Source organism: Pleurodeles waltl, chromosome 2_2 (assembly GCF_031143425.1).
Source record: "Pleurodeles waltl isolate 20211129_DDA chromosome 2_2, aPleWal1.hap1.20221129, whole genome shotgun sequence".
NCBI classification, from domain to species: domain Eukaryota; kingdom Metazoa; phylum Chordata; class Amphibia; order Caudata; family Salamandridae; genus Pleurodeles; species Pleurodeles waltl.
This window is the reverse complement of record NC_090439.1, coordinates 1,051,695,225-1,051,839,403: the sequence shown is the minus strand read 5'-3', so window position 1 is coordinate 1,051,839,403 and position 144,179 is coordinate 1,051,695,225.

Here is a 144,179-nt window from a genome sequence, read left to right as displayed (position 1 = left end):
GAGGAAACATACAGGGTAATTGATGCACTATGTGAAGGATGACAAATGCTAGCAGTCAGGCAGCTCATGTTCTGCAAACTTACAGGTTGCTTGTTGCTTAATGTAATTTAGTGCCGCCTTTGTGTCAGACAAGCAAAACATTAATGAGGCAATCATGACTCTACAGGTCACAATTGCCAGTGAAGTATGGATGTACTAACATCATACCTACATATGTTGACGCTATAGCTAGACTGACATTGGAAACCTTACATGATGCTGAAAATTAGTGCTGCCTTCACGTCAATTGATGATAGCAATGTGGCCCAGACATATGTCTCATGTGTGTCTGGTGAGTGTGTAAGGAAAGTGTTCACAGAAGTGCTATGCCTGTTAGGGATTAATGTGCTCCTTTATATTTTATTGATACATGCCAGATCTGAACATGAACTTTTTTGGAAAGGAGTCAGGTGCCCTCAGCTAACATCTTAGACAGGTATTTTTTGTTTCTTGTGCCAAAATCCGATTAGGGATGGCAGTCCAAAGGTATGGACTAGGGTACAAACATCTATGTTTGGTGCCAATCACCATTGTTGGGACACATCAATTTATGAAACTGTAACAACATGAGGTATTGCCAAAGGCCCTGCCCCTCTGTACAATGTACCTATCTGTCACAAATGTGTCATGACCACATAGGCTGTTTGACAGGGCATGCAGTCCTCAAGTAACCAGCCTTTGGATGTCTCTCTTGGATGCACATGATGAGACGAATACACACCAATATTGTTGCTGCTCACTAATTGAGGTGCGTGTTTGCCACCACATGACAGTCAGGGACACTGCATGTGTGTAGAAGTGTGTGTAACTGTAGCAGGAGACCCATCCTATGTAAATGTTGGCCGTGAAATATTCCATGCAGTATGAGCATGTCTGAAAGGGTTTCATTACTTATGTCAGCTTACACATTGTTTTAGTAATTGAAATTGTTTGTCAGTGCACTGATTCTGAGCACATTCTTCCTTCCATGCTTTACAGGTGGACCTACACTGTACATAGTGGGAGAGGTGTCTCATTTTGAGGACCCGACACCTGCAGTGAGTGTTGACATGTGTGTTATGTTTTGTGTTTGCTGGTGATGTGTGATGGACTCCTGTGTGTTGAACACATTGCAAGGTGTGATGCGCTGCCCAATCATTAGTCTTGTTCCATTTGTGGGATTTCAGTTCTTAGAAAATTTTGAGTTGACCAATGCTTATCCATTTGTCTGATCTAGGGTTTGTAGGCCATTCCTGTAGGGCCCGCTATGAGCATTGGAGTGAGTCATGTGGAATACACTAGTTACAATAAGAGTTGCACTGGGACTCGTCTCAGACTGAGTCTGCATGTCAGACTCACATTCTCCCAGATAGCTTCTGCAAATGGCTTTTCTGAAGACTGCTGCTTCCCTATTCACCGATGTACTGAGTACACTGTAGGTTGAACCTTCTGGGAGCATGTACTTCCACATGTTGTACTACAAGTGTGTGGAACTAGAGTGCAAAGGCCTAGGTGTGCATGCTATTCATGATCATGGGTGTTCTTGCTACTCTGTGTCTGTTGAAAATAATGCCTCACTGGAAGTATGTGATGTTGACCTAGGTCAGTACATTCTGACATGTGTGGGCCTTGGATAGGACAAGGTTTAGCTAACTCCGATTTGTTGATAGCCCTTACTGGTGGTGTGTGTGTAGAGCCAAACAAATGTAGAGCTTTCTATACACTCCTGGGTGTGCATGTAGTTTGCAATTGTTTGTTGTTCTCCCCCCCCCAAACACAGGCATGGGTTTGTGAATAGGGTACCTAGGACTGAAGCAACCAGTATGTTACACATATTTGTGACTATTTGAAAGTTTGTTTTGAACCTAGTGTACACACTCAGGTATGGCACATGAGTACTGTACTAGCAAATCCTATTACAAATAGCAGACCTTGTGGTTTGTGATTACCATCACATACACTGACATATGTAGTCTAGGCAATAGGCGGAGGATGTGCAGCATGATTGTTAGCTGACAACTGTCAGTACTTTGATGACAAGTTATTGTTAGTTGTTACCCATCATGTATGTTTTGGATGTGCTATGTGTGAGATGACCTTTGTAGGCAGGCTTTCCATGTACTTCCTCTGAGACTTTCAATGATCTGTATGGTGATATGAGCTGTTACAAGTACAGTAGAAATATTGTCAGATTTACCACTTGTGCTATTTCACACAATGCAGTTCCTATGGTAAATAGTTGCCCTTTGTCTTCACAGCTGCAAACATGACACCCGCCCAGAACCATGAATTTGAGAGGTGGGCCATGAGCTAAAGACACATCCTGCATGTGCAGTCGGGGTTCCGAAGGATGGCCCGTACATACCAGTCAGATCGGGCCTCCGGAGCATGGTGGGCTTCACCACAGGGTGGCCCAACATTGCCCACTACAGCCACCACCACCACAACCACTGGTTCTCCCCAGGTGGCCCCACCCACAGCGGGGACAGTTGTCCCTACATCTGCAGCACACCCAGGCCCCAGCAGTGTGACAGCTGCAGGACAGTCCAGTGGGCTAGGCTACACACGGCCACAGAGCACCTCTGCCGGGACACAAACTGCACCAGCACCAACAGTCGACCCAGCAGCATTCCTGGCTTTGGAACATAAGATGGACCGAGTTTTAAAGAGGGTGAACAATCTTAGCCAGGATGTCAGTTACATAAAAAAGCGTGTCAAATCGATCAGGCGGACCCTCCAGAGGGCCAAACTCTAGGAATATTATTTTGCAATGGACATGATTCCCTCCCCTCCCTCTTCTTTCCTTGTTCTCATGATTAGTGGGCTTGGGGGATTAGTGTTAGGTTAGTATAGGTTGTTAGTTTAGTTAGTGTTAGGGAGGTGGTTGGGGGGTCCTGATTCTTTCTACTTTTCCTTATTAAGTGTGTGTGTGGGTGGGTGGGGGTCAATGTTGGGGTTCCTGTGTGTTTCAATAAAAAAAAAAAAAAACAATTACAAAATATGAAAAAAAAATATGAAAAAATATATGATTCTTTAGGATAGTATAGTATGTGTGTAGGTTAGTATGTGTCCTGTCTCATAATGGGGGGTGGGGGGTTGATGTTTAGAACAATTCGTTATATGTGATGAGTAAGTTTAGCTTAGGTTAGTTAGGGACAGTTGTGGGTAATGAGTAGTCAGGTTAGATTAGGGTAGGTATGACTTTTCCCTTAGTTTCCTCTTGTGTGATTAGTTGTGAATAAATATATAGATAACCCTTTACATTATGTGTTAACTGCTACTTGAACATGGCCTTGGCATCAGTGTAGATGATTGTTGTTCTATGACATTTGTGTCCTATGCTACAAACAAATACAAACTGAGGTGTAAAATGGCAGCCACCCCAGAGCTACCTTGGTAAGAATCCACCATTTGTTTGAACCACCAATCGTAGTTGATATGGATCACAAAGGATTTTTGTTGATGAGTATGTTTTCTACGTCACAAAGTGTGCTTCCAGACTTGGTATTGGGGGGACAGTTTTAGGTCTGACTGCAGTGTGATGTTCAGGGACACCTTCTAAGATGAGTTCTTGTTAGCACTCTTGTCTTCTTGTCTTCATAACTGACATAGGTCATTTGTGTCAATATTCAGCATGATTACCTATTTGGATGTTAACTCATAAAGATTGATTCATGCTGTGTTTTGTAGTGTTTGCTTAGATTAGACTGCACAGTTCTATGTGTTAGTATTGCATGGTGACAACATTTATCAGCCACTATTAGTTGACTTTGATATCCCTTGAGGAAGCATTATTCTGTCCAACACAGCATGATGATGTGTGGTTTCTCACTTCATCAGTTAGGCCCTCATTACGACCCTGGCGGTATAGAACCGCCAGGGCCGCGGCACGCGGGAGCACCGCCGACAGGCCGGCGGTGCCCCGCGGGGCATTCTGACAGCGGCGGCTTAGCCGCGGTCAGAGAAGGGAAACCGGCGGTCTCCCGCCGGTTTCCCGCTGCCCCCAAGGAATCCTCCAAGCCGGCGCAGCTTGCTGCGCCGGCTTGGGGATTCCGACTCCCCCTCCCGCCATCCAGTTCCTGGCGGTTCTCCCGCCGGGAACCGGATGGCGGGAGGGGGAGTCGCGGGGCCCCTGGGGGCCCCTGCAGTGCCCATGCCAACGGCATGGGCACTGCAGGGGCCCCCGTAAGAGGGCCCCAAAATTTATTTCACTGTCTGCATAGCAGACAGTGAAATACGCGACGGGTGCAGTAGCACCCGTCGCACCTTCCCACTCCGCCGGCTCGATTACGAGCCGGCTTCATGGTGGGAAGGTCGTTTTCCCCTGGGCTGGCGGGCGGCCTTTCGGCAGCCGCCCGCCAGCCCAGGGGAAAACTCTGAATACCCGCTGCGGTCTTCCGACCGCGGTGCGGTATTCACGACGCGCAACTTTGGCGGGCGGCCTCCGCCGCCCGCCAAAGTTGTAATGAGGGCCTTAGTCTCCTCAGGATAGGCAGGCTATAATGCAATCCTGGGCACTGTGCAGATGTATCTGACTACATGATGTCAGGACAGTTGTATTGACAAGCTACACGATTGGAACACAGGCACATTTGTGTTATCTACTGCACAGTTATTGTGTCAAATTACACAGAGACATATTTGTTGTGCAAGTGCTATTTATTGAAAAGTGCTGTAGTGCAATATGTACATTGTCCATGTTTGATGAGTCCGTTCTAGTGAAATCTTACATTGTGATCCTACAGAAGGGGTGTAGGTAATGCTACTGACATGCTGGGGTGATGTTACAGACAGTGCAGAGGGACAGGATTTGCCGATTAGTAGGAGAGAGACATTAACTGGGCATGCTGACAAGATATACAGTGGTTAGCAGAACAGTCATTGAGTAGAGTTGTTGTAAGACTGGCATTTGACAAAACGTAGGACCTTGGTAAAAGTAGGCCATGGTGCAGGAACTAGTGCTTCCGGGTACTCTTCCGTGTGAATGTGATCTGTTCCATGTCTTCTTCTTCTGATGTGTGTGTTGCCTGCTTTGTCCTTGTTGTTGTTGGTTGTGAAGGGGCAACACACACCTCAGTGTTAGAAGACGTGGAGTCAGACATCCCGGTGGCTGCTCCCTGTGAATGTCTCAAGGGCAGTACTGCAGCAAGGAGGATCTGCTGGCTCTTGAGAATAGCAGCCACATCACGATGGTATGCAGCCAGGTCGGCCCTGAGGGAGTCATGATTGCATTTGTGCATGAAGTGGAAGGTTTGGGGTGCGAGGTGTTGTGGCAACTCCCTTACTGCCTTGGTGAATTCCTTGACAGTTTCTTGTAGTCCTTGCAGTATGGATGTTAGGGCTTGCATTGCTGCTGCCTGATCTGCAGATGACATCATGCATGAGCACACCCCCTCAAGGCTGGCTGCCATATTTTGCATCCCCACCCGCACCTCCTTGGCCAGCTCCCGCTGTACTCCAACTACAGTTCTCTCAAAGCTGGTGCCAGTGTCGTCTGAGTCCTCAGCTGTATTGGAGCTGGCAGGTCTTACAATTGGGGTGGTGGGTGGATCCTCTGCGATGGTTGCTTGTTCTGTGCTCCTCCTTGTGACTGAAGGTGGGGTCTGGAGGGTTTCAAGGACCTTTTAGATGGTCTCCTGGGGAATGTTTATGGGCTCGTCATCCATGTCATCAGGGAAATCTGGGACAGGCATATCGGCAGGAGATCCATCTTCCTCTGCAATGAAACAGGGTACAATTAGTGTGTCTGTGTTGTGACAATTTTGACGTGACGTGCCTGCCTTTTGATGAATTCACTTTGTGATATTGTTTAGTATTAATATCTGCAGTCCTTCAGATGGGCATTGTTTCAGGCCTATGGCCCACCTGTGTGTTACATGTATGTTATTGAGTTATCTGACTTGTCAGCCTCATTGCCTCTAGGTGTAGCTTTATGCCAAATAGAGGATTGCCACCTTTTAGTCCTACTCAACACTCAGTGTATATCCATTCTCATGGTGAGACCTTTCACTGGCTGTGGGTGTTGTGATGGCCCTGGCAGCACACTTAACTATCAGGACCTGCCCCAATCCCTGATCTTTCACATCCACTTAAATGTATTTGACATGTAGCATATCCTATGCATGGCAATGTTATGTGATATGGATGTTGACATTGTTGATGTGTCCTGCTGATTTTGGGAATTGTGTGTTACATTGGATTGCCCTGATAATCATATCAGTGTCCTATTTCCCCCTCTGACTGTGCAGGTGTATTTCAGTGACCAGTTACATGTGTCCCCTCCTCAATGCTGTTGTCTGAGCTGTATGACATTTGTGATGTTGCCTTGTTACCCAGGCACAGGATGGACCCTGACATATGCATCCTGGCTGTTTCCTTAGTGCTGTGTTGCTCCTATTGTTGTTTACATTGGCTGATGTTTGTGACAACTATGGGCATTGACATTTGAGTGTACTGGGGCCTTTGTCTTGTTTCTGGAGATTGTTGCAGATGTCATCCTCAACCCCTAATTTAGGTATGTATGTTCCATGGGGAGGTTACTGCCATTGGCTACTTGAGCTGCACACAGATCAGAGGTGGTAGTGGCAACTGTTGTTGCAGTTACATTGCAGTTGTCGGTTTGGCTAGAGGATTGCTAATAGGGTCCTAGTTAATGTAGGAGATATGTTGGCTGACGAGTGCCAGGATGTAAGTTTGACGTAGTGGCCTTCCCTCCTGTCGTGGCTTTCCCTTTGCTCCATCGTTGGCATGACACCATGCCCCCATGGGACTGTTGTTGGTGTAGTGTAATGGTGTGCCCCAACTTCTCTCTGTGCAGGCCATGCCCCTATGCCGTGCCCCTTTACCCATGCCACTCCATGTATATGATGACTTACATGCAATGTGTAGTAGGTATTCCCCTCCCGGTTTCAGTTGACATTCTTGCATTAAAATTCCCCATGCGACTTACCCTGCATGTGCGTTGTCTTGTGGTAGTCTGCGCTGTCCTGTCCTTGAATCCCTGTGACGATCTCCTCAGGGATGACGGCTGCGACCATCTCCTCCATGTGGTCCAGGGCAACCTGGTGTGCTGGACTCCCCCATCCAGTCTGCAGTGCTGCCTTCCTGTTCCTGGCCATCTTTTCCTTGGTCCTGCGTTTGCAGTCATGCCAGCGTTTCTTGCACTTGGTGACTGTTCTGAGTACTTCAGCCACACTGTTAATGTTGTCAACAATTTGTTGCCATATAGCCTCTCTCCTACTGATTGGCAACTTTGAGGTGACAAACAGTTGGTGCTGGTGTTCTGTCACCTCTTTAACCAGGATTTCCTGCTCCTCTGCACTGAAGCGACACTTTCTTTTCTTTCTATATATGTCCTGATTCTTGTATGGATCCTCCTGGCTGGTTCCTGGTCTGCTGTCATCTTCCTGGGGTCTGTAGTGGCATCTGGGATCCATTTTGGCTCTCCTCTGGTGAACTGTTAGTGTTTGCGTTTTTTTTTTAAGCTATTGCATCAAAAAACGGCGCATATCCGGGTTGCGGTGTCGTAAATTGACCCACAGTCATTTCCACCGCGTTAACGTCGTTTTCCTTTACGACTTGACGCCGCGGTGTGCATCAAAAATAATGGCACAACGAAATGGCTTTAGCCGGCGGTAAATTTTTTTACGCAAAACTGCGCCGGCGCAGTTTTGCGTCAAAAAGTATAAATATGGGCCTTAGTTTACCATCCACTGGGTTCCAAGAGAGAGTTTAGCCATAATCTGGTGGAGCACGTTAAGCAGGACTCAGTTGTGTTGGAACATTTTCTTTTATTAGGAGATTTCAACTATTATGGGGAAGAAACTTTATGTACCGATGTAAGCCAACTAATCTCTGATCTGGAAATGTTAGAGCTACAGTAGAGGGTTATAGGCCCCACTCGTATAGCTGGCCACTCTTTGGGCCTACATTTTTGTCAACTCCTAGCAATTGAAAATAGACATCCCTAAGCTCTTCATTTGGACTGACCACTATTCCATGAGCTTTGAGCTATCTAGGTCCATTGTCATGTGTAGGCACAAGTAAGCTGTTAGAAGGATGACTAGACCTTGGAGGCAGGTTAACCCCCTGACTTCTTAAACTGCCTTTCACACCCCTGACACACATACATTTGCTGACATTAATGATGCATTAGATACCTATCACAAACCCCAGATTAGAGTTTTTGATGGAGTAGCTCCCCCCAAAATCAGCAACCTTAGATCTACCAACACCATGCCCTTGGTGTTTGGCTGAACTGAACAATGAAAAAAATGATTGATAAAAGACTGTGACAAAAGGGCAAAAAACTAGCCCTTTTTATGCATCATAAGACGTTCAAAGAGGCACATAGATGTCATACTATTATTAGTATTGAGCACGCTGGAAACTCTGTAAAATAACTATTTAAAGGACTTAATGATTTCACTAAGCCTACTGCCTGTAAACTTGCAATACCGGCATCACTCGAGCTATGCAACTCACTCACTGGCTATTTTGAGGCAAAGATCTTCAAGATGTATAAGTTTTCCAATTTCGATAGTAAGACTAGATTACCCGTTCCACTTCAATTTACCTCCATTGAATGTACGAGCCTTGTTGGAAAAGTTTGATGCCAATGGTGGTCCAAACCACAGCAGTCAGAGGTCACCAAAGTAATACACAACTGCACATTGGATGAATTTAAAAGCAACACAGTTGACACACATTGCCACACTGGACAAACTTGAAAAGGACACTATAAAACACATCGATTCACAGACCACAATCCTTTGCACTTCCACTTGGAGCAAAAGAACCGCAACCAGCACATGTAGATTATTAGACAGATTAGTCATCCCTTTTTTCACCATCCCATTGAACACTCTGCACACACTTTTGTCCATCCACACCCTATTGCACTTCCCCTGCTTAGTAAATCACTGTCACCCTTTTTTTCCATTCTACTATGTCACGTTCCAAAAATCCCCATTTTTCTGAGGATGAGTAGTGATGGTGGATCTGATCTTAAGAGTAGAGCCACAATTTTTTGGAGCAAAAGTCCAGCATACTCCTCTCAATAGGAAAATGAATCATCAACAGAGTGAATGCTGTAGGCACCAACCAGCCCCCAAAGGAGGACATTAGGAAGAGGTGATAAGACCTCAGGGGCAACTTCTGTTCCGTGGTCTCCAGACACCAGCTGCAGGCCAAGAAGACTGGCGGTGGCACTCCCAATGCCCCATTACATCTCTTTCCCTGAGGGAAGGAAGTCTTGGCCATCCTGCATCTGGAGGGCGTCACGGAAATACCTGTGGGAGTGGATTCTGGTAAGTCATAATACTAAAAATTTCACCAAAATGCTATGTCATGCATGCCCAAAGCTCACCTTTTGTCACTTTTACTGTCACTCCACTCACCAGCCCAGTGTCCACCTGTCCAAAACCTCTATTTGGCAACTCACAATTGAAGTATACTCACTTGGAGAGATTACATTTGTATGGTGTGTGTAATACAGGGACTGATATGACTCCAACTCCCAGCAGGCATTGTTCTACAACTCCAAGTGCCAGACCAGTGGTCACCTGCCCAAATACCATTTTTTGGTAACTCTAAATTGAAGTGTACTCATCTGGGAGGATACCATGTGAATAGTATGTGAACTAGAAAGAGTGACATGACTGCAACTCCCAGCAGGCCTTTTGTCTGTAACTCCAAACACCAGCCAAGTGATCTCTTTTCCAAGAACCCCTATGACTTATCTCTCAATTGAATTGTACTCACCTGGGAGGATAATATTTGTATTACATGTTGTAACATGACTGCAACTTGCAGGAGGTTCTGTTACTGTCACTCCAATCATTCCAGTGTCCTCTTTTTCAAAGACTCCTGTTTGGTAACTCACACATGAAATGTACTCACCTTGGGGAATAATATTTGCATAATGTGTTTACTAGACCTGACTGCAACTTTCAGCAGCCCCGGTATCTGTAACTCAAAACACCAGCACAGTGGTCACTTACCCGTATACCCCTGTGTATCAACTTACAAATGAAGTATACTGACCTGGGAGGGACAACACTGGAAAAATGTGTGAACTAGATGAAATAAGCTGACTGCAACTCACTAGCACTATTTCAGCAACTCAAAACACAAGAATAGTGTTCATTAGTCAAAAGCCCCCTGTTTGGCAACTCTCAATATAAGTTAACTCAGCTGGGAGGATACCATTTGTATAGTGTGTATAGTGGAAGAAAAGAAATGACTGCTGAAGCCAGGAGGGTTGTGTGGTTGTAAAAATTCTGGACCCATGTAATTTACTTTGCCACAGCAGTACGATTTTAGTATCAAAAGACCGATAATGACTAGTACAGTAAGCATGAGCATTTTCGCTCAATTCCAGCAGCGTTTTCACCTCGAAATCGACATTTTCGTCCTGCACTCGTGGCTCCCATTTTATACATGGCAGCCATTTTCAAAGTTGCCCTCACATAGGCTTATAATACAGTCAGATTTGATTCCAAGGACACGTACACCTTGATTGACTTTTCTCTGACCTGGGCAAGCTGGAACCATTGCCTCAGGCCAAACCTGTTTGGTCAGTCCCTCTCCCAGTGGCCGAATCAGATAGCATCAAGGCACACCATGCCATAAAACCCTTATTATCGCTCACACACCCTGCCTAATCTTGCTCACACCTGCACCTGCTCTTTTCTTCTTCATACTTTACGAAGGGGAGGTGTCCGTTTTTATTGGAGGTCCACACTTATCTGATGTAAAATACTAGGCCTTGCCGGGTAATTTATTATGGGTTGGATGACATGAAATATGAGGTTTCATCATGACACTGTTTTTTCCTTTGTAGTGAAAACATGTGAATGACCAACCAAAATGTCAAGAATGTTTGCCTGAAGCTTAAAAAACTGTATATAAGGAAACCTGACTTTGCATTGAGAGACAGTCTCCTGAGAACATACAAACCGTGCTGTTGTACTTCTAGGACGCTTGTTACTTGGTTGCAGCCAATAAATTCGATCTTTGACTTCACCTAGAAGACTCTGAGTTTCTGTGGTCTGAATCAGGAAAGTACCCGAGGTCTTTGGGTGTACCCTGGCACCGCTGGGTTACCGGATCAGTACAGGTTCTGAAAAACCCAGTACCTCAGTTGGCGCCCAACGTGGGGCGATACCAGCGGTACCGGTCCAAGCCTGAGGTCCGTGAGGAGCTTCGTGTGAGAATTCTGGAGGAAGGCCGCCACTTCATCGACCCCTGCATGTCGACGTGGTCCGAAAGACTTTGCTGCGAGGTTCCCCGCTTCCCGACGGCTACGAAGGACTGCTGCCCTGGCTATCGCCCTGATTTGGACCCTTGATGTTTGGTAGAGCGAAACGATAAGACGAGTCTTCTGGTGACGTCATCGATATTTTCAGTTAAGTATAAGTGGAGCGTCTCCCAGTCCTTAGTTGGACACTTGGGGGTCATTCTGACCTCGGCGGTAAAAGGCCCTTACTGCCGGTCAGAAGACCGCCATGCTACCGCACGGCCGCGGTAACCCGCCACGGTCATTCTGACCCACAACGGCGAAACCGCCAGAATCCCGACATCCAAGGAAGGCCGCCTCATCAGCGGGCCGCGGAAAACTGGAGATGACCAAACCTCCACCGTCACGCCAACACAAACACGCCCATGCCATTCTGACCCACGAATCCACGCGGCGGTCTTTCAACCGCGGTATTGCATTGGCGGGACACACCGCCGCGCTCAAAATACACACACAGCTCCAAAACACAGCCACATTGGACAATTTGAAATACACACACCTGACACACATACAAACAACACCCCCACACATCCAACCAACTATAAAACACACATCACCCACAAACCCCTACGACCGTAGATCATAGACGAAGGAGAGAGAGACACATCACAGAATAGAGAGCTACATCACACAGAGGCACACTACACCATCACACACACCACATAGAAGCACAAAGCACCACACACCAACACACTCTTCACCATATACACCACCCCACACCTCATCCACACCACCCCATGACACCCCAAAGGCACCCACGCTTTTCGGACCAAGAACTCCGGGTCATGGTGGAGGAGATCATAAGAGTCGAACCCCAGCTCTTCGGCTCACAGGTGCAGCACACCACTATAGCCAGGAAGGCGGAGCTATGGCAGCGGATCGTGGACAGGGTAAACGCGGTGGGACTGCATCCCAGAAATCGAGAGGACATCCGCAAACCTTGGAACGACTTACGGGGAAAGGTGCGCTCGATGGTCTCGTGACACAACATCGCAGTGCAGAAGACTGGCGGGGGACCCCCACCCACACCACCCGAATTCACAGCATGGGAGCAAGAGGTACTAAACATCCTGCATCCTAATGGCCTCGCTGGAGTACACGGAGGAATGGACTCTGGTAAGTACAATCTCAACTACTTCACCCCCCCCCAGCATGCCAACCCCCACCACCACCCTCACCCCCAACCCCCCATCACACATCCTCCCTGAGAATGTCTCCCCAGCACAACCCACCCAACACCAACCCCTGCATGCCACCACAAACTATGGACACCCATCACCTAAGCATGACCACTGCACATACCCCCCCCAAACACCCCCACAACACCTCCCCCAAGGGAATGACAGCACTGGTGGACAAGGGCACCCATAAATCGCACACAATAGCACAAACAGAAACAATAACCATACTCTCTTACCCCATGCAGGACCCGAACGCCAACACACCGGCCAGGAGGGTCCAGAAATGTCCATCCCCCCCCCGGAAGAGGCACCCAGTGATGACAGCAGCTCTGTCAACCTGGAACCTAATAACCAGCCCTGACCATCGGGGACCTCTGGACAGTCGGTTCCCCACACACAGGCCACAGCAGACCCAAACCCCTCTGGGAACAACAGCACAGCTCCCACCCAGCGGGCCCATGGCTCTGTCTCTAGGACAGGTCAATCAGCGGTGTGTCTGCCACTACAGGGCCCCCAGGCTAACCCACCACCCCAACAACAACAGGGACCTGGGGGCAGTGGTAGTGGGCACACCGTCCAGGGGACAGAGTCCGGGGGAAACAGGGCAACTCGGAGGGCTGCTGTGCGACAGGGGGGGGGAGGAGAGGCCCAGGGAACCGACTCTCCAAGAGGCCCTCACCACCATCATTGCAGCCTACCACCGCTCACAAGAGACGATGGCGACGGTACTGGCCAAGTTCCAGGAGATCCAGGCACAGCAGGAGGAACGCTACATGGGGTTCAACAGTCATCTAACCAACATCTCTACCGCCATGGGGAGCATAGTCCAGGCCCTCCACCGGATAGAAGATACGTTGCGGGACCAAGTGGCACCACACAGGGCCCCTGTCACTAGCCCGGACCAGGAACAGCCTACCACCTCCACCGGCGCTAGTGGACAGGAGGCCCCACCACAACGACAGGCCACCAGAACCCCACCTCCTGCTGAAGAACAACCACCCCGCAAGAGGAGCCTGAGATCAAAAAAAAAGACAGAGTAGGATGTCAAGACCCCCGCCAGCATGAGATACCCCCTGAAGTCATCCCACTGTCCCACATTGCCACCCTGTCCAACCTTGAACTGCCCCTGCTCCATCCTTCCACAGGCATATGGACAATGCACCTGTGAGACTGAGAACTGGACTCTGCCATGGACATTACTCCACCCCCACCCATCACCGTGTGAATATCATGTACCATCATCTAGCACCAAAAATAAATCACGCAATGCACTGAAATCATGCTGGAGTCAGGCTGTATTATTTACAAATGTAAAACACATTACCGATCAATTATGTACTGTAAACTTTGTGCTGAACACATACCGAGATCAATAAGCATTAGTCCATGGGCTAACCAAGCAGAAGTCACGGAGTGGGTCATACAGCACTGAAAAGGGAAGGGAGAATCAAACATCAGTTTCAAATAACTGGGGGGTCATAGACAAAGTTGAGAAGCACGAGGCATTCAGGAAAATTAAAATGGCGTGTGTGATTCTTACCTGTGTGCTACTGAAAATACTGTTGGATAACTCTGTCCCTGTTGTCTGGGTCGTCCTCTGAGTCTTCCTCCTCTTCACTCTCCACAGGCTCCACAGCTGCTTCAACACCACCATCTGGACCATCCTCCTGCAGGAAAGGCACCTGACGTCGCAATGCCAGATTGTGAAGCATACAGCAGGCCACAATGATCTGGCACACCTTCTTTGGTGAGTACATCAGGTCATATGCAGACACCTAAACCTGGCCTTCAGAACCCCAAAGGTCCTTTCTATGATCCTCCTAGTTCGCCCATGGGCCTCATTGTACCGTTCCTCAGCCCTGGTCCGGGGATTCCTCACTGGGGTCAATAGCCAAGGCAGGTTGGGGTAACCAGAGTCACCTATTAGCCACACACGTTGTCTCTGTAGCTGTTCCATCACATAAGGGATGCTGCTATTACGCATCACATACGCGTCATGCACTGAACCAGGGAACATTGCATTCACATGGGAGATGTACTGGTCAGCCAAACAGACCACCTGGACGTTCATAGAATGGTAACTCATCCTGTTTCTGTACACCTGCTCATCGTCTTTTGGGGGGACTAAGGCTACATGGGTCCCATCAATGGCACCAATTATGTTGGGAATATGTCCAAGGGCATAAAAATCACCCTTCACAGTGGGCAAATCAACCTCCTCAGGGAATATAATGTAACTCCGCATGTGTTTCGTCAGGGCAGACAACACTCTAGACAAAACCTTAGAAAACATTGGCTGAGACTTTCCAGATGACATGGCCACTGTTGTCTGGAATGAGCCACTTGCAAGAAAATGGAGGACTGACAGCACATGCACCAGAGGGGGAATTCCTGTGGGTTGGCGGATGGGGGACGTCAGGGCTGGCTCCAGCTGGGCACACAGTTCATGGATAGTGGCACGGTCAAGTCGGTATCGTCGTATGATGTGGCGTTCTTCCATTGTCGACAGGTCCACCAGCGGTCGGTACACGCGAGGATTCATCCTTCTCCTCGCAAATCCCAGCGGACGGTGCCTAGGAAGGACAACATGGAGCACAGAGTCAAGATAATCACTGGTACGTTCACCACTGCTTGCATGGCACACGGTTATCTAGGTATTGAAAGGCGTGTATGTGTGGCAATGCCAGGCCTAGGCCTGTGTGTCGCAGTAGAGATTATGCCATGTGGGCCCTTGAAATGGCGGCTGCCTGACCTGTGAAGTGGGACAATGGGATGTGAGGTCACTGCGCTGGCGGAGCACACCGTGGCGGTAGGCGGTCAAAGACCGCTATACGGAGCCGCATTGGATAACATTGAAGCCTATGGGTTTCAGGAGCCAATAAGGATGTGCGCCGGCGGTCGCGGTACGCACCGCCGCGGTACGCACCGCCGCGGGCGTGACCGCCATTTTCTATCTGCTTAATCACTCGAGACCTGATCATCCACAGGAGAGGACCTATACTGCAAGTGCTGCTATGAACTCGGTCTGGAAGTGACAATGGCTGCTGCGACTGGGGAAAGGGCCCCTGCCTTCACGTCTGAAGAGTTGGAGAAGCTCGTGGATGGGGTCCTCCCCCAGTATGCGTTACTCTACGGTCCTCCAGACCAACAGGTGAGTACACCGGGTGCACATGGAATGGGCGATGCGTGTGTGGAGTGGGGTGGATGTAAGTTGGTGGGGTGGGGGGCGAATGAGGAGTGCAACGCACGACAGATGAGAGCATGTGCCATATGGCAAGGATGGGGAGGGGGGGCCAATCACATGTAACATGCAGTAAGTTGATGAATGTTTCCTTCCCACCCTGTACATGTCACATAGGTCAGCGCCCATCAGAAAGTCGGGATTTGGCGTGCCATCGCCAAGGAAGTCCGGGCCCTGGGGGTCCACGTCAGACGGGGCACCCACTGCCGCAAGAGGTGGGAGGACATCCGCCGCGGAACCAGGAAGACCGCTGAGTCACTGCTGGGGATGGCCTCCCAACCTAGGAGGGGTGCCAGTCGTACCTTGACCCCTCTGATGTCCCGGATCCTGGCGGTGGCCTACCCTGACTTGGATGGGCGCTTGAGAGCATCACAACAGACACAAGGGGGTGAGTATCAGCACATTCAGCTATCTTTCTGCGCAGTGGAGGCGTCTGGGTGGGGGAGGAGGGTTGGGGGTGACATTAGGCCAGGCCGCTTTCTGTAGTGTAGTCCTCTCCCTCAGGCATGGCCCTGTGCTCCCGGCCCCCACCTCCGTAGGGTGACAAGTCCAGCTATTGATGGTCCAGCCTCACACATGTGCGCGTTTGTCGTCTCCTGACCTGTTGTCCGAGTCAGAAGTACTGAGTAGTGTGCCCCGAATGCGCGGCTTAGTGCATGCGGCTCCTGTGTCTGTCCTCTCCGCCAACGGTGTTGACATTGCATGCACTCAACCAGGTCTTCTCTTTCTCCCCCCATCCTTCTTCTTCATCTTCTTGTGCATGTGTGCATTAGCATCATCAGGCGGAGGAGATTTGGCATCGGAGCACGAGGGAGCTGCAAGCCACAAGGCCCCGGTGGGCACAGGAACAGACATCGAGGGCCCAAGTGAGCCGGAGGGCGAGGGGAGCACCACGACGGGGACCGCTGGTGAGAGCAGCGACAGCGACACGTCCTCGGATGGGAGCTCCCTAGCGGTGGCGGCAACATCCGGGCCCCCCGCCTCTACAGGTACAGCCGCCACCCAGCACACCAGCCCCGCCCTCCCAGCAGCCCCTCAGCCTACGCTCCGTGCCCGCTCACCCAGGAAGGCGGGCGTCTCCTTCGCCCCAGGCACCTCAGCCCCTGCCCCTGTTACCCCTGCTGCCCTCAGTGAGGAGGTCATTGATCTCCTCAGGACACTCATTGTTGGGCAGACTACCCTTTTGAATGCCATCCAGGGGGTAGAAAGGGAGGTGCATCGGAGCAATGCCTACCTGGAGGGCATTCATTCGGGTCAGGCTGCCCATCAACGATCGTTCAATGCTCTGGCCTCAGCACTGACGGCAGCCATTGTCCCTGTTTCCAGCCTCCCTCTTCTGACTGCCTCCACCCTGTCTCTGTCTCCTGTTCCTCAGCCTATCCCATCCACACCATCTGACCAGCCTGCACACACCTCAACACCCAAGGGCAGCTCATCCAGACACAAGCACCACAGATCCCACAAACAATCACCCAAGCAACACACAGATGCAGACATCCCAACAGTCACTACCACCCCTGTGTCCCCCTCCTCCTCATCTCCCTCCTCCCTCCCTGTGACGTCTCCACTCACACCTGCATGCACACCAACATCAGCCAGTGCTTCCATCACCACCACACCCTCCTGTACAGTCCGCACGCGTGCAGTCACCACCCCCACTGCCATTTACACGTCCCCTGTGTCCTCTCCCACTGTGTCTGTCACCACCCCTTCAAAGACACACAAACGCAGGCAGACACCCACCCAACAGACATCCACCTCACAACAGCCTACAGCACCTGCACCTTCACCCAATGACAGCACACCTGACTCTCCTACAACCACATCCTCTTCCTCCACTTCCATCTCCACTTCTCCTACCTTTTACCTTGGCCCTAAAAAAGTTTTCCTGGCTAAACTTGAACTCTTCCCCTCCGATGACCTACCCCCTCCATCTGCAAAGAGTCCCAAGAGCACCACAGCCACCACCAGCCCAACTTCGGGTGTCACTGTTGTGCATGGGTTCTGGAGTCCACCCTTTGCCAGCAGTGACACCTCCATCAGCAGCAAGGACACATCCAGCCCCCCCCGGCAAGAGGACCAGGAAACACAAGGGCCGCCGTGCGAAGACTGACACGGCTGCCCCCAAGGAGCAGAGTTCGCCCACTTCACCAGCCACAACGTCTAGGGGAGGCAAGGGCCCGAGAGCCCCATCTAAGGAGCGTAAGGGCAGCAGGGCGGAGACGTCAGCCAGCAGGAGCGCGGAGCAGGTGGGCCCCACATGCCACATCCCAGCTGTAAAGGAGGACAGCAAAGGGCCCAGGACTCCGTCACCGAAGGGCCCAGGAACATCACGGTCGGAGGGCGTCTGAGCACGGAGTCCAGGCCAGGTCTGGCTCTCTTGAACCTACTGGATGTGCACCGCTGAACAGGGCCGGCCGTGCAGAAGAGCACCGCTGAACAGGCCCCGCCGTGAAGATAGGCACCGCTGAACAGGGCCCGCCGTGCAGAAGAGCACCGCTGAACAGGGCCCGCCGTGAAGATAGGCACCGCTGAACAGGTCCCGCCGTGCAGAAGAGCACCGCTGAACAGGGCCCGCCGTGCAGAAGAGCACCGCTGAACAGGCCCCGCCGTGAAGATAGGCACCGCTGAACAGGGCCCGCCGTGCAGAAGAGCACCGCTGAACAGGGCCCGCCGTGCAGAAGAGCACCGCTGAACAGGGCCCGCCGTGCAGAAGAGCACCGCTGAACAGGCCCCGCCGTGAAGATAGGCACCGCTGAACAGGGCCCGCCGTGAAGATAGGCACCGCTGAACAGGGCCCGCCGTGCAGAAGAGCACCGCTCCGCTGGGCCCTTCATCTCAAGCCCCGCTCCGCTGGGCCCCACCGTCTCAAGCACCGCTCCGCTGGGCCCTTCATCTCAAGCCCCGCTCCGCTGCGCCCCGCCGTCTCAAGCACCGCTCCGCTGGGCCCCGCCATCTCAAGCACCGCTCCGCTGGGCCCCTTCATCTCAAGCACCGCTCCGCTGGGCCCCGCCGTCTCAAGCACCGCTCCGCTGGGCCCCTTCATCTCAAGCCCCGCTCCGCTGGGCCCCGCCGTCACAAGCCCCGCTCCGCTGGGCCCCTTCATCTCAAGCACCGCTCCGCTGGGCCCCTTCATCTCAAGCCCCGCTCCGCTGGGCCCCGCCGTCTCAAGCACCGCTCCGCTGGGCCCTTCATCTCAAGCCCCGCTCCGCTGGGCCCCGCCGTCTCAAGCACCGCTCCGCTGGGCCCCGCCGTCTCAAGCACTGCTCTGCTGGGCCCCTTCATCTCAAGCCTCGCTCCGCTGGGCCCCGCCGTCTCAAGCCCCGCTCCGCTGGGCCCCTTCATCTCAAGCACCGCTCCGCTGGGCCCCTTCATCTCAAGCACCGCTCCGGTGGGCCCCGCCGTCTCAAGCACCGCTCCGCTTGGCCCCGCCGTCTCAAGCCCCGCTCCGCTGGGCCCCGCCGTCTCAAGCACCGCTCCGCTGGGCCCCGCCGTCTCAAGCACCGCTCCGCTGGGCCCCGCCGTCTCAAGCACCGCTCCGCTGGGCCCCTTCATCTCAAGCACCGCTCCGCTGGGCCCCGCCGTCTCAAGCACCGCTCCGCTGGGCCCCTTCATCTCAAGCACCGCTCCGCTGGGCCCCTTCATCTCAAGCACTGTTTATGGTTCACTGTGCCCACCATGCCTCCTCCTTGACCAGTGGAGACTGTTATCCACTTGAGAGACTGTGGCTTTGCACTCCCCAGGATGGCACAGTGGACAACCCACCCACTGTAGAGACTTGAGAGACTGTGGCTTTGCACTCCCCAGGATGGCACAGTGGGCTGGCCACCCACTGTAGGGACTTGAGAGACTGTGGCTTTGCACTCCCCAGGATGGCACAGTGGGCAAGCCACCCACTGTAGAGACTTGAGAGACTGTGGCTTTGCACTCCCCAGGATGGCAGAGTGGGCAACCCACCCACTGTAGAGACTTGATAGACTGGCTTTGCACTCCCCAGGATGGCACAGTGGGCATGGTGGCCCCTTCGTGGATCTTGCGTCGTGGACTCATGTGGCTGTGGTGCCCCCCCCCTTACCTTCCCCCTGAGGTGCCTGTAGTATTTTCATCAGATGCCCCTGCAGTGTTCTCTCCAAAGGACTCAGGTCTCCTGTGTGGGCTTTGCCCTTGTGTCGCTACACTGTAGCCCACGGACTGTTCCATTTGACTTTGATGTAGCGGACTAATTGCCTCGGTTCTCCATGGCAGTGTGTATAGTATTATTTTGTTATGGATATTTTGCATAGTTGCCGATACATATCAGAGTCTATTTTTTATATAAAATTTTGGTTCACAATTTAATAATGTCTTTGCATTTTTCAGGGGGGTTTGGGTGGTGTCACTGTGCATTGTTGCTCTGCATTGGTGTGTACATAGTTTGGGGGGGTGGGGGTCGCATATGTGTGTGCCCGTAACCTTTCCTCCTCCCCCCTCCCGTGTGTCGTAGGTGCAGTACTCACCGTTGTCGTCTGCGCCGGAGTTCGTACTCGTGGTAGATGAGCAGGTAGACGAGTGCAGGTATGATGTTTAATTTGGGTTCCATGCTGTCCTCCGTACTCGTGGAGTGTGTTTTGGTGAGCGTTTTCCCGTCCGTAGTCTGTTTCCGCCGTGTTTTTATCGGCGGGGCTCCCGCCCCGGAAAAGGTGGCGGATTGGTGAGTTGTAATACTGTGGGCGGTACATTGTCTGCCGCCTGCCTGTTGGCGGTGACCGCCGCGCTGTTTGTCTGTACCGCGGTGGCGGTCGGAGTGTTAATGTGGCAGGCTGTGTTGGCGGTTGCCGCCAGGGTCAGAATTCCATTTTTTGGACCGCCGGCCTGTTGGCGGGTTGGCCGCCGCTTTATCACCGACCGCCAGGGTTAGAATCACCCCCTTGGTTTGGTCCTTAGTTGGACATTTGGTTTGGTATCCCTTCGGGATCACTTTGATTTGGAACTTGCAAGTACCAAAGCCGAAGGACTCATGTATTCACGAGACTATCGTAAACGATAATCCTTTGAAGTTTGAAGCTAGACTAGTGAGCGAAGATGCCTGGTCTTAGCAGACTTGGAAATTTGTTTTGTCTTGGTTATAAAAGGTTGGAGGACTCATGTCCGGTTCCTCCGATTGGAACTCCAACCTATGAACTATATGTGAAGCACGGAGTAGGCCCCATCACATATAATGAAGTATGGATCCGTTACACCAGAAAAGATGGTGTTTTAAAATGGCCCCAAAATGGTAGCTTTGACACAGAAATTTTAGATAACCTCGAAGTTAGACTTTTTAAGAAGAAAGCCAGGCCGGCAATGTTTGATTCTTTCCGCTTATGGCGTAAGGAAGCCAAGCAAAAGGAAATTAAATTAGCTAAGAAAAATAAGAGAGAAAAAGGTATTTCGATTATGCAAGCTGCTATACAGTTTAAAGATAACGAAGTAGAACAGTTGAATGAGCAGTTGCATAGGCGACATAAAATGACAGTAGATAAATGCTATCCAGTTTTGCCGCCTCTTCAGCAAGATGCAGCAAAAGACTCTGAAAAAGATCCCCTAATGTCGTATTTGCTAAGTTCGCCACCACCCTATGCGCAGAATGCCACGGCACTTCCGCAACCTCTGGTTGCACAACCAGTGGTTGCATTGCCTCCTGCTCCTCCACAGCACCCACCAGCTATTCTTCAGTTGGTTCCTATTCCTCCGGTGCAGCCTCCTCAAGGGCCACCGGCTTTGACATCTGCTCTGCCTTTACTTCCTACAACTTTGACTACTATAGCGACTACCACTCCTGGTATTGTTTCTGACACTGCTTCTGTCTCTGCCTTGTCTCATTCTGTTTTTCCTCCTGTTCATTTGTCAACCTCTCCCTCTGTCCATCAGAGAATGACAAACACTGTGACTAGTCTTTTATCCCCTCTCTTTGGGTCATTAGCTACAACCCCAGTTTCAGAGCGTAAACAATTGTGTAGCCAATTGCCTGATGGTAGGGAGAAAGAGACACTGAATTATTTGGTGCATAAATGGGTTACTGAACCAGCGAGATATGAACTAGAGTCTGTTATGGATGTCTTCCATCAGTGGGAAGAACCGAAACAGAGATACGTTTTTGAGAAAATGTGTACTTTTCTTTCTGAGGATTTAGAGGAAAATGGTTTGGAGCCCAATCCGCCTAAGTTGTGTCGTGTACGGTTCGATTTTGTGACAGGTTTGATTGTGGGTTCAGATGTCGAGAAAGCAGTTGCAATGTTATTGTCGTTTAGGACTGAAGGTGTTTCCAGGTTATTGTTTAAATATGATTCTTCTGCTAAAAAGAAAGGGAAACAGTACCCCATGAGAGAAGTTCCCCCACAATGGAGGGAAGGGGACCCAAATGCTAATCCACCTGTCCTGCCTCATTTCCAGCGTGTATGGGTACACGTTCCATGGAAGCGAGCTGAAGTTTTAGCCCTAAAACAGACATTGCCTGATCCCCGCAAGAACAGGCCCCGCCGTGAAGATAGGCACCGCTGAACAGGGCCCGCCGTGCAGAAGAGCACCGCTGAACAGGGCCCGCCGTGAAGATAGGCACCGCTGAACAGGTCCCGCCGTGCAGAAGAGCACCGCTGAACAGGGCCCGCCGTGCAGAAGAGCACCGCTGAACAGGCCCCGCCGTGAAGATAGGCACCGCTGAACAGGGCCCGCCGTGCAGAAGAGCACCGCTGAACAGGGCCCGCCGTGCAGAAGAGCACCGCTGAACAGGGCCCGCCGTGCAGAAGAGCACCGCTGAACAGGCCCCGCCGTGAAGATAGGCACCGCTGAACAGGGCCCGCCGTGAAGATAGGCACCGCTGAACAGGGCCCGCCGTGCAGAAGAGCACCGCTCCGCTGGGCCCTTCATCTCAAGCCCCGCTCCGCTGGGCCCCACCGTCTCAAGCACCGCTCCGCTGGGCCCTTCATCTCAAGCCCCGCTCCGCTGCGCCCCGCCGTCTCAAGCACCGCTCCGCTGGGCCCCGCCATCTCAAGCACCGCTCCGCTGGGCCCCTTCATCTCAAGCACCGCTCCGCTGGGCCCCGCCGTCTCAAGCACCGCTCCGCTGGGCCCCTTCATCTCAAGCCCCGCTCCGCTGGGCCCCGCCGTCACAAGCCCCGCTCCGCTGGGCCCCTTCATCTCAAGCACCGCTCCGCTGGGCCCCTTCATCTCAAGCCCCGCTCCGCTGGGCCCCGCCGTCTCAAGCACCGCTCCGCTGGGCCCTTCATCTCAAGCCCCGCTCCGCTGGGCCCCGCCGTCTCAAGCACCGCTCCGCTGGGCCCCGCCGTCTCAAGCACTGCTCTGCTGGGCCCCTTCATCTCAAGCCTCGCTCCGCTGGGCCCCGCCGTCTCAAGCCCCGCTCCGCTGGGCCCCTTCATCTCAAGCACCGCTCCGCTGGGCCCCTTCATCTCAAGCACCGCTCCGGTGGGCCCCGCCGTCTCAAGCACCGCTCCGCTTGGCCCCGCCGTCTCAAGCCCTGCTCCGCTGGGCCCCGCCGTCTCAAGCACCGCTCCGCTGGGCCCCGCCGTCTCAAGCACCGCTCCGCTGGGCCCCGCCGTCTCAAGCACCGCTCCGCTGGGCCCCTTCATCTCAAGCACCGCTCCGCTGGGCCCCGCCGTCTCAAGCACCGCTCCGCTGGGCCCCTTCATCTCAAGCACCGCTCCGCTGGGCCCCTTCATCTCAAGCACTGTTTATGGTTCACTGTGCCCACCATGCCTCCTCCTTGACCAGTGGAGACTGTTATCCACTTGAGAGACTGTGGCTTTGCACTCCCCAGGATGGCACAGTGGACAACCCACCCACTGTAGAGACTTGAGAGACTGTGGCTTTGCACTCCCCAGGATGGCACAGTGGGCTGGCCACCCACTGTAGGGACTTGAGAGACTGTGGCTTTGCACTCCCCAGGATGGCACAGTGGGCAAGCCACCCACTGTAGAGACTTGAGAGACTGTGGCTTTGCACTCCCCAGGATGGCAGAGTGGGCAACCCACCCACTGTAGAGACTTGAGAGACTGGCTTTGCACTCCCCAGGATGGCACAGTGGGCATGGTGGCCCCTTCGTGGATCTTGCGTCGTGGACTCATGTGGCTGTGGTGCCCCCCCCCTTACCTTCCCCCTGAGGTGCCTGTAGTATTTTCATCAGATGCCCCTGCAGTGTTCTCTCCAAAGGACTCAGGTCTCCTGTGTGGGCTTTGCCCTTGTGTCGCTACACTGTAGCCCACGGACTGTTCCATTTGACTTTGATGTAGCGGACTAATTGCCTCGGTTCTCCATGGCAGTGTGTATAGTATTATTTTGTTATGGATATTTTGCATAGTTGCCGATACATATCAGAGTCTATTTTTTATATAAAATTTTGGTTCACAATTTAATAATGTCTTTGCATTTTTCAGGGGGGTTTGGGTGGTGTCACTGTGCATTGTTGCTCTGCATTGGTGTGTACATAGTTTGGGGGGGTGGGGGTCGCATATGTGTGTGCCCGTAACCTTTCCTCCTCCCCCCTCCCGTGTGTCGTAGGTGCAGTACTCACCGTTGTCGTCTGCGCCGGAGTTCGTACTCGTGGTAGATGAGCAGGTAGACGAGTGCAGGTATGATGTTTAATTTGGGTTCCATGCTGTCCTCCGTACTCGTGGAGTGTGTTTTGGTGAGCGTTTTCCCGTCCGTAGTCTGTTTCCGCCGTGTTTTTATCGGAAACAGTACCCCATGAGAGAAGTTCCCCCACAATGGAGGGAAGGGGACCCAAATGCTAATCCACCTGTCCTGCCTCATTTCCAGCGTGTATGGGTACACGTTCCATGGAAGCGAGCTGAAGTTTTAGCCCTAAAACAGACATTGCCTGATCCCCGCAAGAATCCTACAGGGTATTACAAGGAATTGTCACAGACTGCGGGGTCTTGCATTATGAATTTAGCTGACATAGACATGTTGTTTGGGAATGTTGTTCCACAGCCTTTATGGGGAAAGATTCGCCATACAGACCATGCTCAAGAGTTAGGTGACACATGGGCTAACATTGCTGCTGCAGACGCTCGACAAATTGGTGGTGCTAAACCTGAGCCTTTAGTGACAGAGCTTCCTGGTAGGATTATTGATTACATGAAAACTATAATGCCTGCGATGCGTGTAAACTGGGATAAATTGTCTGCATGTAAGCAAAAGAAAGAAGAAACGGTATCAGATTTTTTCACCAGGGTTGAAGAAACGTTTGTGGACCACAGTGGTCAAGATATGAGCACGGAAGGTGGTCAACGTTTGTTCGTCGATAAATTTGTGCATAATCTGCTTCCTGAGTTGTGTAAAAAGTTAAAAGATTCAGAAAGTTCTTGGGCAGTTTCCTCTTCAGCGCAGATATTGGCTACTGCACAATTCTACGAAAATAGAGATAAAGATGAGAGAGATAGAGTAGAGAAGAAAACTAAAGAATTGAAAACGAAGGTTCTGTTACAACAAGCGTACCCGCCACGTGGTGGTCAAAATAGTGGTGCACAGAGTAACTATCAGAACAACTATCAGAATAACTATCAGCCCCAACCGTTTCAGAGAAACTCGCAAAGAGCCGAGTATGCTCAACCACGTATCCCAGTAGGTCCCAATCAATGTTCATACTGCAAGGAAGAGGGTCATTTCAAGTATAGCTGCCCTGCTTTGCTACAGCGCGCAAATGGTACTTCTGGTTTAAGAGGTCGAGGTGTTCCACAAGCACCTAGAGGAAGAGGACGTGGATATGTTCCCCAGAGCACGCACCCATTCCTCCCTCAAAACTCAATGAACAGATTTGATCAACAGGTTAATGCATCTGGTAGGACGGCTCAGTACTATACTGATGATTACTATACAGAGGATGAGCATTTGGACAGTAATGATTGCTAGGACAGCCATAGACAAAGAGAGGGAGTTGTTTCAGTTCCAGTAGATCAGAGTGGGCCTTATGTTAAGGTGATTGCATCAGGTGTGTCAGAACCTTTTCTGTTGGATACTGGTGCTACCAAGAGTTCTATTATGCACTCAAAACTCCCTGGCGCACCTTTGTCTGGCGAAACAAATGTATCAGTAGGTTTTTCCAGCGCGCCAGTTAGAAATCCGATTTCTAACCCTATATCTCTTTCTGTTGGACCTTGTAAATTTGAAACACCCCTTATTTTGACGACAGGTTGTGGCGAGAACTTGTTAGGATTAGATCTGTTAAAGAGATTGTATGCGACATTGTATTGCTCTCCTTCTGGAGTGCAACTCACATTGGGTAAGAAAGTGGTTTCACCAATGTATTTGTCAAAGGACAGATTTCCACCAGAATTTTCGTCTCTTCCTAATACTCTTTGGGCTACTGGACCTAATGATGTAGGTCTTTTGGAAATTCAGCCATATGTGATAACATTAAAAGCCAATGTTAAAATGTCACGTATTCCCCAATACAAGATCTCTAGTGAAGGGGAAAAAGCGTTGTTAGCAATTATTTGTGATCTGATTGAGAAGGATGTAATTGAAGAGACAAGAGGCAACGTTTGCAATAGTCCTGTTTTGCCTGTCGTGAAGCGTACTGACCCTACTCAGCCACCTGTTTATAGGTTTGTAATTGATCTTAGAGAGGTGAACAAAATAGTTGTGCCACAGTTTCCAGTCGTCCCCGATATCACTGCATTGTTGACAATGATTCCAGCTTCAGCCACTTGGTTTTCAGTGATAGACCTGAAAAATGCTTTCTTCAGCATCCCTATTGCCGAAGAGAGCAGGGACATTTTTGGCTTCAATTTGGGAGGACGAAGCTTCAGCTTTAAGAGAGCTCCTCAAGGCTATTGTGAAAGTCCATCTATCTATAGTCAGGCTTTGAAAGCACAGCTTGACACTCTTATGTTACCTGATGGCGCCACTCTCATTCAATATGTCGATGATTTGCTAGTTGCTGCAGATACTAAGGAGATCTGCAAAGAAGCAACATTGTCATTATTGCGTCATTTGTCTGATTTACACCACAAAGTGTCCCTCTCAAAGTTACAGTATTGTCAAAAAGAAGTGACCTATTTAGGTCATCTCTTTTCGAAGGAGGGAAGGCAACTGACCCCAGAGAGAATCAGGGCTGTTGCAGCAATGAGTGTGCCAAGAACACAGAGAGAAGTGCGTGCTTTCTTGGGTATTACATCATATTGCAGACAATGGATACCTAATTTTTCGTTAATAGCCAAACCTTTGGTGGCATTAACTTGTAACAATACACCAAATCCCGTCCCATGGTCTGAAGATTGTCAGAAAAGTTTTGTCGAATTACGTGATGCATTATGTTCAGCTCCTGTGTTGGGTACACCCAACTACAGCAAGCCTTTTACATTGTATGTCCATGAGAAAGAAGGTTGTGCGTTAGCAGTTTTGACACAACAGTTTGGAGACAGGGAGCGTCCATGCGCCTATTTCTCTTCAACCTTAGACCCAGTAGCTAAGGCACTACCAAGCTGCTTAAGAGCGGCAGCGGCAGCTGCTGTTTCTATCCGACAGTCTGCTGGTTTAGTGATGAACAACACATTAATCGTAATGGTTCCACATGCAGTGGACATGTTGTTAAACAGAACCAAGACACAGCATTTAACTAGTGCTCGATTGTCAGGTTACGAGTTGACATTGTAAGCAAGCCATGTACATATAAAAAGATGCACTACACTTAACCCAGCTACGTTATTGCCAATTGTGACGGAGTTAGATACTTCTGAACAACATGATTGTCTCCATAGAACAGAAGAAGAAACGAAAGGGAGAATAGACCTTCTAGACCAGTGGTTCCCAACCTTCTGACTTCTGTGGACCCCCAATTTACCATTACCGGAACCCGGGGTCCCCCACTGAATCATTATTAGAATCCAGGGACCCACCCACTGAGTCACTACTGAAAACCGAGGACCTAATATGTTAATATTGTCAGATTTCCTAAGCAGTCACAGACCCCCTGAGGAGGCTTTGCGGACACCCAGGGGTCCCCGGACCACAGGTTGGGAATCACTGTTCTAGACACTCCCCTTGATGATAGAGTGATGGTACTTTGTGGGTGGATGGTTCATGCTTTAAGCTCCCGAATGGTGACACGACTGCGGCGTATGCTGTGACAACTTTGTGTACGATTGTTGAAGCTGCACGTATCCCACACAATTCAGCCCAAGCAGCTGAGTTAATAGCCCTAACAAGAGCATGTACAGTATCAAAAAGAATGAAAGTGACTATCTATACCGATAGCCAATATGCGTTTGGTGTGGCCCATAGTTTTGGGCGTTTGTGGAAGGAACGTGGGTTCCTGACCTCGCATGGAACTAAAATACAGCATGGTCAGTTGGTAAATGAGCTCCTTGATTCACTTACTTTACCGTTGCAAGTTGCGATTGTGAAGTGTAGCGCACATAAAAAGGTGACTGATGATGTTGGTCGTGGGAATGCATTTGCTGACGAGGTCGCAAAAGAAACGGCAAGGAATGTGATGAGCCGAATGTATGTCGCGGGCCCTGCAAGATGGATTGGTGATGTTGGAATGTGTGAAGACACGATAGAAAGCGTGAAATCGATTCAAGCTGAAGCCACAGAGAGAGAATTGAGTGTGTGGAGAGAAAGTACGGGTAAATTGGATGCGAATGGTTGTTGGGTCGAGTTGTCAGAACATCAGAGATGGTTGCTACCCGATGTGTATGTGCTTGCAGTGGTTACAATGGCTCATGGAATGGCTCACATCAGTGTGAAAGGGATTTGTAAGTTGTTGGCCCCAGTATGGCAAAATGCAGGAATTCCCAAGTGCGCAGAAAATGTGGTTAAAAATTGCATGGTATGCCTGAAACACAACCATGGTAGAGGAACCCCAACTCCAGCTGGTCATTTTGCACATCCTACGTATCCGTTTGAGGTTTTGCAGCTAGATTTCATCCACATGGAGAGGTGCAACAACTTAAAATACGTACTCGTTGTTGTTTGTGCCTTTTCAAGATGGGTGGAAGCCTATCCCCTAAAAGACAATACTGCGCTATCCACAGCCAAAGCCCTTGTGAAAGAGTTCTTCCCTAGATTCGGAATGCCGAGAATGATCTGGAGTGACAATGGAAGTGAATTTGTGGGTCAAGTGATGAAGAAAGTATGCGAAGGGCTAGGCATAAACCAAAAGTTTCACGTTGCAAATCACCCTCAATCAGCTGGATTAGTGGAGTGCTATAATGGCACTCTAAAGCTAAAATTGGCCAAGATACAAGCGAGCTCTGGTCTTAAATGGCCTGACGCTCTACCCTTAGCACTCCTATCAACCAGAATGACTGTGCATTCACGAGTGAAACTTAGTCCTTATGAAATAGTCTTTGGCCACCCGGCCAATATATGGGGAGTGCCCAGGCCCAAGAAGTTTAGCGAGATAGAGCATCCTGTTTTGCTCGACTATCTGTATGAATTGACGGCTAAATTGCGTGTTTTACATCAACAGGTCCACGACACCCTGCCTCCGGTCTCTGAATCTCCAGGTCATCCCATTGAGCCTGGATCCTGGGTTATAATAAAGAACTTTCAGCGAACCAAAAACGAGCAGCCCAGGTGGACCGGACCGCACCTCGTTCTTCTCTCCACAAGATCAGCTGTTCGAGTAGAAGGGAAGAAACACTGGATCCATGGGACCCATTGCAAAAGGGTACCCCTACCTCTGCCATATGACCGGTGGGTTCAGGAAGGTGTCGCCGACTCAGAGACTGAAACCGTGCCACGTTTTCTGCCTTTCAGCGATGCACGAATAAAAGGAACACTCACTGAGAAAGAAAGTGATGACATTTTACAATCAGCAGTATCACCGTCAGTTCGATTGGACACTACAGAACCTGAACTCCTTTTTCAGGACCACACGATACCTGGGACTAACCGTTATAATCTACGACCAAGAATAAAGGACAAATAAAACAGTTTACTTTTCTTCCCTTTAGCAAAGTTCTCCAATATGGAAAATTATTTTTGAATGACTTTTTGTTTTTTGTGTTTTTCGAACCTCCATCCGGGTTCAGCTGTAGGATCGTGGCTGAAAAGACTTAGGGGGGTAGCCTGTGGACACAAGGTCTACAGGTCTGGTTTGTTCTAGGGCGGCCTGGAACATTCAGAACACTCCTAAGTGAAGTAAACCAACCGCCACGAACGGCAACGGTTAGAGGATGGAATCTTTCCAACATGAACATGTTGAAAGACTGAGTTTCAAGAAGAGAATATGTGAAACGACAACCAGGAAACGGGTTTTGCTGCTGTGCATTTTTATGTTATTTAGTATACTTATGTTTTTTATAGGATATGTTTTATTCTGTTTTAACGTGATATTGGCACCCACTACCTCGTCTACACCTCCTCCTTCCACTGTTTCCCCACATTCTTTTCAACTCCTCCCTAAACATGAATCTGCTAGGAGACTAGAGTTCATTAATAACTCCTTCATCCAGCTTTTGCACCAACACCAACTAGTGATAAATACAACTAACTGTTGGGTGTGTGGCCTTATGCCTCACACAGCAGATAAAGGTATCCCTTATCTGATCCTGCCTTTCAGCCACAATGGTTCCGTGTGGGCATTCAGAACGATATTCATCTATGCACACTACCCCCTACATTTTGCAGAAGACAACCCTAAGAAAAATGCTTTAGTTAAAGGTATCATAGACATGATGAAGGACAATATCTTCTACGAGACTATCCCCAGAGATGAGACAATAGCATATATAGGATGGAACATGACCGGATATGAAGCCACAATGAGTGAGAAAGAGCAAGCTAAGATATCTTCCCTGATTTGGGTTGTACCCCATCAGGGTCACCTGTGTTTGCAAGGTACTGGCAAGAATCCCAGAGCTCAGCTAGGGGAAAGCGTCTGCACTGAGACATATGTCTTCGCATCTCAGACCTTCCCCCCGCTCTTGGCAGCTAAGGGTACCTATTTCATCTGCCATGATAGAGCCTTTACATGGTTGCCCCCTGACTTTTCGGGCACATGCTTCGTTTCGTTCCTGTTGCCCCCTACCTACACAGCAGCAGCAGATTACCACAAGACGAGGATAGTTAGAGGCGTCTTCAGTGAAGAAGACATTGCAGGACAAGAATTTGGGGACTTCGTAAAGGGTTTTCTGCCGTTCTGGGGACAAATAGATAACAGCAGGAGCATAAGGCAATTGATAAGAGTGGTTGAATCCACCGTGGCTGAAACCGCTGGTGCCCTTGGTAACTTGACTGCTGAGCTCCAGTCGGATCGTCTTATGACCCTTCAGAACAGGGTCGCATTAGATGTCATACTTGCAGACCGGGGTGGAGTATGTACATAGATCCAATCGAGTTGCTGTGTTTTTGTCCCAGATAACGCTCCAACAGTATACCAGGCCATCTCCAAACTGCATAGAATTTCCGAATCTATTCATTTAGATAGAGGAGATTGGTCATTAATGGGATGGTTCTGGGAACTGATATCAGCATTTGGATGGAAGACTCTGATGGTCATTGGGATGATCTTGGCCATTCTTTTCCTGTTCTGTCTATGCGTGCAGTGTGCTCCTGCGATATGTGGCCTCTGTGTTACATCATGCATAAGGAAACCTGCACCAAGAGACAAGCTAAATACTAGGATGATGTTACAGCAACATCTCAACGACTTTAGAAACATAGGCCTGGACTCAGATTAGCATGAGAATAGGTTTATTGCCTATGTAAGGGCAAAAGGAGGGTTTGTGGTTCTAAAAATTCTGGACCCATGTAATTTACTTTGCCACAGCAGTACGATTTTAGTATCAAAAGACCGATAATGACTAGTACACTAAGCATGAGCATTTTTGCTCAATTCCAGCAGCGTTTTCACCTCGAAATCGCCATTTTCGTCCTGCACTCGTGGCTCCCATTTTATACATGGCAGCCATTTTCAAAGTTGCCCTCACATAGGCTTATAATACAGTCAGATTTGATTCCAAGGACACGTACACCTTGATTGACTTTCTCTGACCTGGGCAAGCTGGAACCATTGCCTCAGGCCAAACCTGTTTGGTCAGTCCCTCTCCCAGTGGCCGAATCAGATAGCATTAAGGCACACCATGCCATAAAACCCTTATTATCGCTCACACACCCTGCCTAATCTTGCTCACACCTGCACCTGCTCTTTTCTTCTTCATACTTTACGAAGGGGAGGTGCCCGTTTTTATTGGGGGTCCACACTTATCTGATGTAAAATACTAGGCCTTGCCGGGTAATTTATTATGGGTTGGATGACATGAAATATGAGGTTTCATCATGACACTGTTTTTTCCTTTGTAGTGAAAACATGTGAATGATCAACCAAAATGTCAAGAATGTTTGCCTGAAGCTTAAAAAACTGTATATAAGGAAACCTGACTTTGCATTGAGAGACAGTCTCCTGAGAACATACAAACCGTGCTGTTGTACTTCTAGGACGCTTGTTACTTGGTTGCAGCCAATAAATTCGATCTTTGACTTCAACTAGAAGACTCTGAGTTTCTGTGGTCTGAATCAGGAAAGTACCCGAGGTCTTTGGGTGTACCCTGGCACCGCTGGGTTACCGGATCAGTACTGGTTCTGAAAAACCCAGTACCTCAGTTGTCACTGTTATTTCATTTAGCAGCCCAGTGTCCTCAACTCCAAAGACTTCTGTTTGGTAACTCTCAAATGAAGTATACTCGCCTGCGGAGGATAACAGTTGTATAGTGAGTGTACTAGAGAGTGTTACATGACCACAACGCCCAGGAGGCCCTGTTTCACTAACTCAAAACACCAGTCCAGTGTTCAACTCTCCAAATACCTTTTTTTGGAAACTCACAAATGAAGTATACTCACCTGTGGGGATGACATTTATCAAGTGTATGAACTAGAGGGAATGACATGACTTCTAATGCCAGGTGCCCTACCAGTGGATGAACTCGCCCCAACTTCTGTAGCAACAGATCCCACCCACCACACTAGCTAAACACCCGGCAAAGAATCCAGGAGGTGCGGATGGCAAGACACCCTCCACTGCCAGCAAGTGACTTCTTCCTAAAAGAACTCGTTTGCATGCTGCACAGTCTGTTGACTGATTCTGAACATCCTACCAGTTCCAATGGGAGGAGACTCTGGCCTTTGGACTCCCAGTGGCGTGGCATCTACTCCAATACTTTCATTCACCATGACTGACACCTTCTTTTGATTTTTTACTCTTTTCTGTCAAAATTTTATTTTCTGCATCAGCCTTGTAATAATTTCAGCCATTACAAACTCATTGCTTGCTTGCTTAATTTCAACATTTTGCTATACAGAGATGTAAAATCATGTGAACAATATGATGATGACATAACTTACTTTTGTAAGGAGGAATATGATACAGGTACAGAGTGTCCTGCTCAGGATTACTACCAGTACATACAAACTCATACATAGAAGTGCCAGGACCATTTTAGTCCAGTGTGCAAACATAGGCTGGCCATATGACTGGACCTTTTTTGACACAAGAATGTGTGACTCATACTGAGTCAAAGTACAAATAGCCCCTCCCATACCACAGAAGGGAGGGATTTGTCGGACATTGTCCTGTAGATTAGAAAAACATTAAAGTAGAAAATGTGAGCAGCTTGAGCCCTATCAACTACCACACCAAAGTAATCTGAGATCACATAATCCAAGATACACACAGACATCAGTGTAACAGTCCCTGATCACAGGCCCATCATAATCCAATGACCATGCATCTGGTGGTATGACACAAACATATATCAGTGTTGTGGCACAGGCACAGGTACTGTGGCCTGCGATGATGAAACACATCTACATACAGGTCGTACAAGAGTAATATTTAGCCAATGTGAAGGCTGAATGACTTGGTCGCAATCGTTGACTACATATTTCATGCTAACATGATGAAACACATGATTCAATTGGCCCAACACAGCACCAGAACACGTCCAATGTGCAATTCTGACCTTCCACCCAAACACTGGGCAAGCTGCCTTGGCAGAGGTCTCATACACCTCAAATCTGTGACTAACATTAACTGGAATAATCCGAGTCCATGTTGTATGTCAGAACAGCATCAGATTCCTGCCAATGTCACAACTCTGAAATGACCACATGAGGATGTCATGGTGAAGGTACTTGTACAAAGACAAAACAAGGAGGGAAGGCTTGAAAATATATCTATTTCATGAATTACATAGCAAGGCCCACTCTGGGTAAAGTTGTGAAATCAGCTAGGGAATGGTGCTATTCTGCATTATGAAGGAATCATGGGGCGAATCCGGATAACGGGTACACACATATGAAATGTCGAAATCTGCCAAACAAATAACTTGCATGTTGATGGAATGGAAGTTATTTATGTTGAGAGAAACTTGTTCAGTAGCCTGCAGTGGGGCCAAGCCAACATGTGTACCATCAATGGCCACTACTACATGAGGGATGCATGCAAAATCATAGAAGTCAGCCTTCACATTGGGCTAATTCCTACCATCAGAAAAATCGCATATAGATGTCAAGGTGTTTAAACATTACTGAGAGGACATCTTTCAGCACCAGACTGAACATAGCTTGGTATTTACCAGCAGATAGGGCCACTGTATGTTGGAAGAACCCTGTGGCTAGGAAGTGTAATGCTGACATGACCTGTACAATGGATGGTATGCTGGTTGAATAACTAATAGTTGGTATCAGATCTGGCTCCAACTGATGACCTATGTCCACTATTGTTTGCCTATCCAGGTGATAATATGTTATTATGTTCCTTTACTCCATGGTCTGGAGGTCTGACAGTGGGTGGTAGACAGAAGGTTGCCACATCCTTCCTCTTCCTGAATACCTATGTATGACAAGACATGATTTCTAACATTAGTCAGCATGTCCACAGCAACGTACATGATGCATGCCAATGATATCATGTGAAAAAGCATTTCTGAATGGGTAGACATGACACCTAGGACACATCACAGCTGCAAAACACAAGGATCACATGTGCACCCCATGGTTTTCCATACATGTGTCCACAGCATGGATGTAGACCAAACTCAAAGATGTGCAACACAATTGCCCCCCAAAATGTGACTGTATATCCCGACCTCCCAAATGACAGCCGGCTTTGGTGGACTGTGCCCCTCTGTTAAATGCCATCTGTGCCATGCAACATACTACAATGGTGGTTGAGTAGTAGGACCTACATGACGCGACTGGATAAATATGTTTGTGAGGTCAAAATCCTTTTTTGCAGGTGTGATGCAGTATTTAAAGCCCAATACAGCATTTTAGGGTGCCAAAATGGTGGCTGACTGACCTCCTCCACTTGACATTAGGAAGCCCCTGCCACCGCCGGTGTAAGTCAACATGGTGGTAGGCAGTTGCAACCTTAGTGGACACAGCTATAGGCTAATGTTGCAATTGGCAGTTGCAGGCCAATGGCTGTGTCTGCCACTCATGATGACCATGTACATGGCAGATGTGACTGCCATGGTCTGCAGATTCACTCACTTGACTCCTGACCCTGCTGCCAGCAACACCCCCACGACTGGAGCTGCTGTGTGCTACCTCTTGGACCAATCAGGTCACATCCCGCAGGTGATAGGGCCCCTGCCTTCCCACCAGAGGAACTGGAGAGGCTGGTGACTGAGGTCATACCCCTGTATGGACAACTCTGTCACTCACCAGTGGAGCAGGTAAGCACCTCATGTGCACAATTTTCACTGTACTTCACCATCCTTTCCCTCCTCATCATCCTTTCCCTTCTCGCAGTCTGGAATGTGCCCATGTGCGCCAGTTAGACTTGTGCCTGTAGTTACAGTCCATGTAGTATCAATGGGATGGACAATGCACAGGTATTGGTGGGCAGTGCCATATGTTACATTCAGTCACATTGTGTTGTGTGAGGGTTTTCGTGTCCTAGATCATTCTTGTGTTGGATGTGCATAACTAGGTAAGGAGACATTACTGCCATCCACTGGCATCTCTTTCCTCATGATTGTTGCAAATGTCATACTCCCATGTATGTGCATGAGCTGTGTATGCATGTTGTATGAGTTATTTGAGAGTCATGTGAGCAATGTGTATAGTGCCACAGGTCTTTCAAGCCACCTGTCCTTGCTAAACTGTTATGTGAAAGGCATATCATGAGTCACTCTGCCCTTCAGGTTGCCTCACACACCACATGCCAAATTGCTGTTGACTACATGATGCATTGTCATGCATGGAAGTGATTGGAATGGGGTGTCATGTAAGTTCTGTCTGCTTAGCCTGAATAGACCAATGTCTGTCAAACGTATCTCCCAATATGAGACCTAGTCTAGGCTGTGACTGTGGCACTATGCCCACTCCCTGAACCCCAACAGATCCTGTCATGTGGCCAATATGATGCACTGTTGGTAAAACCTGCCCTGAATGGCTCATTCCTTTGACTAGTTTAGGAATAGGCACTAAGGTAAGTCATTAATCTAGCCCATCTGTGCATTTAGCATCATTGTCAATGCGTGTCTTAGACTCATGACACGTCCCTTACTCCCACCGCTCTGTTGTCATCCTTCACTCAGGCCATATTTGGCCTGTACAGGCGTATTGCATAACTGACTGTCCCACAGTGCAGAAAGTGTGTTGATTCCTGGTAGGCCATGATATGTGGCACCATAGTGTGGTCACACAGCAGAAAATTTACAATATATGCATTTGTTTGTTAGATGCCACCTCTGTAGGATAGACCCATATGTCTGAGGGAGTGTTCTGTGGTGCAGGTACATACTGGAGAACCCCACCCCCTAAAGTGCCATGAGTCTGCATTTGTTATTCCACATGTCCATAAATGGACAAATAAGACACATTCTGTACCCAAAATGGCAGCTCCCTGATTGTTACCCATGAGTAATGTTGAAGCATGTTCTCTGGTAGTTGCCTGTAGGGGCTATATGCAGTGAGTCATTCTCACAGAGTAGGAATGTTTTTGTCCATTCATGCCTAAGGGATTTACCCTTAGGAAGCCACAAAGCCACATAGATGTGTGATGTTTCATTGTGGCTCATATCACAGTACAGGTTCTAGAGCACGGGCTACTTGATGCCAGAAAGCTTGCTTAGTCATTGTAGGCCATGAGCAGGGTAGTGGGTTAGTCTTAGATGCAAATACATATGTCTGTAGACAGGTCCTGGTACTTATTGACTCATCTGTTTCACATTTGGGGAGTATTAACAATTTAGAAAAGTCCTAGCTTGGTGTTACTGATATGTATGTGACTCAACCAGTTGTGATAAAACTTGTGATTATATTCTCTTGATTTGTCTTTTGTATCCATGCAGGTCAAAGCCCATCAGAAAAATGAACTAGTAAGAGCTATTCACCAAGAAGATGCAGTCCCTTGGGGTCCACAGCCAGTGAAGCACCCACTGTTGGAAGAGGTTGGAGGACAAATGATACTGGGCCTGTAAGATCGCAGAAGTCCAGCTGGGCATGTCCACGCAACGTGGGCAAGGTACCCATCGGACCATGACTCCCCTAATGGTCTGCATTCTGATAGTGGCCTTCCCAGACCTTGATGGGCATTTGAGGTGAGTACAGCAGCCACATGGGGTTGAGTACAGGGCATATTCCTGCCTGTTACATTACCAAGTGAATGTGTTAGGTTCTTACAACTCCCCCTGACGATTAGGAATGATCCATGTATAACACATTAGGTGACTGATTGTTTATGCAAATTTTCTGTGTTGTATACGGGTGTGCTTTGCCTGCTGGCCCAGGGGCATAGGACACAACTGAGTACAATCCACAAACAACTTGCTCTCCAGGGACAACATATGGCTGTGTACATTGATCAATTAAGTATTGTTTGTTGTTATAGTGGGTATAAATTCAATTCAACAGACCACTACTCTGCAGTGTTACAGGCCAAAGGTAAGGAAGTGATGGATCACTGGCCTCAGCCATCTGTCTGGTTAAATAAGCGTTTTGGCATCTTCCACCCAGAGGCTAGTTTTCTTCAGCGTATGATGGGTGCAGGTGCCTCACTATAGTTTGTAATGTGAAGATGGCCATCATACATGTGACAGAGCATACATTGTTTTTTTGGGTGTAGCTACCAATCAATAGTGGGGTTAGTAGGGAATGTCCATTGACGTGATTTATGTGCCATCACTGTTGCCAACGTTCGTTGTGCCTACAAGTCAACACGTGTCCCTTTCTCATTAGCAAAGCATTTTTAAGCTGTTGTGTCATGCATGGTCTACCTGTGTTGATGGGATGATGCCTGTATTTCCCTCACATGGATGTGCATGGCAACCTTTGTGTGGAACAAGACATTTACAATAGGGGTACATTTAATGTTGTGCCACATACAGGAGTGTGTCAACATTGTTTATTGGCCGACGCATACCATTGATGTAGAAACATGTAGCAAAGTGCGTAGCACATGTGAAATGGGCAAGGTTTGTAACCTAACTGTTGGCATGCATCATGGAATGACTTGCAGTTATGTTGAAATCCCTTGTATTTGGGTACAAGCATTCATCCACAGACATCTTGTTCTGCGTGACCATAATGGAGACAATGATGTAGCTTCCAATATAACAATATGTTGAGGGCCTTCAACAAGTACTTGCAAGTCTCTCGGCCTCTCCAACATCCAAGGGACTAATTGCATCTCAATCACTGAGAGTATTTCTTTGCAAGGGGTGCCAGACATTGATGGTGATATCACTGGGGCATACAGATTCATTGTGTTGTGGAGTTTAGAGTCATCTCTACGAGACATGTTGCACATAATGTCTACAGTGTCCATTTCCATGCCAAATGTGGCATTTCTGAGACACATTAGCACAACCTTTAAGACTCCATTGGGACAAATCTCACTTGGTCAAGTGTGCAGTGTGGAACTGGTTCCAGTGTGAAATGAGTATTTCCATGCCACCTTCTCCAGGCTTCTATACTTTTGTCAGCAACATCTCAGGATTTTGGAGCATCAGTTCTTATTGTTGGGTCATTTTGTATGTGACAAACAGATGTGTGCATGTCCTCGTATGGTATCTGTGGAAATGCAGTTTGTATTGGCTTACTATTGCATGACAACAGGTAACTGAGGTATGATCCATGGGGCAAAGCATTGAGGGTGATGAGGTCTCCAGCTAGTTCAATGGTTACTGTGATTGCACAGCTTCAGCCATGCAATTGTAGTTGTCTGAAATCCTGATTTTCCTGTGGGAAACTGGTGACAGTTCAGATGCCATGCATGCATATGGGGTGGCACATGTATGGGCCACTTAGGGGGATTTTGTTGTTGGGGCCTACTTGACAACATGCAAATGTCTGCTAATCGGAACTGTTGTTCAAGTGTGATCATGGACATGTGATGGTCCTATTTCTCTTTGTATTTGAAGCATCAGCCCAGGGAAGCAAATGAGGCAATGCACAGCTGAGTGGGGACACATTTGGCCATGGACCTCGGGTCAAGACACCACAAGCAAAAAGGGACCCAGTGGCCCTGAGAGTGAGGGGAGTGCCATGGGGGATAATAGAAAACCATTATCTTCATCATGGGATTCTTCCTTCATTGGACACTCCCTATTGGTGGTGGACCCATCAGTGTGTACCTCTATACCATCTTTGTCCATCACCCCGTTATATCGCCACCTTCACTGCTGCTCCCCTCACCCCAGTTGGCCATGCCTGCAAACCTTTGTGGGTGGGCGTCTCCTTTCTGCAGGCCCCTCTGCTTCAACCCCTGTTGCCCATGCTGTCCTGAGTGAGGAGTATATTGGCCTCCTGAGAATGATCTCTGTGGGTCAGACAGGCATTCTGAATGCCATCCTGGGAGAGGCAACCCAACTGCAGCAGATCAATACCTTCCTGGAAGGCATTCATGGTGCATTGTCTGGCCTACAGAGGTCTTTTCAGACACTGACCTCCACATAGATGGCAGTCAGTCACACCCCACCTTCTGTCCCCCCTCTACAGCTTTCTTCCCAATCCAAATCCCCCATTCCTCTACCTACCCCAAGCACAAAGACTGATCCACACGCACCCACCGCAACACACAAGGGCAGCACACATAGACACAAGCACCACAAAACACACAGGCACGCAAGAAAACAAGAAACCCCCACACACATCAGTCACCACTTCCACAGACTCTCCTACTACCCCGCTGTAACACACACGGCATCAAGCATACCCACAGACACCACCCCAACAGACACACAGAAATCTATCACACCCACCATACCCGCAAACACCACCCAGCCACACAGACATCCACTACATCCAGCATACCCGCAGACACCACACCAACAGACACACATCCACCACTACCAGCATACCCACAGACACCACCCCAACAGACACACACACATCTACCACTCCATCATCCAGTACCTCTACCTCCCAGCCCCCAAGACACGAAAATTCTCACTCTCACCAATACAACAGACACCACCCAAGCAAAAGCATACCTCCCACATGCACAAACCCAAGACTTCCACCCCGACACAGTGGATAACCACTCCCTCATCCTCCATATCACACCCTCTTCTGCTGACCATCCCTTTGTTCCTAAGTAAGTGTTTTTGTTTGACCTTGACTTTTCCCTGCTTCCGTTCATCTCCCTCTCTGAAACCCAAGAGGCCTGACCTACCTGCCAACCCATCCCTTCCATCTCCAGTTCATCCCCTGTCACACCTGCCCCCACTGCAAGTACCCACACCCCTCTCTCCCAAGAAGAAGCCCACCCACTAAGAAGGATTCTACCCCTCCCAAGCCCAAATACAAATCAACCCTTCCCAAATCCGATCCCGCCATCCCCCAAAGATGATCCATGAGATGCCTGCCTGCCACACTTGATGCCTCTTCCTGTGGAGGTTCCCTGGCAATTAGGAGTCAAGTGGTAGCACAATGATGTGCCTGTGCATTTCAGAATGAACTGACCAATGGCCTTGGTCTTTTCAAATTTAAATATAATAAACCCAAGCGTGTTTTTTTGGGTACACATTTGTCCTATGATTCCTTTTCTACCTTTATGTTGATCCTGAGTAACTTGTGTTGTCTGCCTACAGTTCTGTGTATTTCAACTTGCTTGCTGATTATTTAGCTATTGCTTGCAGTATAATGTGCCTGCTTAATTTGCTTGCGCTTAGGGCCTTACCTCTATATTTATGTGGTAGAACTTCTTAGTAAAATCTGCTCATTTCCTGATATTTGAGTTCCTTCTCCTTCTCTGATTGTATGATGATCATAATTATGTTTATGTGCGAAATATTTACATACATAACAAAGCAGTTGTCCACATGAGTGACAGTTAAATTGATATGACTATCTTTAGGCAGCATCCCGTAGCAGTTTCCTTCGAAGACTAACTATTTTTTTTTAAAACATGTGGCTTTGGGTAGACAATACATATCAAGCCAGCTCTGATCATTTCTAAGATTCTGTGAGACTAATGTCTGATCTCCTAAGTGTCCTGAAAGCAGGAGCTCTGACGCATGTGAAAGTACGAATAAATGAAGGCAGCTGCATATGCAGGTTTGAGTGTATTGAGTTTAAATGATGTACAATTATAATGTGGTCTTACTCTGCTCTACTACACCACCTCTTTTGCACCACCTTCGCACAGCCGACAGTAAACTTTGCGATGATGCTGGGCAGGACGACTCCTGCACTGCAAACACCAAGGGCATGGGCAGCGCAGGGGTCCCCCTGAGGACCCCTGCACCTGTTCTCCACCAACCTTTTCATGGTGGAAAAGCCACCATGAAAAGGCTGGCAGCGAACGAGGTCATGCAGCGCAGCCCTGGCTGATGCGATATCCACCATTGCGGGCCCATCGGTCTAACCGCCGGGGCCTTAATGTGGTGGTCAGACCACCACTGCAGCGGCAGCCGCATCCCTGACCGTTTCCACACTGCCAGCCTTGTAATGAGACCCTAAATGACACAATTTTAATGGTTATGTTGGGACGTCAATACTTAATTTTATCAGTTTAGTCTGAAGTTCTTTCTTTTAATTGTATTTCTCTGTAGTTGAAACAATTTTTTTTATTTTATTAGTGTTGTTGACATCTAGAAATATAATAAAGTGTTAGATTTTAATGGTGATAGTAAATGTCATAGTTTTAGCATCCAACACCTTCCCCAATATGATTAGATGGAAGTAGGAATAGAAAATGTCACCATATCATTACTTATATTATATTTTTATATAATTACTCACATTTTTCTAATATAATAAAATGTAACACATTTTTCGAATTTTATTTGTTTTCAAATGTTATTTATTGTATAATCATATATATGCGTATATATATATATATATGTGTATATATATATGACATACATACTGTTTTCAAACTTTTTTGTTTGACAAGAACATTTATGTTAAATTAATATTGCATGCTGCATAATTTCCAGTTTGTATATATTTATTACTAATATTTAATTTATGATTTACAATTTTGATTTTTTTTTAAATAATTTGTTTTAGGTTTTACATTTTAAATATTTTTTAAAAAATTTAATGCATTAGTTCAACATTTTAATATTAGGTCTCATTCAATTATATAGGGCCTCATTACGAGGCTGGTGGTCCACTGACTACCAGCCTTGCGGTGATAGTCGGACCTCCGCAACTGTAGCGGTCTGACCTCCACATTATAAGCCAGGCTGGCGGACGCACCAGGGGACTACCATCACCGCCAGGAACATGGATAGTGGTCGGAGTTGAACTCAGCACCGCCTGGCTGATCACAACTCAGATTTCCTGCCAGCTTTTCCATGGAGGGGATCCCACTATGGAAAGGCTGGTTGAAAGCCAGTGCCGGAGCCCCCCCTGCCAAGCACCATCCGAATGTGCACTGTCTGCACTGCAGTGTACATTTCGATTGTGCTGGTGTGCTGTGGTATTGGCCTCAGCTCCCTTAAAGGAACCAAGGCCATATCTTTGCACTGTTCCCACCGGTCCACCCGGCTGGACCATGTAGTACATTGTTCCTGCCAGTCATCATAGCAGGAACATTACAATACTTTCTGGGGGATGCCATGGGTATGTTTGGAAGTTGGCTCATGCAACCGCCAAACTCGTAATAAGGCCCTTAGTCTTTTTATTTTTTTTTTTCAATTTGTTTAATTTAGGTTTATAGTGTGCAAAGATACCCGAGAGGGTTTCCCGGTACAGAAGGACAAGGTTGTACATGCAGATCCAGAACCTCAAATTGGATGGGTTGGAGAATAAGTTGAAAGAGCCAGGTCTTCAGTCCTTTGCAAAAGGATAAGAAAGAATTACAGGTCCTTAACACATTAGGCAAGGAGTTCGAGAGTTTGGGGTCCACATAAGAAAAGGATCACCCTTTTCCTTGTGCAAGTCAAAATCTTGGTAGTGCAAAAATAGATTGATGGGAAGACCTGATAGAACAAGTGGGCTAATAAAGCCTCATCAGCACCTGAATATAGGGTGGACCCTTTCCCTGTTTAACCTTGAACATGTAACAGAGAGCCTTAAACCCAATTCATTTACATATTTGAAGCCAATGTAGTTCCTTGAGCAGGTGAGATACAGAAGCTGATTTAGTAGGAAGAAAATGCATCCTAGGAGCAGCTTTCTGAGTAAGCTGAAGACAGCGAATGGTTGCCTTATCTGTGCCTAAACAGAGCACATTTCCATAATCAAGTCCGGCTATAACTAAAGCTTGAATAACAGTCCTCTGCAATGATGGAGGAATAAGCAAAATTATCTTTTTTAGCCATTTCAGAATGTCAAAACAAGTAGCTATTACTTTTGTCTCTTGTTGTTTTAACGTCAGGTTGCCATCAATAAGAACCTCCATACTTTTCACCTTTGAGCTTGAGGGAATATTTTTTCATCCAACCTAAGATTTTCCTCAAGCCCAGGTTCAAAATAGATGGGTCCAGATACTGGGCCAATGCCATTGAAAATATAATCTGTGTGTCATTGTCGCAAGAAAAGAGGGTAAGCCCACAGCTCTCAATTAGATAGGCTGAACATAGATGTTCAATAACAAGGGACTTAGGACTGAACATTGGGGAGCACCAGTAGACAAAGCCTGAGGCTTAAATTTCACCTCGGACGAGAAAACCTGAAACACACAATCAGTTCGAAATTATTCAGCCAGCTCAGAGCTGCGCCTTTTTGGCCAAGTGTCTTTAGCCTGTCAACCAATATAGAATGGGACACCGTGTCAAATGTTGCACTCAAATCCAGTAGGATGAGTGCAGCTGTACTACAATCATCTAGATGTTGTCTTAGATATTCAGTAACACCCAATAAAGCAGAATCTGTACTGTTTATTTTGTGTCAGAAGATCATCTCAATTCTCCTTGTTTTTATCAACCCCTTCATCTATGCATAATGGTCAAGACTGTACCCCTGCAGCTACCCTACTCCCTGGCATCTCATTAGCTCACTACATCTTCAGATCTTATGAAGGGGTGAGTTCCACAAGGTTTCATGGCATTTTCATCAATGCCAATCAGCCAGGTTAAGATGAGGCTCCACCTTACGAATCTGTCAAATTGGGCTTTGACTCTTAAAGGGGTTTGTGACAGGGATACATCAGGAATGGAGTCAGGGGTTTGCACATAATCCAGCAGCATGCATACTTTTACCTTCAGTTCAGAAAGCCTGGGAGGAAGACAGAGAAGATGATCAATGTCCTAGTTCATTGTGAAATCTTAATTGAGACTTATATCCAATTTTGGCTGGATAAGTTCTGGCTCTCTGTCCTTAGCAATTTGTGTTCCCTATTAATTCAGAAAGAGACATTATGGGCCATATAATGTGGAATGAAATATTAGGACTAAGATTCAGACACCAATTTTACAATGACCTGGAGAAGGTCTATATGATGTTAACCCCTTAGGTGATGTGGACGAGCTGGGCTCGCCCTCGGCCACGGTTGCCATGTGCCGAGGGCTTGTCCCGCACCCGACCCATGGGGGGAGCGCTAACGCTCCCCCATGGGCCTCCCACCCACAACCCCCAGTGGGGATGGAATGGGAATTGCTTCCCCTTCCACGCCCAACCACCCCCATGGCAATCTGATGACGTCAGCATGCTCTCAGCGTGCCAACGTCATCAAATGCTGCAGAGGATGCACTGGAAGCCATTTGCTTCTAGCGCATTTGGAGAGAGGACGTCCAGCAGGTGAGTCCTTCTCCTGGGGAGGAGGGGATTGGAGGGGGGAAAACAGACACAGGGGAAAGGAAAACGTTTTTCTTTTCCCACTGTGCCTGTTTTGAGTGGATTCCAGCTCCATGATCATGGGCGAGGCCCGCAATCGTGGAGCAGGAATCTACCCACTAGACACAAGGGATTGTTTTAGGCTTATTTTGGGGAGCGACCCCTTGGGCAAGGGTCACTTCCCTGGGGGCATAAGCGTAGCCGTGTTTCGGCCTCCCCTGGGGGCAGATCGGCCATTTCTTTCAGCCGATCTGCCCCCGGGGGATTCGAAACCCACTAGACAACAGGGATTTTATGTATTTTAATGTTTTAGGGCAGAGACCCCTGAGGCAAGGGTCACTGCCCTGGGAGCAGTATTTTTCAGCCCACCCTGTGGCTAGATCCGGCATGTTTTCGGCCCACCCTGGGGCTAGATAGGCCATGTTTTCAGCTGATCTTGCCCCCCGGGGGGGGGGGGTTGAAACCCACTAGGCCCCTGGGATTGAGTTGTGTGAGTTTGTGTGTGTGTGTTTTTTGTGTGTTGGGGGACATTAGTGTTCGCCATTTCTGCTCCCCTTAGGGGCAGATCGGCCTATTTTTTTTGGACTCATCTGGCCCCAAGGGGGCAGAATCCAACAAGACGCCAGGGATCTTGTGTAGGTGGGTGTGTGTGTGTGTGTTTTGCGCGGGGCATCCCGTTTGGCAAGGGTCACCCCCCAAAGGGAGCACATGACTGATGGTCATTTCTGCCTCCCCTTGGGGGCAGATCGGCCTATTTTTTAGGGCTATCTGCTCCCAAAGGGGGCTATTAGGCACCAGGGATCTTGTGTATGTGTGTGTGTGTTTTGTGCGAGGGGCGTCCCCTTTGGCAAGGGTCGTCCCCCAAAGGGGGCACATGACTAATGGCCATTTCTGCCCCCCTGGGGGCAGTTCAGCCTATTCTTTGTAGGCCCCAGTAGGGGCAGAATCCATTTAGACACCAGGGAAAATTTGGAAATGCTTGGTAGCGGGGTGTTTGTCAACCGGCAAAGTATTTGTAATTGTGATTTTAACAGTTAATTTCTCCTTTTTGTTCTAGCTCAAATCTTTTGCTTCCTTTCCTGTGGATCCTTGCTGTTTTGGCAGTAGCTGACCTGTGGTTTGCATAGTTGCATATTTTAGGTAAGTAAAAGCAATTTACTCCAAAGTAGTATTTTTGACATGCTTGAATTACATGTTTGTAGGTGATGTACTCAATGCAGGATTGTGTGTGAAATTGCCCTTAGATTTGTGCACAATGATATTTGTGTTGTCTTATGTCTAATTCGCTTTTCTTTTTTCTTTTTAGTGGTATATCATTGGTGTCTGTGCAGAGTAGTTGCTGGTGAGTCTGGCTTTTTCAGGAAAGTGACTGGTATCGTTTTTGAGTATATGACTCTTTTGATGAAGCCACACTTAGTTTATAACTTATTTTAGACAGTGCTGGTTGTTTTTGGCACATTTGTAAAGTTACAGTTCTTAGAAAGGATCATGGCTAGCCACAGAGTGACTGCTCAGCATGCTTTTTGAGTTGTTTTCTGACCATGATTATGAGACTGACTCTGCATCTGAGGCGGAGGAGGAAGTGAAAGATTCTGGCAGTGAGTTTTCTGTCCAAGAGGATTCATTTGATGAGGAAGCCACTCTCAGTGCAGATGAAGGGCCTGTTTTAGAGGAGGACATTGATGTGCCAATAGTGCAGCAACCTCGGGCTGAAGGGTTCCCCTTGTAAGACCTGACACCTGAATTGCCCCAAACATGGAGCTGCCACAGTTACCTGCATTTACTGGTCTCTCAGGGTGTAGAGTCAATACGGATAACTCTTTTCCTGTCAATTTCTTTCAGTTGTTTATTGGTGATGTATTTTTGGAAGAGATTGTTGAGCAGACTAATTTATATGCAGAGCAGTATTTGAGGGACAACGCTGCCAGACTTAGACCTCAATCTAGAGTTACCCAGCTGATTCCCACAAATCTGGAAAAGTTGAAATAGTTCTCAGGTTTGACTTTTTTGATGGGGTTGATAAGGAAGCCGTTGCTTGCTTCTTATTGGTCTACTAGTCCCTTGATGGCAATGGCTATATTTCTTCAACCATGGCTCGTAATCGTATTTGCTTCTTCTTCGGATGCTGCATTTTGTTGACAATGCTTTAGCCTTGCCATAAGATCACCCTGATTGTGACTGTCTTTTTAAGATTAGGCCTGTCCTTGATCATTTTGTGAATCGGTTTTCAGAGGTATATGTTCCAGGGAAATAAATATCTGTAGATTAGTCTTTGGTCCTGTTCAAGGGGCAGTTTTTAAGCAGTACATTCCTAGCAAGAGGGAACGGTATGGAATTAAATTGTATGTGCTGTCAGAAAGTAATACAGGATATGTGTATAATTTACAGGTCTTCACTGGTAGGAATTCCAGTATTGACCCCCCTGGTTGTGCGCTCACTTTTGGAGTTACTGAGAAAATTGTGTGGGAACTTGGTAGACAACTGTTTCACAAAGGTCACCGTTTGTTTGTAGATAACTTCTACACTGGAGTGCAGTTGTTCAAAGAACTGTTCAGAGTGGACAATGTTGCGTGTGGCACAATCCACTCTAACTGCAAAGGCTATCCAAGGGAGCTTCTCTGCAAAAAACTTGAGAGGGGACAGTGCAGTGCCTTGCCGAATGATGAGCTGCTAGCTCTGAAATTTGCAGACAAAAGGGATGTCTACATGTTAACTACCAATCATGATGATGGTACTTCACCTGTGGCTGTTTGGGGTCAAGTTGCTGAAGCGTTCAAACCTATGTGCATTTTAGACTACATTAAGCACATGGGTGGTGTTGCTAGAGTAGACCAGAGGTTGGAACCTTACACTACTATTCGTGAGTCTTACGTTGGGTATAAAAAGTTGGCCATCCATTTGTTTAATTTAGCAACTTTTAATGGTTTTATTGTGTTCAAGGATTATTTCCCTGAGTCAAGGACAACATTTGGGAAATTTCAGGAGTCGGTGATAGAGAGTCTTATTGTGGTGGAACAGGCAAGAGTTCCTAGAGTAGCAGTATTGTTGTGGCTGTGGATGTGGCTAGATTGAAAGATCACCACTTTCCTGATCACATTCCTCCCACTCCCAAAAAGACTTTCCCATTAAGAAATGTGAAGTCTGTGCCTGAAGAAGTATCCAGATGGAGATGGGGAACTACTTCCCTAATTGTCCTTCTAAGCCTGATCTGTGTGTGGCCGCCTGTTTTAGAAGTTACCAAAAAGAGTTTTGGGGCCAAATTTTGATGTCTGGAAATGATTCTGGGTAACAGAACCTGGTGAGAGCCCCACAAGTCACCAAATCTTTGATTCTCCTAGGTGTCTGGTTTTCAGAAATGCACAGGGTTGGTAGATTTCCCTAGGCGCCGGCTGAGCTAGAGGCAAAATCCACAGCTAGGCACCTTGCAAAAAAACAGCTCTGTTTCGTTGGGAAAATGTGATTTGTCCATGTTGTGTTTTGGGGAATTTTCTGTCAAGGGCACTATGCCTACTCACACAAGCGAGGTATCATTTTTATCGGGAGACTTGGGGAACACTGCGTAGAAGTAAATTTGTAGCTCCTCTCAGATTCCAGAACTTTCTGTCACTGAAATGTGAGGAAAAAGTGTGGTTTTTTTGCCAAATTTTGAGGTTTGCAAAGGATTCTGGGTAATAGAACCTGGTGAGAGCCCCACAAGTCACCGCATCTTGGATTCCTTAAGGTGTCTCGTTTTCAAAAATGTTCAGGTTGGGTGGGTTTCCCTAGGTGCTGGCTGAGCTAGAGGCCACAATCCACAGCTAGGCACTTTGCAGAAAACACCTCTGTTTTCTTTGGGAAAATGTCATGTGTCCACATTGTGTTTTGGGGCATTTCCTGTCATGGGTGCTAGGCTTACCCACACAAGTGAGCTACCATTTTTATCGGGAGAAATGGGAAAACGCTGGGTAGGAGGAAATTTGTGGCTCCTCTCAGATTCCAGAACTTTCTGTCACCGAGATCTGAGGAAAAAGTGTTTTTGTTGGCCAAATTCTGAGGTCTGCAAAGGATTCTGGGTAACAGAACCTGGTGAGAACCCCACAAGTCACCCCATCTTGGATTACCCACGGTGTCTAGTTTTAAAAAATGCGCAGGTTTGGCAGGTTTCCCCTAGGTGCCGGCTGAGCTAGAGGACAAAATCCACAGCTGGGCACTTTGCCTAAAACAGCTGTTTTCTTTAGGAAAATGTTATGTGTCCATGTTGTGTTTTGGGGCATTTCCTGGAACGGGCGCTAGGCCTACCCACACAAGTGAGGTACCATTTTTATCGGGAAACTTGGGGAAACGCTGGGTGGAAGGACATTTGTGTCTCTTCTCAGATTACAGAACTTTCTGTCACCGAAATATGAGGAAAAGGTGTTTTTGGGCCAAATGCTGAGGTTTGCAAAGGATTCTGAGTAATAGAACCTGGTGAGAGCCCCAAAAGCCACCCCAGTCTTGGATTCCTTAAGGTGTCTCATTTTCAAAAATGTGCAGGTTTGGTGGGGTTCCCTAGGTGCCAGCTGAGCTAGGGGCCAAAATCCACAGCTAGGCACTTTGCAAAAAACAGCTCTGTTTTCTTTGGGAAAATATGATGTTACCACATTGTATTTTGGGGCATTTTCTGTTGCGGGCCCTAGGCCTATCCACACAGGTGAGGTACCATTTTTATTGGGAGACTTGGGGAAACGCTGGGTGGAAGGAAATTTGTGTTTCCTCTCAGATTCCAGAACTTTCTGTCACCGAAATTTGAGGAAAAAGTGTTTTTTGGGCCACATTTTGAGGTTTGTAAAGGATTCTGGGTAACAGAACCTGGTGGGAGCCCAAGCCACCCCATCTTGGATTCCCATAGGTGTCTAGTTTTCAATAATGTGCAGGTTTGGTAGGTTTCCCAAGGTGCCGGCCTAGCTAGAGATCAAAATCCACACCTAGGCACTTTCCAAAAAACACATCAGTTGTCGAGGTAAAAATATGATGTGTCTTTGTTGAGTTTCCTGTTGCAGGCATTTGGCCCATCATGCAAGGAAGGCACAATTTTTATCAGGGGACTTGGGGGAGTACAGAATAGTAGAATAAGTGTTATTGTCCCTTGACTTTCTCTGCATTTTTTCCTTCCAAATTTAAAACAGTGTGTAAAAAAGACGTCTATTTGAGAAATGCCCTGTAATTCACATGCTGGTATGGGCACCCCAGAATTCAGATGAAATAACCACTGCGTCTCAACACCTTATCTTGTGCCCATTTTGGAAATCCAAAGGTTTTCTTGATACCTAGTTTTCACTCTTTATATTTCACCAAACAAATTGCTGCATACCCAGTAGAGAATGAAACCCCATTGCAGGGTGCAGCTCCTTTATTGGCTCTGGGTACCTCAGGTTCTTGATGAATGCACAAGCCCAATGTATCCTCACAACCAGAAGAGTCCAGCAGATGTAACAATATATTGCTTTCAAAAATCTGACATTGCAGAAAGAAGTTACAGAGTAAAAAGTGGAGACAAATGGTTGTTTTTTTCACCCGAATTTCAATATATTTTTTTTATTTCAGTTGTTATTTTCTGTAGGAAAACCTTGTAGGATCTACACAAATGACCCCTTGGTAAATTCAGATTTTTGTCTACTTTTCAGAAATGTTTAGCTTTCCGGTATCCAGCATTGGTTTCACACCCATTTCTGTCACTAACTATAAGGAGGCTAAAAGCACACACAAATTGTAAAATTGGGGTATGTCCCAATAAAATGCCCATATTGTGTTGAAAAATGTTTTTTTTTTATTCCAGTCTGCCTGTTCCTGAGAGCTGAGATACTGGTGATTTTAGCACCATAAACCCTTTGTTGATGCCATTTTCAGGGGAAAAAAACACAAGCCTTCTTCTGCAGCTTTTTTTTCCCATTATTTTCTTTAAAACAAACTTTTTCCTGTATTTTGGCTAATTTCTTGTTCTCCTTCAGGGGAACCCACAAAGTCTGGGTACCTCTAGAATCCCTAGCATGTGGCCCAAATGTTATGAGGGCTTAAGCGCGAACTGACCCAAATAGCCAAAAAATGGCCTGCCACCTGAGGGGTAAAGACCTGGCATCGAAGGCGTTAAAGGAGGCTGACCCAGTGATCCTTTATGAAAATGAGGTCACAGATAAGGCCCTCCTCTGTGCTACCTATACATTAAGTAATAGGGTGACCAAGATGAAAAGAATAGCTAGGCTGTCAGAAGAGTAACCTCATTGTAACGGCTAGAAGCCAAGGCAAAGACAAATCCCAATTTCCAATTCACTGGGTCAAGGGTGAAATATGTGACAAGATGGCAACCCTTATTGCCAAGTTTGTTCTCTTGCAACATCCCTTTTACCAACTGACTGCCACCATCTCCAATCAGGCTACTCATGAGTATGGGGCCAATGACCATGTGTGTTCCAGAAGTGTGATCCAAAATAGAATTGACTCTCCTCATAATATCATTAATGCTTCCTCAAATTTAATGAAACCTCTGTGTTTTCTGAGGTGCCTCTATCCAAGCTCTCTGTACCTTGGAGTAAACCCATGTTGTTCGCATTCTGGGAGTTACCTTTGCTGTGATATTCTTTGTATAGTCTCCTAGCTCAGGAATGCTCTCATACTATGAATTCACATAGCCAAGTGTTGTACATTTCTTGTCCTAAAACCTACATTATTTCCACCTTTGATTTCGGAGTGAGACAATCATCAGACTCTTTGATGTATTGGCAAGACATGTACAGGAATCTGGTCTAGATTGCACCGAACAACTAAATGCTTAGTGATAAGAGTATTTGAGCCAAACATTTTTTTAAAGATATCTTTATTGCATTTTTTGTTGTCAAACACATATTTTCAATTTCAGATAGTTTTAACAATGTTTCCCATTTCGGTGGTAGCACAAAATAAGTAATTAGCAACATTCTTTCACTATTGAGAAAATTGTGTCATGTATGCCTCCTTCTGTGTTCTCTTCATGTTGATCCCAGGTGTGGGGAGAGTCATATTTTCGTTCATGGCTGCATAATAGCTTACAATACCACTTAAACCAAAATGTAACCTAAAAATCTCTGGGTACTTCCTCCTCTTAGGTGTGTGTGTGTGTGTGTGTGTGTGGAAGGGAAAGTTATTACATTTTATGACACATTGGGTGACGATCTAATTCCTGAAGGGTCATGGGCCATCTGTCCTCAACATTCCAAGATAGCCCTCCCCATTTTATACATTATTTATTTATCTGTGGTGTATGGGGTGTAATGTCTATTCACTCCTGTGGGGCCTACATCTATTGCCCCTTTATATTTCTTGGTCTGCAACTAACCCATCTATGTTCCACCCTGGTCTGACTCATCCGCCGCACTTTGGTACATTGGTATTCTCCTATTCCCCTCTCTGTCCCGGTGTTGATGATATTTCCCATCCATTCAACACCTCATGCCATAGCTTGGCGTCTGGTGTCCTGCACATCCTCTCAGCGCAGGATCTGTCCCTCCACTCCAGCCTACTCAGTGACCTTCTTTACCCATGTTTCTACTTTGATCCCAGGACTAGATTTTCATGTCATCAGGATTTTACGCTTAACTAGGGCCAGAGCCAAGTCCAGGAACCTTGTATTCACTTTGCTCTTGGTGGGTCTAGAGAAGTCCCCCAGCAAGCATGCTACTATGGTCTGCGGGGGTGTTTGCCCTAATCCGATCCCCAAGGCTTTTTAGAGCTGCCACCCAGAACTATTGGACATGTGGGCACTCACAAACCATGGGGCATATTTATACTCTGTTTGCGCCGGAATTGCGTCGTTTTTTTTGATGCAATTCCGAAGCAAAACTAACTCCATATTTATACTTTGGCGTTAGACGCGTCTAGCGCCAAAGTCCATGGAGTTTGCATCATTTTTTAGCGTGGACACCTACTTTGCGTTAATGATATGCAAGGTAGGCTTTCCCGTCTAAAAAATTTACTCCGAGGCATGTGCGCCGTATTTACACTCCTGGGCAAAATTCACGCCCTGGAGTGGGCGGGTCAAAAAAAATGACATCCAGCCGCTTTTGCGCCGTTTTTTAGCGCCTGGACATGGCAGGCGTTAAGGGACCTGTGGGCTCAGAAGGAGCCCAGAGGTGCCCTCCCATGCCCCCAGGGACACCCCCTGCCACCCTTGCTTACCCCAGGAGGACACCCAAGGATGGAGGGACCCATCCCAGGGACATTAAGGTAAGTTCAGGTAAGTATTTTTATTTTATTTTTTTGTGGCATAGGGGGGCCTGATTTGTGCCCCCCTACATGCCACTATGCCCAATGACCATGCCCAGGGGACAGAAGTCCCCTGGGCATGGCCATTGGGCAAGGGGGCATGACTCCTGTCTTTGCTAAGACAGGAGTCATTTCAATGGGGGTTGGGAGTCGAAATAAATGGCACAAATCGGGTTGAGGCGAGAAATTTGCCTCAGCCTGACTTGCCCCATTTTTTGGCGGCCAAGCTCCATATTCCCCTACGCCGGCGCTGCCTGGTGTACGTCATTTTTTTTCACGCACACCAGGCAGCGCCAGCGGCTAACGCCGGCTAACGTCATTGAATAAATACGGCGCCCGCATGGCGCTTCAGAATGGCGTTAGCCGGCGCTAATTTTTTGGTATCTTAATCTAGTGTTGTGCGATATATGTCGGGAGTATGCAAGGATTTTTTCCCAGCTAGTGTCAGGGATAGCATGCACCAGCATCTCTTGCCATCTGGCTTCGAGTGCGGTTGTAGGCAATCGTTTCATCTCAGTTAGTGCCTTATTTATCCATGTCACTTGTCTCGTGGAAGTGCCTAGGGTTATCAGTGTGTGTAGAACCTGGTGTTGTGAGGGTTTCTCTCGGCCTGTTCCCTATAGGTCTTTGAAAGCATTCACTAGTGCCTCAAAGAGCAGAAATTGGCCAGGTGGGAGTTGGAATTTATCAGTCAGATTGGCCCAGGGTATCAGCATCCCCATTTCAAAGTAGTCTCCTGTTGTTGTCACCCCTGCTTCCGTCCATACCTTTAGTTGGTGTTCAGTAAAGTAACACAGTGGTTTTGAGCATATGTCGGGGCTCCCCTTGTTCACCTTGTATCCCCACGACATCCATGTATGGCCGCTTGAGTCAACATGCCAGGCCGATGCATTCTGGCCTCATGTTGTAGCAATTGAGCAATTAGTTTGTTCTGGTTAGGTGTTAGCCCCAACCGATTCAGGCTCAGTTCCTCGGTCTCCACTATCCGTCTAGTCACCCATTGTAGTTGAGCTGCCTGGTAGTACAACTCGAAGTCTGGTACTCCCAATCCCCCCAACTCTGCTGGTCTTTGTAAGCTATTTAGTGAAACTGTGCCTATCCCCATTCCAGATAAAATCTCTAATCAGGCTATTTAGCTGTTTAAACCATGCCCCAGGTAGTTCCACTGGGGTATTGGCAAACTAATGTAGTAGTTGAAAGCATCACCATCTTAGAGAGGGCCACCCTAGCCATCAGTGACAGGGTGAAGGTTCTCCAGAATGTCACACTCACGAGTAACGAGCGTTGCACCCTATCTAGGTTCCCTTCTTTCATGTTGTCCATTTGATGGTACACGTGAATCCGTAAATACTTGAAGGTCACTGGCGCCCACTGTAGCTCCTCCAGGTTGTCACATGGGGCAGGCAAGTCTCGCTGACATGGAAACCGATAGGTCTTGGTTTTGTTACCATTAAGGCCTGATATTATGCCGAAATCTTCCAGGCGTTGAATTGCTCGCTCCACCCCTCCTCAACCATTGGATAGATACAGTCAAATATCATCCAGATATAGGGATATGATGTGTTCTGTGCCCTCCATTTGAATGCCCTCTCCCTTACCATGCTGACAAAAATGTTTTTCCAGTGGTTCTATTGCTAGGGTAAATAGAAGTAGTGATAGTGGGCAACCTTGTCTCATGCCTCTGTAGATGTTATATTCTTCTGAGATGGTAGTGCCCGTCTTAACCCTTGCCATTGTAGGGCAACCCACCTTATCCAGTCCTCCCCCATTTCCATCTTAATCATCACCCCCATCAGGTTGTCCCACCATACGGAGTCAAAAGCCTTCTCTAAATCTGTCGACAAAAGGTGTGCTGCTGGTTAGGTCATGACCTCTGGGTGGTAAAGTATACAATAAAGTCTCCATTTTGATCTTTATGTATGAGTTCTTGCATGAGTGGAAGCAGTCTGGCTTCCAAGATCTTACTTAAGATTTTAAAGTCCATATTGAGCTGTAACTGGTGTCCCAACTGTTGTCGTCTTGAGCAGAGGTACAACGAGTCTAGACAGACAGAGATCCGAGCTGTAGCGACTCCACGTAGAGAAGTTCCAGCTTCGGTGCCAGCAGAGTGGCATAAAACTTCACTAGGAATCCATCACTGCCTGGTGTCTTACCTTTCGCCATGTCTTTTATTACCTGTTTTATCTCATGCAATGTAATTGGTCCCCCTATTTCATCCTTTGCATCTGGGGCTAGGGTCGGTAGACACTCTTTTTTCCAAAGTTATCTCATACGTCTGGGGATATCAGGCATTCCTGGATGTCTCAGTTCTTGGGAGGTATCTTGCCTGCCCTCAGCCGTCTCATTACTGTTTGTTTGTCTTTCCTCTTGTCCCCCCCCATCTATGACCTGAGGCACCGACTTCTCTGGTTCAAGTGAGCAGCGTCTTCCGGTTGCCCGTCCTGTCAGATCAAATCTTCCACTAACTGACGTGTCACCCCAGGTAGCAACTCATGTGTTGGCATGTATCTCCCTGACTCTGAGTCTAGTGACTGCTTATCTAATTGTGACTCCTGTTCAGAATCTGTACCTGATTTATGCAGGAGATGCGCTGCTGCCTGTAGAGCTGTTGTGCAATCTCTGTTTGATTCCACTTTACTTAGTTTCCTCAGCATTAGTCTGCTTCATGTTCTCCTCAGTCTTTTCCTCAATTTTGGTGGGTCATCGTTACGTTGCTCTCTAGTGGCAGCAGTGGTCCCCACCATTTTGTACGAGTCGAGCCAGTCCCACGCCGCCGCTGGGTCCTTATAGATATGGGTCTTATCCTTTAGTACGACCCTCAATTTGGCAGGGAACGTCAGTGAGTATTGGAGCCTTTCCTCCCTTAGCGCTTTCTTAATTGACATGAAGGAGGCTCGCTTGGATTGAACTGCCAACGTGTAATCTGGGAATAATGTTACTCTCCCATTGTCAATCGTCAATCGTGCAAAAGAGTGTCCCAGTCTTTAAAATAGAAAAGTCTTGCTACTTTTGGGCGTGGGGGTCTGTCTGGTTGTGGGGGCCTGCCAGGGACCATGTATGCTCGCTCAGTAGAGAAAAAGGATGTCAGTCGGCCCAGTGCTACCTCTGAAGTAAACCAGTTCTCCAAGTATGTCACCATGTCATTTTGTTCTGTGCCCTCTGGCAGGCCCACCACTCTTGCATTGCTTCTTCGGTTATGTCCTTCGGCGTCTTTGGCCCTCCATTCCAGTCTCTGTACTCTTTTATCTAGTTCTCCCATTCGTCTCTTGAGGTCTCGCTAGGTTGGTTGCATGTCCTCGACCCCTTTCTCCACTTCCATCATCCTTTCTGCCAGTTTCCTTTGTTCAGCCCTCAGCATCCCCAGGCCCACAGACATCACTCCGATGTCTTGCTGCAACGCTGTTTTAGTGTCTGCGATTGCTGCCTGGATTTGGTCAAATTGTGCTTGTATAGTGGGGGCCATTGCTTCTTCTCCCCATATATGGCCCGCATAGAGTGGGTCATGCCCGGAGTCTCCATCTATGAGTCACCTTGTTTGCGTTTGGGCTTCCCAATGACCAGGCCAGTAGGTTCTAGGTCTGCTTGTATCCTCGGATCTTAGATCACCCTGTTGGGTGGGCTTAGCTCAGGCGCCCAACCCCTTGCTTTACTATTTCAGGGCCTCTATTGTCACAGCCAGGAACGGGTGTTTCTCAAGGGGGCCTGGTTCCATTGACCTCTGTTCTTGTGGTTGAGCTGCAGCCTCCGCTCGCCTTCTGAGCCTTCTGATTTTCAAACTCTAGTCACCCAAGGGGCCTCCATTCCTGCTGGCTATTGCCTGGTGGACTGTGGGACCACAATGACTGTACTTGTTCCCACTTTCTTTGACTCCTTCCCTGTTCTTGGCAGGGAACTTTGTCACCACAAAACTCCCTGTGCCCCACCTGGCCTTCATGGTCTCTAGGCTTTCTTCTTCGGTCTACCTCCTCCTCTAATCTCTTGCCTTGTGGGTCTGTTTGGGCCACCGCTGGTCCCCAGGCCATTCACCGCCTGGGCCATCACTCTGGGCCCCTGCGTGGCCCGCGTCCGCAGCAGCTCTGCTGTGCTGCTCCTCTTCGTCGTTCACACTTCAAGTTGCCGGGCTATTCTCTTTTACCCTCCCAGTAGGGGCCCGCATTTCACCCACACTTCTAGTACTCCTCGCAGGCCTCCCCAGCTCACCTCATGTCTCTCCGGGGCACCGCTGCAGCCCGATTCTGCTGCACCCCCGATGCTGCTTATCTGGGCTGTTTCACAGGTGTTCTTTGATTTTCTTTGGCGTCTTTACTTGGGGTACTGCCATCCAGGCTGTACCCAGATCTCGGTCCTCCTTCGGGCTCTTTTCTGGATCATCCCCCTCCACTGCTCTCATATTTCATGTGTCCTCTTGAGCTGCCGTTGAGGCCCAGGCCACCCACAGTCTGGGCTGGCAGTTGGGGCTCCTGCACAGCCCTTGTCCACGTTGGTGCTGCTGCTCCTCCTCGCTGCCCTTCCTTCTAGTTACTGGTCTCCTCTCTTCTGTCCTCCCGATCGGGACCCAAGAGTCTCCTACACCTCTGATATTCCTCACAGGCCCTCCTTATTCACCTTACGTCTCTCTGGGGCACAGCTGCAGTTCGATTCTGCCACACCTCTGGTGCTGCACACCCAGGGTGTTCCACGGCCTTCCTTCCTTTCTCTGACGTCGTCACTCGGGGCACCGCCATCTGGGCCACTTCAGTATTGCGGTCCTCCCTTCCAGTTCGCTCCCTTGGGATGCCCCTCGAATCTCAGCCATCTGACTTTTCCAGCACAGAGGTGTGTTATCTGGCTGGGAGGGATGCTGTTTGGCCCACAGGGCAAGTTTTTAACAGGATTCTTACTAGGCTGGAGCAGAGCGCTATGATTATGCGTCCTCGATCTTCGGCACTCAGGCCACACCCCCCAGAGCCAAACATGTAGCATTTTTTAGAGCTTTGTCATAGCTTGGTGTGTCTGAAGAGAATGTTCCAGTTCTGATTCATCACAAAAACCTTCCTCCAGCCCGCACTGAGCTTCAAAGAAGAAAAGCTCACATGGATTGTATTTACTTCTTAGTGGTACAAAGTCAGTGGGATTATAGGTCAACTTCCACAGCTAGTAAACAAAGGTGGTCATCTTTTTCTGAACTGTCCCACCTCCTCTAATAGTAAATAAAGTTTTGTATCCTTAAGTAAATATCTGTGATCCTATAATGACATTTGTTGGTTGTGATTAATCTGAACTGTTACAGCTAGATCCAAACCTTGCAATATTTACTAAAGCATGTTACCACATGACCAAGAAATCACTGAATATTCAAGTAAAAAAAGGGAGTCTTACCCAGCCCTTAGCAAGGCAGTATATACCAAAGCCCTTGAATAGTAGTGATAAACAGCTGTTTTCACCAAGTAAACTCTTCTGCTGTCACTACCTGCTCCAGGAGCTAATAAAAAGCCTACCGGAACTAAACCAATCTGAAGAAAAATAGTAGCAATCACCAGTTGCTAAAGTTCTTCATGAAACAATTACTTAAGCTTAGTTCATCCTCAGACTGAAATATCCAGTAGATGAGGAGAGGAATGCTCTGTAAAATCTGCAGCAGGAGAAATGATTGATGAAAGTACTGTGGGCATCAAATGACGTAGCATCTTTCCTCTGCAGTCAGACAAACAACAAATACAATAATGCTTGACTTTTACACAGATTTGCAGTGGTTGCTAATGAATACAACCTAAATGGTTGATGTCTCTGATTTTTATACAAAATAGTTTTGTCTATTTGTATCTCATTTACTCATGTCCCACTTTAATGGTAGCATTTTAGAGAATGTGATATTCTTACTAATTATGGTGCATTAAGCAACTTCAGCTAGTTAGATTCCTATTATAATGCCAATGTATCATTTTATGTGCCTGGGTTACAGAGGTGTAAGAATTTTGATGTATTCCAGGTTTAGCATGAGGCATTAAAAGATGTATCACACATTGAAAAACTTGTCAGTTCTAAATCCTGGATTTGCAACTCCTTCCTCAGGGGAATCCAGCTCCGGTGAAGTAGAAGACAGACTATAGTCCGACACCAAAGACAACAGCGTGTAAGTACTCAAGATTTAAAAGCTAAATACTGAACTATTCAGGCCTTTCTCAAGACCGGGTATTTGCTTTATATCTGCATCTTCATTGCTAGAGGATATTGAAAACATTCTCCATTGTTACAGAGGAGTGGTCTAACAAGACAATGTCAGAACTCAGAACAACAGCACTTTCATTAGTCACTTATTGAGGCAGTCCTCCTCTAATATCTAGTATGAGTGGAGATTGTTCTAGATGTTTTGTTTGCACCTTTTGGGCTGTCCCAGTACTTCACATAGACAGAACAACAACCACAGAAGTGCAGGCCAACAAAGCTTAAGTGATATATTTGGATTCTGGAATAGAAAAAGACAGCACTCAGTTTGAAGCCCTGGAAGCACCAAAGAATCAGGATTCATGTAGGTCTGGCTTGAAGAAGGAGCTCACTAAAGTGGTAGAGGAATCCATTCTGTACTTCCAAGTAGTTTACTGTCAATCATATTGCCAGTTTTAGGATCTAGGAAACCAGGTTGGACAAGAGTTTTGTGCTCATTGAGGCAAAATATACCCTCTTCTCAAACGTCTTTGCATTGGCCACTACAAACAGAGTAGAAGTGGGACATGTGGCTGCCTTGTTGGTCCCTGGGGAAGAGACCATAGTCCATGCTGCAGTTACATATTTAAAATTATGAATTTACTCATGATTAACTAAGCAGGACCTTAACAACGGGTGCACCACTGCTGAACGCATCCTATTACTCCTGATTACACATTGAGACATTTGAGATTATCCTTGCATAATGTATAGGTAAAATGTTTGTGAAAATTTCCAATCATCCCCAAAAAAAGGAAAAAGGCCTTCCCATCTGCCCCAAGAAGCAGAACGTAAGCCCACAAGTCAAGCTGGTGCACTTTGCTCTCGGTGCATGTACTATACCCCAAAACCTTGAAAAAACTGGCACCAACCAGGTTTACTTCTTTGGCGAGTCCACCTCCTCAAGACAACACTGTTCAGAGACTAATGATAGATTTCCCAAATCTCAGGGGACATCATTTATATTAGTGTAGAGGACACAATTTGCCAATTGGTAAAAAGAAATGTAAAGGAATGAAAGAAAAAAAATTGATGCAGACGGTACAGCTACACAGATATTTTGGTCCTTATAAAGGGATTCTAAGGGAATCATGGCCACACGGATGTCATCTATATGCGCTTAGCGGCATTCGCCTGGAAAATCAAGGTATCAGGCACCTATTGATGATAAATCAAGTCCTACCTTGAGACAATAGAAAATGGGGGACTTCAAGGGAGCTGCAACTTAACTCCCACAAAATTCAGATGATGGGCCCCACATTCACCCTCCACACAAAGGTCACCAACTGCTGTGGGACTCAGACAGAAGAGCAGCTACCAGTCAGCTACACCCATCATGGTCAACATCACCAACTTTATGGTATTGGAAGTGGGGCGTGCTGGGGAGCACCCACCTAAGCATCAAGCCCCCAGGGGGCCCACTAAACTGTAATACTGCATAGCACCACAGAACCAAGTGTGCACATTGCAGTAAGCCTCACTCACATTCTTTTCAGGAGTCTGGGGACTTTGGGGGATCATATGCCCTTAGTCGTTCCACCCCACATGCTGAGGCAGAGTGAGCAGCGATTGTCGGGCCCCTGGGGAGCCATGCCAGGGCTTATGGAGGCCTCTTGTCTCCAATGAAGGTCTAGCCTCCTGATCTTAAAATGGCAGATGCGCCATGCGGTGCTCCCCCTCAGCGATACTCGGCCTCGCCACAATTGCGCTGATGACCCAGGGGCATATTTTCCACACTGCAGGGGGAAGACTCTTAAGATGCTGAGATTTTGAGGTCAGCATGGGTTCAGCATTGAATACCCTGTGCTACCAATGGGCAGTACTACTACCACAGCAAGCTGCCCTGTACCTTTGTGTCCCTGGCTGCACTAAGGAACCACAGCTCTCATTCTACCTTGAGTCCTGCAGTGCCCATCCCCACACCTAACACCTAGGGGCAAAACAGAAAGCAAAGCATTAGAAAAAGGTAATGGCACAGTGTCCCCTTTCCAACTGTCCTGGTGATTCTTGAAATAAGTGATAGACTGGTCATGCTACACTCAATATTGCCTTCATCTATTGCACACCTCAAACCCGCCACTAGTGAAATCAGCACAGGAAGTACTGGGGTACAACAGAGAGCCCTAACAGGTCTGTGCTGATGCCCAAGGTACCAACTTACCCATCTTTGAGGAGCCCATCTCCATCACTAGAGTGTGCTGAGCCTGCACCAAAACAGAGCACTTTGAGCGCACAACTCTACAGGACCTCTCCATGGTGATATACAGTTTGCACTATAGTCAGACTGTCCCTCCGCAGCAACCCAGAGGAAGATCTCAAGTGGGTCATGATCCACCGTGATCCATCACTTGGCTCCCCACAATCTGCCTGAAAGTGCCCTAGGGGTGCCTACTTGCTACCCATCTACTTATGTTAGCAGCCATATTCTACATGTCTCTGAAAAAAAACACAAACAAATATGTCTGGGATGTATTATGGAAACTGAAAAGAGATCGCTCCCTAACGCAAACCTTAGCACACATACTCGAATTACTCGAGTCAGCTCGATGGGCTATCTTCCCTTCACTTACACTCCCATTCACTTTAAGCCTGCATTTCCACCTGCCTTCGTGCCAGGACCCTTTGACCCATGGAGAGGAGGGAGATATCTTACCATTTCTGACCTGTTCTATGGGTGGGACGTAATTACTTTTGAGAACTACAGAGACTTTGACTTGCCCACATTGGAGGGATATCACTATACTCAACTTAATCATTGGGTCCTCTATCCAGATATGCACCTATCAGCTACTAGATATCTCTCCCCCACTGAAAAGTTTGTGCAATGAGCAGGAGAAGCTAAGAGTTCTATCTCTTTCATCTATGCTCACTTGTTTGAAACTTTTCTCACAACCAATCCACGCCATATAGAATTTTGATTCAAGGTTCTTGGCAACCCAATAACAAATAAACAACGGCAGAAGCTATGGAGAGACATGCACAGATGTAATCATTCCCTGGGGATGAGGGAGGCTCATTACAAACTTCTGCTTGATTAGTATCTTTACCCCACCAAACTTAAAACATACTACCATAACACAACTGATTTATGCTGGAGAGGACTTGGGTTACTTGATGACTTCCAACACATTTGGTGGGGTTATCCGATCACTCAACCCATCTACGCAGAAATTCTGGTGCAAATTAAAACCACATTAGGTTATCCTCACCCTTCTACAATAAGCTTTGCATGGTTGGGTTTGTGAAACAAGACTCTTAAGAGTCGAACCTTCAGTCACCGCTCTATTATGTCACTGTGCTTGGTTGCAGCTAAGACAGCCATATCGGCAGCCTGGAAGAAAACCACAGCACCTTTGATCTTCCAGTGGCAGGCCAGGTTATGGGAAGAATGGCAAATATTTTAATGGATAATTATAAAAAGTTTGAATATCAATGGGATCCTTTAGGTACTTTCCCATCAGAAGGTCTTCCACTCACCTCCTGTCCCACTCACACAAAAGTACTTCACCTCTTTCAGTTTTGACCCTCTCAAAGGACCTGGTGGTAACCTCCCAGTGACAGGAGATTACTCACACGAAGCTGCATATCCACCAGCATGTTCCGATCCATCACCCACTATATGATCTAACTGCAATCACTCAAGGTTCATTGTTCAGGCTTTTTCGGGGGAGAGGGAATGGATAAGTTGGGCACTGGAAGTATTCAATATAACTCGGTTGACTGAGATGCATTTGACCTTATTATGTATACTGGAAATGTCACGTTTTAAATCACCTGACTATATCATTAGGAATATGCGTGTAATGTTTGATGACTTCTTTATGCTGTAATCCCTATCTAGAAATGTGCCCTGTAAAATCTCAGTAAATAACCTTTGACACAAAGGCATTCTAATCTCAACTGGAAGGCTAGCGGGAGATGTATCTCTCCAACTTGTTGGATACCTTAGCTTGCATTGAAGAGTAAATCTTGAGGAAGGTGCCTCAATGCATAAGTGACCCAACAATTATATTTCCAAGCCAAGGAGTCATGTTGAGGAAATTATAAAACTCCCAAATTAGAGTTTTATATATCACTTGGCACATATTTTTAAGAATTTGCAGTCTTTTCATTGCATGGGAGATTGATCGCAGTAGATGACAGAAAGGAGAAAATCTTCCTCTGTAGGAAAAGCAGAACATATAACGTAATGATTAATTAATCCGCCAATCAAACTGAAAAAAACGTATTACAATCAACTCTATTATAATATAATAACAATCAAAATACCTAGATATCTTGTCAGCATTATCAATACATTTATTAGGTTTCCACTTCAAAAATATGAGAGATTAGTACCATTAAAAAAACATAACAATACTTTTCATTCACAAGAATGTTCACCAACAATCAACTTTTTATTGATATGCCATCCTTATAGTTGTCTCTGTTGCGGCTATCACAAACCAGATTTTGGAGTCTGCTTAAAAAGACCACTTGTGAATAAAATTCAGCAGTCTGGCTTCTAAATCTTAGGGTGGCCGCTTGAATAAAGCAAGATGCTTTTCATTATTTGTCGTTCCCTAAATGTGGAAATTGTTGTGAAACAGTTTTGCATTAATAACTTGACGAGCCTTATGTTCCAATCTAACTGTAAACTACATTGACATCAGGCGTTCCAAATTTTAGGCTAATAACATATCCGTGAGACACAATAGGTAATTCCACAGCTCTCTTAAAATTAAAATCTGGAAACTGGGGCTCAAAGCCATTTCTTTTGTTGGCCAGGTCTGGCTATAGATCCCACATTCGTCTGACTATTTTTGGAGTTTTACATTGGTGTTCTATTATCATGAGTTAGTTTTGTAGGTATTTAAACTCATTAGAAGCCTTATCAAATTCTGGAATTCTCGCATGCACAACAAATGGCCCTTTTGCACCAGCGTTTTAGACCACAGATTAGTTGGGGTCTTATTATCCCTTCAGTAAAATGCAGTTTCGTACACAAAATTCCCTTCTCCAAAAAGACATTAATATTAGTTGAGTCACTGCTCCTCTTTACAAGTGATTGCTCTCTAAAGTTGTTCATGCCCCCAATTCACTGTCAGCTCCAACATCGCTATTAATGTCGTACAGTTCTGTTATTTCTTTATAATTTTATTTTGTCTCAAACTCAAATAAGAACCTCCAGACTGTGCCAAGATTGATGTCCACTAACAGCATTTGAGTGACTTTCCCTGTGATGGTAAGCAGCAAGCGCCAGGACAAATTTAAAATGCACCATTACTGTCACTTACAATAACTATAGTTTTCCACCACATTAATGGAACATCACTACATACAAATACACACAATACCAGCTACCCTCATCTTCAGCAGGTTAACCACTTTGTTCTCCCATCTCCACCCGCTTTCTACAACTAAACCTCCCCTCATCCTCCCCATCTTAAAATGCCTTCCAGTGCCCTTTCTCCATCAATCTTCTTCTCTCTGTACACAATTGGATAATTTCTCTGTCTTCTGGAGTTCCTAACCTCTTTACATCTTTCTGGCCACCTGCAATTAACCAGCCACCTCCTGTAACCATAATCTCTTATATGAGAAATTGGGTTCTTGGTTAAGGGGATGAACCCCTGTTCAAGCAACATCCACAATCCTTGTCAAGGTAAACCAAAAAAAGTCACTAAATTAACTTATGCTTAACCCTTTGATAGGAATGCCACAAAAACAGTCAGGGTTAACTTAGAGGCGTTGTGCTAAGTATTAATGCAGCACTCAAGCAGTGATAAAGTAAAAACACCACACAAGAAATAAACCACACCAATTTAGAAAAATAGAGTGCATTTTAATAAATTATTTGATACTAAACCAACTACAACCCAACTGGTAGAACCAGAGTTATGAATTTTTAAAGTTTAAAGTGAAAAAGTTCTAACCACGGACATATAGTTGCATGAGACCAGCGCAAAGTCAAAAGTTATGGCTAACTACGATGGAGGGTGGTTTGGATACATGAAGTGAATTCGGGATGGTAGCCACTTACCTTCAGGCTCACAAGACATTTTGTGAAAATTGTCTCAGATGGTGAAATTCAGTGGAGCAAGGCAGCTAGTGGTATCTGAGGAGGAGATGTTGTCGTTAGAGAGCCACTGGACGAAGTCACAGTGAAGATTTCTACGTTCAGACTTAGGGCCTGATTTAGATCTTGGAAGAGGGGAATATTCCATCACAAGCATGAGGGATATCCCGTCCACCGTATTACGATCTCATTATATCCAATGGTGGACGGGATATCTGTTACATTTGTGATGGAGTATCCCCCCTGCCAAGATCTAAATCAGGCCTTTTGTCTCTATTTGGAAGCCAAAAATCTCCAGCAAAATGCGGCTGCAGTCTGTAGCCAATGTGGGCTCCACAAGGTTAGATAACCTTCTGGACAGGAGTTGCAGATCAGGATTTGCTGCTCTGGAGAAGTACATTCAGGTAGCTACTGCTGACCGGAGATTCAAGTTAAGTGGCTAGACAAGCAGCAAGGTCCTGGCCTCCTCTTCCTTCTCAAGGCACTTTTTGGCTGAAAATGTTTTAAATCCCAAGTTTTGGATGCAGACCCTCTGGACATCTTTAGCAGTACTTCCAATGGTCTAGGAATGAAGGGGCACCACTTGGATGGTCAGGACTCACTCAGACTGAGTCCAGCTGTGAGTTCAAGATCGTTGGTGCCTTTTCTTTCTCTGAGGCTCTGATCAGGAGGCCTGCCAACTTGCCTTTGGAGTCACTGTGGAAGTCTTGGGGTCAAGCAGAGAACAGGCCTCAGGCAGCAGGGCAGTCCTCTTGCTGCAACAGAGCAGTCTTCTGAAGTACACAGCAGGCCACAGGAAACAGGACATTCATCGGAGAGCCCTCTGTAGGTCCAGACATCAACTGAGAAGTGGTTCTGAGAGTCCTATTTTTATACCTGGTCAAGCTCTGAAGTGGAAGAAGCTTCTGGGGTTTTTCACCCCACAGAAGTGTCTGGAATTTTCTGCTTCCCTCCCCTGGTCCCAGCCTGTCACATGCACACTGGACTAGTGTGAAGTGCATGAGTTGAGGCAAGGTCTTTGAAGTGCAAGTGGAGCTGTGCACAGGTCCACACCCTTATCCTGCTCGGGTGGGCCACCCTGCCAATGCCAAGTCCCTCTATTGTTTAGTTGTCTGTGAGGAAAACCCAAAGCAAACTATTAACTACACCCAGTCATATGACACAGCTAACAGGCTGCAGTCGCCAAATGGTTATGACAAGAAAAGGCCAACTTTCTTTCAGAATTCCGACTTAAAATCTAACATTACCATTAAGGAGGATTTTAAATTGAAGTTCCTTAGACACCAAAAATAGCAATGCATCTGCTCATAAACAAAAGTTATCACATATTAAATGTAATAAGTTAATCCAATGTTATCCTATGAGAGAGATCAATCTCATATTAGTGAAAAGCCAATGTGTGATTTTTTTACTACCAGGACAAGCAAAACATAGATGTACGTGTCCAACTTTTTAAGTACAATGCACCCTGCCTCATGGATTTACTTTAGGTTTGTCTTATATGTAAAAAAAATGTGTTTTAGGCCTGGCAAGGTGTTTATTTTCCCAAGTTGAATTGGCAGTTTAAAAATCTCACAGGCTGCTATGGCAGATCTGGGATATGGTTTAAGGGGCTACTTAAGTGAGTCACATAACAAGTGCTGCATGCTCACTAGTAGCATTCAATTTACCAGCTATATAGACAACCACTATACTAGGGACTTATAAGTAAATTAAAAAAGTCAATCAGATGTAAGCCAATTTTACGATGTTTTGGGGAGTGAGCACAAGCACTGAAGCACTGGTTAGCAGTGGTAAAGTGCACAGAGTTTGAAGGCCAACAACAATGAATTTCAGCAAAACAGGAGGGGGGAAAGCAGAATGTTTGGGGGAATATCATCGTAAGGCTGACAGGTCTAACACCTTTGTAATGCAATATCTTTGAAAAGCTCCCCTACACATCCACAACCTGGTCATAGACTGTAGCCTGAATCTCTTTGGTGTGGGTCACAATATTGTAGTCAAAATAACACCATACAAAAGTATTGGATCCGCAGTGGTGTGGTTTTTAATATCCAAGCAGGAATTTTATAGCCACAATATAGAAATTCAAAATATCAACAAGTATATATAGGGTTTCTGTATCTAACATCATGTACACATATTGACAATATATTCAGTGTCAAGATACGCAGATGTGGAGATAAGAATAGGAAATCTATATCTCCATCAGTACATTACCTTCTTGATATTTTGGGTCTCAATATTTCAGTCTAGATATTGTGAATACTCAAAATTCCTGCTTATACAATCCAGACTATAATCATTCATAATATCAACTATCAGTATATCGTCATAGCAAATAAATGTAAAGTTAAGAATAATAAGTTAATACTTTTATGTATATTTGCCATTATGATATGTCCATGTGTTATTTTGGAGTTGATATTTCAACCACGCAATATTGACACACCCTCTCCTTTTCATGACAGACACTTTTAGGTGTAAATTAAATCACAAAATTCAAGAGTCATTGTGGCTGACTACCACACGCTGATCAAAAATCATTTACCAAGAATACTGGCAGAAGAATAACAGTCACTTTCAAATACATACATCTGGCTAGAAGAGGACACAGGCCCAAACTGTGCAAGGAGATCCAAATCATGCTCAGAAACCATCCTACCAAGAAAAAAGTCAGAGGGATTGCAGTGCCTTTCAAAAACTGCTTACTTACTCTTTCAAAGACTTCCCAGCTGCAGAATGAAATTTCTATAGTCCCATTTTCAACTTTGTCTTATCCACTTTTCTTTACCTGTCTACAGGCCCATCAAACACAATCCAACCTTTTCTGCATCCTGCCTTGACTCTTTCATGGAAACTAAACCCTTCTAACTACTGTAGAAACTCTGAACCTTCAATTACTGGTCTTTTGCCAAACACACTCTCCAGACACATTTACAACATGGGCTGTATCTTTCCAGGGAATACACCCAACTCTCACATGAAACTCCTTTCTGCATCATCCACACCAAGGTGTTCAAAAATCAAAGCTCTTTAAGGGTAAATAAATTATGAAATCGTGTCTTCTCTAATCACAGCTCCACACCACATAACCTAATGAAGAAAGTTAAAAGTCCTTTATTTGACCCTCTGAATTCTTTAAAATGATTGCTTCCTCTGAAGAATTACTACCTCCCAAAACAATGAATAAAAACTGACTTGGTGTCCACAAAACGTAGGGCCTGATTATGAGTTTGGCGATTTTGGTACAGCTGTGGTGTCGTCGTCAGATAAAATATGGCTGTTTTGGCGATCCAACTGCAGTATTACAAAGAATGCGGTTACATAGATAAAAGATTGACACGGTCCCACTGCCGCCAGTGGAAGCGAGATAGGCCAATACGTCTGTCGCGAGTTGGAACACCAGTGTTACCGCTGCATCAATTACGAAGTGCCTTCCCACCAAAGTGACTGTGGCGGTCCAACCACCACATCTGAGCTGGTTGAAAGGAAGTGATATAAGGCTGAAACTCACCTGTACTCAGCTTCACACATCCTGTGCTGCCATGGAGCCAATGTTACACGTCCTTCCACTGCTTGTGCTGCTTGATGATGCCCAAAAATGGCACTGTAGTGTACTCAACCGACAGTAAGCCAAACACTTACCATTAATTCCTCAGCAGTAGATGCCCTGTCATGGACCTCTCAAGGGGTTTGTAGTCACTGGGCCAAACATATTTTGTGTTCCCTGTTCGGAGTTGTTCTCAATGTTTGATCCAATCACAGCTCTATGATGCCCTCTTTGGCCAGGTCACTAACACTGCACAGTCACATTCTATAAAAGTCAATATGTCTGCACATCCCATTATCAGAGATAATTAAATTGTTTTACAAAACAGCACCTCCTCATCAATATCTCATCTATTAATCTAAGTGACACCCTCACATTGCTCAAATGCTTAGTCCTGTAGCGATATCAAAGATGCATCTGGATTAATGTGTTATGAAACTGAAATACACATTCTCTACTAAATCTCTGTGATAGACTCTCACATATCACCCACATTTCAAAGAAATGTTAGTTAAATGTGATGCAAAATAATCAGTGTGGGAAACATTCAAAGGTCACAATATAAAGACTCCCTGAAGAGTAGGTATGCCTCTACAAGTTGGACTCCTGGAAGGCGTGTGCCCTGGGCCAAAATCCACTTTGCACATCTCAAAACCTCTATTTACACAGGGGCTGTTGCTTTTAGTATATTAGGGACAACTAATAGTATAAACAAGTGTCATGCATATGTTGGAAATGTGTAAGTGTAAGTCAGGAAAGCAAACACAGCAGTAACAGCAATGGTCACACATTTAGATAAAGTAGGTGTAAGTTACACAGATGAAAATAGACATATGCCCAATAAACTTTAAAAAATGGTATGACAACTGAACACTCTATATGTGTGGAGAAGCACATCTCTAGCTTGCACACATCAAACAAATATCCAACCTACATTACAGGGAGGAATTCAACCCAATAGATGTTGACATTGGCAAAGTCAAGATGAAATATTTACCATATGAAACACCACCCAAAGCAATGTCAGACCCAATTGAATTACATCCCACTTGTCTATCCATTTAACATTTCCCCTTGCCTTGCATGACTCCAGCACTGTTTCCACGGTCAGATCATACCAAACACATCAAATGGATCATCAATCAGGGTGAAACAAACACAAGTGTAGTCATACACCCCAAAAGTATTAATGAACATCAAAATGGTTAAAAAAAGTAATGGCAGGACTAATGTGTACAAAAACAAGCAAATCCTTTTTTGTTTAAAAGAATAATCACATGTAGTCAGACAATAATACAATATGTGGTCCAGCACAATGCTGTGCCACTAAACTTTCCTCTCATAACACTGCCATGGAAAGCTCCCTAGATGGGGCATCTAATTGGCAATTCTGGCACCTCAATGTTGTCATTTGGGATGGGTGGGGTCAGTTTTGGGATGGTTGGGCTGGGTTTTTGGAGGGGTGGGCTTGGTTTTTGGAGGGGTGGGCCTGACTTTGGGAGGGTTGCTGGTAGACCTGACAGCCTTAGGGTGGTCACCCCTAACTTTTTGCCTGCCTACCTCTACTTTCTGATACTGTTTTTGCTGGTTTTAGGACTCTGCGCCCTTTACAACTGCTAACCAGCGATAATGTGCATATGCTCTCTTCCTTTAAAACATGGTAACATTGGCTCATAACCAATTGACATATTTCATTTTCTTGTAAGTCCCTAGTAAAGTGCACCGGATGTGCCCAGGGCCTGTAAATTAAATGCTACTAGTGGGCCTGCAGCACTGATTGTACCACCCACATAAGTAGCCCCTTAACCATGCCTCAGGCCTGCCAATGCAAGTACTGTGTGTGCAGTTTCACTGCCACTTTGAGTTGGCATGGGAATAATAACCTCTCTTGGAGAAATGGATAGTGTGTCCAGGAGGGTTTACGGGTTAGGACGCAAAGGGTCTGGAAGTGTCAGGTGTGGGTGGGTATGTTGTTGGTGTTGTTGTATGCTTCTCATGCATATCATGTTTGTGCTTTGTAGGTGTCTGTGGTGTGGGTGAGTGTGGGTGTTTGCAGTTTTTGGTGGTGTGTGATGTAATGTGTTGGGTATGCTGGGGTGGTAGCTAGGTCTGCTGGTATGGTGTCTGAGGGATTTCTGGGGTAGTAGATGCATCTGTGTGTATGGTTGTGATATCTGGGGCTATGTTGGAGATGGTGGATGGATCTATCGGTGTGGATGTGGTATCTGGGTGTATGTTAGGGTGGTGGTGGTGGTAACGGGTGTCTGGTGTGTGGTTGTGTACTTTTGTGTTTGTGGCATTTCTGTTTTCATGTACTGCTTTGAGCTGTTGAGGTTTATCCAAAGTTAGGATTGTGTGTGCGTGGTACAGGTATGGGAATAGGGAAGTTGGAAGTTGGATAGGGAAGAGACAGGAAGTGGGGTGGAAGTTAGGAATGGGTGGAAGGCTGCAGCGATTTTGGAGTCCAGAGCCTGAAAAGATCTCTGTAGGGCAGGCATAACACTGTGGATGCACCTGGATGGGACCTGGATGGCATTCAGTAGTAGTACCGTCACTAGCACCATGTGACCCACAGAGATTTTTCTCAGGAGGAGTTAGACTTGGCATCCTTGGCGTGGTCTGCCCTAACTTGTTGATGTGTGCGGGACTCTGTTTTTGCAGTTTTTGATACTCTGGACACTTTACAACTACTAACCAGTGCTAAAGTGCAAGTGATCATATGTAAAATGTATGTGTTATTGGCTATCCATGATTGACATATTTGATTTACTACTATGTCCCTGATAGAGGGAACTAATGGTTCCCAGGGCCTGTAAATCTAATGCTACTAGTGGGCCCGCAGCAATGGTTGTGCCACCCACATTATTAGCCCTGGAAACATGGCTCAGACCTGCCACTACAGTGTCTGTGTGTGCAGTTTTAAACTGTCAGTTCGACTTGGCAAGTGTACCCACTTGCCAGGCCTAAACCTTCCCTTTTTATACATGTACGGCACCCCTAAGGTAGGTCCTAAGTAGCCCCATGGACATGTTGCAGTGTATGTTAAAGGTGGGACATGTACTGATGTGTGTTACATGTCCTAACAGTGAGATGCTGCTAAATTCAGTCTTCACAGTTGGGAGTTCTATCTCTCTCATAGGTTAACATGGGGGCTGCCTTTAAATAATATTAAAGTGCAGATTCCCTTTGAGAGCAGATAGAAATATGGAGTTTGGGGTTTCTGCACTTACAATTTTAAGTAGGCATTTTCTTGCCTAAACCATTCTGGGACACTGTCTGTTTGTGGATTCCCTGTCTGGGTCAGTTTGACAGTTGGGCTTTTTGTGAATAACCCTCTAGACAGTGAGACAAACGTAGCTGGGGTGTAGCCTGTATATTCTGATGAGCCATCTGTGCTAGAGTGGAGGGAGGAGTGGTCACTTACACCTGAATGGGCTGTGCCTTCCCTTTCACAATGTAGTCTCCTTGGTGTGTGTATGGGGCCTGGCCTGGGAAATGCAGGATCTTGTGAACAACAGACTTTCCTTTGAAGTATGCCTATTTCAAAGGCAGAAAGAGGTAACAGTATTGGACCCAAAACCCCTGAAAATCAGATCACTTCTGGAACCAAGAGGAACCCTGCCAGGGAGAAGAGCTGAGGAGAAGTGCTGCCCCTGACTGTGCTTTGCTGGGCAATCCTGCAGTTGCTGCTTCAGCTGTGAAAGAGGAACAAGACTGGACTTTGTTGTTCATTCCTGCTTGAGAAGAAACTTCAAGGGCTTGAATTGAGCTTGCTTCCTTTTTTGAAGTCTCAGGGACATCAAAGACTTCCTCTGCCCGCACCTGGACTCTCCACTGAGATTCCTGCCCTGCCAAGTGGTGCCCTATACATTCCCTGGGTCCTTGAAAGGTGAAGTTGGCAGAAAAGAGCTGAAAATTCATGCACAAAATGCTGTGCGGGGACATTTTCGATGCACCATCTGCAACACGACTGATAAACAACTCGCTGCCGGCTTTGTGGCTAAAATCGATGCTCCACCTGTATCACAGCTGGGAGATTGATGCTTCTAGGAGAAACGACGTGCAACACCCGTTTGCGGATGCTGATAATGATGCAAACCCCACCCAGCATGGTTTTCTAACACAATGCAACAGTATTTTCCATGCATCATCCCTGGGTATCAAAGTCAACCCGTCTCTGTGCGGATCTGGGGTGCACTGTCCAGAAACTGACACATCGCTCTCTTGTGAGGGAGAAAAACGGAGCACGGCTGACCTGACCAGAGGAGAAACGCCACACAGCCTCCCTTGTGAGGAAGGAATTGAGGCATTGATGCCTTTTCCGATGCCCACTCACCCGTACGTTAACCAGGTACTTTGTGCAAAATCAACGGTTCCATTGTTTTCTTTGGAGTAAAAGTCTTATTCTTTTGAAAATGTATATCTTGACTTGTGTATGTTGGATTTATGTTGTTTTGGTCTTGTTTGATTTAGATAAATATTGCCTATTTTTCTAAACTGGTGTGGAGTCCATTTTGTAGTGTTTTCACTGGATTACTGTGTTTGTTGGTGCAAATACTTCATACATTGCTTCTGATATTATGCCTACCTGCTCATGCCTAGCTACCAAGGGGGTGAGTGTGGGTTAATTGAGTGTGATTCTCATTTACCCTGACCAGGGTGAGGTTTCTTGCTTGGACAGGGGGTGACCTGACTGCCAACCAAAGACCCCATCTCTAACAGGGGATTAATAGCATCCTCACTCAGGGCAGCAGGGGTAACAGGGACAGGGGTGATGTTCTTGGAGTGAAGGAGAGCTCCCCTCTTAGGTGAGTGGGTCCGGCCAAGTGGGAGGGGAACAACAGGGAGGGTGGAGATGGTAGTGTGGGTGGTGGACAAGGATGGTGTAAGAACTGGTTCTGTGTGGTCCATCATCATCAGAGAGTGTCTACTGGAGCTTGACTCTGATGATGGACATGTTGAGTCTGTGTCCTCCGTGGCACTCCCTTCACCCTCTAGGCCACTGGGTCACTCTGTGTCTGTTGTGTCTTGATCAGAGATACTGTGGCCAGTTTCTTCCCCACAGATGCTGGCACTGTCTCCTCCGCTTGCCAGGGTTGATGCTTAAATGTCAAACCAATAGCTTTGATCACCTATCAGCACTAAAATGTATAGTAGACTCCAGCTAAAAGGTCCACTAAAGTGGCTTCAACATGTGGAACACCATACACATGCTACATGACCTGTAAACAGTTGCTTACAGTAAAGTCATATTCACAGACCGCTACAAATGTATGAGTGAAATTGTCTAATCACAATACCGATGTGTTAAGTAGGAAACCTCACCACCTCGAATAGTTTGGCTCTTATTGCATACATCAGTAAGCTGATATCAAATATATGGCAATGCCAACTTCATTCCTACAGATTCCACACAAGGACCTGCAATTATCAAAGGTTCATATTCCTAATATCACATCATAATGAAATTATGGTCAACTGATACAGCTATATGGCAGTAATATGTACAGCAGCAGAAATAAGGTGACATACAAAAACTCATGTCACACTGTTGAAACTTCCCAATAGTAACTTCCTAATATGTCCATTGTCAGAATAGTGTCATGAAGGTTGTACTTATGTAGCTTTGTATTGTAACACATGTCACACAGAACAGTAGACTGGAGACAATCTGGGAAAAATGTTTCGGAGATTGGTCTACAAATATCCACAGCATAATAAATCATCTAGGCCTAATTAAATCACCAGCCAGATTGGTACTGGTGAGAACACCATTCTAACATTGCATAACTAAAAGCCGACAATTGAATGTTGTTCAGGCTCAGGGAATCCCTATTACCTGAAGAGATGGTTTAATATGTTTCCTAAAAGGATGGCATACCACTCTACCTTTTTTTATGCACACACAAAGTCCAATCTATTACTTGGTGTACACACTCACATATGATTCCCACATTTCTGCATGTCACTTCCTGATGCATGTCAGCAGTCAGTTAATAGACCTTCACAAATAAACATGTTCAAATCACTTAAATGAATAAATCCACATTAATGGCAAGGAAATTCACATTGAGAGAAAATACTGTAGGTTTACCTGTCATGTCCTTCAGTTCTTCAATTGGACCTGACTAATGACATTGAGTAATGGCATAGGGTATGTGTGAACCACTAAGCAATGTTTACACACTCTTGTCTGTGGTAACACGTGAACTGTATACCCATAACATATAACTATTTTCATAAATGCAGTTTGGCCTACACACACATATGTGATTGGAATCAAACATCTTGCTATGAAGACAAGTTGATCATGTGTGAAACAGTAGTATAAATGATACTCCATAAGTGAACGGTACAAATGCCAACATGTAGGCACAAATACTGACGACACCAGTAAAGTTTGCTAGCTCATGTAACTGTACCTTACCCACTTACCAAGGAGAACTATTTATCAGTGACTGCACCTGAAGTGCACTGTATGCTATGTCACATGTAAGAGGGCTCCCATGAGACACTGTAGTGAGGTAGCATCAATCTTGACACATTGATGACAAGTGGCCTGTTGTGTAGACATGTCACCTACAGCATCAAACAACATGAGCTGATTAATCACTTTACTCAGCCATGTGTCTGCTTAATACAGTAAATTTGTAGTGGACTAGACTATGCTGTGTTCCCGATCATACAGACAATAGGCAAAGCACATCAGCATGCACCTACTACCAGATCTATACAAACAATTTCTCTTCTTGTGTGTTACACATGTGCCACACCCAATATTGATGGGGGGATGCCTGCTTATAAGACACATAGGGGGTTATTCCAACTTTGGTGACGGATTTACCACCAGCCGTATTACGAGTTCCATAGGATATAATGGACTCGTAATACGGCTGGTGGTATATCCGTCACTTTACCGTCACTTTTGGGACGGATTACCACTTCCTCCAAAGTTGGAATAACCCCCAAAGCTGGCAATGTAACATGTATGATTCTGGTCAGGACTCACCCCATTGCAGCTGCTGTGAGTCCCTCAACTGCCCATCAAGCTCTGGGTAGGCCACAGCCAGTTTGTGGGCCATTAGGAAGGGCCAGGGTCCAGTGCGCAAACAATCCACATTGAGAGACCAGCCCCAGCTGGACAGCTGTGATCTTTTGGGCCCAGCTCTCAGGTCCTCCCACCTCTTCCGGCAACAGATGCTGAACTGGCGATATACCCCCAGAGGCTGCACCTTCCAGATGATGGCTCTCCAAATGGCTTGCTTCTGATGAGCATTGACCAGTATGGATGCAATAGATGAATAAACAAATCATAATTTCATACTTTATGATACCTAGCACAAGCATTTGTCATTTTTTAACACATTACATGTGTAATTCTCACATGCTGAAAAGTACAGGGACATAAATATACACTTTTATAGTCATCTGCAATTATCCTCAACCCTGGTCGTGGCCTACACTGACTAAGCCAGCCAATCACATCATGTAGCCCAGGACCAACTGATGTGTACTGTGATGTGAGCTACTACGTAACACAACACAGCATTGTGACCTTCTGAAGGGTAAATTACTTGTGCATGAATGTACAACACCTTTATAGCCAGGCCCAATGACTTGTTGCATACAGTCCAGCCACATTTCTACCATAGAATATACTTCATCCTAAGACTTAAGCCACAATGAAAGGGCTGGCATGTGTGTCACTGTGAGCTTCCTCTCTGGGGATCTGTTGATGTGTGGACTACTTAATGGAATATCATTCTACATGTGATTGGGCTTGTGCGGTATATACTGGTATCACAGGACACAGCTTTTACCATATGTGACACTGTTACAAAGATGACATTCAACATACCTTGACATGTTTTGTTTCATTGGTTGAATGTAAAAAAGATAGTAATTCACATGTAATGATCTCTTCAGAATTAACCAACGATCTGCACTGCACTGTATGTTTGCCACTTGTGCAATAGGCCTGTACAGTGCAAAAATGACTTATGGAAATTTGTCAACAGACCTGTGGGAGTAAAGGGCCTGTCATGAGCAAATGTCACACATTGACACTGTGGGTCAATGGACAAATGTACCAGGTTCGGGGTTACCTCAGTCACCATTCCAAATGCAGTTTATTGAAAAGCATTAAGGCTACTATTGGTTCAGACGACTCATTTTGGGAACATCCAAGGATCTAAAGTGAGACTGCCCTGTGCATCAATTGTATTGCCACAATAACTCTGCCCCAGCCCGGGCTATGGTCCATAATGGGCAAAACCCTTTGTCAGGCCTTGTTCTCTGCAGGCTGAGCATACTGAACCCACATGAACATAACATTTCCATCACTTCAATACATAACAGTACACCTTATGAACACCCTATAAGCGAGCTCAAGGTTGTGAGGCACGTTGAAAGGCTCAATGAGGTTTAGCTAGCTCTCAAACAACAGTTTTCCCAGGCCTGATCTGGGCTGAGAGATGTATGGGACTGTACACATAAGTAACATCCTCCCCAACTGCTTCTAGCAGAATACGTACACAGCTCATGCTTTAATGCAAATACATTTAGTTTCTCATTTACCATCATCTGATCATGAAATATGTCATAGGCACCTTAAAAAGTATGCTTGCATAGATATGTGAATGCAACAGAAGGAGGATCTAGGGTTAATTATACATCACACCATGCAATGATGATTTTAAATAAAAAGAAGTACAGGGCTACACAATCCATTACAATTTCATCCAATGTATGGACCTCAAAAGTGTAACTACAGAAATGTAAAAATCTCTCTGGGACTCAGAGGCACAGTGCAGCCTTCAATGGAAGGGATGGTGTTGAACAGAGTCAAATGTGTTTCCAAGATAATTACCTGTTCCTCTGGTGAACCATAGAGCTTACTATATAGGGGAATAACCTCCAACAAGTTTCTCCAGCTCCTCTGGAGAGAAGATGGGGTCTGTCTCACCTGCTTGGCCTGGCATGATTGCTCCCAGAGGTGGCAGAAAGCTAATGTAGAGGAGGTGTTGATGGCAGCAGTGTTGAGGGCAAGTGAGTTATTATTCAAACCAAGACGTACATGTATGCCATGTAAGTAGTCATCAGCATACACAGGCACAGTCATTGGCCAGCAACATCACAGTCAACAACGTTTGCCTATGACTGTGTCTGCCATGAAGTAACCCGCCCACCCCATGGCTGACTGGGTAGCATTCTATATACATCGCCAGTGACGGTATTTTGGGAGAAAAAACAAGCTTTACAATATCAAGGTGAGAAACATTTAGGTGTATAATGTGAACATATGTTGTAAACACGTGTAGACCACAATGGGGATTATAGCTGAATTTTGTATAGTAGACAATTGTAATGTGAAATAAGTGTAGCAAGTTTTGTTTTGTCACATGACTTGTCTTACTCATCATATATGTTGCTCTGAACACTGTGACAAATGTTCTAATGTATGTGTTTCCACACCTAGGCACCCTTGGAGAGGGAGGAGACAACAGCCTCCAGTGTACCACCCATTTCCAGACTGTCAGACCACAGAAGAAAGAGGTGTTATAAAGAAGTTTCATCTCAATAGGCTGGATTTATGGCATTATTTGTAACCTGGTCTCATGCCTCAATATACTAATCCAACATGTATAGCACCTATTGTGAGACTCATGGCAGTATTACATTTTCTGGCCACAGGATCTTTCCAATACACAGAAGATACATCTGGTGATATGCCACACTCTATGTTCAGTGGTGTACTAAAAGATGTGCTATCAGCAATGATCAAACACATTGACAGCTATATCATGTTCCCCAAATGTGATGATTAAGTCTATGTGAAGTTTAACTTATTTGGATTTGGTCTCTTCCCACATGTGATTAGAGCCATTGATTGCACCCATATTGCATTAGTACCACCGCAAGCTGGTTAACAAGTCTATCAAAACAGGAAGTACTTCCATTCTATCAAGGTGCAAGTTGGCTGCTTGCCTGATTTGTATATTTCAAACTTCTGTGCCTGGGTCGTAGGATCAGCCCATGACTACTACAACTGGAGAGGGCCTGTCTTCTTGGTAAGTAAGATCTGTCCTAACTTTGTGTGTGCAATGGCAGATGCTACAATCAGGAAGTATCAACTCATTGTAGCACCTATGTCTTATTAGAAAACAGGAGACACAGCATAACCTGACTGTCCTTGGTTGTTTACACCACTGAGGAATCTAACTATGCCAGGGGATGTCCACTTCAATGAGGCCCATTGAAAAACACGGCTGCCAGTAGAATGGGCTTTTGAGCTCCTGAAGGCCAGATTTCACTGTCTAGACAAGACTGGGGGAGCCCTCCTCTACTCGCCTTGAAAGCTATGTCAAATCACTGTGGCCTGCTGCATTCTCCATAACATTGTCCTGCGGTAGAACATCCCTTATGTTGCAGAGGAGGGAGAGCATGAAGTGCCACCAAGTGAGAATCCTGAAATGCCAAATGATGATGATAGTGGTGGAGAGGAAGGAGCTGACTTACGACAAGATCTCAACAGCTTCATCTCATGAGTGTAAGTATGTAATGAGATGTCAGGAGTATACTTGTTGAAAATATTAGGAAGCTGAAACTCTGGCAAAATCTGGCAAATGGAAGTTGGTGAGGAAGGTTTTGAGACATTCTCTTTTTGTCAATGTTGCTTTGTTTAGGTCAGGTTTTGTCATGGACTGCGTTCTCCAGATGCTTTCTATGTGAATTGTGTCATATAAATGGTTTCATAGCTAATCTCTTTGTTTTGGTGTTTTTAGGTACCTTAACCATTGCACCTTCATTTGGACATTTCAGAGTTGGGACATTAGCAGGTACATGATGCTGTTGGGACACATAAAGTGGTCATGAATTGTTCCAGGGAATATACGTCACAGACTTTGGGTGTACAAAACCTGTGCCAATACAGCTTGCACAGTGGTAGTATGGAGGTTATGGAGACTCCATTGGACTTGTTCCTTGAGGTGTGGTGGCCATAATGAATTATGGGGGTCATTCTGACCTCGGCGGTAAAAGGCCCTTACCGCCAGTCAGAAGTCCGCCATTCTACCGCCGCAGCCGTGGTAAACCGCCACGGTCATTCTGACCACCAACTGTGAAAGCGCCAAAAATCCGACATCCAAGGAAGGCCGCCACATCAGCGGGCCGCGGAAAACTGGAGATGACCAAACCTCCACCGTCACGCCAACACAAACACGACCATGCCATTCTGACCCACGAATCCACGCGGCGGTCTTTCAACCGCGGTATTCCATTGGCGGTACACACCGCCGCGGTCAAAATACACACCCAGCTCCAAAACACTGCCACATTGGACATTTTGAAATACGCACACCTGAGACACATACAAACAACACACCCACACATCCAATCAACTATAAAACACACACCCACATCACCCACAAACCCCCACTAGTTGGAAATCGGAGCGAAGGCGAGAGCGAGAGAGATAGAGATAGAGAGAGCGAGCACAGCAATAGAAAACCCCAACACACACAGGATCCCAACTTCATCACCCACACCACATCTACGCACACATCACCACATATCACCACGCACATCACCACAAACACCACCCCACACCTCATCCACACCACCCCATGGCACCCCAAAGACACCCAAGCTTTTCGGAACAAGAACTCCGGGTCATGGTGGAGGAAATCATGAGGGTTGAGCCCCAGCTCTTCGGCACACAGGTGCAGCACACCACCATAGCAAGGAAGGCTGAGCTATGGCAAAGGATCGTAGACAGGGTCAACGCTGTGGGACAGCATCCCAGAAATCGGGAAGATATCAGAAAGCGATGGAACGACCTACGGGGGAAGGTGCGCTCGATGATCTCCAGGCACAACATCGCTGTGCAGAAGACTGGCGGCGGACCCCCACCCACTCCACCCCAATTCACAGCATGGGAGCAAGAGGTGGTAAACATCCTGCATCCCGATGGCCTCGCCGGAGTAGGCGGAGGAATGGACTCTGGTAAGTCGAATCTCAACTACTTCACCCCCCCAACCACCAGCATGCCAACCCCCCCCCCTCACCCCCAATCCTCACCCCCCAGCACATAACCTCCCTGCCCATGTCTCACCAGCACAACCCACCCTAAACAACACCAACCCCTGAATGCCAACACAAACCATAGACAGCCACCACCAAAGCATGACCATTGCACATACCCATACACCCCCCCCCCCAAACCCTCACAACACCTCCCACAAGGGAATGCCAGCACTGGGGGACAAGGGCACTCAAAATGCACGCCATGGCACACACAGAAACAATAACCATACTCCTTTACCCCTGCAGGGCCCGAACGCCAACACACCGCCACGGAGGGTCCAGATTTGTCCATCCCACCCCCAGAACAGGCCCCCAGCGAGGACAGCAGCGCTGTCGACCTAGAACCTGACGACCAGCCCGGACCATCGGGGACCTCTGGACAGTCGGTTCCCCACACACAGACACAGGCCACAGCAGACCCAAACCCCTCTGGGAACACCAGCACAGCTCCCACCCAGCGGGCCCATGCCTCTGTCTCGTGGACGCGTCAATCAGCGGTGTGTCCGCCACTACAGGGCACCCGGGCTGACCCAACAACCCAACAACAACAGGGACCTGGGGGCAGTGCCCGGGGAAACAGGGCAACTGGGAGGGCTGCTGTGCGACAGGGGGGGGAGGACAGGCCCAGGGAACCGACTCTCCAAGAGGCCCTCACCACCATCATGGGAGCATATCATCACTCCCAGGAGACAATGGCGACGGTACTGGCCAGGTTCACCGAGATCCAGGCACAGCAGGAGGAACGGTACATGGGGTTCAGCAATGAACTCCGGGACATCGCTACCGCTATGGGGACCATAGTCCAGGCCCTCAACCGGATAGAAACCACATTGCGGGACCATGTGGCACCGCAAAGGGCCCCTGTCACTAGCCAGGAACAGCCTACCACCTCCGCCGGCGCTAGTGGTCAGGAGGCCCCCACAGAACGACGGGCCACCAGAACCCCACCTCCTGCTGAAGAACAACCACCCCGCAAGAGGAACCTGAGATCTCAAAGGAAGACAGAGTAGGATGCCAAGACCCCAGCCAGCCTAATATCCCCCCGGATGTCATTCCACTGTCCCACAGTGTCACCCTGTCCAACCTTGAACTGCCCCTGCTCCATCCTTCCACAGCCATATGAACAATGCACCTGTGCGACCGAGAACTGGACTCTGCCATGGACATAACTCCACCCTCACCCATCACCGTTTTAATATCATGTACCAATATATAGCACTAAAAATAAATCACTCATTGCACAGAAATCATTCTGGAGTCAGCCTGTATTATTTACAAATGTATAACACATTACTAATCAATAATGTTCTGTTATTTATGTGTGGACAACATACCGATGTCAATAAGCATTAGTCCATGGGCTAACCAAGCAGAAGTCACGCAGTGGGTCATACAGCACTGAAAAGGGAAGGGAAAAGTAAACTTCAGTTTAAAAGAACTGGGGGGAAATACACAAAGTAAAGATGCAGGGGGCATTCAGTAAATGTTAAATGGCGTGGGTGATTCCTACCTGTGTGCTACTGAAAATACTGTTGGATAACTCTGTCCCTGTTGTCTGGGTCGTCCTCTTCGTCTTCCTCCTCTTCACTCTCCGCAGGCTCCACAGCTGCTTCAACACCACCATCTGGACCATCCTCCTGCAGGAAGGGCACCTGACGTCGCAATGCCAGATTGTGAAGCATACAGCAGGCCACGATGATCTGGCACACCTTCTTTGGTGAGTACATCAGGGATCCCCCTGTCATATGCAGGCACCTAAACCTGGCCTTCAGGAGGCCAAAGGTTCTTTCAATGATCCTCCTAGTTCGCCCATGGGCCTCATTGTACCGTTCCTCTGCCCTGGTCCGGGGATTCCTCACTGGGGTCAATAGCCAAGGCAGGTTGGGGTAACCAGAGTCACCAATTAGCCACACACGTTGTCTCTGTAGCTGTTCCATCACATAAGGGATGCTGCTATTTCGCATCACATACGCGTCATGCACTGACCCAGGGAACTTGGCATTCACATGGGAGATGTACTGGTCAGCCAAACAGACCACCTGGACGTTCATCGAATGGTAACTTTTCCTGTTTCTGTACACCTGCTCATCGTCTTTTGGGGGTACTAAAGCCACATGGGTCCCATCAATGGCACCAATTATGTTGGGGATATGTCCAAGGGCATATAAATCACCCTTCACAGTGGCCAAATCAACCTCCTCAGGGAATACAATGTAGCGCCACATGTGTTTCGTCAGGGCAGACAACACTCTAGACAAGATTTTTTAAAACATAGGCTGAGACATTCCAGATGACATGGCCACTATTGTCTGGGATGAGCCACTTGCCAAAAAATGGAGGACTGACAGAACCTGCACTAGAGGGGGAATTCCTGTGGGTTGGCGGATGGGGGACATCAGGGCTGGCTCCAGCTGGGCACACAGTTCATGTATAGTGGCTCGGTCAAGTCGGTATCGTAGTATGATGTGGCGTTCTTCCATTGTCGACAGGTCCACCAGCGGTCAGTACACGCGAGGATTCATCCTTCTCCTCGCAAGTCCCAGCGGACGGTGCCTAGGAAGGACAACGTGGCGCACAGAGTCAAGCAAATCACAGGTACGTTCACCACTGCATGCATAGCACACGATTATCTATGTATTGAAAGGCGTGTATGTGTGGCAATGCAAGGCCTAGGCCTGTGTGACGCAGTACAAATTATGCCATGTGGGCCCTTGAAATGGCGGCTGCCTGACCTGTGAAGTGGGACAATGGGATGTGAGGTCAATGCGCTGGCATGGCACACCGTGGCGGTAGGCGGTCGAAGACCGCTATACGAAGCCGCATTGGCTAACATTGAGGCCTATGGGTTTCAGGAGCCAATGACGAGGTGCGCCGGCGGTCGCGGTACGGTGACCGCCATTTTGTATCTGCTTAATCACTCGAGACCTGATCATCCACAGGAGAGGACCTATACTGCAAGTGCTGCTGTGACCTCGGTCTGGAAGTGACAATGGCTGCTGCGACTGGGGAAAGGGCCCCTGCCTTCACGTCTGAGGAGTTGGACAAACTTGTGGATGGTGTCCTCCCCCAGTATGCGTTACTCTACGGTCCTTCAGACCAACAGGTAAGTACACTGGGTGCACATTGAATGGGCTATGCCTGTGTGGAGTGCGGTGGATGCTAAGTTGGTGGGGTGGGGGGCGAATGAGGAGTGCAACGCACGACAGATGAGAGCATGTGCCATATGGCAAGGTTGGGGAGGGGGGGCCAATCGCATCTAACATGCAGAAAAATGATGATTTTTCCTTCCCATCCTGTACATGTCAAATAGGTCAGCGCCCATCAGAAAGTGGACATTTGGCGTGCCATCGCCAAGGAAGTCCGGGCCCTGGGGGTCCACGTCAGACGGGGCACCCACTGCCGCAAGAGGTGGAGGACATCCGCCGCGGGACCAGGAAGACCGCCGAGTCACTGCTGGGGATGGCCTCCCAACCTAGGAGGGGTGCCAGTCGTACCCTGACCCCCCTGATGTCCCGGATCCTGGCGGTGGCCTACCCTGATTTGGATGGGCGCTTGAGGACATCACAGCAGACACAAGGGGGTGAGTATCAGCACATTCTGCTATCTCTCTGCACAGTGGAGGCGTCTGGGTGGGGGAGGAGGGTTGGGGGTGACATTAGGCCAGGGCGCTTTCTGTAGTGTAGTCCTCTCCTTTAGGCATGGCCCTGTGCTCCCGGCCCCCACCTCTGTAGGGTGACAAGTACAGCTATCGATGATCCAGCATCACACATGTGCGCCTTTGTCGTCTCTAGACCTGTTGTCCTAGTCAGAAGTACTGAGTAGTGTACCCCGAATGCGCGGCTTAGTGCATGAGGCTCCTGTGTCTGTCCTCTCCGCCAACGGTGACATTGCATGCACTCAACCTGGTCTTCGTTTTTCTCCCCCCACCCTTCTTCTTCGTCTTCTTGTGCATCTGTGCATTAGCATCATCAGGCGGAGGAGAATTGGCATCGGAGCACGAGGGAGCTGCAAGTCACAAGGCCCCGGTGGGACCAGGAACAGACACCGAGGGCACCAGTGATACGGAGGGCGAGGGGAGCACCACAACGGGGACCGGTGGTGACACCAGCGACAGCGACACGTCCTCGGATGGGAGCTCCCTAGCGGTGGCGGCAACATCCGGGCCCCCCGCCTCTACAGGTACAGCCGCCACCAAGCGCACCAGCCCCGCCCTCCCAGCAGCCCCTCAGCCTACGCTCCGTGCCCGCTTGCCCAGGAAGGCGGGCGTCTCCTTCGCCCCAGGCACCTCAGCCCCTGCCCCTGTTACCCCTGCTGCCCTCAGTGAGGAGGTCATTCACCTCCTGCGGACCATCATTGTTGGGCAGACTACCCTTTTGAATGCCATCCAGGGGGTAGAAAGGGAGGTGCATCGGAGCAATGCCTACCTGGAGGGCATTCATTCGGGTCAGGCTGCCCATCAACGATCGTTCAATGCTCTGGCCTCAGCACTGACGGCAGCCATTGTCCCTGTTTCCAGCCTCCCTCTTCTGACTGCCTCCAGCCTGTCTCTGTCTCCTGTTCCTCAGCCTATCCCATCCACACCATCAGACCAGCCTGCACACACCTCAACACCCAAGGGCAGCTCATCCAGACACAAGCACCACAGAACCCACAAGCATTCACGCAAGCAACACCCAGATGCAGACATTCCAACAGTCACTACCACCTCTGTGTCCCCCTCCTCCTCGTCTCCCTCCTCCCTCCCTGTGACGTCTACACTCACACCTGCATGCACACCACCATCAGCCAGTGCTTCCATCACCAGCACACCCTCCAGTCCAGTCCGCACACGTGCAGTCACCACCCCCACTACCATTTACACGTCCCCTGTGTCCTCTCCCACTGTGTCTGTCACCCCCTCTTCCAAGACACACAAACGCAGGCAGACACCCACCCAACAGCCATCCACCTCACGACAGCCTCCAGCACAAGCACCTGCACCCAAAGACAGCACACCTGACTCTCCTACAACCACATCCTCTTCCTCCACTTCCATCACCACTTCTCCTACCTTTTACCTTGGTCCTAAGAAAGTTTTCCTTGCTAGTCTTGACCTCTTTCCCTCCACTGAACCACCCCCTCCATCTGTAAAGAGTCCCAAGAGCACCTCAGCCACCACCAGCCCAGCGTTGAGTGTCACTGTGGTGCATGGGTTCTGGAGCCCACCCTTTGCCAGCAGTGACACTTCAATCAGCAGCAAGGGGACAGCCAGCCCCCCACCAGGCAAGAGGACCAGGAAGCTAAAGGGCCGCCGTGAGAGGAATGACACGGCTGCCCCCAAGGAGCAAAGTTCGCCCACTTCACCAGCCACAAACATCTAGGGGAGGCAAGGGCCCGAGAGCCCCATCTAAGGAGCGAAAGGGCAGCAGGGCGAAAAAGTCAGCCAGCAGGAGCACGGAGCAGGAGGGGCCCACAAGCCCCATCCCGGGTGTTAGGAAGGACACCAAAGGGCCCAGGACTCCGTCACCGAAGGGTCCAGCAACAGCACGGTCGGAGGGCGACTGAGCAGGGAGTCCAGGCCAGGTCTGGCTCCCTTGACCTACTGGACGAGCACCGCTGAACAGGGCCCCGGCGTGGAGAGGAGCACCGCTGAACAGGGCCCCGCCATGCAGAAGAGCACCGCTGAACAGGGCCCCGCCGTGGAGAGGAGCACCGCTGAACAGGGCCCCGCCGTGCAGAAGAGCACCGCTGAACAGGGCCCGCCGTGCAGAAGAGCACCGCTGAACAGGGCCCCGCCGTGCAGAAGAGCACCGCTGAACAGGGCCCCGCCGTGGAGAGGAGCACCGCTGAACAGGGCCCCGCCGTGCAGAAGAGCACTGCTGAACAGGGCCCCGCCGTGGAGAGGAGCACCGCTGAACAGGGCCCCGCCGTGCAGAAGAGCACCACTGAACAGGGCCCCGCCATGGAGAGGAGCACCGCTGAACAGGGCCCCGCCGTGGAGAGGAGCACCGCTGAACAGGGCCCCGCCGTGCAAAAGAGAACCGCTGAACAGGGCCCCGCCGTGCAGAAGAGCACCGCTGAACAGGGCCCCGCCGTGCAGAAGAGCACCGCTGAACAGGGCCCTGCCGTGGAGAGGAGCACCGCTGAACAGGGCCCCGCCGTACAGAAGAGCACCGCTGAACAGGGCCCTGCCATGGAGAGGAGCACCGCTGAACAGGGCCCCGCCATGCAGAAGAGCACTGCTGAACAGGGCCCCGCCGTGCAGAAGAGCACCGCTGAACAGGGCCCCGCCGTGGAGAGGAGCACCGCTGAACAGGGCCCCGCCGTCTCAAGCGCCGCTCCGCTGGGCCCCGCCGTCTCAAGCACCGCTCCGCTGGGCCCTTCATCTCAAGCACCGCTCCGCTGGGCCCCGCCGTCTCACGCACCGCTCCGCTGGGCCCTTCATCTCAAGCACCGCTCCGCTGGGCCCCGCTGTCTCAAGCACCGCTCCGCTGGGCCCTTCCTCTCAAGCACCGCTCCGCTGGGCCCCGCCGTCTCACGCACCGCTCCGCTGGGCCCTTCATCTCAAGCACCGCTCCGCTGGGCCCTTCATCTCAAGCACCGCTCCGCTGGGCCCCGCCGTCTCAAGCACCGCTCCGCTGGGCCCCTCCGTCTCAAGCACCGCTCGGCTGGGCCCTTCATCTCAAGCACCGCTCCGCTGGGCCCCGCCGTCTCACGCACCGCTCCGCTGGGCCCTTCATCTCAAGCACCGCTCCGCTGGGCCCCGCCATCTCAAGCACCGCTCCGCTGGGCCCCGCCATCTCAAGCACCGCTCCGCTGGGCCCTTCATCTCAAGCACCGCTCCGCTGGGCCCTTCATCTCAAGCACCGCTCCGCTGGGCCCCGCCGTCTCAAGCACCGCTCCGCTGGGCCCCGCCGTCTCAAGCACCGCTCCGCTGGGCCCTTCATCTCAAGCACCGCTCCGCTGGGCCCTTCATCTCAAGCACCGCTCCGCTGGGCCCCGCCGTCTCATGCACCGCTCCGCTGGGCCCCGCCGTCTCAAGCACCACTGGCACAATGACAGTGCCGGATCTATCTCGAGCTACTGTTCACGGTTCACTGTGCCCACCATGCCTTCTCCTTGACCGGTGGAGACTGTTATCCACCTGATGGACTGTGGCTTTGCAATCCCCAGGATGGCCGAGTGGCCAAGCCACCCACTGTAGAGACTTGAGAGACTGTGGCTTTGCACTCCCCAGGATGGCCGAGTGGGCAAGCCACCCACTGTAGAGACTTGAGAGACTGTGGCTTTGCACTCCCCAGGATGGCATAGTGGGCATGGTGGCCCCTTCGTGGATCTGGCGTCGTGGAATAATGTGGCTGTGGTGCCCCCCCCTTCCCTTCCCCCTGAGGTGCCTGTGGTTTTTTCATCAGATGCCCCTGCAGTGTTCTCTCCAAAGGACTCAGGTCTCCTGTGTGGGATTTGCCCTTGTGTTGCTACACTTTAGCCCACGGACACTTGGAATCTCGTTAGATGTGCAGGACTTATTGCCTCGGTTTATCGTATGCACTGGATATTGAATTGGTATTTTTGAATTGTTATTGCTATTTGACCGTGACTTATCAGTGGTTTTTATTTCCCATAAATTTCGAGTCACAATTTAAATATGTCCTTGTTTTTTTTACGGGGGTTTGGGTGGTTTCACTGTGACTTGTTGCTCTGCATTGGTGTGTACATGGTTTGGGGGGGTGGGTGTATCGCGTATGTGTGTGCACGTAACCTTTCGTCCTCCCATCCCCTGTGTCGTAGGTGCAGTACTCACCGTTGTCGTCTGCGCCGGCGTTCGTACTCGTGGTAGATGAGCAGGTAGACGAGAGCAGGTAGGATGTTTAATTCGGGTTCCATGCTGTCTTCCTTCCTCGTGGAGTGCGTAGAGGTGCGCGTTTTCCCGTTCGTAGTCTGTTTCCGCCGTGTTTTTATCGGTGGTGCTCCCGCCCCGGAAAAGGTGGCGGATTGGCCGGTCATGATAGTGTGGGCGGTACATTGTCTGCCGCCTGTCTGTTGGCGGTGACCGCCGCGCTGTTTGTCGGTCCCGCCGTGGCGGTCGGAGTGTTAATGTGGCGGCCTGTGTTGGCGGTTCCCGCCAGGGTCAGAATTCCATTTTTTGGACCGCCGGCCTGTTGGCGGGTTGGCCGCCGCTTTATCACCGACCGCCAGGGTTAGAATCACCCCCTATGTGTGTCATCATGTGCTCGGACAATATGAAGTTGTAGGTCCAATTCATGTTAGTTTACCGTCACATTGGCTACATACTCTTTTTGTATGGCCTTTCTGTAGCTGTTGATATGTTTCATCATTGTAGGATAAAGTGTGTGTGTCACATCACTGATATTTGTTTGTGACATACAACTGGATGCTGAAGCACTGGACTGTAATGACCCTGTGATCAGAAACTGTTGTACTGCCACCTGTCTGAGGCTTGCTTTACAAGATGTAGGATGCCTTTTGTGAGGTAGGCGATATGGCTCCAGCTGATGACATCAACCAATTTCATGTTTATCTATTCTGCAGGAGAATGTCTGAAATATCCTCTACTTCCATGTTCCAGAGGTCTGCAGCTGTAAATGTGATCACTTACACAGTATATTTGAGTGCTGCATGATTTGCCATGTTTCTGACACCTTCACAACCTATGATTGGATCAATGTAATAAAAATGTTATGACAAAACACTGTTATGTATGTGTTGCTGTGATATGGTTGTGATCCTGAGGTAAACATTGTGTACATGAAACATATCCCTGCTTACACACGTCATTGTTTAGTTCACATGGTATTACATATCTACATTGCTAGATATGAAATGTACTACAGCAGACAATGAGTTTGTGACTTGTGCATTTATTAAAGTGATAAATATGAAGACATACTTAGTGCAAAAGCAAACATAAAAGAAAAGTTGAGCAGTCAGTCATGGTGCATGAAACTATAGATATAGATGCCAAATCATCTGAAATTCAAAGTCCAGATTACTCCTCCCATCAGAAATGGAAAAGTATCCCGAATTAGTCTACAGAGTGAATGTGCGACACATAATGGAGGAAATTAAGGTTGAGATTTCTTGCTGGCATTGGTGAGTCTCTTGCCATCCACACCTCCTGGATATTTACATGGATATCTCCACTTACAAGGGCGGGGGGGGTTCAGCTGAAGCAGAGGCACTGATTTCTGAAGGTGCTGCATCTACTGGCAGGGCCTCCCTTTCTATAGCTGCCACATAAGTAGATGGGATTGATGTAGTTACATTACAGGAGGAGCCAGATGGTGGTAGAAAAGCCCTGCTCAGGGTTGTATGGATGCCCATCATAACCCTGTTAGGGAGCCCATGTTGGAGTTACAGCATCCCGCCCACTGACCCTTCCCCCACGACCCTGTGCCCTTGGTCCAATATGCCCTCTCAAGCTGGGTCCTGAGTCCTCTGTTTTCAGGGCTTGTGATTTGTACTTAAGGATCCAGGTCTAGGGGGCACTGTTGTTGTCTGAGATGTTGGTAGAGCTGTGTTGGTAGGTGTAGGTGTGAGCACAGTGAGACTCACTGTTGCCATCTGCCCAGGATGACCAGATGTGCCAGGTCCGTCATCCACATGTCCAGGAGTGTTGTCATCACTGAGGGCTTCATCTCGGGGTGTGTTGGGAGTCTATTTGGTGGACAATCTTTGCCCAGGTGCTGTGTCAGATCGACCTGTTGTAAAATAGAGAACATTGTTATTGGTGGAAGTATGGAATCTACATCCAAATATTTTGTGTCAAAGTAAGTAGAGACCTAGTGAAATCTTAATAGGTATTGCATCCTATTGTGACACATTTTCATGTGTTAGACATGATGGCCTTAGGGTGGTCACCCCTAACTTTTTGCCTGCCTACCTCCACTTTTTGGATACTGTTTTTGCAGGTTTTAAGACTGCGTACTTTGCCACTGCTTACCAGTGCTAAAGTGCATACTCTCTCTCCCTTTAAAGCATGATAACATTGGATCATACCCAATTGGACTATTTAATTTACTTATAAGTCACTAGTAAAGTGCACTATATGTGCCCAGGGCCTGTAGATTAAATGCTACTAGTGGGCCTGCAGCACTGATTGTGCCACCCACTTAAGTAGCTCCTTCACCATGCCTCAGGCCTGCCATTGCAAGGCCTGTGTGTGAAGCTTTACTGTCAATTCGACTTGGCATTTAAAAGTATTTAACAAGCCTAAAACTCCCCTTTTTCTATATATAAGTCACCTCTAAGGTAGGCCCTAGGTAACCCCTAAGGAAGGGTGCTGTGTAGGCAAAAGGCAGGACATGTACCTCGGTTCTTTACATGTCCTGGTAGTGTAAAACTCCTAAATTCATTTGTACACTGCTGTGAGGCCTGCTCCTTTCGGAGGCTAACATTAGGGCTACCCTCATATAATGTTTGAGTAGTAGCTGCTGTTCTGAAAGGAATTGGAATGTCATATTTAGTATGGCCAGAATGTAATACAATATCCTGCTGGCTGGTGAAGTTGGATTTAATATTACTATTTTAGAAATGTCACTTTTAGAAAGTGAGAATTTCTCTGCACTTCTTAAATCCTTCTGTGCCTTACAATCCACGTCTGGCTGGGTTCAGTTGACAGCTCCCTTGTGCATTCACTCAGACAAACCCCAAAACACAGGATGCTCAACCTCACTTGCATATATCTGCATTTTGAATTGGTGTTCTTGGGCTAGGAGGGTGGCGGGCCTGACACACTTTCAAAGGAAAGTAGCCTGCCCTCACACAAAGGACTGCCACATCCCCTACTGGGACCCTGGCAGACAGGATTGAACTGAAAGGGGACATTGTGCACTTCTAAGCCACTCTTTGAAGTCTCTCCCACTTCAAAGGCACATTTGGGTATTTAAACAGGGCCTCTGCCCCTACCAACTCAGACACTTCCTGGAGAAGAGAACCTGAACCAGAACCTGCAACCTGTCAAGAAGAACTGCCTGGCTGCCCAAAAGACTCACCTGACTACTTTCTATGAAGGAATGCTGCCTTGCTGTTGCCCTGCTGCCTTGCTGCTCTCTGGCTGTGGTGAGAAGTGCTCTCCAAGGGCTTGGATAGAGCTTGCCTGACTTCCAGAGAGGACTCGATGTAGCGCCTGCCGTGCGGTGTAAATTTCCACGCAACACCCACTGAAACAATGCAGCCGCGGTGACTTCATCCTGTCAGTTCCAGATTTCAATGCATCGTCCCCGGGGCATCTGAAAACCCTGCAACCTGAAGAGGATCCACGACCGAGCGCTGGAAATTGAAACAGAGCCGTCCCTGCGTGGTAAATAAACGACGCATAGCTGTGTGCGGCCCGAAAAATCGACACACACCTCCCTCTTTCCCACGCATCTCCTCCTCTGCGACTCTTTGCGAAGATTTTTAACACAAACCAGGTACTTTGTGCTTACAAGAGACATTTATTGTTTTTAAGAGACTGAAGACACTTTATATCATTTTTACAGTGATATCTCAAGATATACTTATTGCATTTTAATCGTTTTGACCTGCATCTTATCAGATAAATATTATATATTTCTCTAAACACTGTGTGGTGTATTTGTGTGGTGTTTTACTGTGTTATTGCATGATTTATTGCACAAATACTTTACAGATTGCCTTCTAGGTTACGCTTGACTGCTCAGTGCCAAACTACCAGAGGGTGGGCACAGGATAATTTGGATAGTGTGTGACTTACCCTGACTAGAGTGAGGGTCCTTGCTTGGACAGGGGGTAATCTGACTGCCAACCAAATACCCCATTTCTAACACCATGGTATTGAACATGTTGACAAGAACTTTAGAGAGGTTGCAAAAATGCATTAGAATTGAGCAGTTGTAGGAGGTTGGCCTGGCTTATAGTGGGTACCTTGTGGTACTTACACATTGTGCCTGGTCCAGTTATCCCTTATTAGTAGATTAGAGATGCTCTAGCAGCTTAGGCTGATAGAGGTAGCTATAGCAGAGCAGCTTAGGCTGAAGTAGGAGACATGCAAAGCTCCTACTATACCACTTATATCAGTTAGCACTATATCAAAAGAAAACACAATACTCAGAGTTACTAAAAATAAAGGTACTTTATTTTAGTGACAATATGACAAAAGTATTTCAGAGAATATACTCCTATGTAAAATACACAAAATATACACACAAACCAAAATCAGGAAAGTAAACAGTTAGAGAAGTAGTGCAAACACTGTAGAACACAATAGAATGCAATAGGAGACAATAGGCCTAGGGGCAATACAAACCATATGCTCCAAAAGTGGAATGCGAACCATGAATGGACCCCAGGCCTAGTGTAGTGTGTAGAGGGTCGCTGGGAGTGTAAGAATACACTAAGGGTGTCCAAGATACCCCACCCCTAGACCCTGAAAAGTAGGAATAAAGTTACCCTACTACCCCAGAAAGACAGGTAAGTCGAGATAGGGGATTCTGCAAAGACAACAACTGACTGCAAATCAGCGAAGACGGATTCCTGGACCTGAGGACCTGTAAAGGAAGGGGACCAAGTCCAAGAGTCATGCAAGTGTACAGAGGGGGCAGGAGCCCACTAAACCCCGGATGAAGGTACAAAAGGGCTGCCTCTGGGTGGAAGAAGCTGAAGATTCTGCAACATCGGAAGGTGTCAGGAACTTCTACTTTGGTCAGAAGATGTCACACGGCGTGCTGGAGGACACAGAGTTGTTTCCATGCAGAAAGATGGTAAACAAGCCTTGCTAGATGCAAGAGTCATGGTTGAGGATTTTGGGTGCTGCCAGGGCCCAGGAAGGACCAGGAGATCACCCCTTGGAGGAGGAGACAGAGAGGCTGCTCAGCAATACAAAGAGCCCATGCAAAAGAAGGCAGCACCCGCAGAAGCACCTAAACAGGCATTCAGAAGATCTGAGCACAGCAGTTGACTCAGCACAACAAAAGAGGGTCCCACGAAGTCGGAGTCCAACTCAGCAAGTTGGGCAATGTAGGACAGAGTGCTGGGGACCTGGGTTAGGCTGCGCACAAAGGAAGTCATGTAAAAGTGCACAGAAGCCCTAGCAGCTGCAATTCACACAGCACACAGGATTATTGTCTGGCGTGAGGAGGCAAGGACTTACCTCCACCAAATTTGGACAGAAGGGCCACTTGACTGTCGGGGACACTTGGATCTAGCTCCTGTGTTCCAGGGACCAGGCTCGTCAAGATGAGAGGGCACCCAGAGGACCAGTGATGCAGAAGTTTGGTGCCTGCGTTGGCAGGGGGAAGATTCCGTCGACCCACAGGAGATTTCTTCTTGGCTTCCAGTGCAGGTTGAAGGCAGACAGCCCTCAGAGCATGCACAACCAGGAAACAGTCGAGAAAGCTGGCAGGATGAGGCGCTACAATGTTGCTGGTAGTCTTCTTGCTACTTTGTTGCAGTTTTGCAGGCGTCCTGGAGCAGTCAGCGGTCGATCCTTGGCAGAAGTCGAAGAGAGAAGTGCAGAGGAACTCTGGTGAGCTCTTGCATTCGTTATCTGGTGGGATACCCACAGGAGAGACCCTAAATAGCCCTCGGAGGAGGATTGGCTACAGAGATAGGTAAGCACCTATCAGAAGGGGTCTCTGACATCACCTGCTGGCACTGGCCACTCAGAGGTGCCCATTGTGTCCTCACACCTTTGCATCCAAGATGGCAGAGGTCTGGGACATGCTGGAGGAGCTCTGGGCACCTCCCCTTGGGAGGTGCTGTTCAGGTTAGTGGTCACTCCCCTTTCCTTTGTCCAGTTTCGTGACAGAGCAGGGCTGGGGGGATCCCTGAGCTGGTGTAGACTGGCTTATGCAAGGAGGGCACCATCTGTGCCCTTCAAAGCATTTCCAGAGGCCAGGAGAGGCTACTCCTGTCAGGTCCTTCACAACTATTTCCAAAGGGAGAGGGTGTAGCACCCTCTCTCAGAGGAAATCCTTTGTTCTGCCTTCCTGGGACTGGGATGCCCAGGCCCCAGGGGGCAGAAACCTGTCTGCCCCCTGTCTGAGGGTTGGCAGCAGCGGTAGCTGCAGAGAAAACCCCGGAAAGTTAGTTTGTCAGTACCCGGGCTCTATGCTGGAGTTGTCCCCCTAATACCAGAATAGTATTGGGGTGACAATTCCATGATCCTAGACATGTTACATGGCCATGTTCAGAGTTACCATTGTGACGCTACATATAGGTATTGACCTATATGTAGTGCACGCGTGTAATGGTGTCCCCGCAATCACAAAGTCTGAGGAATTTGCCCTGAACAATGTGGGGGCACCTTGGCTAGTGCCAGGGTGCCCTCACACTAAGTAACTTTGCACATAGGTGACTTATAAGTTACTTAAGTGCAGTGTAAAATGGCTGCACTCCACTAGGATCAAGTTCCACACATCTCCATTTCACCAACTCCCTCTTATTGGTGTTAGCGAATGTTATATAGTTCTGTGGCCAAAGGAATACATATCTGCCATCTTCAAGATAAGAGTCTATTTGTACACAGGTGAAACTTTCAATGGAGGGCTAATTTGTATTACTTATTTATATGATAACTTTCTTATTTCAAACCATCCCAGCAGCCAACTTAGCATAGTGTATCATTAGTAGATTAGGAGTGTCAGACCAGAATCTTTGATGTTCTTGCATATTGCTCTTCACTGCTGCAGACCCTCAAGAAATGTTTGTGACAAGCATGGGAACATCAACAACAAAACCAAGGCATAAGGAGGAGGTGATGAAAGTGTGGATCATCCCAGAGTATATCTATTCTGATATAATGTACTCTGCTGAGGTTTGAGTAACTTACAAGAGCCCCAGCTGCCTGTTTCAGTCCTGAAGGTCAAGTGGCACATTGTAGCAGAATGCTGCCATGCAGCCTGTTACTTTACTTTTCTTGAGTATCAGAACAATGCCTGTGGAATAAGCAAATATGTGTGAAATGGGTGCATCCCAATATGCTGCCCATTGTAATGAGACAAAATACTACGACAACACTTGTATTCATCCAACAAACCAAATTTCTACTGCTGTTAAAAACTTCTGAAAAGTACCAAATCTTTGAATTATACGTAGTAAACAAATGAAATTGTACTTTATGAAAAAGGAGAGCAACACGTTTCATAAGCACTTTCCATTATCCTTCATTAGTTCAGATTCAGAAAAGGTAGGTCGTAATCACATACTTTCAATTTCAAATGGTTCTGAACATATTTGCAGCTATTCATCTACTGCAGGGGTGTGCAAAGTTTCTTTTTAACAATTTCTGCTCTTCACCACACGCAAATGTTCTTAAGGTTACCTGCTTTTCTTTGCCATTTTATCCAACGTTCCCAGATAATCTTCATACTAATCAGCAGCAGCCCAGTAAAACTGAACTCTCCGTGCCTGATTTACCAACATTTTACGCTGTTAGTGATTTTTTATATCTATTTTCCAGTACAATGTCAATGCGACACACGGCATTACTTAGCGTCAATGGGGCATCACATGGGTGGTACATGGCCATTCCGATGCAACCACCCATGCTTTTTGATGCAAAAATTTGGGACAGGTCTTTGCATCCAAAATTAATGGGACTTGGAAGCAGGCGTTAACAGCAGAAATGTTTTAATTTCTCCTTTCTTTTCCAACTTTGAAAGTCCAATAAGTTTAAAAGTTATCCAGGCATGGGGTTTTGTACTTGAAGGGAAACATTTCAGTACAAATCCTATGCTACACTCACCCACAAAGCTATAGTGCAAGGGTGTGTGTGTGGCGTTTGGTAGCAAAATCCTGTGCTGGCACCAGGAAGAGGGGAGGAAATACCCGTATCTGTTGACATGGCTCCCTGATGGGGGCAGATTTAAGAGTCCCTAGTGCCTCCTTATGCCACATTAGCATATTATTTTATGCTAATGTGGCCCAACGAGGCCAAAATCGCAGTACCAAATTTACAAAGTGGCACAATGCATGTATTGAGCCACTTTGTAACCCTTTGCGCTACATTATACCTGCACAGGTATAATGTATGCAAAGGAGGCGTTTCCCCCGTTGGTGGGGGGGGGCAAAGAATGATGCACAAAAATCTGAGATTTCTTTGTGTCTTTTTTTTTCCACACTTTTAACACTTGCTCAGAACAGGCTTTAAAAGGATGCACACCATTGTTTACAATGGGCATCAATGGGCTTTGCAGGATTAGTGTCAACCTTTTTTACGCTAATCATGCAAAGCTCCGAACTAGTCTTAAAAATGTTGCCACCATATCTTAGATACAGCGCACAGATGGTGGTGATAGGGGCCACTTTCTTAAATCTACCACTTGGTTTCTCCTTCTCATGCAGTTCAGTGCAGAATTTTTGCCTGCTGCGCTGTGCTGCATTGCATTAAAATTAGGTAAATCTGACCCTTGGTGTGCATTTCTTGCTTTTTGAGACATAACTCTATACAAAAAAATGTATGTCAAATGCTACATTGGAAGTGTAGATTTTGAGAGGATTTTTTATGCACAGTGGCATTGTGGGTGAAGAAAACTATTTTCTGCAACAAATTTTTTCTGCAAAAAATATATTTTTAGCACTTAACAATGAAACATGACATATATTGTTAAAAAAAAAGTGACGGCTGGAAAATAATTACAAACTATGCAAAGCTGCAATTCTTTCCGAAGACATTTGCGAAATAAAAATTGTAATTCCGCACCGCGCTACTCTAATAGTGACAATGTGTTTAGACACAACCTGGCTCAAGGGGTTTTCGGTCTAATTTGAAATCCAACTATAGAAGCATTCGCACTTGTATTGTGGCGGTTGGTTCTCTTGTCCACCTCTCTTGTTACACGTAATTGTTTGGAATCTGCATCGTTGGACTGTTCTATCTTCATGGTGTGCAGTATTTGCCTTGCAGCACTCCTTTGTTTTAATGAGTTTTACTTCTCTACCTACGCAGCTGAAACCAGACAGTAAATGACACCAAACACATGCTTCTAATTGGTAATAATTTAAGGTTGTTTTGATTTAATTGTATTCAGTAAAGCAGCTTTTCCTTTGCATTTCTTCTGCTATTTTCAGACAAACCATCTTCGTTATAACTACCATACATCTTTTCATGTAAAAGGATTCATTTGCTGCACCATAGTTAGGGATGCCTGTTGCTAAGCAATGAGCGCACTTCGTGTTGTTTCATCTGTAATTGTGTACCAACGATTCTCTGACAGATGGCAATATGTGTGACAAAGAGGTGAGGAGGGGGCCTTTTCAGTTTGATGGCTCGGTTTAGTAGTTCATTAATAGTAATTGTTTTTTTTTCCATTCTTGAGGCGGCATTTAGGTGACTGGATAAACATAACCAGAAAATCTGTTCTGTATGAGCTAGAAAACCAAACAGCCTTTGCAGTGCCTTGTCACAATAAATTCTGCTGCCAAATGGGTTGATAATGTTGCGTAGTTTATTTTTAGTTTTCAATGGGGATCACCTTGCTGTGTCATTGAGGTGTCAAATCAGGTGTCATTAAAGTGTCAAATTAGTTCCATGAAATGGGCACACATCATCATTATAGCCTTCAACGAACATTTTGGGTCTGATTCACAAACTCATTTTCAGTCATATAAGGAAAATAACTGCATCACAAAATGTGATCTTGCTGAAATTAATAATTTTTTCTTAACGAGATTTACCCATAATAACGCAATATCACACAAGTATAAGGGCCTGATGTACTAATATTTAATTGCAAAACGTGGCTGCAGAGGAATAATATTCTGCTAATGGACCCATGTATTGATAATGATATTCATTAGGCAGGCCAAAATTTGCAACCCCTTGCGAATGGCTACATTCAAGGGGTTATGATCTATCAGGGGCATCAGACCGCCATCATTATCATTGAAATGTACAATGGAATCAGATTTACAAGGCCCTAGTGTCTCTTAGTGCCACACTGGCATCATATTTTTAAGCTAATGTGGCATTAAGGAGGCCATTCCCTTCAACATATTTACAAAGTGGCTTGAATCCTTGCATTGTGCCACCTTGTATCCCCCTGGCACCACATTATGCCTGAGCCAGGCATAACGCATGGAAGGAGGGCGTTTCCCCACAGCGTCATTTTTAATGTCTGCTCAGAGCATTACTTTTAATGGGCCTCCCTTTACTTTGCAGGATTAGCGCCACAATTCATTGTGCTCATCCTGCAAAGTACCAAAATAGCGTCATAAATTCTGATGCTATTTTCCTAACATGCACCATAGTAAGCCGTATTGTAAATACTGCACCCACATGGTGTGGTTGGGGGGGATGGAGGTGGGCACATGAAATGTGGTGGAACCAAAATTGTGGGGTCAGTAACTCATCAATGGTTTGCAACTGCATGCAAGGTTATAAAACATTGATACATCCTTTCACAAAGCAGAAGTAGAGGTCATTTCCCTTTGAAGCTATCCAATGTATGATTCAGAGACACAAATTCCTTTTACAAATTTGAAACAATTTTCCAACTTGTAAAATTGCTTTTGCACATAAAGAAAATCCTTTAGCACTCACAAACCTTATAATTTTGTGAAATAAAGTTTTTTTGATTGCAAAAGGCCTTTGTACAAGAGGTTCTGAAACTCCATTTTCCTGAAGGGAAACAGGGTGGTATCATACTCTGTGTACAGTTTCACATTGTGGAATATCAGTACATTAAAAAGAAACAAAAACAAAGTTCACAATCCTAGGAGTGGACATGAGGAGCTGTGATTGCTAAGGAGCTGTGACTAGCACATCTTTCCATAATTAGTATTCAATATTTGTGACCGGTCAAAAGTCATAAATCTACACCTCTGTGTAGGAGGTTGTAGAGCTACATTTTTTTGCGATTGGGAAATGAGCTTCTTTGCAGCCAAGAACACATGACTATTTTGACATACTAATAATACATTTACCAAGATGGCCACCTAGATGCATCCTGCGAAGGCCCTCATCCCGAACCACAAACTCTGACATCATCCTGCAGCCCCCGGCCACCTCAAACAACAGAAAACAGCGGGGGACATGGACTTGCCGCTGCTATCCCCCAGAGCAGAGTCGGGCTCCCACGCTACCCCCTACCCATCGGTCGGAGGTATCTGTGTGTGGGAGACGGCCTTCCGGGCCCAGTGCGAGCCGAAAGGACGGGCTTAGAATGGTGGAGGGGCAGGACTGGTGCACAGCCTGCCTGCCTTGCCTGGGCCGCAGAAGAAGCTGCCCACACTAGCGTGTGCAGGAGAGACGGTGGGGTTATCGGACACCCCCTGGGGGGGCGGCGATGAAACAGGGGTAAAAAACAATTTAAAAAAAGGGGAAAGAAAAAGAAATAAAGCAAACAAAACAAATGACAGCCGGGAGGCCCTCTGTTACCTGCACTGAGGTGAAGCGGTGGGCCTAGGAGTACTAGGTCCCTGGTGTCAATGATCATATTTGAAGAGGTCACCAGACAGGGACGAATAACATAACCCTGTCCACATTTTGAACGGAGATCGCCTGGCATACAGCTGGGACAGTGCTTCAGGTAGGAGGTGGGGGGATTAGGAGGGTGCCCCCCACAGAAAAAGGTGCGGGAGAAGCACAGATTCCCAGCGCCACATCGCTCAACCCTACAAAACCCCAAGGAATGGTCCTCCAGAGCATGTGCATAATAATTGTTGGAAAGGGCCCATAACCGGCATGCTGAGGGACTTATTCGCTACCGGTAAAGTGCACAGTCAATAACGGATATAAGCATAGTGTTGCACTGACTGAAAGTATTACTTGTCAACTGTGCTTCATCACCATGGGCAAAGATAAAATGTATAAAGGAGCCCAATCGAATAAGATCATGCACTACACCATCCCCGGGGCATGGATCGAACACCGCAGAGGAACTGGGCCCCCAAACTCAGCCCTCACAAGACATTCTGGAGGCAATCAACGGGCCCCGAGAGGCTCTGGAAAACAAAATGCACACTATGGCAATAGACATAAATGGACATAAACCACCTCTGCCTAGACCTACTTAAAATGGTGGAAAGAGTCACGAACACTGAAGAAGAGGTAACAACACTACAGGCCATGGCTAAAGAGGTAGAAAACAAAGGTCACAGAACTTAATAAAGTAGCTATCCAGAACTCGGAAAGACTCCAAGATGCAGAGGGCAGATCACACTGTAATAACCTCCACCTGGTGGGGTTTCCAGAACGAGCGAAGGGACCTTCCACTGAACTTTTCCTTGAGGATTGGCTTGTTGCTTCCCTCCAGCCCATGTGCCTATCAAAATTCTTCACGATGGAGAGTGCACATAAAGCCCTGGGCCTGACCCCAAAACCTGATACACCACTGCAAGCAATTATAGCATGCCTCTTTAATCACAGGGATCGGGACTTAATTCATCAACATGTGATATCTCGGGGTCCCCCTAAGTATGAGGGTAAGCCCATCCTCATATTTCCAGATTACACAAGAAAAGTTCAGGAACTCCCAGAGAGACATCCTAGGGGTTGAAAGAAACCTAGGAGACAATAATATCAAGTACAGACTCTTTTTCCCAGCTAAACTGAGGATACACTATGGAAAATCAGCACATTTTTTCGAGACTCAACAGGAGGCGTTCGACTGGATGGAAACTCAAAGTCCCTCACAGGGAGAGCATGCTCCTGAATGGCAAGGACCTAGGAGACACAGGACCCGATGGCCTCACCGCACTTCTCAGCTCCCACAGGAGGAAATCATGCTCTGGCGCTGGATGGGGCCCACAAAACAATGGGGGCAGAGGAGGCAACACTTGCTTTGGATGGGGGTCTGGAATCGACCCCCAACCTCTTCCTCCCCTTGACTCACCTTGCAGATACTCAAAACTCAGAATGTTTGGCCATATGACAGTGGGACAAGATGATTGGACCTTCCAAACCCATTGAGAATGGAACTCCTATATGTCCACCTGGTCCAGGTCCTATTCTTATGGAAGGCAGAGATCCCTACAAACCCTTTTCCTTTTAGTACAATTCCTGTTCATATATACCCAGTTGGGCATCCGACGGAGGTGCAGGGGACTGATAGTCCATATTTCAGGACGGGACGGTTCAGGATTAGGGTGCCCCAGGTTTGCTGAGCCTAGGTTGGGCTCCTAAGGAAGGGTCACTACAGGTCCTGAAGAGATTCTTCATTACCACATGTTCTGATACCGCATATATAGGTTTTGTTCTTTTTTCAGGGGGGGCGAAGTTTCTGACCCTCTTGGTGACTGGATACTGGGAGGGTTTTGTGGCCACTGCCTATGGGTGGGCCGGATTAGGGGGAGGGACAGGAGTTGTCACCCCTGGACTGTTCATAGATTATAATAGATGTTTTTGCTTGTTGTGCATTATATTTGTTGTTACCACCAGACCTGACATAGTGAGAATTCCAGTCTATCTTGGTGAATGCCCCCCACTGAGAAAGGTTGGTTCTCATGGCCCTTTCCTGGATTCCCCCAGATAAAGGGATAGCACACTACAGAATATTTCATACATGACAGGAACAGGAACGTACGGGCCTTATTAACCCTACAAAACTAAATAGAGTCTACACTTTCCTGAAACATTATTGGGTGGCTATAGCTCTTCTACAAGAGACACACCTTTGGGGACAATGTACTAAGGGCCATATTTATACTTTTTGACGCAAAACTGCGCTAACGCAGTTTTGCGCCAAAAAAATTAGCGCCGGCTAACGCCATTCTGAAGTGCCATGCGGGCGCCGTATTTATTGAATGGCGTTAGCCGACGTTAGCCGACCGGCGCTGCCTGGTGTGCGTGAAAAAAAAACACATACACCAGGCAGCGCCGGCGTAGGGAAAAATGGCGTTTGGGCGTCCTAAAATGGGGCAAGTCAGGCTGAGGCAAAAAAAACGTCTTAACCCGATTTGCGCCATTTCTTTTTGGCGCCCAACCCCCATTAACATGACTCCTGTCTTAGCAAAGACAGGAGTCATGCCCCCTTGCCCAATGGCCATGCCCAGGGGACTTCTGTCCCCTGGGCATGGTCATTGGGCATAGTGGCATGTAGGGGGGCACAAATCAGGCCCCCCTATGCCACAAAAAAAAAAAAAAATACTTACCACAACTTACCTTTTCTTCCCTGGGGTGGGTCCCTCCATCCTTGGGTGTCCTCCTGGGGTGGGCAAGGGTGGCAGGGGGTGTCCCTGGGGGCTTGGGAGGGCACCTCTGGGCTCATTCTGAGCCCACAGGTCCCTTAACGCCTGCCCTGACCCAGGCGCTAAAATCCGGCGCAAATGCAGGTTTTTTAGTCCCGCCAACTCCCGGGCGTCATTTTTGCCCGGGAGTATAAATCCGACGCAATAGCATCGGAGTCATTTTTTAAGACGGGAACGCCTACCTTGCATATCATTAACGCAAGGAAGGTGTTCACGCAAAAAAATTACGCTAACTCCATGAACTTTGGCGCTAGACGCGTCTAACGCCAAAGTATAAATATGGAGTTAGTTTTGCGTCGAATTTGCGTCGAAAAAAACGACACAAATTCGGTGCAAACGGAGTATAAATATGCCCCTAAATACCTACAGAGAAGATGGCGGGGTCAAGTCTTTGCCACCTCCTAGTCAGGCTGTGGGAAGGGAGAGCTTATTTGGGTGGCTCTGGGAGTCCCCTTCAGGGTCTTCAGGTCATGGATTGACAAGCAGGGTAGATATGTCCTACTGAAGGGCTCATCAGATGTTCAACAGATTTGTATAGTCAATGTATATGGTCCAAATACTGATGATGGGGAATTCCTAGGATCCATGGTGGGGACATCTCAGATCACTCCCTGCACTGAACTAATTATGGCAGGTGACTTTAATTGGGTGCTTGATGGCACTATGGACAGATCACCCACTAAACTTCACACTAAGCCTCATTTGACTGCCTCCCTCTACCAGGTTACAGATACTATGGGGCTAGTCGATGTCTGGTTCCAACATCACCTGCACACGCAAGCCTATTCATACTATTCCCCTCCAATGTTGACCCATAGCTGCTTGGACTATATGTTGAGTACAGCGTTGTCTTCACAATCCATAACACATATACATTACCTGGCACAGTATCTCCTGGACCACTCCCCCCTCCTTGTTACATATGCACTACAGAGACACCCCCCCAGAGTGCCCTTATGACGCCTATGGCCGGAAACCCTCACCAACCAAGTATTTCAGGCAACAGTTCAGGAAACATTAACACAATATTTCAAGGTGAATAAACACACTACTGAGTGGAATGCTATGAAGGTGGTTCTCCAGGGGGGTCTGTATGTCTGCCTCGGTGGGTGTGAGTCGAGTCAAGAAACATAATAGAACAGTGGCCTGTAAAAATGGTACCTAGAGGGAAAATGGCAGGGAGAATGTTGACTCATTTAATCAAAGCAGACAAATCACTTGAGCCCATACTATCTATACAAGACTGAGGGGGCTAGGAGGTCTATATTCAACTGGCCATCAATCACATTTTTTTGGATCACCTCCGGGGGGCGTACACCCAACCACCCACCCACCGATATTGGTGAGGCAGATAGACTAAAGTATTTACACTCTCTACCCTTTGCATCACTCCCAGAATCAGATGGTGAAAATATTGGAAACCCGATTAGTAAAACGGAAGTATTGGAGCCCATAGCAGCACTGAAGTCCACCAGGGCACCCAGCAGTGATGGTTTACCATTGGGATTTTATAAAGCAATCTCGGAGAGCCTGACAGAGGTGTACGATGAAGCATATATAACTGGATACCTCCCCCGTTCAATGACTGATGCGCTCATTGTAGTAATACCCATACCTGCCAAAGATCGGCTAGAAGCAGGCTCCTACCGACCCACATCAATGCTCAATATTGATATAAAGATTTTCAGCAGTAGACTGCTTCCACACCTCCCAGCCCTTGTCCATGATGACCAGTTGGGGGTTATATCACACAGAAACACTCTCCGCAATTTACATTGTCTCTCACACGTGCTCCTCGACCCCCAACTCCGGCAGGATAAATACACCTTAGCCTTTTTAAACTTTGAACAGGCCTTTGACTCCCTTAATTGGGATTTTGTCTGGTCGGTACTGGGGAAAATGCAGATGGGACACCGGTTCATCCGGTAGAATAAACTAATATGCACTCAGCCCAGGGCCAGGTCCTGCACCGGACACTATGTATCGGATGAAATCATATTGCAAAGAGGTGCAAGGCAGGGATGTCCCTTATTGCCCCTAATATTTGCAATAGCAATGGAACCACTGGTGTGTAGATTCCGCCAGGTCCTACAAGGGTGGGGTATCCAGGTGGGGCTGAGAGAACACATAGGTGGTCATTTTGACATTGGCGGTAAAAACCACCTACCACCGCGGTGACAGCCGCCAACATGCTGCCACCGCAGCTACCTTCTGTCTGCCATGTTATAGTCACTGCTGGACTTCCACCACAATAAGGGTGGAAATCTGGCAGTGTTCATGGTGGTGGATGGTGGTAAGGTGGCACTGCTACTACCAGCACAGCCACACCAGTCGAATGCCGCCAGCCGTATTATGACAAGTAATAGGGCCTGGCGGTGTTCTGCTGGTGGGGCGCTGCTGGCGGTAGCAGCGCCCCTTCCCGTTCCCTGCCGGAAGACCTCTTTGCCCAAGGTAACTCATGCTTCCGACAGGGGAGGGGGTGGGAGTGTGGGGGGTGTTGTGTGTGTTTGTCAGAGTGTTTGAATGAATGTGTGAGTGAGTGTGTGAATGCGTCTGTGTGTGTTGTTTGTGTGGTTGTATGCATGTGAGTGAAAGCGTGTAAGAATGGTGGAGTGAGTGTGTGCATCTCAGTGTGATTGTGTGTAAGAATGTGTGCGAGCATGTCTGGAAGTATACATGTATGAATGCATGTATGCCAGTGTGAGTGATTGGGTGTATGTGTGGTGCGTGTCTGCGGGTGTGTGCATGTGTGTGATGATCAGGGGTGGGTGTGTATGTGTTCGGATTGGGGTAGGGGTGTGTGTTTGGATCGGGTTGTGAGGGTGTGTGTGTTTGGATCAGGGTTGGGGGTTGTATTTGAATGTCCAGGTGGGGGGGGGTTAGTGTGTATATGGGGCTGGGAGCTTTGGATGGAGGGGGGCATCTGGTGTGTGTTGGGGGGTGGGGGAGCCACCTACTGGTGTCAGGGAAGGAATTCCCTATCACCGGTAGGGCCTACTGCCATGGTTTTCGTGGCATTGCTAATGACACAAAAACCATGGTCGTAGGCAGGCTCATAATGCCGCTGGCAGTTCTGTGCCTGCTGCCGGGCTGGAGATTGACATCACTGGCCCGGCGGCTGATACCGCATGGCAGTATGAGTGGAGAAGTGATAGGTTGGCTGCAACCAACCCACCATTCTCATAATGTGGAGGTGTGTACCGCCAGCCTGTTGGCGGTACTACTGCCACATTAACACTCACTGCCGGGGTCATAATGACCCCCAAAGTATCCTTATATGAAGATGATGTATTGATATATCTCCAATGCCACGATATTTAGCTCCACCTACTGCTCAGTGTGATGGACGAATATGGAGAGATCTCAGGTCTACCGATCAATGTGAGGAAGTCAACCCTTTTCCCACTCCGGACACTGGCATGGGTACTCTGCGATAAGCTTCCCAACACCGAACTCAGGGCGGAATCAGAAAAGGTTTAATACTTGGGCCTGTACATAATGCAGGACCAAGATTTATTCTGTGGTAGTAATATGGCCAGAGTGTTGATGGGACTAAGATCCTCTGGACATATGTGGAAGTCCCTCGGGCTGTCCTTGCTGGGCAGGGTGGCACTCATGAAGATGGTCGTCCTGCCCAGATGTCTTTTATATAGCAGGGCTGTTATTTTGAAATTCTGCAGGGAGAGTTCCACAAGCTCAACAAAATCTTAATCGAGTTGCTTTGGCAGGGAAAGAGGAGTCAGGTTAGCCTGGCCACCCTAAAGCAGGGATGGGCTGAGGGGGGCTTGAAAGTCCCAGACCTGGAGCTGTACTACTATGCAGCCCAGCTCCAACATGCTTTTACTTGGCTGGATGGTGAGTGGAACTGGTAGAGAAGCCTCCTGTAAGGTTCGTACGAAGGACACCAATTAGGTGAACTCTCACACTTAATATGCCTATTGGGTCGCATGTGGACCGAACGGTAAAAACAGTCCTGAAAAGAACCCCTTTTACCTTGGAGTTGGACCTATGGCTAACCCCTCAGTTTAAGCGCATAGCCCAAGTGATGACAATGGATAAATGGCAAGAGAAAGGCTGCATAATGTTAATGGATGTATGCCCTGTGGGCCGGTTTGTGTCCTTTCTGGAGCCACAAACAAGATTTCATCTAGGAGGGGGCAATTTCTTCAATATGCCAAAATATCCACTAAGGCACGACAACTGTGGCCTGTATTCCCTAGAGTACCGGACCCGACCTACACGTTGACTACGCTCCTACATATGGCAGACCCCAAAAGCCACTGATAATTGAGCAGGTGTGGCAACGGTACAGTGCAGAACAGATTCCTCCCCAAGACTGGAAAAAGATACACAAAGGGGTTCGTGGGACGGCCACTTCGGCCAGATTTAAACAAATCCAATATAACTTTATCCATATGACATACCTTTCTCCCCCAATGCCTCAGCCGAATATACCCCTCTAGACACAACTCCTTTCCTAGATGTAGCACCGCTGGGGCAGACATTGTCCACATAGTCTGGTACTGTACAAAAATATTGGAGCTTTGGATACAGAGCAACTCAAGTCGGTGACGGGATGAGATAGTTCCCTAACTATTACAGATTGTATACTAGGACACCTACCATTCAACCCCAAAAGAAAAATCACTAGACGTTACACAATCTTAGGCTTAGTGGTGGCTAAGCGTTGAATTGCCATACAATGGATTAGCTCTCACCTCTGACAGTAAATTACTGGACAAAAGATTTAATAGAATGGGCCAGTGCGGAGGAGGCAGACATGAGAAAAAACAGAATGGATGCGAGGGCGGGGGAGGCAATGAAAGCATAGGAGGCCATGACCCAAACCCTAATACACCTTAAGCCACAGGAACTGGACCACACCATGGTTAGCCCCGGTTAAGGAATAAGAGTACCTATGAGATCCAATTAGAATTTCCTGTATCATAGCCTATTCATAAACAATGACTGCACTACACGTGAAAGAATCAGGGAATACATAACCGGTATCATACGCAGTACCGGGTGACACAGGAAGAGAATAGCAATATCCTGCAACATCCAGGGCTTGAATTGTTCTGGTGGTTTTGGGTTTAATGGTTATTATAATGTTGGAACAAAAAAAAGTCAAACAAAATAATGTGTTATCAATACTTCTGATTGATTGACAAATGCTCCAAACACGTTGTAAGCAAATGTTGACTGAGTGACAATAAAGAAACATAAAAATAAATAAATAATAACAATAATACATTTTCTTTGTAATTCGAGACCATGTCTGATATGTCAAAAATACAGTGCTTGGGGAAAATATTGGTTTTATTGGCATCATTGCCACATTTCACTGCTTTCAAAATTTTAAAATGTATTAACTTATCTTTCTCAAGCATAGCATTCCACTTACTGACAACATTTTTATTGCCAGCATGGACTGTATCCATAACATTTTATATGTGAATAAAATAGGGTGCATGCATGGTGCAGTTTGCATGCATGGTGCCACATGCTGTGCATGTGTGTAATGGAACCTAATTTTGGCTACGTGTGAGCTTGTGTTTAGGCATGTCCATGCTCCTCTGTGAGTAAATTCTTTTGCCTGTGCAGGCATACGTATTGTTCTATGTTTGACTAAACAGATGCCAGCTGGATACTATCATGAATCCCTTCTTCTCATCGTAGCTGTTTAGACAACATATTTTGGCATGCTCTCTATGTGTAAATGCAATTTTCGAATGTATTATGAATAAAACATAAATAGTAGGAAAGCTTAAAGTCCAACTAGAGTTTAATGCCAAATAGTATGAAGCACAACTAAAGGTAAAAGACAACTGTTATTTCAACTGATCATATCTGTCTGTCTGTCTATCGATCTATCTACCTATCTATCTATCTATCTACACATATATATATATATATATATATATATATATATATATATATATATATATATATATATTCACACAAAAAGGACATTATAGTTTGGTTCAGATTTTACATGCACAAAACCACAGAAATTCTTCTTTTATAGTTAGAGTTATTTCAAGTAACTAGTGCCCTAAGGTAACTATAACTCCCCCATCACCATGCAGTTTTTTTTATCAATAATTTTACTGCAAATGTTACAGTGATACCATTAATGATGTCAAAGACGATGTCATGAGTGATGTAATATCTTGTGTAATTAGCAGTGCATAGCGTGGACGAGAGCTATTGTTACCTTAGGGCACAATATAACTATACTATTCAATATAACTATAACTGTTCATCTCCAGTGGTTTTGTCTGTTTAAAACAGTGGGCCAGATGTATCAAGCTCCTGGTTTGCATTCCTTAAATAGTAAATTTGAAGAAATCGATATTTAAGAAATGCAAAATGGGATGTATGAAAATTGCGAGTCGGTAATAGCGATTTCTTGAAATTCACAATCGCTGTTATCGAATTGCAGTTAGGGAATGGGACTCCATTCATCCCTATAAGCCTGTAGGCCCGTAGGTGGGAATGGTTTTGAACTTCCCAATTTGCGAATTCCAGTTTGGAATTGGCAAAGTAGGTAATGCAAACTGCAGGGTGCTGGGGGCCTAAGGGCCCCTCTGATGCACCCCAAAAAAATATTTGCAGACACGTGAAGCACACACATGCCCCAGGGTCATGTGTGCGCTACATGTCATTTTTAAAAATGCATTTTTAAAAATTGCACATGCTTACCACCAAATTGAATTTGGTGGTAATTGCATTTCCTAAATGCCCAATTCGCATATAGGAAATGCTTGATACATGTGCTTTGGAAAACGCAAATAGGAATTCCCTATTTGCGATTTCCAATTTTGAGAATTGCAATTTGCGATTCTCTCAATGGGGTCGCTATTTTTAGGAATGGCTATTTTTGCGATTCCTTAAAATTGCACAGCGAACGCCTTTCGTACATCTCGAAAGGCATTTTTGCATTCGCAAACGGCTGAATTTTGTGATTCACACTGTTTGCGAATGCAAAATTGCTTGATACATCTGGCCCAGTATGTCTTAACGATTTCAACCTTCCCACCTTTTAACCTTTTGCTTTTTCCCAGTTTTTTTTTTTTTTTTTTTTTTTTTTTTTTAATGCAATGTAAGAAATTATTATCATACCTAAATTTAAAAAGGATGATATTGTTATCATATTAATTTCAAGGATTTCTTTAACATAAAGTGATATTTGATTACCATAGAGAAGGTCAACCCCTGACCTTTGGTCATTAATGGTGGCCAGGCCCTGCTTCCAACTCCCCCCCATACAAAGCCAACCCCTCCTCTCGTTACTTTTGGCCGTGCACAGTGTGGGGCTACAGATTCGGATTGTGGTTGATGCTTGAGAAAAGTCTTCATTCCCCTCAATCAAAAACCCAACATCCTACAGGAAGTAACTGCTCCCTTCTATTCACTCACACATCACTGTCCGCAAAGTTCAAATGATACATTTGTACCAGAGTTTTTTCACTCTTTAGCTGTTAAGGACATCCAGAGCAGGCAGTAGATTGTGCATGGCTGCATTTGGATCATTTTGCATGTTTGGTGAATTTCCTTTAATTGAGCATTATAAGAGATCCAGGACAGGGCCAGTGTATTGAAAAGACCAGCATATTGACATTAAAATAATGTAAAACTATTTTTAATCTGTCTTTCAAGTTAAGACAAACAGCCACTATTTCAAAATATATGTAAGCCGTTAAAATCATGCCTATTTGTTTCAAAGAACTGACTGAGGTATAGGGGTTTGGGGGTTTTAAAATTGCAGCGAAGGTGATTATTGGCCAGAAATCAAACTGTAATAGTCGAGAAAAGAAAAGCTTTTTTTGGCAGCTGAGCATGCCTGATTCACAGAAGTCTAGTCTACATGCCCAGCCTGCCTGACCTTAATCCTCTTTCTTTCAGGTGGTTGGTGGAAGTTAATTTTAAAAGATGTATTTTTCTGGGCTGATTATCTTATTACTACACCTCACCATCTTCACTGGTCTCTCTCTCTCTGTAGTCCCTCTCTCTATGCCTATTTTACATCTATATGCACTTACACCCCTCTAGCGTCTCTATCTTAAGTTATATCTCAACGTACCCATCTCTACCTCACCTCTTTTCATCTCTCTTTCGTGGTTCCTCATTTCTCTCTGCCCCTATCTATGCTTAATTGTCCATCACTTCCTTTTAATATCGCAACTATCAGTTGATCTGAACTCTCTGTTTGCAGCTCACTGCTATTTCCTTCTCATCTACCTGTATGTATCCTTCACGTACCTCGCCTCAATCTCAACCTAATCTCAATTTAAATTAATTCTTGATCTCACTCCCATTTCTCTACCTTTTGTTTACCTTTTTCCCGATCATACGACTCTGCAGTTCACTTCTATCTACCTACTTTTTCTCTTTCTCTTTCTCAAAGATCTCTCACTAACTCATCTCTTTTTCCTAATCCTCTCTCACACTTCTTGACACTCCTCATTGTACCATATCATCTGTCTGCCACCTCACATATCTACCTTTTTCTTTCTATTTCAGTTGCTTCTTCCTTGCATTTCTCACTACCTGACTACTTTATGCCTACCTCTTTTCCTCTATGTATCCTTCTTTTTTCTCCTCTATCATCACATCCTTTCCCTCTCACCACACTCCTTTCCTGTTCTAGCTGACTCACTCTCTACATCTTTCCATATCCTGCCTCTGCCTTTTGCCTGATTGTTCACAACACCACATCTCTTTTGCTAGCCTTCACCCTCTTTCTCTATTGTTTTGCCTTCCTTTCTGCTCCCTTCACCTGACGTGTCTTTCTAAAGGTGGGGCCTGGTGCAGGGGGCCTCTCCACCCTCCACGGGGCCTTCAACTGTTCAAGGGAACCCACTAACTGTAAGGACAAGAGATATATGTCGAATATGGGAGACTCAGGGGCCATCTTCACATTCAGCAGGGGGGCTTGTCATTGAATGTTACACCACTGTGTCTACTGCTTCCATTAATCCCTTCTCTCTGACTCACCTCTCCCTCTCTCTTTACCTTGCACTGTTCTAAAATTCCCTTACTACCTCAGCTCACTACCTGTCAACCTTTAACTTCACCCCTCTCTTCCTTTACTTCTCTAAAAACTAAATATCTTTCTTGTTCTACCTCACTCCTTAGTGTATCACATCCCTCTCACTCTCTCTCTCACTATACAATTCATTCACCATATTTCTAGCTCTCTGCATCTTTCTATCTCACTTTTTAAAAAGTGGTCCTCAACATGTAGCTCATTGCAGCTTGATGCTCTTAGCCCCTCAATGTTGCTTGGCAGTTCATTTTTTTTTTCTATTTTCACTAGGCGTAGTTTTAAAAACCTGCTTTTGCTTGTTGGCCTAAATGATTGAATTGTGTTCACATTTTCAGGCAGAAGTAAAAGAAATGATTGGCTGCTGAGAGATGCGAGTGACAGGTACAACTACCACGCCTGGAGGCCATGCAGGTGCCTTGGATTGACAAGTTCCTGGCTCCAGGTAGAGACATTTATGTCATACTCACACGCCCTACAATGTTGACTCACCACTTTGTCCAGAATGGAAAAGCACAAATTTAAAACTGTGACTCCTGCTCTCCATTGGCCAGTGGCCCATTAGTCAACAATACAGGCTAGCCAGTGACTAGTCCAGGCAAAAGCATACCTGCATTGGCTACATCCACTCACTACCACTGTGCTGTAGAGGAGAGCAACATTGGAGACCAGACATGTGAAGGACCCACCACATCCCAATTATTCTTGTATTTCCCTTCCTTTGTGTTAATCTGCATTGGGAAGGTGTTCCATGTGTGGGGTGTGGGTGTTCCCACGCATCAACCCATGGTTTTTGCTACATTCACAGATTTACTAAGAATAGTAAACATTGAAATATGTAAAAATGGCATGCCATCCCAACAGAGGTGTTACAAGAATAAATATAAGTTTTTCACCTCAATAATTCAACTTTCAATGTGTGCTGCACTCTCATTCCTCGGAGGGCTGGTTTTGTGCGCGGAGGTGTCCCTACATGCACAAAAATGATCCTGCCTGTAACGCAGGCACCCTTGCATCATAGCGCAATGGGGCCTGTATTGCCACTGGTCATCACATAGTGCACCAGGCACAGAGAGAGCAGGAATGCAGCATATACTAGTAAATATGGCTCATTTCTGCTCTCTGGGATGCAAAATAAAGCAGGCTCAAATACCGCCTTCGCAATTTTGTTATAGATAGTAACGAACTCTAAATTACATCTCTGTCTTGTTTTTGCAGATCTTTAATTTTTCCTAACCATAGCCAAGTAATTTCATTTACATGTGTTTTTTCACGTCCCAATAGCCATCAGATGTTTCCAGTATGTTTTTTTTGTTTACATTCTTCGCAACAATTTTTAGAAGCGTTACATAAAATATAAACGTGAATATTACTGACCTGTTTTCAAAATCCATAGACTCTGCACCTAGAGCATTTCCAAGGGTTGTAATATTTTTATAAGACCACTTCATTGTTTAGGATTGATCACATATGTTACCATTTGTTGCCTACAGTGAATAGCAAGATCGGTTCTTTCACCATCAGAATGCATTTTTTTTACACAACTCAGCCAATTACGGCACAGTTTCTTTCTGCAGGTGACAAAACACACCGCCTAGAAAGAATGATCAATTAAACATAGGAGGAAAGATTAAAAACCACGTTCAATTAATCAGGCAGCTGACCCAAAGAGGGGCCATCAATAACCTGGCGCTTCCCAGACACCACTGCGCAGCGATGCAGTATAGAGGTTTTCTGAAAGAGACCATTTAATAGGACGTGCAATGACCCATAGGCTACACCTAGATAATTGCATTCAGTAGTGTGGCGGATCGGGCCTCGGCCTGCAAAGGATTCTGCTTCGATGGTCAAAGTTATTGACAAGCTGCAGCTCACACATTGCGACGTGATGTGAAGGGGATCACCCCGGTCCGCGAAGCGGACAGAAGCAGCGATGCGGAAGGCAGGCTGCACACAGAAAGCACACGTCAGTGCTGCTTAGCATTACGGCCGCTAATTAGCTGGTCCTCTTAAAGGGCTACTTTGCTGTCTGTGTAGCTTCTTTCTTCACGTTTGTCTTAATTGCATGGTCCGCTGTCATGGGATGGGCGCCCCGCGACCTAGAAAGCATGTCTATTTTTATGAATAACCAAAGCCAGCGCCTTTTGTGCCCCCCCCACACCTTCCCACATACTCACACAAAATGCAAAAGTAGAATATTGAGCATTGTTTCTATATTTCCATCTTGATGACTATCTTAACGCATAAATATATTGATAAGTGCACAATTATAGAAGCAACGTTCCTCTGTCAGAGGTGTCACAACATAAACACGTGATAATAGGTGTGAAAGGGCACTTATCTTTGTTTTTTTCTTAGCAGGTTCTTTTTGCCTTTGTATTCTTTAGTGTGCATCACCTTACTTGCATGTTCGTGTAAGTATGCTCGACGATGAAGGAGTAGGCAATCATGGTTGACTTAAGCATCCATTAGAATAAGAAGTGTGTATGCCTTTGTTTTGCTTTGTATACTTCGCCTCCCTGGAATTTCTGCTGCTGCGAGTTGCCTTCTGCGCCAAAAATAGCAGTGCTGCACCACTTTTGTAATGCAACTGATGAGCTGTATTTACAGGAATATGGTGTACCCCTGCGTTTCCCCCTGCTCCGGCGCTGAACTAAGCTACCTGCGTCATAGTGCAAGGGTGTTTGTGTTGAGGAGATAGATTGTTTATATGCAGGAAGATGTCCCTTCTTGCACATTAACAGTCTATAATCTATAATGGCGATTTGGCAGTTCTATGTGTGCTGAAAAATGCAGCACACACAGAAGCACCAAGGCGTCATTTTGGAATTATTGTTTATGTGCAGGAAGGGACACCTTCCATGGCATTTTGCTTCTTCCTTGTGTACTGCAGAATGCAGCATACATCGAAAAAGCAAAAAATGAGGAGGAATAAAAGCATTCCTCCTTGTTTTGGCATGCTAACGCCACCACTGGGGTGGCGTTAATTTTTGGCTCTGCCACAGATTTATGATTTCTCGTAAATCTGGTGCAGCATAAAAAGCAACAGGTTTTGTCATGGAATGCCCACTGCGACACCCATTACACTCCCTTCTGACGCAGAAAACTGCATCAAAGGGGCCCATATTTACAAGGAGGTGTAACACAGCAAGAAATATGGTGCAGTGGTTGGTGCCACCAGAGGGTCACAAAAAGTGACGCTCCATGGGGCTAGAGGCTATTCATATTACATGGGTTTGCTGATAAACAAGATAAGATTAATATGCACTTTAAAAGTTTGGGTTCAGAACTTTTGGTCACTAAGGACTTGTTACTGCTTTGAGTTGTATGGAATGACTACAACAGAGATGGAAACACTAACACATAATTTTCACAAGACAGAGCCATCTTAGTACATCTATTTATTCAAAGCATTCTTAATGTCTTTCAAAGACAAATCAAACCACTTCAACAGAAGATCTCACATGACTGCTGTATTCAGAAAGTGGCTTGAAGGTAAAATTTCATCTGGCTACAGGTGAGAACATTCCATTTACATCCTTCCACATGAGAGAATGCCCACCCTCTTTATCCTACAGCATTGCAAGGCTCTGTGCTCTACAAGGATCAAAATCTCCTGGCTTCCCCATAAGCAATTCTTGTGAGATATGTACATTTCTTTTATGTCTCTAAGGAGTAACCGACACACACGTACTGTTTTCTGCCCCTTTTTACTACCTTTATGGAGGCACTGGGTATCAAGATATTTCGGCATTGCCCATGCTGCGTATGCCTGTCTGTATATGCATCAATATTTCACATTTATACTAGTGAGCGTAGCCTTATGCCTGTCTGTTTATTTATTGAAGGTGCACCTCAGAAACCGTTCATGTGTCTGTAAGGATGAAATCCTTTAACCAACAATGACTTCCAAAAACAGCAATGAGAGAAACATGTTGCCCTCAGTTTGTGCTTTGTCTTCATTTGTACTGGGTCCTGCCAGCTTATCTGACATATTGATGCGTACAGATCTAATATCAGAAACATGACATGATAAACTGTTCTGAGTTTTTCCGCTGTTATACCACCTTTCTGAAATTCCAGGAATATGTGAGATGCCTAAACGTAAAGATCACCCCCTGCTGTGAATCAACTGACCCTGTGAGGGACCAACACCCCCCTGCGGTCACTGAGGGTGGAAAGAAGGTGCAGCTACTGGACACCACTGGAGGGGGATCCCCCCTGGAACAGGGCAGAGAAAAGGAAGGCCTCCGCCCACCCCACCAGAAGCAATAAGGACACGAGGGGCCTACTACCTGCAGTGGTTCTATCTCACCTACCATAGGAAAACAGCGGTGGCGCAGAGCCCAGCGGCCATGGGGGAGCTGAGACAGAGGGGAAGTGGTGAGAGAGTAATACCCTATTCGTTTAGCTGTTGCTGCCAGGCAAGGCATAATCGGAGATCAGTGTGCTTGGTGATCAGGGAGGCGTTGTGTGTCAGCATAACACTGCTGGGTCCTCATGTGCCTGCCCATCCCTGGCTGAGGATAACAGCAGGAGAACTATGAGAGTGAGGGCTGTCCTAAGAAGGGGAGGCCTAAGGATTGGGGAGGCCCACCCCTTGCCGACCTGACCACTGGGATTCACCCTTGTGACTTCATGTGGAAGGAGACCAGGAAGAGGGAAACTGACCTGGGTTCCCAGACCTCGGAACCCCGGGCCAAAACCATGTCGGCCGCCAGGGACGCATCCCCCAGACCCACTCTTCAAGGCATATTCCAGGCTGTCACAGCCACCAGGGAAGTCTTCGAAATGAAAATTGACATGCTGATCACCTAACTAGGCCTTCTGCTGGATTACCATAGATGCCTCGCTAAGAGAGTGACCACGACTGAGCGAGCGCTTTCTGATCTTTCATCCGAATGTTGCAGAAATGCGTGTCAAGATGGTAGCCCTGTAGACCAAGATACAGGTACTGGAGACCCACGCAGAAGACGAGGAGAGCAGATCATGCAGGAATAATAATCGCCTTGTAGGCATACTGGAGCCAATGGAAGGCAGGGACCCCTTGTCCTTTCTGGAAAAATGGATACTGGAGGGTCTCGCTCCCTTCTATGCCCTGGAGTGAGCCCACAGGGTTCTGGGCCAACCTCCTCCACCCTGGGCTCCGCCAAGGCAGATGATAGCAAAGCTGCTCCATTATAAGAATCGCAACCACATACGAGCCTATGCCTGGGCAAAGGGTGATAACTGAATAGACAGTCAAAAGTTCATGATTTTCCTGGACTTCACCTATCCAAAAGCAGCATGCCAAACATCGACTGCGGCAACCGGGAATTCAATATGCCATGCTCTTCCTGGCATGCATGCGAGTGATCACACTGGAGGGCATGCAATTTTTTTCACACACCTTAGGAAGTGTGGAGTTGGTTAGATGTGCACTCACATGCAGGACCAGTGCTTTAAATGGAAAAAAATAAGTGCAGGTACTCACCAAATTGAGTTGTGGGTTAGGGGTGGGGCTTGGGGGCGGGGCTATATGTGGTGCTAAGGGGCGTGGCCAGAAGCACATATTTAATTTGATTGCGATTTTCTTGGTGTGCAGATGAGCATAATTATACAGATGCATTTTTGGTATCTTTTGAGTATTTCATTTGTCCTTTTTTTATACAAACAGTGCATTTAATATTATCTTTTGAATTTTACATGTGGATAGATTGCTTCTGTGCTAGGCACATGAAGGACATTTTGAATGTTTACATTATGTGGAGTAATGTATAGTATGGTCACTTTCAGGAGCGGCACATCCATGAAAGCGGAGGAGCGTCACCCCACTGTAAAAATGCACCAGAGCAGCTGAAAAATAAAATGGTAATAAAGTTTATTTATCACCATTTTATTTTTCAACAACCCATCCTGAACCGAGTTTCAGGACGGGGCAGGGCAATTGCTGCGGAGTGGCAGCAGGGAGCTCTGCACTTATGCCTAAAGTGCGCATGTCCCTTTGGCCGGCAATCTTGCAACAGACAGTTTGACATGGGCATTTTAAACTTCTCTAATCAAGCTGTCTTAAGACGCTGAGTTAGAGAAAGCACATGCCTCCAGTGCTCTTAAGAGTGCTGAGAGAGGCCACTCCCTCCAATCCTGACACTTCTCTCATGCTGCTTAACAGCATGAAAGCAGCACCAGGACTGAGTAGTGTACTTTCCTGGGTCCAGAGCTTCAAGGTGAGAAGACACCGGAGCGAGGAGGACGTTCATTGCAAGTGAGGAAGGTAAGTGGCATTTCCTTTTTTTGAATTATTATTTGAATGCTACATGTATTTTGCCCGTCCCCCCCAATCTAAATACATGGCAGCCGCCACTGGTCACTTTTAAGAAAGAAACCTTGAAAATTAGACTCCATAATCTCATTCTATTTAAAAACAGCCTTATCTGTATACAGCATTATTATAGATCTATAGTACTCAGTGCTCAAAAACTTCAAACCACCTTACATCAACCACGTTGTCTTTCAGCATGTTACTCCACTCTATGACCCTTACATTAGCCAGTGGCATTGTCTCTCCTTTGGCATTAAGATGAAATGTATTTTCATTCTTGCACACCCACCAGCATCACACCCTTGACAAAGTATGGCAATGGATGTTTTTTCATAGAAGTTGTAGATTCCAGTAAAGAGACCTTGGTTTTGAACGAACTTCTAGTGGACATTAAACAACAAAATGTACACATTTAAAGGGATGCCTGATGAAAACTCCTATTACATTACTTCTAGATTGCAGATTGAAAAAGAAAACATGTCTGTGACTGAATTCACGCCCGACCTTCACTCCTGCGGGTTCCAGATCCCATGAGCCAACTTTTAGCCTTCAAAGATATGCCTACTCAGGACACTGCATGAATGTAACCACATCCTAGCTTTGAAAGCTTGGCATCACCCAATGTTGACATGGTTCATTTTGTTATTGAGGGAAAAATCCTTTAGCGATATTGTCTGGGCATGAAAATGAGCGCTACAATGAAAGGAAGCACCATCATCTTTTAAAAAAAGCCAAGCATACATGTCAGCAAATACATCCCCAAATCTGCAGGCAACAGAGGCCCTTATTATGGGAACTTCTTTGGATTTTCCAGATATTTTTCTTTCCTACGGCTGCATAGCACAATAGAAGTGGGCTTCCCATGGTACAACACTTACATTACATATAACTTGCACAGGCTATTTTCCATAACATTTTTTGGAAAAGTTTATCTATAGTAAAACCTATTGTCTCACTGCCTCCTAGCAGACATCACCCAGTTGCTCCTAAATGGTACTGCTTTGCTTCAAAGCTCCTTAGCTACTGTAAAATCTGCCTGCCACTCAAACTCTAATCTTAATGTAAACTATAAAGACAAAACAGTGACCTTTGTTGTAAAACATAAGGGAAATTAAAATATAGCCATCTGGTGACTGAGTTTCACGGTGTGAAACCAGAAATTCTGGGATCAATCCCAGCTTCCCCACTTTCCCAATTTGTGTGATCCTAGGCAAATATTTCATGTCACCAAACCTCCTTTTTCTTCATTATCACACATGCTAGTATATTCAAATACGCGAATTCACGATGTATGCCGTACAATCACATCTTGTGTTAGAATTAATACACTATAATGTTGTTTCATTCATGGAAATAAAACAGTCCATATATAATGTACACATGAAAATTGACTTGCTTCTTATTTTAATAGTGGGGATGACATCATGATGGGAGCACAACCATTTCTAACTTCACTTTCACTTTTAATAAACTCCTGTCAATGGTAGGATATAAGCCTGTGTACCAAGGTGAAACGCTCCCACATGTTAAAAATTACAATTGCATTTAAAATGTTAATGTTTTCAAGGCTCGACTTCTACACTTCTCTTAAAGCCAAGCCAGACTCTTAGTTCGTCTCTGACCGGGCTCTCCTTGTTAATTTGTTGGGTGCCCATCTCTGCCTCTCCCAGCTACTCCATTAACCCAAGAGAAAACAGACTATTAAAAACAAAGTACAGTGGTGTTGCGGCACTGCAGAAAAAAACATATTTGCACTTGAGAGAGAGAGTGACGTTGCACTTGCTACAATCGAACATTTTTACGTTTGCTTCACAGCCAAACTGTGAATGCAGGGCTTGTCGGGCTGGCAGCTATAGAGTTACTGTGCTGGACACTGCAGACAACACTCACATACAAGAAAACGCACAGTCACTTACAAGCACTCATGCATGCACACGGGACATTCAGTTGTTTTGTTTTTAGAAACGCTTACATAAGCTGATGTCTGTCCACATTACTAAACCTGGATTCCCACCCACTCTGCCACAGAGTAACTATCACCACCTTCTTCCTCACCATGGCACCAAACAAGTGCTGGCTTACTCTGCTGTACAGCAGGAAGCCTTCACTTAGATTTACATCAATTACGATGTATGGCTGTTAGATGGCTCTACTCACACACCTACAGCGCCATTGACTCCATTGAGCCTGACTGGACACTGTGTTACTAGTCACAGTGTGACTTGGGCCCCCCCCCAAACTCCCTGGGAGCTCTGAATCAAATGCATGGGGCCGCTGCTTAATTAGCACAGTCTAAGGGTAGATTAGCACTCGATTATCAGAGTGCTGCACGAAAACGGGCCGACTTGTTTTTTCTGCTGTTTTGATCTTCATTCTGAGACACCGATTTGATTGAGGTTGCCTTGTTGCCCCATGAGTACCGGTACTGTCTTTGGCCATGGAGAAGTTCCGCTACTCAAGAGCAGGAAATTCAAAAGTGCCGGTACTTAGTACCGGTGAGTACCGGCCCATTTAAAACACTGTGCAGGACCACGTGGAGAGCACCAAGGGTGGGTGAAAACATTAATGAAAAAGAGAAAGAGATGCAGGTTCTCACCCAGCAAGCTTGCTCCATCAGGGGAGGAGGCACAGAAAGCCCAACAGCAGGCAGTGTAGGAGGTGGCAGCACTGAGCAGGGGCAGATGGACCTTGCCCTGCCAGATGATGGGAGAGTGCTCCCGGTGCTCAAGCGCCTCCAATGTTGATAGCCTTGCTGGGCTGATAGATGACAACCTCCCCAAGATCATGCTGAGCACAGCAGATGACCTCTTCTAGCTCAAGGCAGGGGATTGGTGTCCTTATCACATTATGATAACATGACGACCCCAACAGCCTGTCAGGCCGGACAGGGGATGTGCTCACTGACCAAGAGGTAAAAAGTCCACTTATATTTGCAGCAAAGAGGAGCACAGATTGCCCTACTCCAGGAAACACATTTAACTGCTGTAGAGGGGGTAGCATTGCAGTGTAGATGGGGAGGTAGACTCATATATGTGACTCATTCAGCCTTTCTGCACAGAATCCTCATTTGGATTAGAGCACATATTCCCTTCCAGAACACTGAGCAGATTGTAGATCTTGAGGGGAGGATTGTGTTGGTGCTCAGGCGTTTGCACGGGCACAATATAACATCGGGCAGCACTTACGGTCCAAATGTTGGTCAGACACCATTCTTTGATGAGCTCTCAAATAAACTGGCCCTGTATTTAATGGACTCAGTCATCTTAGGCTGTGAAAGTAACTGCATGTCAGACCTGGAGATGGATCGCTCTCATGCCCCTTATGGGAAGCACCTGCAGCATGAGTATCCTAGGCATTTGTGCTTTGGCAACAGGAGTGGTGGCTGCTAGGCTCATGGAGGTGCCAACACATGTAGGAGTGGGACTACTCCTTCACTAATATCCATTGTCTCCATGTGTGCCAAGATGCCCTCCTCTACACTGCTGATGTGCAGCAGGGGGTAGTAAGTACAGAATACTTATCCCACACAATCTCTGATCACACCCCCCTACTGATAGGATTTCAGTGGGAAAGAGGCCGGCCAGCTATACCCACATGGCATCTGTGCCCAGACTCTTTGGACGACCAGGTCTTCCGAGACTAAATTGGCACAAACATACAGAAATATTTTGACAAAATTGTGGGAACTGCAGCGTCCCGCCTATCTGAATGGGACATCTTTAAGGTAGTGCTCAGGGGGCGCTGCATCTCTGAGTCATTTGGGACCCAACGCAGGTTACTCTTGGAGACCTTGGAGACTGAGGACTCACTTAGGGTGGCTGGGAAGCGTCAACCGGAGTATCCGGAGATACAAGCAGAGCATCTGAAGGCACAGTAAATAGTGGCAATAAAAGTAGAAAGAATGCGATGTTTCAACTATCACAATTATATGATTTGAGCTCACGCAGAATGTGACCAAACAGGTCTGCTCTTAGCCTGGCTAGAGAACAAAGCTAAGTGGGGATCAGCTATTGTGGAGCTGAACACGGATGTTGGCAGCAGGTTATACCGGCAGGGTGAGACCAACAGGGAATTCCATGACTATTATGCCCAGTTATACAGCAGAGTCATAGACCCCTGCATGGCGTGACTGGCTGAGTTCCTGGAAGCTCTGCACCTCCCAACTCTCCCACAAGATGGGGCAGCTGGAATCAGAGGGGAAATTACCTTCCAAGAGGTTAAAATGGCCATAAAAGTAGGCCTGACTGGAGTACGTGGATTCGTGCTATGCAGAACTCCACGAAGTGGCAAAAAAAGTCCCTCTGCACTACACGTATTTCCACTGCATCCATTCGCATTGCATTTGATTTCACACGCAATGTGAAGTGTACTCAGGTTCAAAATCTCATGCAAAAGGCACCACGTGGTTTGGAAGGGTGCGGCCATCTTTTTCTCTCTGATTATGATGCTGGGTCTTCTTCTTCTATCTGCCCTCAATCTTTACAATCTTCTACCCCATACTTCATCTACCCCTATTTTTTATTTATTTTATTAGTTTTACTTTTTGTGTCTCATTAATTTTACGTGTTTTAATTTTTATTGTGTTTTTCTTTACTTTTTATTTTTGTTTATTTTTCCCTTTCTCCTTCCTTTTCCTCCTGTTTCTTTTTTCTTTTCTCCTACTCTACCCACCCAGTACCATGGCAGAGCAGCAGTGGGAAACACGCCACCATCAAGGGGTGCAGCCTCGCCGGATCTTCAGCATGGAGGAGGTGGCAGCAGGAGCATCAGCAGTGCTGGGCTAGTGTCAAAGCCCAGCTCACCTGAGTCCTTGTTCAGTTCTGATGGAGGTTGAAGACAATCCGACCCCACCCTGAAACTGCTTGTTCCAGCACACTAGTTTTTAAAACAGTGCACTAAGAACAGAAGCTCAAGGGAAGGGGGGAAGTGGATAAAATAAAATAAAGAGACAACAGCGTTCTTGCGTTTCCACTGTTGAAGTGCTGCACAAATCTGCGGCCCTCTCTGACTTCGGTAGAAACTGGTGCCTAATGAAACATAAACAAAGAACAGATAAGTACATCCTATTCCTAACTGGGTTCCTGACTATCCCTTTATTTATTAGAAATTTTCTTCTAAAAGTACCTCTTGGATCCTGGTCTCTAGTTTCCAGGTTTGGAATGTGTTACTGCTCTGGGATGTGCTTTCTATTACTCTAAAGCTTCTAAAACATTAAACAAATACCGTTATCAGAATTATCAATATCAAACATTCATCTTAATATAACTAAAGCCTAAATTGCCAATAGCAGACTCACTTTTCCCATATTTCCAGAATCTTTTATAAAACAAATACTGTACTTTTACGTCAAAATACAGCATGTAATTTGTGCAAGTCCTTGATTTACTGTTTGCCTTGCTGTTAATGGTTTCCACGGTTCGATTCTTAAAAGTTCCATAAAAAAATGTTTGCTTCACAAAGTTCCGCAAAGTATTGTTGTAACAAAGAGTTTGAATCACAATGTTCGTGGAAGGTATCTTGTTTCAAATTGTCTATACACGAATCCAGAAATTGTTGTCAAAGTTCTTTCAGGTAATAAAAGTTTTGCACTTACTTGTTGCTGGCAAGAGATACTGATCAGTCTAACCTTGTCTTCTTTCTCTTTTGCAGGTTGCTTGTAGGAGAGAGGCTGAGGCAAAAGGAGGAACCGGAAACCGGAAGAAGGAAGAGCCAGCAGCTGCGCCCATTGAAGCCAATGAAAGTCTGTAAAGAGCAGGAGTGCCAGCGCCGAGGGATCTGTCCTCAGGTAAGCGGGAGGTAGACGAGCACAAGCACTGGGCGAGGCTCGAGGGCTGCCTTTTATAGACAGGGCTGGGTGTGGTCCTCACATGCTGCACATGTTCTTGAAAGGTGTGCAGAGCTGGGTGTGGTTTGAAGAGCTGGGTGTGGTCCTCACATGCTGCACATGTTCTTGAAAGGTGTGCAGAGTTTCAGTTATTATGCAAATTAGTTAAATTAACACATGGCCTAGAGAGGAGTGTTTTAAAGAAGCCTTGGTAAAAGCAAGGCCCAATGTGTAAACAAAACAGCACATTAAACAACATACACAGAAGCCTAGGGGGGGGGAAGGTGAGATAACAAGAAAGGCTTTCAATAGTAAGTTTAAAAGGGAGCTATTACAGAACCCACTAGTGCAGTGAGAGGGGACATGCTCTTTGCTGTGCACAAACCCTAACAGCTAGGTTGCGACGGTTGGTCTGGGCCACCACCCTGGTCCAGCGCACCACAAGAAGCTGGGCAGATATTATCGACCACGAGCAGGACCTGCTCAACCTGCTAGGCATGGAAATCCTGGAGCTTAGTGAGTATTATATTTTTATTGTGTTTGTGTTCTACAATGTGAACTTTTTTTTTCAAATAGTATGCGGCTTCCACTCAGAGGTAAGTTATGTTTAGTTTACATTAGATTCATATTTATTATGTGATCCAGTTAGACCTAGCCATGTGCTCAATGCAACATCATTGATTTTTATACTTGTAGGTAGGCACTCGCTTTGGCTGATTATTTAAGAAGCCATTGCAAAGCAGACTCCTCTGTCCTCCTCCTAACTCTATAGTGAATTACTGATATCAGTGAGTTAGCATTCTCTGTGACTTTATGTAGTGTGTACAGTCCCAAGCAATTTCACATTGATGCGCGTATGCATGCATTGCAAAAGAGGGAGACTTAGTTGGTCCATCAAGGAGATTGAGAAATGAGAATAAAATGAAATATCATTCATTGCAATGCATTAGTTCTAAATTTAGATTTTCGTAAGCAAATTTGGAATTGGGATTTAGGAGTATAGCCAACTCAACAATAGTTGTTCATGCTAGTATAGTGCCATAGGCAATCTGATTTAACTACAATGTTATCGCATTTGGCTGTTAAATAATCATTTTGTGGAGATTAACAGTACCACTAATGTATTTTTTAAAACTTTTTTCTAATCTTACATAAGCACCCAAGGGCAAGAAGAAGGGCACTGCACCGGCGGGTCTGGCAGAAGTTGGGGAGGCGCCAACCAAGAGCGCCGATGCTGATGTATCTGCTCATCCCAGTAAGTCCTATTGATAATGTTTTTATTTTTATTATTCCCCTTACTTTTACCTCTCCTCACCTTTATACTACTTTTAATTTTGCCTTGTTTACTTTTTCTATACTGTCTCCTTTTTTTCCAACTCCCCTATCCAAGTTTTGTTTAATTAATTCCTATTTTCCCTGCATTATCTTTTTTTTCTATCTTTCATTTACCATTTTGTATTCCACCCCCTTCTTTGCTCTTCAATGATTCAGAGTAATCATCAATCATAGGCTATAGCTCTGCCCCTCTATTACGTTAAACGTTTGGTTGGCGTGTCTGCCCCTCTATTACGCAAATGTTTTGTTTGGCTTGTCTACCTGGCTTTTCTACCATTCCAACAAAATGCCCAGCGTGATATTTTTGACAGGTAATACTGCAGTGCTAACCAAACTGTAACGATTGTGGTTGCATGTTTTTATTTTAAAAATTAAGAATGGGATCTGGCATCTAAAAACTGTATACCATTTTTTATGGCCACAACAACCACCAGTGGAGTAGGAGGAGCTTGTTCAAGTTCCACCCCTGCAAGAGCAGGTGGAGCAGGAGGAGACGCGGCAGTAGGGACGGGCACTGACAAGACAAATTGCTTGCTTCTTGACAATTACTGTTACTCATTAGCTACAAGGGAGTTTTCATGATTGGATTCATGACCCCCCCGCATTACAGCTACAGTGGTGGTTTGGTTACTTAAGGCCTCTTCTATCTGCAACTCAGCAAAAGCACACATAATGTATACAAAAAATGATGGCTTGATAGGAACGAGAAAGAATGAAAAGTTAAAAGAAAATGATAGGTGAAAAGGGTGACAGGAAAGGATGTCTGGGTTGATGAAAAATGTTGCATGGTGAGTATTGGTATTGGGTAAGTAGATGATGGCTGAAAGGATGATTGAAAGAAAGCGTGGATATTTTGGGTACTGAATAGATAGATAAAGGATTTTGAATTTGGTTGGAAGACTGGATTGAAGAATGTAAAGCTTAAATCATGGTGGCTATGGGTGTATACTGTAGATAGGGGAAGAATGAAAGGACGATTTAATAATTGCTTAGCTCAATAAAGAAGGGAGCTCTTCTTTTGTAGATAGATCTATGATGGCCCTCTATTCTTCTATAGCGAAAGCTCTACCTACCTGCCTATCCATCTGCCTTACTCTGCAGTTGAGTAAGTCAAGTTGCTTTACTTTTCCTACTTCCCAGAAAGTCAAGTTGTTGGAAGAATTTGTCATGGCGTCGAGTCCTCCAGTAAGTAGATTGGGACTAGTAAATGCCCAATTTGACTTCAAGTTTGGCATAAGGGACATTCTGTGATGAACATGCCAAATACAATCTCTATAGCCCACTCCTTTCCCTGTAGTGCAGTGCATCATTCCCCCCATCTACTTACAGCAGGCAGTAAAATATATCCACATTTTATACGTGACATGTGTGATGTATCTTATTTATTCCTCTGCCTCTTTGGAGTCAGGGTAGAAACTAAACAAAGTGAAAGGCATGTGGGGAAGAGCATGGCCATTGGAATTGAAGATAGATAATTGTCAACTACATCTGCCTGAGCTGTAGACAGTAGCAACGTACCTAAAGCACTGGCAAGCATGCCTTCAATAATTTAGCACAGCAACTTGTACTTGATAGTGCATAATGCCTTCCTCATTATATATTTTTTTTCCATGAAAATGTGTCTAATTAGGTACTAGAAAACTCTTTAAAAGAAAAAAAGGAAATTACCAGCTTTTTAATCTAGTCTTATTCTGCTTTAATTATCTTCTACCAAACAGTTAGTGCTTCTTATGTGAGGCATGTGTAGGTAAAAAAATAAAATATTGGCCCTGTGACCCTCCTAATCATAAATAATAACCACATCATATTCCATCACCCCTAGGGGACCAGCAATGTAGTGCTACTGTGTAACCCAAAATCTTTCATTTGAAAAAGTGTTTGTTTACACCATTGTTTACAATTAGTCTTTTGTTATTTTATTTCTCCTTGATTTAGCTACTCCTGCCCGAAGAACACCACCAACTTGACAGCAGAAGCTGGGGAACATGTGGGCTGAGTACCAGCACCTGGTGATCCTGGAGGAGAAAGAGACCGAAACAGTTGCCTCGGACCCAGGACCCAGCAGAAGCGCTTGCCAGCCCGTAGAATCCTGGCCATTACATCACCAGTGCTGCTGCCAGCAGTCAGGGTCCCTGACTGCACCTGCTGTTGCACCCTCCCACTCCACCAGGGTATTTCAAAGTCTCATCCTGCAGAGGATGGACCATTTGCAGTGCCAGCTTGCCAGAATAGAGCAGAGCATTGACCAGCTCCAGACCCATATAGACAGTACCCTTTTTAAAGCCCTTTTTATTTTTTTTGTTCTGGTGGGAGGGACTTGTTGAGAGTGGAGAAGGTGGGGAGGGAGTTGGGATGAACTGTTAGTTTGGACTTTTCATTGGAATTTTTGGGGACATGTTATATTTGTTCAGGAAGTGGGACAGTTGTGGGTGGAGAGGAAGGGTTTTGTATTTGTAAAGAACAAAGAGGATATCTTTTTACTTCATTTGCATCTCAAATCTTTATTTAGGTGTTTTAGACTCTTTGTTGGCACTGCTGTCTTTTAGTGCAGCCTGTTACTTTTAATCTGCTAAAAAAAGTGGGGAAGAACAGGGCCATTGGAATTAAAGATAGATAATTGTCAGCTACAGCTGCCCAAGCTGCAGAAAGTAACAATGTTCTTGAAGCACTGGCTAACATGCCTCCAACTTGTACTCCATAGTGCATAATGCTTTACTCATCATATTGAGAGATAATTCATTTCTATTTTTCCCCTAAATGTGGCTGTTAAGTAACTAGAAAAGCATTTGAAAGAAAAAAATGAAATCTCAGTTTTTTAAATCTGGTTTTATTCTGCCTTAATTCTTTTGACCGCTAAGTTAGTACTACTTGTGTGAGGAATGTGTAGTAAACCAAATAATTTATTTGCACTGTGACTCTCCTAATCATAAATAATCACATCAAATTCTATCATTGCTAGGGGACCAGCAATGTAGTGCTTCTGTGCCACCCACTATCTATCATTTCAACAAGTGTTTGTTCAGAGCATTGTTTACAATTTGTCTTATGTTATTCTTCTTTATCTCAATATAGCTAGTCCTGCCCAATAACCACCACCAACCAGGCAGGAGATAGCGGCCCATCTGTGGCAGCAGAAGCTGGGGAACGTTGAGGCAGAATATCAGCTACTGGTGATCCTAGAGGAGGATAACGCAGCAAAGCAGCAAGCCAGTTCCTAGTCTCCGAGCCAGTATATCACTGTCAACGCCACCAGTTTCTCTGACTGCACCTGCTTCTGCACCCTCCCACTCCATCAGGGCATTGCTATGAAGCATCTGTAGTGGATGGACCAGGTGGAGAGCCAGCTCGCCAGCATTGAGCAGAGCTGTCACTAGCTCTGGACCCATATTGATAGTGCCCTTTTTTAATTTTGGTGTTTTAGACTTATAGTTTGCACTGCTGTCTTTTAGTGTAGCCAGTTATTTTTAATCTGCTCAAAAAATGCATGTAATTTACTAAGACCCTTGCTCTATTGCCCTCTGCAATTATTATTGACCACTAGGAGATGATTTCCCTTGCCTATTTTGCCTACAGAAATCTAGTACACACAGATATCTTCTTCAGTAGGAAATAAATACTAACTCAAAATGTTCACTTCAATCCATAGTACTTCTCCTACCTACATAGATGAAGTGAGGGAGTCTTCTTCTTACTGCAGGGTTTTCTCAAGATGGCATCTTAAAGGAGTGGTGGGTAGGTAGTAGTAGCAGGCTAGCAAGCTAAAAGGGAAGACAGAACTTGACAGAAAGTGCCACCCCCCACCTATGCGAACTCCAACTACAGGCTTAATCAAAGGGTTATCCATCACTGTCAACTCGATTGAAAGAAAATAAAGAGTTAGTGAGTCATCATAATTTATCATAACTGTAGGAACACTGAGATCAGACTAGTGCAATGAAAGTATTTACACACAGTAAAGAAGAAGACCAGATATGATAATCAAATATAGCAAAATCAATGTCTTCTGATCAATGGTGGGGAGCTATAGTATAATAAAACTAAAGTTAGGAAATGAGATCACAAAGTCAGAAGCGAGCTCAGACTCAAGAGTGTTTGGACCAGGTTAAGCATTTACAGAACACACACACAAGACATGAATGAAGATGATGGGGCCGGTGTGGAATATCGCTCAGGTAATAGAAGGTAGGAAGTCATGCAGTGAGTTGGTGCTGCTTACTTGCTTTCACCACATCTGCCCCAGCAATTGTGTGATTCATTTATGGTGTGCAAATTAGGTCACACCTCAATTAATCACACAGCCCAGACAAAGAGGGTTAGGAGCTCAATTAATGGACGGCAAAGGGGATTTGAGGAAAGGTGTGACAAAGAAAAACACTACACAAAAGTAACAAAAACAATATTCATTGGGCCACTGAGAGTACACCATCATCAATCTGCTGTGGAAGGAAACAAAGGGATAAGTAAGATAGTATGACACAGTTCAGTAAATTCATTGGAAACAGTCCATCTTCCCCAGAAAGACCCCAGATAGTATATCCTAAGTATTCTGTCTTCTAGTAATAAAATATGGAAGATTGTATGTAACCCACCCAGTTCTAAAAATTGTGATTGTTAGAATGAAAATTATACTGTATTGCCAAACTGGGTGATGTATCTCCATTCTTCATGGAATGTCGGTCACTCTGGTGCCTTCATGAACCTGTATGGTAAGCTGCGGTTTTAAGCTTTGCAAGGTTTGACTGCAAGAAGGCCTGTGTATTGAAAAAAACAATAACTGTATTATAGAGTAAAGGAAAAGGACAAAAGAAAGCAAGGCAAGCTTCATGAGGAGTCAGGTGGACTGAGGAGTGTACCAAGAAGACTCAGAGGCAGAGCAAGGACACAATAGGAGTTTAACGTTTGAGCTAGCAATGCAGCAACCCATACTAAGCAGCATTTCCAAATCAATGCACCTCTCTCCAGTACACAGAGCTGAGTGAGTACTAGGTGTCAGAGTATTCACCCTCATCATGGGTTCTCTTTGAAGTCAAAACCTTTCTCCTTTCTAACTGTTGAGATAGTCTCGCCCTGAGTCCTTCCATCTTCCTCCTCCAGATTCAGAGTAACTCCATCCCAAACCCAGCAAGGTAGCCTTGTGAAGTTCAATATTGTTGAAGAACAATTAGAGAAACTGAACTGGAGTATTTTTTTGTGTAGGCTTGTGTTTTGTAAGTAAAATGGCTGGTTTGTTATGAACAACCAAAAAAATGGAGTATACCCTGCAAGTGCATTTCACTACTTTTGAAAGGAAAGTTCACATTCAGGAAAAAAATGATCACCTATCAGCCCCCAAACATTGAAAATCATCAGAAACAAGTTTTCAGTGTTGTTGCGCTCGCTCCATCACTGTCAGCTACTGCATACAGCCGTTATCTCTCGCAAATTCGCAATCACAATCAATCAATATATCACCGCTCATTAGTTCAATAGTTACTTAGTTACCTCTTCTAATCCAAACACAGTGGTTTAACAAAATAGTTCCTCTTTGATGGTATCCACACATTCAAGTTAAACATTGGCACTGGCAGTCTTTAAATCAATGATCTTCTATGGCAGCCCTTCTATGATAGGCAATGGCACGTGAGGGAGGAAGGCAGCTTATTCAATGTCCTTAAGGGTATGTGGGGGCTTCTTCACTGCACTTGGGTTCATCTCCAATCCGGGCTTGTTTATGACTATAAAATCAATGGTGGGGCAGCATAAATCCAACACAAACATAATGTTGCTCTAGCATTTTTTTTTCAAAACAAACAAAGAGAAAAATAAGCTGAACGCGATACAGTGACAACGTTCTCTGGTAGCACTGGCACACTCAATTTGGGAAATAGAGCTCATCCTCAAACTCTGGTGGTTCACCCAGAAGTTGGTCAGCTAACACGTTTGATTCGGACCATTCATCCTCTTCCTCCTCCTGTAGTGTTTCAGGAATGGTGTAACCAGGGGGTATGAAACGCTGGTTCATTTTGATAATGTCAGTCTCTCCCAATTTTGAGTAGGGAGACTGGTCCTTCTCACTGTAACAACTGCAACAGCGGCACGCAACACACATTCAGCAGACACACTGGCTGCAGCACAAGCCAGAAACTTTATTGCCAGTCTGCTGAACTCTGGCCAATGATGCATCTTCCCATGCCAATATACCAATGGGGTTTGATCCACATACACCTCTTTTGAGTCCTCTAGATAGTCTTGAATGGTCATTTGTGCTGCCACCTGCTCGACCACTTTTTCTTTCTCCTCTGAACTGGACTTAAGAAATACCACTTGAAACCAAGCCAATACAGAGGTTGGGTCTGATTCTTCTGTTGATGTTGTCACCAGTTTTCTTGTTTGTGGGGTTGGCGAATGTCAGACAAGATTGCCCTCTCTGGAAGCTGAAGGCGGCACACCAGAAATGCAGAGTGGGACTCTAAGTTGTAGCCGTTCTTCTTCAAGCTCTCCTGCTTGCTCAAAAATCCACCTCTTGTATTGTGAAAAATTCCCTTCAGAAAAAAGAATGATAGTGGGAAGAATTTTCTTGTAATGTGGATCAAGTAGGTTGGCACAGATGTACTCTTTGGACGAGATGATGACTTTTTGCAGCCTTTCATTACAAGTCAAGCAGTAGCTTAGGCTAGTAACCAAGGTATGCGCTTCTGGGTTTTCATTCTCACTCCCAAATGCAAACCTTTCAGACACCTGCTTTAGCTGCTCCTGTAGCAGATGGAATAACTGAATAGCTTGGCCCATTGTACTGTCCTCCTTGCTAACCTCCCATGTGAAAACTCCAAAAGGGAGCAGAATCTGTGTGAGGAATTTGACTGGGTCCCATTTATCTGCATCCATGGTCATAGCTCTCTCAATTGCATCACCTCCTCGTTTAATGACATAGTGATTGATCTGTTTGTATTGCTCAAACAGATGTTGCAACATATAATATGTTGAGTTCCAATGTGTTGGCACCTCCTGTATCAGGGCTTTAACTGGTACTCTGTTGTTACGCTGAATAATCCACAACTGTTTCCAGGCTTTAAAAGAATTGCTGAAAATGAGTGAAGATGTGTCTGCAGGTGGTCAGTATGTTGCTCACTATGTTTTCCTTTTTAAGAATGTCTTGCACAACCAGGTTGATGCAGTGTGCCAAACACAGGACCCTGAAATAGCCACAGTCTCCATGGCCTTGACTATGTTACTGCCATTGTTTGTGGTAACAAATTCAACTTGAAAACCTCTGGGTCACAGCCATTTAGACACCTTGCTATTAAATTCCTCCATGATGTTTGCAACGGTGTGTAACTTCTCCATGGCAAACATGGTAACGCTCTTAAAAACATTTTCAGGGCCAAGAGCTATAGATAGCTTTTGCTTTTCCTCCCAAAAAGAAATCCAGTGTGCTGTGATACACATAGAATCAGTCACCTGAAAACTGGTCCACATGTCTGTTGTGAGGTGGATAATGTGAAGAACACTTTGCTGCAAACATGTCCAACCAATTACAGCACATCAAGATGCAGCACTGGAACAACAACTCTGGCAAAATAGGTGTAGCTTGGAACCTTACATTGCCGGCACAGAGCTGCCACAAACGCTAAGAATCCCACTCCTTCCACAAAAGAAAAAGGGAGGCGTTCCACTACTAAGACATTTGCCAGCTTGCCATTATACAAAGGTGCCAATAGGTGGTTGGGGTCATATGGCCCCTCCTGCCTAAACTTGCCCATAATTGTCTGGATTTTCTTCTTTTGTGGGGCCACTGACACAGGTGACTTTTCAGATGTAGGTGGTGGTAGACTCAATGTGCATCATGGTGCTACAGTCACTGTATGTTGTGGTATCTCCATCTGTGCCATTGTGAGGTCACTGAGGCGGGTGATTCTGGCACACTGCGGGGGCAGGGCTGCTTTGCATGATGATGATGATGATGCATTGTGAGAAAACAGGACTGATTGCAGAGGCCCCCTAACTTTTTGCCCCCATTTGTCACTTTTAGTTGGTGTTTTCCTGACTTTAATGGTGTCCTGGGTACTGCTAACCAGTCCCAGGGCCTGTGCTCTGTGTAAAATTAGTATGCAAATGAGACTTATTATAATTGGTAGTATCATCCTACCTTTAAGTCGTTAGTATATGGTAGGACACATAGGTTTAGGGACCCCAGTACAGATAGTGAACCCATAGGTGTACTGCTGAGGTGCCCAGTATCATTTTAAAGGCAGGCCTGCCTTGCTGGCTGCTTTTAAACTAAAGTTATATGCAAATTCGACTTTGGAATTCAAAGTACTTTCAAAGTCTTAAACAACCTTGGGGCATATTTATACTCTGTTTGCACCGAATTAGTGTCATTTTGTTTTACTCTAATTCGGTGCAAAACTAACTCCATATTTATACTTTGGTGCTAGACCCCTCTAGCACCAAATTTATGGAGTTAAAGTCATTTTTTGAAAGTGGAGACCTACTTTGCCTTAATGAGATGCAAGGTAGGCGTTCCCGTGCAAAAAATGACTCTATGGCCTTAACGCCATATTTAGGGGCATATTTATACTCTGCAGCATATTTATACTCTGTTTGCACCGAATTAGTGTCATTTTTTTAACTCTAATTCGGTGCAAAACTAACTCCATATTTATACTTTGGTGCTAGACCCATCTAGCACCAAGGCCCTGATTTAAACTTTTTTTGCACCGCATTAACGTCATTTTATGACACAAAAGTGGCGCAAACTTACAAAATATTGCCCCTTATTTATACTTTTTGCTGCAAAACTGCACTAACTTAGTTTTGCACCAAAAAGTTTAGCACCGGCTTGCACCATTTCCGGTGCAAAGGGTAGGCTAGAGTTTTAAAAAGTGACTTTAGTCGGGTGGGGCTGGCAGTATAGAAGAAAAGGGTTTAGCACCAAAAAATGGCTTTAGACAGGTTAGAGTAAAAAAAAATGACTCTAACCAGATTAGCGTCATTTTATGGTGCTAAACCTACCATGCCACATGACTCCTGCCTTAGAAAAGGCAGGAGTCATGCCCACCACCCCAGTGGCCAGCACAGAGGACAGGGGTCCCCTTGGCATGGCCATTCCACCCGGTGCCATGTATGGGGGCCCATTTCAGGGCCCTCTATGGCACTTTCACAAAAAAAATGCACTTACCTGTACTTACCTGGGATGTGGTCCCCCATCCTCGAAGTCCCTCTAGTGTGGGTGGGGGTGCCCCTAGGGCCTAGGGAGGGCACCTCTGGGCTTATTCCATGGTGTTCCACCATGGAAATAGGGCCACAGGTCCCTTAACACCTGCCCTGACCCAGGTCTTAAAAAATGGGGCAAAGCGAACTTTGCCCCATTTTTTTACCCCTCCTCCCTCCCTTGCACCATTTTTACATGGGAGTATAAATATGGTGTTAAGGCCATAGAGTCATTTTTTTGCACGGGAATGCCTACCTTGCATCTCATTAAGGCAAGGTAGGTTTACACTTCCAAAAAATGACTTTAACTCCATAAATTTGGTGCTAGACGGGTCTAGCACCAAAGTATAAATATGGAGTTAGTTTTGCACTGAATTAGAGTTAAAAACAAATGACGCTAATTCAGTGCAAACAGGGTATAAATATGCCCCTTAGCGTCAAAAAATGATGCTAATCTGGTCAGAATCATTTATTTTGACTCAAAACTGCCTAATGTCATTTTATTTTAAGCTAGCCTACCTTTGCACCGGCTTGCACCATTCCATAAATATGGTGCCCAGCTGGTGCTAAAAAATGGTGCAAGCCGGTGCAAAACTTTTTGGGGCAAAACTGCCTTAGTGCAGTTTTGCACCAAAAAGTATAAATAAGGCCCCTTATTTTTACATATAAGCCATCCCTAAGGTGTGCCCTTTGTGCCCCTAAAGTTGGGTGCCATGTAACTACAAGCAGGGACCTTATAAAAATAGTTTTCTGAGCCCTGTTGAGGTAAAATAGCCAAATCTGTTTTTCCTTTACTGTAGTGTATGGCCTCCATAGGCTAAAATGGGGGAGACTTTATTTTAATTAACAAAGTCCCCTTAAGTGTCAGATATCTCAAGTTTGGTATCAAATTAATTGTTATAATAAATCCCACAATTAACAATTGTGGGATTTAATATAACTAGTTCGGGTAAAGAATTTTAAACTCTACATGAAAAGTTGCCAACTTCAGCTCTGTAGTTTCCTTATCTGATTGGCCAGCCTCTGGCAGCCTGGTCAGGCTGCCTTGATGAGGTGTGAAGTGGCCTGGGCTGAACACAAAGGATGTGCCTGGGGGAGGAGATCTGCCTCAGCAGAAGGGGAAGAAGGAAGGGGGGCTGCCAAATTGGTCTTCAACGGCAGGGAAGGACCTCCCTCACATTAGTAGGGAGTAACCTAGCACCTCCCTCACATCCTGCAACCCCAGTAATTAGGTACCTTCTTGATTTGATTAGATTAGGAGAGGGGTGTGTTTAGAATTTTTAGTCACACCAGTGGGTGAGCTCAGCCAGATCTAACCTCCAAAAATCACTTTCAGCGATTTTTGAGGAATGTTGCTCCATGGGATTGATTTTTGGCACACTTCCCAGGAAGTGGTCATCAAAGGGGGAAGGAGCCTGCCTATGATTGGATAGCCAGGACCCCTCTGTTTTTCAACCAGGATCAAAGATAAATATCCATGCCTAACGGTGCTAGAGGTAAAATAAATTGCTAACCAGAATCCCCTGTCTCATATCCTCAAGAAATTGAGCAGCTGACCCTGTCCAGTGGCCGTTTTGGCATTTGAGCCATGTGCATTCTGGGAGTTGTAGTTCGCACACTCAAGGAGCAACTCATTGCTTCTGGAACCTCGGGGTGACCTGTGGACTCCTGAAAGACATTAAAAGACCTTCCGGAAGAAGATCCAGAAGTTTGGAGAAGATTGGAGAACTTTTTGGAAAAAACTCCATAATGGGACTGATCCACTGTGGTGATCCTAGTTGGCTTTCCTCAACCGCCACCCGGCCTGACTTGCAGGTTCGTCGCACTGAAGAAAATCTCAGAAAAAGTGACTAAGTCCAAATGTAGAAAGTTGACGGGGACTTCTTGCGAAGTGTATCCGAAGAGGGCTCTAGGGACATTGGCTCAAGATCCAGGTTTTGCCCGGTCGAAGGATTTTCACCTTGAAGTCCAAACTTAGAAGTCTTCATCGAGGTCTCCTGCAATGCTTATCCGAGGAAGGGCTACAGGAGATCGGATTGGACTGGTGACTTCATCCCGCTGAAGAAAATCTTCAAGAAAACAAACAAGTCCAAACTTAAAATTATGACCGAGGCCTCCCGCTTGATGTAGTCGAGCAGGGCTCCATCGCGGTTGGCCTTAAACTTTGACTTTGCCCCAGTCGAGGTGTGACCAGATGACCAGATTGGCACTATCCATTTCTATGTGCTAAAAAACACTAAGGGCCATATTTATACTTTTTGACGCAAAACTGGGCTAACGCAGTTTTGCATCAAAAAAATTATCGCCGGCTAACGCCATTCTGAAGCGCCATGCGGGCGCCGTATTTAATCAATGACGTTAGCCGGCGTTAGCCGCCGGCGCTGCCTGGTGTGCGTGGAAAAAAACGACGTACACCAGGCAGCGCCGGCGTAGGGGGATATGGGGCTTGGGCGTCAAGAAATGGGGCAAGTCAGGTTGAGGCAATTTTTTCACCTCAACCCGATTTGCGCCATTTTTTTTCACTCCCAACCCCCATAGAAATGACTCCTGTCTTAGCAAAGACAGGAGTCATGCCCCCTTGCCCAATGGCCATGCCCAGGGGACTTCTGTCCCCTGGGCATGGTCATTGGGCATAGTGGCATGTAGGGGGGCACAAATCAGGCCCCCCCTATGCCACAAAAAAAAACAAAAAAAAAACACTTACCTGAACTTACCTTAATGTCCCTGGGATGGGTCCCTCCAGCCTTGGGTGTCCTCCTGGGGTGGGCAAGGGTGACAGGGGGTGTCCCTGGGGGCATGGGAGGGCACCTCTGGGCTCCTTCAGAGCCCACAGGTCCCTTAACGCCTGCCTTTTGCAGGCGCTAAAAAACGGCGCAAAAGCGGCCGTATGTCATTTTTTTTTGACCCGCCCACTCCCGGGCGTCAATTTTGCCCGGGAGTATAAATCCGACGCACATGCCTCAGAGTCGATTTTTTAGATGGGAACGCCTACCTTGCATATAATTAACGCAAAGTAGGTGTCCACGCTAAAAAATGACGCTAACTCCATGGACTTTGGCGCTAGACGCGTCTAACGCCAAAGTATAAATATGGAGTTAGTTTTGCGTCGAAATTGCGTCAAAAAAAACGACGCAATTCCGGCGCAAACGGAGTATAAATATGCCCCTAAGGTTCTCATTATGACGTTGCTGCCCCCCAATGGCATCCCGCCATGAGGCCGCCTGTGCGCCATTAACATCGCCAGCCGTATTATGGCTTCCCCGCTGGGCCAGCGGGCAGAAACCGAGTTTCCGCCCGGCAGCCCAGTGGGGAACAGGGCCTTAACATTGCAGCTGGCTCCTAATGGAGCCGGCGGCAGTGTGGCAGTGCAGTGGGTGTAGCAGCACCCGTCACGCAATCCCCTGCTCATAATTGGGGCAGTGGAATGCACAATGGGGCTGTGCATGGGGGCCCGTTCACTGCCCATGCTAAGCACATGGGCAGTGCAGGGGCCCCCCAGGGCCCACCACAAGGCCCCCATACAGCCAACCTTTCCATCGACATTTACACACTTGTCTCCTAAGTTAAGCCTTGTCGCTCGTTGCCAAGCTACAAAAGGTTGAGCTGGGTTTAATTTATTGTGACCTAACTGGACCTAAGTGGAGGTTAGTGGCCTCTTCCTAAGTGTAGGTACTTACCTCCCCTTACCAATAATCCACTTTCTAACAGTCACCCTCTTCTTCCTCACCTTCCACTGTGAGTTAGCCGGGTATAGCTGACTTTTCCTGGCTCTCCTCACCTTCATCACAGCGACCACTTTGAGCAATTTGCTTAAGGTGCTGCTCCCATCAGATTGCGTCATGTTTTTTGTATGGGTTGTCTGGCCTCTAGTACCATAATGTGAATAAGGCTTACCTCGACGAACACTTGTGTGGCAAATGGAGCATATGGCAATGTTCTCCTACTGTTTGCTAATCGTAAAAGAAGTTCCAAACTGGAGAGGAGTACATTCTTATTGGGCCACTGCCAATGCCTGTAGAAGATATTGATGTTGCTCGTTGTGGGTGTGTCGATTGTCTTTCTGCAGTGCATACTTGTACTGAGGTAGGGGTTGGTGCAGGTCTCTGGGAGCTGGCAGTGCTGTCTCTGCCACATCCCTCAGAGCAGGTTGGAAAGTAATGTCGGACTTACTGTGTCAGCTTCTACAATGACTGTGTTGTTGCCATCATCCTCAGCATCATCCTCGTCCATGATTCGAAGGCTTTCTAGAACTTTTTATTTTCCCTTGCCTCTCCTGACATCTCCTAGACTCTTCCAGGGACCACTCCATGTCTCTTTCATCAGAAGTGGTGTTTGGAGAACATGGTGGATTAGTACCCTTCCTTTTTCTTGCTGGAGATCTGGGAGCCCTTAATTCCCAAATAGGAGGTTCTTGCTCGACAGAAAGCTCGACCTTCTGTTCTGCTCCAACTTCGGGAAGGTCTTGCTGTGGCTGCTGTCCACTTTACTTTGTTTCCTGAACTGATTGGGTACCATTTTGTGAAAGGGGCAAATCCAATTCAACATCACTGCTCGTTGGGGTCCCCATGATTGCAGTGGCTGTTTCAGTGATAAACATTGTGGTGCTGTTGTTGATGCAGGAGTGCTCCCAGGTTCTTCCCAGAGACCAATGTGGCAGCGGGCACACGTCTCCTGAAAAAGGTTGCATTTGGCATGCCACTGACAGAAAGCTGCCTCTTCTCACTGGCCTTTTTCTTCGGAGCATCTTTCTTTGGGACCATCTTAACTTGCTCTAGGTTGGTAGTGGCACTAAAATGCCCAAGTGAAAGAGTTTGGTGTCTCTGGTCTTTAGTAACTGTAGGGCCATCTCTTTGGCAGTACCGCAGTTGATGAAAGGTCTCTTCTCCTGTACACCTAAAAACAACTGTGAGAAACTGGGGCTGATTGCAGAGGCCCCCTAACTTTTTGCCCCCATTTTCCACTTTATGCTGGTGTTTTCCTGACTCTGATGGTGCCCTGGGTACTGCTAACCATTCCCAGGGCCTGTGCTCTGTGTAAAATGGATATGCAAATTAGGCTAATTATAATTGGCTAAGTTAACCTACCTATAAGTCCCTAGTATATAGTAGGGCACGTAGGTTTAGGGACCACAGCATAGGTGGTGCACACCTAGGTGCATTGCTGAGGTGCCCAGTGTCATTTTAAAAGCAAGCCTGCCTTGCTGGCTGCTTTTAAATTAAAGTTATATGCAAATTCGACTTTGGAATTAAAGGTACTTCCAAAGTCTTCAACTACCTTATTTTTACATATAAGTCACCCCTAAGGTGTGCCCTATGTGCCCCTAGGGCTGGGTGCCATGTAACTATAAGCAGGGACTTTATAAAAATAGATTTATAAGCCCTGGTGAGGTAAAAACAGCCAAATTCGTTTTTCCCTCATTGAAGTAAATGGCCTTCATAGGCTAGAATGGGCAGACTTTATTTTAAATTTTAAAGTCCCCTTAAATGTTACATACCAAGAATTTGGTATCAAATTGATTGTTATAATAAATCCCCCAACTTCCAGTTGTTGGATTTAATATAACTAGTGCAGGTAAAAAGTTTAGACTTTACCTAAAAAGTTGCCAATTTCAGCTCTGCATTGTTTTTGCTGCTGTGCTCTGATTGGCCAGCCTGCAGCAGCTTCTGCCAGGCTACTTTAATGAGGTGTGAAGTGGCCTGACTTCACACAAAGGAATGTGCTTGGGGGAGAGAATCTCCCCTCAGCAGATGGTGAGGCAGGAAGGGGGAGGGCTGCCAAACTGGTCTTCAAAGGCAGAGAAGGACATCTGGAGCACCCAGCAACACCCCCACATCCTGCAACCCCAGACAGCTAGGTGCCCCCTTGATTAGATTAGGAGAGGGCAGGAGAGGGGTGTGTTTATGATTTTTAGCCACACCAGTGGGTGGGCTCAGCCAGATCTCTCCTCCAAAAATCAGATTCATCCATTTTGGATTTTTAGAGACTGTTGCCTTCTGGGATGGATTTTTGCCACACTTCCCAGGAAGTGGTCATCACAGGGGGACGACCCTGTCCCTGATTGGAGAACCAGGGCCCCCCTGCTTTTCACCCAGGAGCAAGGATAAAACTGGCAGACCTGCACCCACGCCTCAGATCCCCTCCAGAATTCAACAAGAAAGGAACTAAAGAAGAAGAAGGACTGCCCTGCTGGACCCCTGGCCTGCACCTGGACCCTGCACTCAGAAGGACTGCACCAGCTGCACACTTGGGCTTCACCACAAGAAGGACTTTGCCTGGCTTCAACTGGTTCAAGGAGGGACTCCCTGTTTGCTACAGGTGAAAAATTGCTAACCAGAGTCCCCTGCACCAACTCCTGAAAAAGTGACCAGCTGACCACTGTCCAGTGGCCAAAAAGGAGTTTGCGCCAGGTGCATTCTGGGAGTTGAAGTCCGCACTTCCCAAGGACCATCACAGAACTTCTGGACCCTTGGGGTGAGCTGTGGACCCCCAAAAGAACCTTAAAAGAACATCTGGGTGAAGCCCCAGAAGTTTGGAAAAGATTGGAGAATTTTTGGAAAAAAGCTCCATAAAGTGACCGACCCGACGCGGAAATTCTAGCCGGCTTGCCTCAACCGCGACCCGGCCTGATTTCGTGGTTCGTCCCGGTAAAGAAAAACATCCAAAAAAGAGACTAAGTCCGAACGTAAAAAGTTGACCGGGACCTTCCAGCCATCGTATCCGAGAAGGGCTCCACGGACGTCGGATCAAGATCCAGGTTTACCCCGGTCGAAGGATTTTCATCTCGAAAAAACGACTAAGTCCGAAGGTAAAAATCACCACCGAGGAAACCGACTTCGCGTATCCGGACAAGGGCTCCAGGAGGTCGGATCCAACTGGCAGGTTCGTCCCAGTGAAGAAAAACTTCAAAATAAAGACTAAGTCAGAAGGTAACTTTTTAACCGAGGCCTCCCGCGACCTGTAGCCGAGCAGGGCTCCATCGCGGTCGGCCTGAAAGTTTGACTTTGCCCCGGTCCTGGTGCAACCAGATGACCCGATTGGCGCTTTTTGTTTCTAAGCGCTAGAAAATAATAATACTTTAAAAATTCATATCTCCGGTTCCCCTGAACCGATTTTAATCGTTTTTGTGTCATTTTAAAGATAAAAATATAAGCTATTTTTATAAATTGGTTTTGGATTTTTAAACTGTTTCCTGTGTTTTATTTAATTACTGTTTTGTGATATTTGAATGCTTTACACTTTGTCTCCTAAGTTAAGCCTTGACGCTCGATGCCAAGCTACCAAGGGTAGAGCTGGGATTAATTTACTGAGACCTAACTGTACTTTTGTGGAGGTTTGTGGCTTGTTGCTAGGTGTAGGTACCTACCTGCCCTACCAATAACCCATTTTCCAACATAATTGGAAGCAGCGACGGGATCCTGTACTTGTGTTCAATATCACGTTACAGTTTTAGATAAGACAAATTAAAAATCCTTTAAATTGTCCTAGTGCAAAAAAATTTTTTAATTTTTAATTTTAATTTTTTTTTTTTAATTAATTTGGATTAATTTCATTTATTGAATTTTTGTAATTTTTCTAAATTCTTGTTTCCAATTTTTGCAAAAAGTTTTTGTTGACACAAAACTAGGGAACCATGGAGCTTGATCTGGCTAGCCTACCCACACTGACAGTAGTCCAGCTTAGGGGGTTGTGTATTGAGAGGGGGTTGCCTGCAACCCCTGATCTCAGGAAGCAAATCCTAATTAAATCCCTGACAGCATGGGCTGAGGCCCAAGAGGTAGAGACAGAGGAAGCTCCAGAGGAGGAAGAAAAAGAGGAAGATGCTAACTCTAACCACTCAGGAGAGGGAAGGCATCAGACCCCAAGTGAGGAAGAGGAGGAACGGTCCTCAATGGATACAGTCACTAGGGGCAGACCCAAAGCTAGTGGTAGGAAGAGGGTCCTTTCAGGAGGAGAGAACCCATCCATCAGGGAAAGAGAGCTGGAAGCCCAGCTAGCCTACATAGCTTTGGAAGCAGAGAAGCTGGCCCTAGAAAAGAAAAAGTGGGCATACAAAGAAAAAAGAGATGGAAGCAGCGATAAAGAAGCTGAGGTGTCCATGGGTGGGGGAGTTTGCCCCAGATTACCCAAGGGGGTGGTCCCTGCTTATGTAGAGGGGGATGACATAGATAAGTGGCTGGAGGCCTTTGAGAGGGCACTCCAAATGAGAAGGGTTAGGCCTCAATACTGGGTTTCCCTTTTGTGGGAGTTGGTCCCCAACTCAGGGAGGGATAGGCTTCTGACCTTAAGGGGGGAGGAGGCAGATTCATACCCTAGTATGAAAAGGTGCTTAGCCAAGAAGTTTGGTCTGACCCCAGAGCAATATAGAATGAAGTTCAGGGACACCCAGAAGGTCAGTACCCAGTCTTGGGTTGACTTTGTAGACACCTCACTAAAAGCACTGGAGGGCTGGATTATTGGCAACAAAGTTAATACTTATGAGGGGTTATACAATCTGATCATGAGAGAGCACATCTTGACCAATTGTATCCAAGAAAGGTTACGCCAGCATCTAGTGGACTCTAAGCTGACCAACCCTAGAGAGCTAGGGGAGGCAGCTGATGAGTGGTTGAGAACCAGGGTGGTTGTCAAGTCCCAGGGGGGAGACTCCAAGAAGGGGGGGACAGGTCCCCAAAAACCTAAGGAGGGAGGTGGTAAGCCCACCACAGAGACTCCCTCTGTACCCCAGAACCCTAAGAAGGAGGAGAGTAAATCCCACTCCCACTCTGACATGCAGAGACAGGGAGACCCAGGGTTAAAAAAGCTCTTGGACAGTAGGGCTTGCTTTGACTGTCAGCAGACAGGTCACTTCAGAGGAGATGCAGCCTGTCCAAAGAAAGTGGTTAGCACTGGGCTGTCCAGTGTAGCCATAGAGGAGGATTCCTCAGATGATGAAGTCCTCCTAGCATTGTGCTGGGAGACAGGACCAGATGGTAAGCTGGTGATCCCTGAGGGTGGGAGTAGGCACTTCCACCACATTCAAGTGAATGGGATCCCTACCACTGGCCTGAGAGACACCTGTGCCAGTCACACTGTAGTGAGTGACCGGTTAGTGACCCCAGACATGTATGTCCCAGGAAAGACAAAGAAAGTCAGGATAGCCACAGGGGAGGTCACCTCCAAACCTGTAGCCATAGTGCTCCTAGAGAGGGAGGGTATCCTTGACTGGATTAGGGTGGTAGTCAGTGCTGACCTTCCCCTAGATTGTATCCTGGGCAATGACCTCCCAGAGGTGAGTCTGGTCACAGATGGGGTGGTCGCCCAGGGCGC